The 144,179-nt window shown below is 34.1% G+C and overlaps 9 protein-coding genes, 1 long non-coding RNA gene, 1 other non-coding gene and 1 pseudogene across 15 annotated transcripts; 4 read left to right on the top strand and 8 right to left on the bottom strand.

The window, feature by feature from the left end:
• Window positions 1–1,629: 1,629 nt before the first annotated feature.
• LOC122317780 lies at window positions 1,630–4,410 on the bottom strand. Its single transcript, XR_006244639.1, has 2 exons — window positions 3,719–4,410; window positions 1,630–1,884 (listed from the first exon to the last, which is right to left on the bottom strand). It is a non-coding gene; the product is annotated as an uncharacterized LOC122317780 (long non-coding RNA).
• A 39,551-nt stretch (window positions 4,411–43,961) lies between these two features.
• On the top strand, window positions 43,962–49,792 carry LOC122274783 (monosaccharide-sensing protein 2-like). Its single transcript, XM_043083818.1, has 6 exons — window positions 43,962–44,571; window positions 44,895–45,012; window positions 45,253–45,813; window positions 47,040–47,992; window positions 48,796–48,983; window positions 49,136–49,792. Exons 2-6 carry the CDS (start codon window positions 44,934–44,936, stop codon window positions 49,578–49,580), a joined length of 2,226 nt encoding a protein of 741 aa, XP_042939752.1. The 5' UTR covers window positions 43,962–44,571; window positions 44,895–44,933; the 3' UTR covers window positions 49,581–49,792.
• Window positions 49,793–52,416: 2,624 nt separating this feature from the next.
• TRNAW-CCA lies at window positions 52,417–52,488 on the top strand. The gene has a single exon. It is a non-coding gene; the product is annotated as a tRNA-Trp (tRNA).
• Window positions 52,489–55,252: 2,764 nt separating this feature from the next.
• On the bottom strand, window positions 55,253–56,248 carry LOC122274785 (RING-H2 finger protein ATL80-like). The gene has a single exon (XM_043083823.1). The coding sequence runs from the start codon at window positions 56,053–56,055 to the stop codon at window positions 55,477–55,479; it is 579 nt and encodes a 192-aa protein (XP_042939757.1). The 5' UTR covers window positions 56,056–56,248; the 3' UTR covers window positions 55,253–55,476.
• A 1,645-nt stretch (window positions 56,249–57,893) lies between these two features.
• On the bottom strand, window positions 57,894–65,759 carry LOC122274784 (dolichyl-diphosphooligosaccharide--protein glycosyltransferase subunit 1A-like). 3 transcript variants are annotated; one of them, XM_043083819.1, is made up of 10 exons: window positions 65,566–65,758; window positions 64,519–64,563; window positions 63,589–64,223; window positions 63,353–63,500; window positions 63,096–63,272; window positions 60,983–61,051; window positions 60,755–60,844; window positions 59,106–59,264; window positions 58,745–58,969; window positions 57,894–58,429 (listed from the first exon to the last, which is right to left on the bottom strand). In XM_043083819.1, exons 1-10 carry the CDS (start codon window positions 65,656–65,658, stop codon window positions 58,238–58,240), a joined length of 1,833 nt encoding a protein of 610 aa, XP_042939753.1. In that variant the 5' UTR covers window positions 65,659–65,758; the 3' UTR covers window positions 57,894–58,237. The 3 variants fall into 3 exon arrangements, with proteins under 3 accessions (XP_042939753.1, XP_042939754.1, XP_042939755.1); XM_043083820.1 differs by lacking the exon at window positions 65,566–65,758 and adding an exon at window positions 65,209–65,283; XM_043083821.1 differs by lacking the exon at window positions 57,894–58,429 and adding an exon at window positions 58,436–58,642 and having other exon boundaries at window positions 65,566–65,759.
• A 1,714-nt stretch (window positions 65,760–67,473) lies between these two features.
• On the bottom strand, window positions 67,474–69,999 carry LOC122274375 (peptidyl-prolyl cis-trans isomerase FKBP18, chloroplastic-like; the record flags this gene model as incomplete). The annotated part of the gene is made up of 6 exons (XM_043083415.1): window positions 67,474–67,815; window positions 68,564–68,623; window positions 68,741–68,890; window positions 69,006–69,092; window positions 69,187–69,257; window positions 69,729–69,999. Coding segments are annotated over 6 exons (696 nt in total), but the record flags the coding sequence as incomplete, so codon positions are not given.
• Window positions 70,000–71,067: 1,068 nt separating this feature from the next.
• LOC122319153 (MLO-like protein 9) lies at window positions 71,068–77,646 on the bottom strand. Its single transcript, XM_043137094.1, has 15 exons — window positions 77,121–77,646; window positions 76,207–76,264; window positions 75,826–76,064; window positions 74,333–74,449; window positions 74,016–74,073; window positions 73,774–73,862; window positions 73,304–73,378; window positions 73,128–73,216; window positions 72,951–73,000; window positions 72,805–72,845; window positions 72,559–72,732; window positions 72,318–72,353; window positions 72,170–72,237; window positions 71,938–71,998; window positions 71,068–71,640 (listed from the first exon to the last, which is right to left on the bottom strand). Exons 1-15 carry the CDS (start codon window positions 77,259–77,261, stop codon window positions 71,326–71,328), a joined length of 1,611 nt encoding a protein of 536 aa, XP_042993028.1. The 5' UTR covers window positions 77,262–77,646; the 3' UTR covers window positions 71,068–71,325.
• A 714-nt stretch (window positions 77,647–78,360) lies between these two features.
• LOC122319152 (protein S-acyltransferase 21) lies at window positions 78,361–84,463 on the bottom strand. The gene is made up of 10 exons (XM_043137093.1): window positions 83,981–84,463; window positions 83,296–83,409; window positions 83,089–83,209; window positions 82,416–82,618; window positions 81,453–81,521; window positions 81,074–81,145; window positions 80,813–80,941; window positions 79,936–80,016; window positions 79,654–79,860; window positions 78,361–79,427 (listed from the first exon to the last, which is right to left on the bottom strand). Exons 1-10 carry the CDS (start codon window positions 84,023–84,025, stop codon window positions 78,531–78,533), a joined length of 1,938 nt encoding a protein of 645 aa, XP_042993027.1. The 5' UTR covers window positions 84,026–84,463; the 3' UTR covers window positions 78,361–78,530.
• Window positions 84,464–86,728: 2,265 nt separating this feature from the next.
• LOC122274374 lies at window positions 86,729–110,003 on the bottom strand (annotated as a pseudogene).
• A 1,939-nt stretch (window positions 110,004–111,942) lies between these two features.
• LOC122317761 lies at window positions 111,943–115,660 on the top strand. The gene is made up of 6 exons (XM_043134757.1): window positions 111,943–111,961; window positions 112,047–112,152; window positions 114,157–114,292; window positions 114,544–114,640; window positions 114,804–114,890; window positions 115,232–115,660. The coding sequence occupies exons 2-6, from the start codon at window positions 112,095–112,097 to the stop codon at window positions 115,364–115,366; spliced, it is 513 nt and encodes a 170-aa protein (XP_042990691.1). The 5' UTR covers window positions 111,943–111,961; window positions 112,047–112,094; the 3' UTR covers window positions 115,367–115,660.
• Window positions 115,661–116,885: 1,225 nt separating this feature from the next.
• LOC122317760 (glyceraldehyde-3-phosphate dehydrogenase B, chloroplastic) lies at window positions 116,886–120,166 on the top strand. Its single transcript, XM_043134756.1, has 9 exons — window positions 116,886–117,074; window positions 117,154–117,267; window positions 117,813–117,974; window positions 118,070–118,237; window positions 118,400–118,560; window positions 118,684–118,745; window positions 118,999–119,048; window positions 119,195–119,601; window positions 119,767–120,166. Exons 1-9 carry the CDS (start codon window positions 116,976–116,978, stop codon window positions 119,900–119,902), a joined length of 1,359 nt encoding a protein of 452 aa, XP_042990690.1. The 5' UTR covers window positions 116,886–116,975; the 3' UTR covers window positions 119,903–120,166.
• Window positions 120,167–120,325: 159 nt separating this feature from the next.
• Window positions 120,326–126,079, bottom strand: LOC122317759 (glutamate receptor 3.3). 3 transcript variants are annotated; one of them, XR_006244635.1, is made up of 9 exons: window positions 125,723–126,079; window positions 124,911–125,302; window positions 123,447–124,789; window positions 123,093–123,370; window positions 122,396–122,427; window positions 121,905–122,308; window positions 121,127–121,642; window positions 120,955–121,049; window positions 120,326–120,773 (listed from the first exon to the last, which is right to left on the bottom strand). XR_006244635.1 is itself a non-coding variant. In XM_043134754.1 (8 exons), the coding sequence occupies exons 2-7, from the start codon at window positions 125,173–125,175 to the stop codon at window positions 121,172–121,174; spliced, it is 2,793 nt and encodes a 930-aa protein (XP_042990688.1). In that variant the 5' UTR covers window positions 125,176–125,302; window positions 125,723–126,079; the 3' UTR covers window positions 120,326–120,773; window positions 121,127–121,171. The 3 variants fall into 3 exon arrangements, 2 of the variants coding, with proteins under 2 accessions (XP_042990688.1, XP_042990689.1); XM_043134754.1 differs by lacking the exon at window positions 120,955–121,049; XM_043134755.1 differs by lacking the exon at window positions 120,955–121,049 and having other exon boundaries at window positions 120,326–120,645.
• Window positions 126,080–144,179: the final 18,100 nt, after the last annotated feature.

The raw sequence follows: 144,179 nt of genomic DNA, 5'->3' as shown, positions 1-144,179 counted from the left end.
AGCAATGGGGGTATGTGCAGACTTGGGTTTCAACAAAATAATATTTGAAGGGGATGCACAAGCGGTTATCCATGCTGTTAAAGATCCTGAAGAAAATTAGACATGTTATGGACATATTATTGAATATGTTAAGAAGGTATTAAAAAACAGAGCAGGTTGGGAGGTTAGTTTCATTAAGAGAGAAGGTAATGGGGTAGCACATTATCTAGTTTAGTACTCTCAGAGATGCTATGTACTAATCGATTGTTAAAAATAAAATAAAATAAATACTGGAATAACATATTTCATTACTAGTGCGTTCTTGTATACCTTTCGGGACTAATGTGCGTGTGTAAATACACACATAAGAGCATATAATAGAAAAATACATGTGTATATGTAAGTCTATATTATATATGTATGTGCGCGCTGGCGTATGTGTTTATATATGTGTGGAAGAATTGGCAATTTATAAAATGGATATACATTAAAAATCTTTCTTTTTGTAAGAGAAGAGAGAAATATTGGTGTTAAAAGATAAAATTATAAAAATCTTAGACTTGGGTTGAGATTTCAGGAAAAAACCAAAGAAAAAAAATGAAAGAGTTCGGAAAAATTTTAAATAATGAGATTTAACAAAAAAAAAAAGAAAAGAATTGAGGCGACATTTTCAGTTACAAAAATAATTCAAATTATATAAATGCATTTTCAATTTTATAATTACATAAATCTCATCTAGATTTGAGATTTACAAAACATGCCATCAAAATTCAAGAAAATTATAAGATTGCCATCAAAACAGTTAAGAATGGAATGGGATGCCTAATGCAAATTCTGATGGGAATGGCCAAGACTTGACCGGAATAGGCTGAAAAGAGCCCAGAATTTAGAGCAAAACAGAATGAGGTATATTGTACTAGTTACTGCACCAAAACGAAAATTTTCGGCCAAAATAGCCAGAAAAGAACAGAATTCAAAACTATGATTAAGACCCCTATCTAGAGATTGTCACAAAATGCATGATAGATTGCCGTGCTCCGCTTGATGGGGTCCCCAATCCAAGGCAACAAAGTCTCGTTGAAACAATTGATTGGCTCATTGCCAAACTGTACAAGGGAACTACTAAACTCAGCCCTGTGATTCAAACCCTGATCCATCTAACTGGAACTATAGCAATACATGTGAGTCTACAACAACGCAGCGACAGTCCAATTCCCAAATAAGATAAAAGTTCCCAACCTGTGTTCATTACACAATAGCTTTCAGATATACCAAGGCTCACCACGTCCTAGTTAGTCATTCAAACCCCTAGCTAATTGGGGTTAAAAACCAAAACACAGCCTTATCATTGACACCAACGTGTCATAACAGGTACTACACTCATTATGAGGTGCTGCATACTTGGAACAGTACGGTAATATATATGCGTTTAATCTAAAAAGGTATTAACATGTATCAGTAGGCCATCGTAATTGATACTGTCTCTACCATGCAATGTTCTGGTTGCTCAATCATGTAGAATAATTAACAGCTGGTGGCCAAATGACGGCCGCTTGTAAACATATCAAAGACTCGAAAATGAGTGAACTACTCTTCACAGCAACTTTTGTTCATCGATGAACATAAGCAGTTAAAGCTATTCTAAATAAGTTATCGTGCAACCCACAATTTTAAGGTGGGGGCAATCTTGCATTTATTGGATAAAGTTTAGTACAGGGCAAAGTCAAAGAAAGAAGAAAGTTACTTCTCAAGTTCTTCCAAACGAGCCACACACATTTTATTTCTCTGAATAACCACATAAAAATTCAAAAATTGATCAGGATAATTATTAATTTATTACATACCCCCGTTTCATAAAAATAGTGGATTTTTGCAAACATGCATGCCCAAGTGATCAAGATGGCCCTGAAAAAAGTTAAAACTAACAATTAGTACAAATTCAAGCATACGTACAAAATTACAAATTCAAACAGAAGATAACAGTGGACAGCTGTTGCCCAGAACCAACTTAAGAGTCCCTTCATCACAGAACAAGAAAGAAATTACCAAAAGAGTAGAGTAAGCACCGACTACAAAAGCAATAGATAAATCAAAAAATGCTTTCTGTATTGAAAGTAGAACTTTAGAACCTAATTCTTAAACAGGCTGGAGTAATGATACCCACACAACTATTTTTTAAGGTGGGGGAATTTTTGTAAAATGATGTTACTTTTATAAGTTATTTTACAAAAATACCCCACACTTAAAACATAGTTGTGTAAAGTGTTGTGAAAAAAGTTGTGCAAATCATTTTCCCATTTGGAATGCTTGGATGATGAATGATCAATCGGAATCGGGATTCTCTTGTATACAAGCCATCTTTATGTCACAGCATGGGCTTATTAGAGCCAAGCCCAATATTAAAAAAATGGAAAAATACAGAAACAATCACCCACTAATTGGCTACTTTACTGCAGAATCTACACTAGTTCCCTAAAACATTCCCTGTTCAATCATCAGAGGATACTATCATGCGACATTGCTTTTGCTAATTCAATTTGAAGTGTGATAGAAGTTTGGTCTACTTCAAGCATCATGTCAGGTTAGAAGCAGAGAAAGAGATGGAATGTTTAGAGAGGTCTCAAATGGCATACTGTTTAACATTATATGAGCTACTTGAAGGTATGTAATAATTCTATAGCAGCTTGCACTATGATAATATGGTGTACTGCTAGATATATTGAAGCAAGAAATGAAACATGAAACATATATCGAAGAGGGAGTAAATCAACCAGGCCCAAAGAGGTGTGTAAGCACATGTGATAGACGGGGGGAAGGAGGGAGGGACATATCCCATACGCATTAGAGACTATCTAACACAATACAGTCTAGAGTGAAAACCTCACAGGAGGTTACCCAACTAAAAATATAGATTGCCCAAAGAAGCAGCCATCCTCCCATTTGGGATGTCGTAATTACACAAGCATTGCCTCGACAGAATTAAAAAACCATATTATGAGCATTGAGCATAAACCTCCAGCTGAAACAGATAAAAGGACCCCAAATCACCATGAACAAACACCGAGCTTGTCTACAGATATTGTAGCCATCTTTAAGTCTAAAAACAGGAATCAGAAGCCCAGATGCAGTATCCCACAATCAACATTTTCAAACATCGGATTCTATATAACCTTGGACGGGCAAGCGGCCTTATCAGGTAGAAGTTACAGAATTGTTATTATTTCCTCAGTAAAATCTGTAGCGTGTACAGGTAAAAAGTGAAGCCTTTGGACCTATACATAAACCCCGAAAATATGAACGAGGGAAGAGAAAATTCAATAAAGTACTCATTTCTATGCGGTTCACCAAACTAGGACTATCTCATTGGCAATCTGTGTAGTGAGGGCACGCGTTAAAATAAACAATTTGGATATATACCGAGATGGACCAAAAATAATGTATATATGGCATATTATGGACGAGGGCAACGCAGATTATATCGAACACTCAGCGACTGCATGGGCTCCACTATCAATCTCTGATCTAATTTTCCAAAATTCAATATATATGCACGCGCGCGCGCGCACGTTCAACTCAAAGCCCTAACCCTAACAATCAGACCTCAAATTAGTCTTGGAAATCAGCAGACAAGCATTCGCAAAATAAGAGCAACACTGCAAGTCTGTAACCCTAACCCTAACCTTAACCAAAAATGAAAAGAAATAAAAAAAGATAAAGGAGGAAGAAAGAAGTGACGGACCAACTTATAGTGAAATAGAAAGAGATGTTGTGGAGGCCTTCTATTTGTTGGATTTATTGGACTTGTCGGAGGAACCGTAATGGGGAGGAGAGTAGATGAGAGCAGCGGCCATGGCCCCTGGAAGAACAACGTACTTTGCCAAGGCTGCCAGCTTCATCACCAGCGGCTCTCCCCTCATCAACGTCATTGCCAATTTGCTATTGCCCGCTCCGTCGTCGAAATTCGATCTCGGTTTTCTATCGACTCTGGCACTGGTATTGTACTCGATCTCTGGATACTATGAATATAATTCCACTCGAAAGGTCAAGGCCCACTTTTATGTGGGGTCCGCTTCAAACTTGGGTTTGGCTTGGTTTTAGACGAGGGAAAACTCTTCTTGCAGGCCAATCGCGGACCAATACTGACGTGGAAAAATGAAACGATGCGTTTCAGGTGATTTCGTTTTGTCTGGAGTGGGAAGAGAGTGATTTTGATTTTTCTTTCTTTTTTCTTTTTCAGACTGGGTTGCTCGAAGACTCCCCCATCTAAAACTCCTCCCCCATCGAAATCTCCTCCCACACTCACTCTCACTGAAGAATGAGACGCTCGAAGACTCCTCCCCCTATCAGATATAAAGGATTTGCATGCTCTGTCTATAGGGGAAAATAATCTTCGAGAAGGGACCAAAAAGTTTGAGTGAAGGGATGCAGTAGTCAAACGGGGAAAAGCTACGATCCAAACTCGAAAATTCTATAATTTGCACAACAACTCACAGAGGAAAAAGGAAGGTGTCGGCAGCCCACCCATTCGAAAATGAAGGCACAGAGAAAGATGAACACTGCGACTGAGCTGGGCTGGTTGGAGTACAACAGCGATGGAACGGAGGGTGGCTCGGCTACAGCATATTAGTGTGGCAAAAGACAGAGAGATAGAGAGCATGATTTTAGAGTGAGAGACGGAGAAAGTTAACTAGAGTGCAGACCGAGAGAAGGGAAAAAAACTATCGAAGTGCTAACCTCGGGAGGAAGATGCGCGATGCCGAAAGGTGCTTCGAGGTTGGCTACGCTCGGCTTGAGGGAGAAGTTGCGGAAAAAAAGTGGGTGGTGGATGCTCTATTTCGGGAAGCTAAAACAGAGGCTTAGGGTGCTATACAGTGTGTAGGTAGTGATGGAACAAACCGTATTGCTTGAGGGTAGAAGAGCTGCGAGATGAAAGTTGAGCAGTGGTTAAGGTCGATTCCTTCAAGCTCTACTGTATATAATATAGATACTGCCTTCTGCTGTTAGAGGTTTCGTATGGTTGCCTTTCCGTTTTGTTCTTTCATATGGTTGTCTTTCCGCTACTGCAGGTAAGAATATATTTTTCTGCCTAGTCTACCTAGTTGATTCTTTATTCAGACCCACAGAATGGTTGGCTTGGCTTCAGAAAGTTAGAGCTTGAAGCGTGCTGCAGAATGGTTGGATAGATGAAGGAACAACATCTAATAAAATATTAAAATAACAATTAGTATGCGCGTCGGGTGCGCAACCTGCTTGTACGTAGCAGGGTTGGTGGCGACACTGAAAATGGTGGAGAAGATTCACCTGAAAATGTACGTGCGTGGTTGGGGAAGAACCTCTCGCAGGGACTGGACGGGACGAAACAATGAAGCTTAAGGAAGCTGCGTTTCCCTCTTTTTCTTATTTTCCGTCCTTTTTTTTTCTCCTTTTTTTTAACTTGCCACGTCATCTTTCGTCCGCATATTGGTGCGCCGTGTGCTTGCATATAGAAGTACTCTTAGACGAGGCTCATAGCCAGTCCATAAAACTCCATTTAAAATTAAAAAATGATAATTATAGTCGTAATTGTGTAAGTATTACATAATTATTTTAAAAGATAAATAAATATTACTATTTATATGAAAAATTTTAATTTTTTAATAATAGATATTACTCTTTTTCAAAACAAGTATACGATACTTACGCATTCTTTATTTGTTTAATAAGGAAAAGTCTTCTTGTGGACGGAACGGCGCACTAATGCTAACATGGATTAAATGAAATGGAGTGTTTCACTGTGAAGGTATCTGGAGCATATGATGTGTTTTCACTTTTCGGTTTTGCCTCTTATTTTTTCATTCTGAACTTCTCTCCATTCTTGTCTTCCCCCGTCTGACACATTTCCTTTCGAAATCTCCTCCCCATCAAGTTGCCCCCAAACTCAACTCACTCTCACCGAAGACTAAGCTCGAAGATTCTGCGGTTTTTTCCTCATTCCCATCGTTGTTGTTCATGGACTCCATGGCGTAGATTTGAGGAGTTCTTCGGGAACCCTAGATCTGAGCTCGAAGCTACTTTTGGTTATTTGATATATAGATATATATCGTGTTTTTGGTTTTTCATGTGATTGCTATTGTTCGTGGACTCCGTGTCATAGATCGTTTGGGAAACCCTAAACCGAGCTTAACAGGTTTTGGTTCTTTGATCTATAACATATGATATATGTACTCTCGTTTTGGTTATTCGATCTATATGTGTGGAATCAATCTGCATATGGTGGGGGATTTGATGAATTTTTAAAAGCCCCTAATCTGTACGAATATTTTTTTTAGGGTTTCTATGAGGAATTAATTCGCTATTTTTTGGCTAATGTTTTAATTGTGAGAACGGTAATAGTTTTGGTTTTGATGTTCTGTTTTGAGACCCATAATATTACACGAGCATGCCAAACTTTAAACTAATTGATTTTAAATTTATAGGCGTTCGAAACGTAGAATGAATGACATGGCTGCTTGGTTATTGATAAAACTACGTAGCTACGTATAAATCCCTAAACTTAGTGGAAAACCTAATGCAATAGAACTGAAAGAGAGATTGGTACATCTAAGAGCATCCTCATTGGATTAGCTATAGCTAAATGGTCAGACCACAATATCACAAACTAATGATTCCAACAATATGAATGAAGTGAACTATTTCAATATGCATCATTTATATTTTTACTGTTAAATATGAATTTATCATTTTAAATCTCTTGTTGGTCATTCATGAAAATATTCTAGCATACAAGATTAGAGGCTGAGCTGGTACGGAGAAATGACATTCTCCCCGATGGTGACATAGTTTTTTCTTGGATAAGTAGCAGACATAATATAATAGCGTTTAGTATGTTAAGAGAATGAAAACAAAAGACGTGAACCACCTCAAACAAAAAGAATCTTCGGAAAACACATGTATCAAACATCTTACAACATCATAAAACTTTAGATCTGACAGAGTACGCCCAAAATACACCATTAACCAAACACGGGCCAAAGAACACACTAACACTAAGCCTTGGGAGCACTAGATTCAATGTTCTAAAGTAGATTTTCTCAACCCAGATGCTAAGTTCAATCATTTTCCCCACAAGTAATAGAAAAACCAAAACAATATGATCTGGTGAGAAGTTGTAAAAGGATAACAAAGTATAGGCAATGTAGCATCAAAGTACCCATTTAGGAACTTCAGAGTAGCTACTTGAGTTCCAATTTGCAGCTTTTTTCATACAAATATAAATTGCTTTCCACCTGAAATTGTAATAATTGACAAGAGTTATTGCAACCAAAATGATTCAGATATATTCCATTGTTGCAATCAATAATTGGTTATCACTTATCATTTCCTATTATTTTTCTAGTGTTTATTGGAACCCAGTGTATTATAGAGATTTGTTATCTATTTTGTTTTATTTTTACAATTATATTTGGGATTGATTGAGGTGGAGGTCAGCGCCGTATTTTTGTACAGTTTTGTCCATTGAAAGTTGTTAAATCTTTGAATATTGTGCATCATAAGATATGCCCCACATTAAATTCATTTGGCCTGGGTCTATGATTTATGGCACTGAATAAATATTCATAAATCTGTTAACAGTACTAGATCCTTTTTTGCTCTTATTGACCTCCACACATATGCAGAAAAGCCCATGTATGATCTTCCTCTTGTAATAGAAGTAGTGGGGCAGGACCAACTTGGAAGATTAATGCTAGTTATCACCATTAGATTAACTTGGTTTAACTTCATGCATTCTCTGCTTTCCACCAATACTCCACTAATCTACACAAACACTCCACCTCTCCTCTAAAAAAATACTTCTAAACCCCAACAAACCATAGTGAATGAAAAACACTTTTTTTTTAGCAACAGTATACTCCATCATAGATTGGAAACATGTCTGAAGGAGAAAAGGTCTCATCGTCAGCTTCTTCATCTGAACTTATTAATCATACTTTGAGAAACAACACAATGTGCACTTGTGGGTCACCTGCTTCACTTAGAACATCAAATACGCTAAGAAATCCAAGTCGATCTTTCTTTGGGTGTTCAAAGTACAATACGAAGGTACTTTGAAATATTTCTTTCACATCATATTTTCACAGTACCAATTTGGGTTTGACTAAAAATTGTGATATTGTTACATTGTTACATTCTCAATATGATTGTTTGTTTATATAGGGGTTACCACACTGCGACTATTTCAAATGAGTAGATAGTGGTCAGGCAAGCGAAAATGAACTACTAAAAATATTTGGTGAGATGTGTCGAAAGAAGGAAGAGCTTCGGAAAACACAACCAGAGCTTCGAAAATTTGAGGAAGAGGTTCAAAAAAGAGAGGAAGAGGTCCGAAAAAGAAAGGAAGATGTTCAAAATTGGATGGAAGAGGTTCGAAAAAGAGAGGGCGAAATTGTCAAGAGGGAGTTGGGAGTCCGGTATGAACACCCACATCTGCATATCTATTGGGCAATTCCTATATTACTTTTTTTGTACTTGATACAATCACAGTGATTACCCATTGGCCGACATCTAATTGTATAAATCTAAACACTAGTGAATCTGAACTTTAGTAGTACTATAAATTCCTACAATATTGTAAGTTCTATATGTGTTGAGTATTTTGAAATATGTGGGACAACACTTTTGAAAAAGTGACTTATCGTATGAAAATGGAAGTATGACAGTTAGTCTTGTAACAGCCCGCTAGAAATTCAATTGTGAAATTTTTATTAACTTTGGGAATCTCATGAAAACCCCATAAGTTTTTACTAATCCATTAATCGTATAGGTTTTTGTCTAACTACATAGTTAGTGTTATTATATACTATGGTATCATAAGTGTGTTTTTGATTATTGGAGATAGTTAGAAGTGTCAAAATGTATTATGGTTTGTGCCATTAGATTCGGAGGGTTATTTAAAGTCTTATGGCGCAATAACATTTTTTCATATTTTCGGACAAAACGTCTGATCAAAATTGTAGATATTATTGGATAAAAAGAAATATCTTGAGATAATTTTCATGAATATTATTGGGTAAAAATATTTTGAATTGATTTTTATAGATATTATTAGATAAAAATATCTTAAGTTGATTTTTTTGTAGATACTATTGGATAGAATATTATGAGATAATCTTTTATAGATATTTTGGGTAGGAGAAAACTACACTCAACTCTCAACTCCAGCCTCATCTCTTCCATATCTCATCCATAAGTATCTCCAGCCACCTCTCCCCATGAAATTATCTTCATTTACACTTTTCATTGAAAGAATATCAAACACTCTCTCTCGGACAGCTTTTAGGAAGTCTTTTGCACACACATTTCGAAGCTTTTGTAAGTGTTTTATCATAAAGTCTCCTTCATATAAGTTGTTCCTTTTTTAGTCTAGTTTATATGGATATCTTATTTACCCCATTTGAAAATCATTTGGTTAGTCAAATATTGTGTAAACTATAGAAAGGTCATTCTGGGAGATAAACTAGGGAATATGTTATAGTTTGGAGTTTTTGACCAAGCTAATGGATAGATATTGGTCTGAAATTTTTATGGAGTATTGTTAACATATATATGTGACTATTGGTTGAGGATTTTTGCATGATTAAAGGTTTTGATGAAAGATTTTCTTAGATTTAGAAACTTAGAAACTGGAAGAAGGAAAACAGTTTCTGTTTTGAGAAAGTTTAATTCTTTGGTGGTCTAAACCTATTCTAATGACTTTAATAATTTTATTGGAGGATCCTAAGTATCTTATATACATGTTATATTATTATTTTGAAGATATTTGATGTTAGTTTCAAAGATATGAAATTTTATGCAAAGAGATATTCAAATAAGCCAAAGTGTGGATATTCTTGGCTAAATTTATGTTTTGGTTAATTTCTAACCATGTGATCTTGAATTAGAAGCTTATATATGTTTTAGGACATCTTTTTAAACCATGTGATGGTTTGGTTTGAAGATCATATATTTATAAGTCTAGATCAAGAGATTTATCAAAACTAGTTGAGGAAAAAGTTTCTGTTTTTGGACTAAGTGTAAAACCAAAAACTCCAAATGTTATTTTGTGATTTTGGTGACTTTAGTTCGATGATTTAAAACATGGTTGATGTTAGGATGATATTATGAATGTGTTAGAAGTAAGATTTGATTTTTGAAATTCTTGGAGATGTTTTGATTTAAGGTCAAAACTTGTGATTCAAGTGCTTGGATCTTTTTACAAAAAATTTTGGTGTTAATTATTAGCTTTTTCTAAATGGATGTTTTAAGTATGGTTTTGAACTTAGGATTGGAAGATGTTTGTTACAAAATTTTGGTTTAAGCATGAGTTTTGAAGTTGGAAGGAATTGCAACAAAAATCAAGGGAAATGGCATATGGATGTTTCGGCCATAGAGTGTTCTTCATAGTTGTGTTTTGTTTTAATTTTTTCTGAATTGATATTTAAGTTTAGGACAAAATTTACATGAGGAATGTAAATTTTGGAAACTTTTGGAGTTAGTATGCAAAATCCTTAAGTTATGGGTAAAACGGTCATTTTTCCACATGTAGAGAGTAAAATGAAAATTTTACTCTTTAAGTTAGTATTTTCTATATTTCAAATTATTAGTAATTTAGTTCTAACTTTTAGAATCACTAATTACAGTTCCTCGTGGTTGCACTTGAAGTTTTATAAGAAACGCGGAGATCGAGGTAAGTTGGCTTTTAACTTACTAGCAGTCTATTGTGTATGTGTGCTAAGTAAAGGAACTACAGTGTATGTATGTGTGTTATCATATATGTCATGCCATGCCAAGTTATCACGTAATTGTCTATTATACAGAATTTATTCTGTCATAAATTTTTATCTGTTACATAATATATTCTGTTATGTATTACTGTACATTACAAGTACGTCATGCTAAGTATGCCATCTATTACATGTATGTCAAGTCATGTAATATTCACTGTTGCAAGTATGTCATGTTAAATATGTTGTCTATTATATGTTATGCCATGTTACGAAATATTTCTATCTCAAGTTGGTCATGTATTTCAAGTTATGTTCAAGTCACGTTATGTTACGTCAGGGCTTCAGTCATTTCGTATTCCAGTCACGTTTCATCTTGATTACTTATGTATGGGGTCACAGCAATTGTGGCGCATACACTATGTGAGACACAGCAATTGTGACACGTAGAATACATGGGGTCACAACAACTGTGGAGTATGTATTTTTCATGTTAAGTCAAGTTTGTGTAGAATACATGGGGCCACAACAACTGTGGAGTATGTATTTTTCATATTAATTCAAGTTTCAAAGCAAGTTCATGCTAAGTCAAGTTTCAGATCAAGTTCATGTCAAGTCAAGTTCGGTTCATGTTTCAATTTAAGTTATGTCAATTATGCTATGTTGTACGCCAAGTTATGCTTTAATTACTTATGAATTTGATTATACATTTATGCTTTTACTGTCATCCATGCATCATTAGCTTGTGTGAAAGTTTTTTTGTTAACTTGCTGAAATTTGTAATCAAATCTCACTTTGGTAGTCCCAACTACCATTCCCCCCGAATGGTAGATCTTGTTACAGGACCTGAAGGAGAATTAGGAGCTGATCAACTAGACACAGTTGACTAAGCGACGGTGCGACGTCACTGTTAATATAGTAGTTAACGTAAAAACTACTTGTACAATGGAATTGCATCTTTAGTACTTTTTGGATCATAACCATTTTGGGACTAGTGTTGTGATCTATTCAATGAGTCTTTATGTATGAAGTATGTTTTAAGCAATTGAGATATTTTCAATTTGGTGCATAGTATTGCTAAAGAAAAAAAAATTATCCACTGCGAATATTGCATAATGTTAGATGCATGTTAGGAACATTGCATCTTATATGTCATGAACGGGGGCAGGTAATTTTGTGTTGCATGTCTCGACGCTTCAAATGTCCGTCCGATCCCAAAAGGAATTTGGGGGCGTCACAAGTCTTCTGAAGAGTCTACTAATTTTTTGGCATACCTTGAAACGTACAAAACACGAGTGCAGTTTTCTATATATTTTTAGACAGTTAGAATTACATCTGCCCATCAGTAGCAATGGGTTTTAAATGTGAGGGGATACGCTTGCCTATTGGTTATTGCTTGTTTTTATGTTTCTGGGAAATTAATTGTGGCATGGATGTGAGCCTGTTGATCTTGTGCCCAATACGCTTGCCTCCATGAAAATATTGGTTGACTTGCTGTAACTATTTTAGACCATATGTTTGGCCTAGAAGTGATAGCAGCCTACCATCAATAAATTGGCCCTACTTACATTTTGATAGTTGCTGCCACTGAACTTGAAAATGTAGTATATGCCTAATCACCCAACTCCCAAACAATGGTCATAAAGAAATGCAAGTTTCTATTGAATAAGTGTCTATTTGCAAGGGTGAACATGGGCTGTGTCAAGAACCAAGGTTCTTGCTTCTTAAGTGTAGCTAGTTTTTGTTACACTTTCTGATAATTATGACCCAAAAAATAAAAATAAAAAACAACCATAACTCAAAAAAAATAATAATAATCTCTCAATCATATAGACTTGCAAGCATCCCTTTCTTTCATGTGATCTACTAATTGGCATTTTTCACCTGGGTTGGAATTTTTCTAGTGCAAGAGAAGCAATCGAATATCATATATTAAAAGACATTAATATCTGTGAATACATTTCCTTCCCAGCTTTGCTGAGAAAGTGGGAAGCAATTCATTTAATAATTACAGCAGCTCCTCAAGTCCACCCATCAAAAAATAATTAGAGCAACTCACTTTCACCACCCATCAAAAAATAATTACAACAGCTCACTTTCACCACCTATCAAAAAATAACTAGTACAGCTCATATAACCCATCAAAAAATAACTAGTACATCTAAAGTTGGATTTTGCAAGAGTGGCTCCACTAAGCAAATAGCTTTACATCATGACCCATGGCGGTTTACACTGAGCTGCTCGAATCCCCATCGTTCTTCCCCTTACTCTTCCTATTTTTGTACAAAATTTCCATAAAGCTACCCATTTTCGAACTAAAATCAAAACACACTAAATCAACTATATACACCCAATCAATAGCATAAATTAGGATCAAACTAGATTTTAAAGCAAGAAATGGAAGCACCAGTATTAGTACCCAATCTCAACATACTGAATAGTCATAAAGAAGACTACCTTCAGCTCAACATCTTGGCTAATACTCCACCACACCAGCTGGCCATAGAAATTTAATAAAAAAAATCTCCTAGCAACATCATAATTACAGATTCTAATCTACTAGATTAACATGCATGTACACACAACCCATTAATAAGATTTATTTTTTCCCATATGCAAGTTAATTTAGAAATAATATTGGATTTCATCAGCATGCGAAATACAAACCCCATAAAGTGACTTATTGCCACGGTTGTGTTCCAGGCGTGCTACCCGGCTAGCTTCCATCTATCCCAAGTTACATCTATGAATATAATATAACAGTTAAAAATTAAAACAACAGTCTCACAAAACCAGGAACATTTCCCAAGTATGACATCATTAAAGAATATGGTTTACATTTTCTTGAGTCTCATTCACTGCAAAGCCTAACTCGATAGCACTCAAGTCCACCACGTCGGATGTGTTTTGAGGAGGCTAACAATATATAATCAAAATATTAGATAGCACACATCTTCGTATGTAAAATAATTACAGCAACATTTTAAACACATAAATGGGAATTGTCCTGGCATTAAAAACTCGAATGTAATCTGAACGGGGACACTTTGTTGTGTCCCAACAACTGTTTGCCGAAATAGTGTCCTGCAAGTTCCAACAATTTTGCATTCTATTCCATGCGGCTACAAAGCAAAAAAGAAAATACAAAAAAAAAAATATCATTACTCTTTGCAAGTCAATCCAACATTTTGAAGCTAAAATATTTAGAACCGAGCATTGAGTTTACCCATTTTCATTTTCCTTTTTTACTAGCCTTCTTCGTCGTGGGTTTCACTCTCTCAACGATAGATTTTTTCCTGAGAGGTGGTGGTCTACCTTTTCCCTTAACTACAAGGGGACTCAATATTTCTTAGAACTCCCACCTTCTATTCCATCGGCAGTTGTAACTGCAACCTTCGAGGGCGGCTTGTTGGTGCAGTAGCCTATGTTCATTGCATATAACTTAACTAGCATATCCTCGATATACTCATCACATGAAGCAGCATTTGTGGCTACTTTGTAACATTTCTTGATGATATGGGAATACCTTCTAACTTCAAGCCTCTGATTAACCATGTCATAACTATTTCGTATAAGAGTGTATGTCATTTTAATGTTTTTCCTCCATCGATCTAGTATGTATTTTTTTGACACTGAACGGACTTTGTTAACTCTCATAATAGCTAATACATATCTACACAATATGCCTCTCATCTCGAACAAGGTACATGAACACTTTACCTCGCACTCGACCTCATTGAAGTATACCAAGTGGGTCACCTCCTTGATGAAATCATCAACATCCAGTTCATCTTTTACATGATATGTTGCAATTACACCATCCTTCCGGTGTAGAGTTGCAAGCATCCCTATGACTTCTATCTAAACTTCTCTAAATTTGTTGCAAATGTATATATTTTGAAACATCTTCTCAAGTGGAGAGGGAGAGACAATGGGAATAGTGACGTTGAATGATTGGAAGCCTGACGCATTTTCATTCTCAATCTTCTTCCTCAACGCATTATCGAACTGATCGACAAACTCTTTTAAATTTGTCTTGGCATGAACATACCCATCAAAAAAAGTATTCGTGCTTTTGCTTCATTGGGTTGTACTTATTCCAGTCCAGAAAACATCTTTCATGAATACTGGTGTCCAACACGTACGCTCAGCATATAAGCTCTACAACCAAGCATTCTCTTGCAAGTTGTACTTCGTAATTAACACATCCCAAGACCCCTCAAACTCCTGTATTGTTTGAGAGTCATACACACAGTTGAGCAACTCAGATTTTAACCCAGTTTTGCATACACCACGTGAACCTAGCTTCTCATGTAAATTTTTCAATATGTGCCATAAGCAAAATCTGCGTCGGCAATTTGGAAAGATAAGCGCAATTGCATTTTTCATGGCTCTATCTTGATCCGTGATAATAGCCTTGGGAGCTTCACCATCCATACAATTCAACCAAGACTGAAATAACCATGTAAGCATTTCAGTATCCTCACTAGATATTAAACCTGCCCCCAACAGAATTGACTAGCCATGATGGTTGACACCAACAAATGGTGCAAATGGCACCCCATATCTGTTTGTCAAATATGTCGTATCGAACGTGACGATATCACCAAAATACTTGTAGGCTGCCCTACTTCGTGCATCCGCCCAAAATACATTCCTCAATCATCCGTCATCGTCCATATCCATTAATGAAAAGAATCCATCATTCTTATATTTCATCCTAGCAAAATACTCATGGAGGGCTCCAGCACCTCCTTTCCCAAGTCGAAGGTGACGTACCTTGTCAATATAATTCTGACAATCTTTTTCATTGAATGGAAAGTTCTCAAACCCACCCGCTTCTTGCACAAGAGAGGCGAAACTCTTGTTCATTCTAATCACAACTAATCATTTATATCTAACACTCTCTTAACAAATTCGTTCACTTCTCTATTACAGCTAAAGAATCTCAACTTTTGTGGACTTAAGCCGTGATTATGGAAATTATACACACTCGACACCTTTAACACCCATTTTTCTAACGTAGCATTTATTCTAGTCTTATAGTCAGTCTTTGATGTCGGGCGTGGCCTCGCAACATTTGACATACGATTTCGTGCCTTCCCACCATGGGCACAACCCAATGTCACATATCTAAGGCTCCCATCCTCAAATCTATGACTCATTTGTGTTATTACCCCAAAACCATATTGTTGCCCATATCTTTTCTAATAAGAAAGTAACTCCTCTTCAGAATTAAACGTCATCCCCAATTTCGGCTCTTAAACGATATCAGCCCCCTTGTTATTCACAATATCATGAACAGAGGGAGTAGAGGCAGGCATGGCATCTTGGATTTCATCCACATTACTTGAACTTGCGGAGTGTAAACCAATTGGAGGGTTAAGTGATGAATTAAATTAGGGTAGCAGATGTCCCTATAGTTTACACCCACAAAAGCAATTAAATCGATTACAACCATGATAACAAAGTAGTGCCACTACTTAACGAATAAAGTTATCACCTAACTAGTCCATGTAGACGGGTTGGCATCAGGACGATCCACAAAGGGTGGTGGTAACCACGAATGTGGAAATGGTGGATGGTGTCCATGCATATAATTTGAAAAATCCGAATAAAATGGCGAAATTGGTATCACCTAACATATCAAAAAGTAATGATTATGAAACAAAAATGTACTAACATAGCCTCACGTTAGTTAATTGTGTCATTTGTTTCGGAATTACATGCAAAACCATTCAAAATTAGTACATTGAAAACAAAAAAAAAATAAAGTACATACATTATTAGAACAAAAGCCATGAAGGAGATTTAACAAGAACATCACTTGGGTTGGTAGATTGGTTGATGGATTTGCAGGAGTAGGCATTGACCCAAGTGGATAGAATGATCTTGGTATCATCTATGGAACAAAACCAGTCATTATAATGAAATCAAAGTGAAAAAGTAGTGCTAATCAATGAATACCTGGGTTGATAGATTTGTTACATAATCTGCGATCGCCGGTGTTATGGGAGATGCATGCTCCTTCCCTTTCTCCATCTAGAGAAAATTTTACAACATTAAAAATCATCTTTTAAAAATTACACCAGCCAGCATTTTAGTAACTATGAATAATAATAAAGCTAGTGACATGTGAGCCTGTTTAGGTAATTGCACCGAATCCTACCTCCACAATTGTAATTATGAATTTTTTGTATTAAATCTGAAATATCTTTATTCAAATTGTGCATTACTGGAAGAATCATTAAAGTATGCTAGTGTATTTAATTCATATTTTTTTATTAAATACATATATTAAAAATAAACAATAAAGAAGAGAAGAAATAAGTAAGAAGAGAAATTAGTGCTATGTATACTATGATTTGATTAAAAAACCAAAAAACTAAGAATTAGTGCACCTCTCTACATGACCCATCAAAACAATTACTACAAACAATCAAAACATATTGTCCTGTGGGCTATGAGATTCAACAAAATGACAATATGGGGAGCCATCTCATTTGACAGAACCAAGACAACCAATTGTCCTGTGGGCTGTAAATCTCAACAAAATGACAATACAACAGCCATTTCATTTTGACAGAAACAAGACAACCAGCAGAATAATACAGCCACTTCCACATTCCAGCAAAGGCAAAGCTCCATAAATCCAGTCCTATTCTTCCATGCACCCAACTCCCAATTAATAATTTACAAGGCCAAGCACATGATTAGCTTTCTGAACTGACCATAATTAAAAGAAATTAAACTTAACTTTTTCAATACATCCTAACCAGAATTAATGATCTATATATAGGAAGATGCATGGTGGTAACTCTTGATGATAAGTAAAATCTTTTACAGGTTATTTATGTAGTTATATAGTTAATAGTTGTAGGAAATTGAACGCGAAATCTAATCAATTGCATGCCAAAAAATATGTACAGATCAAGATGTTCAATTTCAACCACTGTTTACACAAAAAGAATCAATAACTGTAGCTATTAATGCATATTAACAATTGCAAGTGCAGATAAGATTCTATAAGTGAGGATGCGCATGCATCTCTAATTAATGCATTAGGTTACCTTTTTCTTTTTTTAAACACTTTTTTTCTTCTTTTTTTAACTGCTGCAAGGTAGCTCACTGACTATACTATGATCCTTTTTATTTTGTATTTGCCTGCAACTTAATTGTGTCATTTCGAGTAAGTACTCCTTTTCTACGGTTCTACCTACTCACATAAAGTAGGAATCAAGAAGTAGCTATCAATCCATGAGTAAATCCATCTTTATTAGGTCCACCATATGATTTCTACTCAAAACTATCCTAACAATGCTCATTCAATTCCATTAAAGCTACCCACAGTTATGATGGGAACACAAGTAAGACTTGTATAGATGATATTCAGCAAAGAGAATTTGATCTTTTGCATAAGTTGAAGTTATAGTTTTATAGGTTACAATTTGTGTCAATATCTATGTTTTTAACATGAAAGGAGTGGAGCCTAAACTAGATGAAAGGCTTAATGGTATGCCATAAGAGATGAAAGTAACTGGTGTCTTTTTATTGATCTTCTCAATCTTTGTTATAATTGGGTAGGGCTACCTAGATCCAGAGTACTTCTTAACTCATAAGCTGACGGAAAAAGTGATGTTTATAGTCTTGGTGTTGAACTAACTAGAACTTCTGATTGAGATGTAGCCAATCTCACATGGCAAAAACATTGTTAGAGAGGTAAAATTATTGTTCTATAATTTATGTTATTCCTACAGCGTGCCAAATAATGAAGCAGCTTTTACTCTGTGTGTGTGTGTCTCTCTCTCTACATGTCATTTTATATAGTTTTAATTACTTGAGAGGGATATCCTCCTTTTCATGTTTCAGTTTCAATAAGTCAGCAGACATCAGAATTTCTTAAACATTAGTTACCATCAGCCTTGAGTGAGGCCTCTATCAAACACAATACTTCTTAATATCTTGCACACTAGATTCAAATATCTTGCACACGGTCACAATCAAATTATAGAACAAAACATTTTAGATGCCTGATATAATAGTTGGTTATGTGTATATTTTTTAAGAAAATAGTTTTCATCCATTTGTACCCTCTAACTAAGCACAAATATTTTTCTTTCCTTTTTTTTTTTTTTCGTGGCAGCCAAAACTCAAATTCCATAGATTTGACAAACAAAATTTCTAATAGTTCTAAGTCTAATCAAATTTACCTTTTGTTCCTACAAGCCTGAGATGCTCAATGATCTAGATGAAGCACCTTTGACAATTCAGTGCTTTTGATTTCCCCAGTTCTTCTAATGCCAAGCAAATGGAGCTCCAAATGTGGCTTGCGATGAGGGAAATCTCCCCTGCTTACATGAAAACAATGAACGAACGTAGCCTCAACCCCTCGTATGTACGCAATGTTTGGTTGTAAACGAAAACAAATAAAACTTCTAGGTCAATAGGGTAAATAAAACACCATCTCATTTATCTTCAGCAACAAAAATGGATCAAAGTTACATTCTTTTTTCAAATAAACAAAAAAACTAAAAATGTGTAAGATATTACCTTTCCAGGAAGATGGTTTGATCAAGTGAAAGCCTTAACCGATTCTCCTGCTGAGACTACGTACTCTAATGGTAGAAAATGGAGCGGTGACTAAAAACTGAGAGATGAAATAGATAAACTGATAAAGGAATTGGTGAGAATAGATGAAAATGGTGGAGGAGATCCATGGAGGTGGTGGTCGTGGAGGACGGAGGAGGTGCTCGCGACCGAGGTGGTCGCTGAGTATTTTGTGCAGGAGGGAGACATGAAAATGGCAGGATCGAGTTTCTGGTTTCCCTCTTCTTCTGTCCTTTTTTTAAAAAATAATTTGACTTGCCACGTCAGCAGGTGGTGTGCTAATTGGTGCGCAATATGCCTATAAGGAGAAGAACTCGTTTAATAAACCATGTGGCATTACCACGTGGTGTCACATCAATAAGGCAAATTTGAGCAATATAACTGAGACAACATATATGGTAACATTTCTCTATCTTTTATCATCTCAGACAAGATTAAAAATATAAATAATAGTACTTGGCCATCCAAAAAACACAAACATTAAAGGGTATTGCTGCTATGCCCCTTCAATTTGCTCACTTAGTATGCCTCGTAGTGCAAATTGCACCTTTTTTTTTTTTTTTTTTTTACTTTTTATTTCAAACATTCTTTTAAACATGTTTATACATTTTTTAAAAAATTTTAAAAAATATCAATAAGCTAATAGTCACTTTCTTAATCAATAACAAAAAAAAATATTAAAAACTAAATGTTTGAGGGACCAGAATGAGAAGGCATAGTAGCATTATCCAACATAAAAATAGTAGATAAGTCCTAGATTTTAGTCTTCTTCTTTTTGTGTCTTCGAACGTTATTTTGCTTTGAATATGATTGTTTAAAACCGAAAAATTGGTAGGGTTTTAGAAACACTCTTGACCTCTTAGAATCTTTTATGGAATCTTAAAAATCCTCTTCAACGTAAATATCATTTTAAAAAATATTAGTTTGCCTCTTGAATTTAACTGTAAGTGCATTTTAATTTTTTTTAATTTTTAAAAATTTACTACTAATAAATTTGTATTTTTTAAAATTAAAAAAAAAAAAAAAAAGGAATTGAGTAATGGTCAAGCCTAGTAGTAAGAGCTTGGCGGCTAACTAACACCACTCTATCGTTTAATTGTCATCAAAATATTATTGGATGCATTTCCTGTAAAACTTAATTTACTGAAATAGAAACCTTCAACCATCATGAAAATCACATAATCATCTTTTATACGGAAATAAATATTTCATAAAATATACAAGAATCAGTCATAATGAAATCTCCTTCTTGAAAAACGTTTATATGAATTATTTATCTCACTTAACCCTTTTTTTTTTTTGCTTCACCAAAATGTACGGGAAAATCTAATAAAATGAAAATGTGGATAGAGAGGGGACAATTCCTACATACAAAAAAATAAAAACAAAATAGTTATCCTACTTCCCATTAAAGTAGATAGATAGGAAAATAACTTCTCATATTATCTCTTACTAGTTAAGTAACCGTCCATCTATTTTTCAAAACCAATAACCACATTATCTCATTAAATCCAAATAATGTTCATATTACCATTTCATGCTGGACATATTTTAACATTTTCCTACATAGCCCATATGAATGACACTTATTTGGATAGATAAGGTAAACATAATGTAACAGCCCGTTAGAAATTCAATTGTAGAATTTCTATTGACTTTAAGAATCTCGTGAAGATCCTATAAGTTTTCACGAATCCATTAATCGTATAGGTTTTAGTCTAATTACATAGTTAGTGTTACTACTCACTATACTATCAGAAGTGTGCTTTTGATTATTGGAGATAGTTAAAAGTGTCAAAATGTATTATGATTTGTGCCATTAGACTCGGTGGGTTATTTAAGGTCTTATGGCGCAATAACTCTTTTTTATATTTTCGAATGAAACTTCTGTTCAAAACTGTGGATATTATTGGATAAAAATATCTTAAACTGATTTTGTGGATATTATTGGATAAAAATATCTTGATTTGATTTTTATGAATATTATTGGATAAAAATATCTTAAATTAGTTTCGTGGATATTATTGGGTAAAAATATCTTAAGCTAATTTTTGTGGATATTATTGGATAAAAATATTTTAAACTGATTTTTGTGGATATTATTGGGTAAAAATATCTTGAGCTGATTTTTGTAGATATTATTGGGTAAGAAAGACCTACACTCAACCCTCACTTCAGCCTCTTCCTCTTCCATATTTTATGCATAAATACATCCAGCCACTCTCTACGAAATCATCTTCCTTTAGACCTTTCATTGAAAGAACAACAAACACTCTCTTGAACAGCTTTTAGGCATTCTTTTACACGCCCATTTCGAAACTTTTGTAGGTGTTTTATCATAAAATCTCCTTCATATAAGTTGTTTCTTTAGTCTAGTTTACGTGGATATCTTATTTGTTCCATTTGAAGATCATTTAGTCAGTTAAATATTGTTTAAACTCTAAAAAGGTCATTCTAAGAGATAAACTGGAGAATATGTTATATTTTGAAGTTTTTGACCAAGCTAATGGATAGATCTTAGTTCGAAATTTTTATGGAGTATTTTTAATATGTGTATATGATTATTGGTTGAGGATTTGTTACATGATTAAAGGTTTTGATGAAATATTTTCTTAGATCTAGAAACTTAGAAACTGGAAGAGGAAAAACAATTTCTGTTTTGAGAAAATTTAAATTTTTGGTGTTTTAAACCTATTCCAATGGTTTTGATAATTTTATTGGAGGATCTTAAGCCTATTATATACATATTAAAATATTATTTTGAAGATATTTGATATTAGTTTCAAAGATATGAAATATTATGCAAAGAGATGTTCGGATAGGCCAAAATGTGGATGTTTTTGGCTCAATTTATGTTTTGGTTAATATTTAACCATGTGATCTTGAATTAGAAGTTTATATATGTTTTATGACATCTTTTTAAATCATGTGATGGTTTGGTTTGAAGATCACATCGTTATAAGTGATAGATCAAAAGGTTAATCAAAACAAGTTAGAAAAAAAAAAATCAATGGAAATAGCATATGGGAATTTCGGCCCTATGGAATTTTAATAGTTGTGATTAGTTTTAAATTTTTCTAAATTGATATTTGAGTTTAGAATAAAATTTACATGAGACATGTAAATTTTGATAACTTTTGGAGTTAGCATGCAAAATCCTTAAGTTATGGATAAAACGGTCATTTTCCTACATGTAGAGGGTAAAATGAAAATTTTACTCTTTAAGTTAATATTTTCCATATTTCAAATTATTAGTGATTTAGTTCTAACTTTTAGAATCACTAATTACAGTTTCTCGTGATCGCGCTTGAGGTTTTATAAGAAACGCGGAGATCGAGGTAAGTTAGCTTTTAACTTACTAGCAATCTACTATGTATGTGTGATAAGTAAAGGAACTATAGTGTATGTATGTGTGTTATCATATATGTCATGTCATGCCAAGTTATCACATATTTGTCTGTTACATAGAATTTATTCTGTCATGAGTTTCATCTGTTACACAAGATATTCTGTCATATATTGCAAGTACATAATGTTAAATATGCAATCTATTACATGTATGTCATGTCATGTTCATTGTTGAAAGTATTTTATGTTAATTATGTTTTCGTTACATATGATATCATGTTATGAAATGTTGTGTGATAAATGTTTAAGTCATGTTACGATATAACCATATCTCAAGTATGTCAAATTATGCTTTGATTACTTATGTATAGGGTCACAGCAATTGTGACGCATACACTATGTGAGACACAACAATTGTGACACGTAGAATACATTAGGCCACAACAACTGTGGAGTATGTATTTAAGCAATTAAAGAATAAGTTCAGATCACGTTTCAATTTAAGTTATGTCAGTTATGCTATGTTGTACATCAAGTTATGTTTTGATTACTTATGTATGGGGTCATAGCAATTGTGACGCATACACTACGTGAGACACAGCAATTGTGACACGTAGAATACATTGGGCCGTAACAACTGTGGAGTATGTATTTAAGCAGTTAAAGAATAAGTTCAGTTCATGTTTCAATTTAAGTTATGTCAGTTATGCAATATTGTACATCAAGTTATGCTTTAATTACTTATGTATGGGATCACAGTAATTGTGACGCATACACTACATGAGACATAGCATTTGTGACACGTAAAATACATGGGGTCATAACAACTGTGGAATATGTATTTATGCAGTTAATGAATAAGTTTCAGATCACGTTTATGTTAAGTCAAGTTTCAGAACAAGTTCATGTTAAATCAAGTTTCAGATCAAGTTCAGTTCACATTTCAATTTTAGTTATATCAGTTATGCTATGTTGTACGTTAAGTTATGCTTTAATCACTTATGAATTTGATTATGCATTCATACTTTTACTATCATCCATGCATCATTAGCCTGTGTGGAAATTTTTTATTAACTTACTGAGATTTGTAATCAAATCTCACTGTGGTAGTCTCAACTACCATTCCCCCCGAATGGTAAATCTTGTTACAGGACCTAAAGGAGAATCAGGAACTGACCAACTAGACACAATTAACTGAGCGACGGTGCGACGTCAATGTTAATATAGTAGTTAACGTAAATTACTACTTGTACGATAGAGTTGCATCTCTAGTACTTTTTGGATCATAACCATTTTGAACTAGTGTTGTGATCTTAGTTGTTTAATGGGTCTTTATGTATGAAGTATGTTTTAAGCATTTGAGATATTTTCAATTTGGTACATAGTATTGCTAAAGAAAAAATTTATCCGCTGCAAATATTGCATAATGTTAGATGCATGTTAGAAACATTGCATCTTATATGTCATGAATGAGGGCAGGTAACCTTATATTGTATGTCTCGACGTTTCAAATGTTCGTTCGATCCCAAACGGAATTTAGGGGCATAAGTTAGCTTTTAAAATGTTATATGCATGTTAGGAACATTGCATCTTATATGTCATGAACGGGGGCAGGTAACCTTATATTGCATGTCTTGACGTTTCAAATGTTGGTCCGATCCCAAACGAAATTTGGGGGCATCACACATAATATGTGCATAACATTAGCTTATTCACACTTTAGTGAGATTACAATAATATCATAATTAAATAACTTACCAACATGAGTCATAGAGGTAAATATCAATAAAGCGACATCTTCCCTTCCATGCACTACAATGGTAGCAAATCACTTAATTATAATCTATAATAGGAAGTAAATGTAATGTCCCCATAATGTCTTTGTCAAAGACGATTACTGTCATCAATAATCCATCTTCATAATTACGTAATTGATGGTAAGTAGGAAAAAATATCATAAACACAATTAGTGATATCTCTATAGATGTTATAGAATAAAAATCATAAAGATCCACAAACATAACTCAGGGATTTCAACAAAGACCCATGCGATCAACATGTTCCTTAAATGTCTTTGGTGCTAACCCTTTAGTCAAAGAATCTGCAATCATGAGCTCAGTCTTAATGTATTCTATAAACACTGCTTGTTTCTAAACTTCTTCCTTAATGGCCAAATATTTGAACTCCATGTGTTTAACGCCATTAGAATATTTTTCGTTCTTGGAGAAAAATATTGCTATGGAATTATTACAATACATTCTCAGCGGCCTGGCAATGCTGTTGACAACTCCAAATCCTGAGATAAAATTACGCAACTATAAAGCATAAACTGTGGTCTCAAAGTATGCCATAAATTCAGCTTCCATATTGGATGCTGCTATGATAGTCTGTTTGGCATTTTTTCATAATCTTGCTCCCCTAACTAATGAAAATAAGTAATCAAAAGTTGACTTCCGATTATCAACACAACCAGTAAAATCTGAGTTGAAGTAGCCAACCACCTCCAACTGATCAGACCTTCGAGACATGAGCATATAGTGTCTTATTCTTTTTAGGTATCTTAAAACCTTTTTTGCAGTTTTCCAATATTCAATTCCGGGATTACTTTGGTATCTCCCGAACATTCTAACTACAAAACTAATGTCTATTCTTGTACAAGTTTGAGCATACATTAAGCTTGCAACACCATATGCATAAGGAATATTTTTCGTTCTTTTTTTTTTCCCCCTAATGCATTCTGTGGACAATCCTTTTCATTGAACTTGTCCCCTTTACAAATAGGAGTAGGAGTGACCGCACATTCAGCCATATGAAATCTTTCAAAAACTTTATCGATATATCCCTTTTAAAACAACCCTAACAATCCACGCAATCTATCACGAAATATTTCAATTCCTATCACGTAAGTTACCTCATCCATATCTTTAATTTCAAAGTTCATAGAAAGAAATATCTTGGTTTCATTCAGTGAACCAAGATCATTACTGGTAAGCAATATATCATCAACATGCAGAATCAAGAAAATAAACTTGCTCCCACTGACCTTTAGATATATACACCGATCAAAGGTATTTTCTTTAAATCCAAAAGACGTAATGATATCATTAAACTTAAGATACAGTTGTCTAGAAGCTTGTTTAAGTCCATAAATTAACTTCTTTAATTTGCATACCATATGCTCATTTCCTTTAATCAAGAAACCTTCAGGTTGATTCATATAAACTCTTCATTTAAATTTCCACTCAGAAAATTAGTTTTCATATCCATTTGTTAGAGCATCTACATTGGTATATGCATATGCATATGCAAAATTATATTTGCATAATATGAGCCTAAATTCATCTACATTAAATTATGCATCTTCAAATATTTGCATAGCTATGAACAGTACCTTTACATATTTAAATATCTACTATTCACTCTCCAAAATATATTTTATTCATTCTTTTTCTCTCCTCCCACTCTCTTTCTACATATTTTACATTTATATATTTTACTACATATTTTACTCATTCACTCCCAAAAAAATATTTTACTCAAATATTCTACATATTTGAAGATCAAACCCTATTAAAAAAAAGCAAAAAAAATAAAATAAAATGATAATATTTTATTATTATTTTGTCTCAAATTTGCATAAACCAATGTGGAAGTTTTGCTTATATGGCAAATTGGATTTCCAAAAGATGTGATTTTGCATGTGCATATGCATAAACCAATGTGAATGCTCTTATAACTCCGAATCAAAATGAGCCACCAGAGCCATTATGATCCTAAGAGAGTCCTTCAATATAGGAGAAAACGTCTCTTTGTAATCAACACCTCCATTTTGAGTGAAACTTTTTGCAACAAATCTAGTTTTATGTCATTCAATATTGTCATTGCAGTCGCGTTTGGTCTTAAAGACCCACTTACACCCGACTATCTTAAAACTTTCAAGCAAATCAATGACGTCCCAAACTTTTTATTCAATTGATTTCAACTCATCATTTATAGCATTGATCCACTTTTCAGAATCACTACTTTCAATGGCTCGGGAAAATGAAACCAGATATTTACTTGTCCCTAAATCATAATCAAATTCTTGCATATACACCAAATAATCATCTGAAATAGATGATCTCCTTTCTCTTTGAGATCTCCTTAACCCTATTCTTTGTGATTATTCTCCAATTGGTTCATTGGTGACATTCTCATTATGGAGTGATTGATCGTTGTTCAATGGTATTATACTGTTCGACAACTGGAGAAATAACAATTTTCGTTGAAGTTATGGGTATCAGGATGAGCACCCAAACTTTTTCAATGACCACATCACGTCATGCATCAACTTTTTCGATGGCCACATTACGTCATGCATCACTCCCACTAATTTTGTCATTCTCAAGAAATCTGACATTTCCAGTTTTAACAATTCTCGTACTATAGTTAGGGTAGTAAAATCTATACCCTTTGGACTTCTATGGATAATCAATAAAGTACCCGCTTACAGTTCTAGAATCCAACTTCTTTTCATGTGGATTATAGATCCTAGCCTCTGCTGGACAACCCCAAATATGAAAGTGTCTCAAACTCAGTTTCCTTCCCGTTCACAATTCAAAATGAGTCTTTTGAACTGCTTTGCTAGGAACCCAGTTAAGCAAGTAAACGGTTGTCTTAAGGGCCTTCATCCACAATGAAATGGGTACTGAGGAGTTACTTAACATACTCCTAACCATTTCCATAAGGGTACGATTACGCCTTTTAGCCACACCATTCTACTAAGGCTTATTAGGCATTGTGTACTGTGCATAAATACCATGCTCTTTTAGGAATTTAGCAAACGGTACTGGACATTGTCTTATTCCATCATACATTCCATAATACTCACTACCTCTATCTGATCGAATGATTTTTCATTTCTATCTAATTGTTGCTTAACTTTGGCAATATATGCCTTTAAAACATTTATTGCTTAAGACTTTTCATGCAACAAATAGATATAACCGTAAAGTGAAAAATCATCGATGAAAGTGATAAAATACTTTTCTCCATCAAAAGACGGTGAGTTGAAAGGTCCATACATATCAGTATGGATAATCTCCAAAAGTTTTCCACTTCTTGTGGCGTCTTTCTTTGTATGTTTGGTTTGTTTTCCTTTAATACAATCCACACATACATCGAAATCAGTAAAATCAAGATTTGAAATAATCTCATCTTTTACCAATCTCTTCATTCTTTTTCTGGATATATGACCTAGTCTTTTATGCCACAAGAAAGAAGAATTCTCATTAACTTTACTACGTTTAGTTCCAACATCATGATACAGGGTGATGAGTGTTTTAGCAAAACTTTTGTTAAGATTAAATCTATATAACCCCTCAAATAAAACACCAGAACCAACAACTGAGTCATTTCTCAACAAACGAAAACCCTTCTGTTCAAAATACAAAGCATAACCATCATAATCAAGTCTTGATATGGAAATTAAATTTCTAGATATAAGAGAAACATAAAGAGTATCAAATAGGTCCAAAAAGTGGCATAACTCTAAAACCAAACGTAAAGTTCCAACACCAACAACTGGTACTTGAGTTCCATTTCCTAAGACTATAAAATACTTATTTTCCTTTATGTTCTGGATCGAAAGATATCCCTGCATTGAATTTGAAACATGAATAGTAGAACCAGGTATTAAAAGAAACTTGTGTCATATTTGATGCGAAATAAGCAAATAGATTACCCTTCTTCTCGAACCAAGCTCTACATTTTGGGTAATTTTTCTGTAAATGCCCATAGTCATGACAGAAATAGCATTTCGGTCCATTATGTTCTTTCTTGCGAGCCCCACTGACATGAGAAGGTCTCATAACCTTCAATAGATCTTTCTTGAAACTCTTATTCGATTTCTTTCCTTTGCTTCCAACTCCATAACTCATAACATTAACTAAATGTTGTCCTTATTGCCTAAGCCTTGCCTCTTCTTGAATTAACATACTCGCCAATTCATTTACATTCCACTTTTCCTTAATAGTGTTATAAAGAATATGAAATGGCCCATACTGAATAAGCAAGGAATTTAGAATGAATTGAATAAGGAAACTTTCATCAACATTCATACCCAGAGATTTGAGTCTAGCAACTAGATTGGTCATTTCAAGGACATGCTCATTCATTCCACAGCTACCATCAAATTTCATGGTGGTAAGTTCAGCCACTAATCTCCCTCCAAGGGACTTGTTCGATGAACGAAACCCATCTTCCACAGCTTTGAAATATTCCTTTGCATTTTTAATTTAAGGAAGCGTTGACTTAATATTATTCGCAATACACATTCGCATAAACATGATGCTTAATTTGTTCAATCTTTCCCATGATTTAGACAAAGCTTGCTGCTCCGAACTGCTTGTTTCAGTAATAGCAGCCGATTTGTCAATTCACAGTGTTAAGTCAAGATCCAAAACACCAAGGTGAGACTAGATCTATTCCTTACAATCAAAGAAATTAGTTCCATAAAAGATTGGAACAGAATAAGCTAACGAATGAAGTGAAACAAGAACTGGCACTACAATAAAATCATCACTACATTAATGCTTTAAGAAAATCACTTCTATTAGTAATATTATGTTCAATCTTTGGATTAAATAATGCAATATACTAATATTCAAATTTAATGGTGATTTTCACTCACATAGACATAATTGATAACCCTTTAAAGTTTGATTGGTTTGTCACCTTTGAGCATACATTCCAATCTTACTATCATTCTATCAGTTATCCTTATTAATTTAATGATTACTTGAAAGTTGGTGCACCTATGGGCCAAACCATAATAATCAAATAATCATTCCATAATAATTTTGTAAAGTCAAAATTCAATTCAATATTTATAACTTTTCCCAGCAAGATCACTTCGGTGACAACATCCTAACCATAATATAAATATTGATTGATAAATAATCAAGCAAAAATCTGTCCACGTTCAAAACAGATAAATAATATCCTAGAATAAAAGTATTTTCATGAAAGAGAGTAGCTCAATTGGTAAGCATGCATTGTTTTGAACACTATATTCTGAGTTCAAAATCTTATATTAGCATTCTCTTTTAATTTTCTCAATTACATGCAAAATATGGCTCATAATAGTTCAGCCCATGCATGCGTAAATATAATTATTAACAGAATACAAGTGAGCCCATAACACAGCCACCATTACAAATTTACTATCTTAAAACATGTAAGTGGGCCCATACGAAATCAAACAATAAAAAAATGGTTTGCATGCATTAAACCATACGACCTGACAAATGCTCACCAAAAAGTAATTATTTAAACAAAATAGTGAGCCCAATAAATCAAAGGAGATGGCCAACGAACGTCAAGACTCAAAACAACTAATGGAACATTTATGCCAATAGTTTGACAATTTGTATTGTGAGCAAATGAAACCATTATGTAGCCAACAAATTCATAATCAACTCATACGAAATCGAACCGACACATGCTAATAAATATCCACACGGAATCATGATATTCCAATAACGTAAAATCCCAATAAATCTGACCACTACATGCATCCATCAAGATTTCATTAAATCCGGTAAACCTCATAGTAATTTTTGGAATCAGTAAACAGTGAGTTACGAACATTATGAACATAAAATATTGCACATAAAATAATATCGAGATCGAAAAATATTAATGAAATCGATCTCTATATTAAAAGGAAAATCATGATAGTCTCAACCATGCTCTGATACCACATGTAAAATTTGATTTGCTGAAATAGGAATCTTCAACTATCATGAAAATCACATAATTATCTTTTATGCGAAAATAAATATTTCATAAAATATATCGGAATCAGCTATAATGAAATCTCCTTCTTGAAGAAAGCTTGTAGAAATTATCTCTCTCACTTAACCATTTTTCTTTGCTTTACCAGAACATATAGGAAAATCTGATAAAATGAAAATGTGGGTATAAAGAGGACAATTCCTATGTAAAAATTAAAAATTAAAAATTAAAAAAATAAAAACAAAAACAAAACAAAACAGCTATCCTACTTCCCATAAAAGTAAATAGATAGGAAAATAACTTATCATATTATTTCTCACTAATTAAGTAACAGTGTATTTCTTTTCTAAAGTCAATAACCATCTTATCTCATTAAATTTAAATAATGTCCATATTACCATTTCATGTGATAAATATTTAACATTTTCTATTGATTGCCAAAGCTTTGAAATAAGGATTACCAGAAAAGGAAAACGTTGGAAGTCAAATTTGAAATAAGACTTCAAATCGATCTCTTGCTTCGATTGCATTTCTTTCATTCCAAACTTTCACATGCATGGTTGTTGTTAATTTCAAAAGTCACATGTTAAGGCGATAATTATCGTACTACACGTGAGCCCAGCTTGCTGCGGTGCTGTTCGGTGGGGATTATTACCAAAAATGTGGTATAATTTCCCTATAAGCAACAAAGAAAATAAATTTTTTTACCAAAAATGTGGCCAAAATTCAAGATCCAAAATGTAAAAGGCATCCAAGCAAAGCATTGGCCAAAATTGCTTATGATACGTTTATTTCTCTTAAAATCTAATATTTAGATTAGATAGAATAAGAGTAATGTTAGATACAATTTTAAAATTGATTAGTTTCGTGCATTTATTTTTTTTTTAAAAAAAAAAGAAGTTGGGGCCCTCATTAAAAAAAAAAGTAGGTCACAAATTTATCTATTTCTTTTCATATAGAGCGTGCGAAACTTGCACACTTTAAAATTACAAATATCATTTAAGTAAAAATAATAAGGGATCCAAGCCGGTCTAGAGATTGATTGATCATTAATTCAAGCAACTTTTGGCTGCAAATTATGCAATGTTTTAGTCATGATAGATCAAGTACCATATATTTGTAGTTGTAAGATTGATGAAGTCGGTCGATCTCTCCATCACAATTTCATTACACAATTGATGGGCAAGATGCAATGACATGCATTGCCACATGTAGCTTGAATATCTTAAAATTAAAAAAAAATAAAATAAAAACACGTGATGTTATTTTTTTGACTTTGTTTTAAACACCTCCATGAAAATTGAAATCACTGATCTTAATAACAACATGGAACACGGTTCTGCACGATTCAAATAGATCACTCGCATGCTTGAGAGATGTCACTCCATGTGCAACTGCAACGTCGGCTACGGCAAAAATGATTTGTGAATTAAAAGTAGAGAGAAGCATCGTCCTCCGCTCTCCTTTTTCTCTTTAACTTTTTTGAGAAGTCATTGAATCTTCTGCAGAATTGGATATACGCATAAACATGACCATGTGCAGAGCTTGCAAACATCATTTCTGGATCTTTGCATTCATGCATGGCCCCATGTGATCTCATCGTAACCCACGTGGCACCACCTACACTAATTTAGCTAATAGTCTCTCCAATCGCAATGCCCTTTGACGGTTAGAGTCTCTCCTAAATCGATACGGCCGCTGATTTATTACCTTCTTTTTGGTATTCCAAATTATACCAAGGCGCAAGTAATTTGTTTTTCCAAATATATATAAACATTAATAAATTAAAAATCATCCAAATATTGTAATTGTCACCACGAGTAACATTATATATAATTTTAAAACATATAGATTTTATACATTCCTATTAAAAAATGAAGCCTACTATTAAGAAATAGATTTTTCATATAAGCCACAAATTTGTTAACTTTTTTTTTTTTTAAATATACAAAATTTACACATTCTATAATTGTATAAATTATTTTCTTATCATGACTCGATGAATAGAACCAAGTCTAAAAATTATGTAACTTACAAATGGACTAATTTCTTGATATTAATGTGTTTTTGAGAAAAAAAATAATGACGTATTTAATGTGTCAATATGCATATTTATAAATAGAAATTTATTATTTTAGAAACGATAAATATTATAGCAATAAAATAATTTTTAAAAAAATAAATTAATAAATTGATGTGGCTTGATGTAATGAAAAATGTTACTTATCATTCTACACACCACGCATCAACATATAATTTTTTGGTATGTGGTGTAGGCCAGAGTGATAAGTAAAATTTTTTTTTATGTAATGTGTTATATTGTAAAGTTATTTTTATCGTAAAATAAATTTAATAAATCACATTAAGCCACATAATTTTGTGAGTTTACTTTTATTCAATTTCTTTATGATTGTAGCACTTTTATTTAAAAACAAGAATAACTTCCTACATGTGTCTCTTACAAACCTCATATATCATAGGCCAATGGCAACTTGCCACGTAATTGGGAACATGAGACTTCATTTTCCTTGAAAAATCCACTGGCAGCAGAAAGAGCATGGTGAAGAATTAGTGTGAAAACAAAACTTTAGGAGTACCCAAAACCAACCCATTTCACAAAATAAAAAATTTTTGGCTGTAAACCGAAAAGAGAACAAAGAATGAAAAACCATTTTGCTAAATGAAGCAAAATTTTTCGAGTAATCAAAACCAATCCACCTCAAGAGAGACGAAAAAAAACCAAAGCTTCAATTGAAAATCATATAAAAACAACAATAGACTCACGAAAATTGTCGACCCAACATGGAATATGAGGAGGTAAAGGGAAGTTAAAGCAAGAAAGGAGAGAGAGAATAAAAAAGACATACACGAGAAAGATAGATTTTGTAGGAGAAGAGGGTTTTCATGTAATTGCACAAGAGAAGATCTCATCAACAAAATAGGTGGAGAACCAATAACGATAACAAAGAGAGTTGTGGGCAATATGGTACCCAAGTGGATAGAAATGCAAGTCCTTTTAGAAAATGCCCCCATCTCCAACAAAATAAATTCAGAGGGTTCAATAATTAACAATATGTTCCGGCAAAAATCTGGTTGAAATCCTAGAGACATCTCTATCTTCTTGGAAGAGAATAACTTCCTGCAGATGTGTCCTACAAACCTCATATATTGGGGGCCAATGCCAATAGTGGGAAATCGGAAACCCTTCCTTTAGCTTGAGAGAGTTTCAGAGTGTGAGAGGGAAATGATTTCTTTTGCATGAAACAATGAGAGCAAAATGAAGAGGGGGGGCGTTCAGATCGCCTGTTGCGCATTCTCATTGAGTTTCATATACTCCCTACATGGCCACCCCTTATTGGTATCCAATAATTAGAGAAAAATGTGTCTCCTGTTAGAAGCGTTTTTAATTTGTTTAAAAAAATTATCATCCAATTAACATTATTTTTTATATGTAAATTATTTCAAAATTGAAAAAGGATTGAATGTGATTCGGTGAATAAATTGTCGAATCATTGAGCTGTAAACTCATTTAAAACAAATTAATATTAGAAAAACACATTTAATATTTATTATTGCATTGAATATGGTACACCCACAAATCATGTTATAACACAAATTATGGGTAATTAGAAGAGTCATCTGTAATAGCATTGCAGGAGCCACCTACTCCTGGCAAAGTGGAAGAACCCTCATTCTTACTTTAAGCACTTATTTAGCTAGTTAAGGAATATTTTAAATATACTTACAAAATAATTATAAAAAACTTACTTCTTCATATGTCAGTAATTGATATAATAAAAATTATAAAATTTAAAATTTAAAATTTTAATTTCAAACAAAAACTAACAAAATGAGTATTGTAAATAAAATTATAGGTATATATAACACTACTCTTTAACCAAATGTAGTGAGATCCATTAAATGGCTAATGCAAATCAATATTAACTTATAGACAAAATGAAGTTATCCTAATTTCTAGGTTTGGTTTAGTTTTACAAACATTTGAAATCATCGCATCTCATTTTAATATCTAAATACCATTTAAATACAAGTATTTTTCAACTTCAAATTTTTAACTTTTTCATCTGATTATTATCTAATCATTACAACTTTTATAAACTTCCAAATAAAATACAAAAAACAATTTAACTTTTTCAAATCCTAAAATAAAAATAATATTATAAAATTATATTATAACCATCTTTTAACTTTAAATTTTTTTATTTAAATTTTTCTCTTTCTTTTATCAAAACTTTATAAAAATCTTAACTCAAATATTTTACTATTATTTACAAATTATTTTACTATTATTTATATATTTTTTATTTTATCTCATTTCATATATATAACCTAACGAGTCCTTAGCTACAATAATTGAAAGGGGTTCAATAAATTTGACTTCATCCATACAAAAGTCATCTTATTCTACCTTGTCGAACAGTACAGCTTACAACTTACAAGAAAAGTTTGTACAATATTAAATTAACTACTTCTTATAGTTTTAGATATTTATAGTTACATTCTCACTTGTAAATAGTAATTATTGAGAATATAAATAAATAATAATTTAATTAAAATGAAAGATATAACTATTATGTTTCAAAAGAAAAATAAAAATTTTATATACAGTTATTTTTTTATATTCTTTATACATTATATTAATGTGATTGATTGTATTATTTTTTAATATAAAATAATTTTTTAACTAATTAAATTAGTAAAGTACATAAAAATACATAAATTTGATTGTATATAAGAGAATTCAATAAAATATAACCGGTAGATATATAAAATATGATCCAAATTTTTCTTAAAAATAATAAAAGTTAAAATTAAATAATATTATATTATTATAATACAGAATTTAAATAGACAATCTAACGCAAGATTCGGTTTAGAATAAAATAGATAAAAGATTAAAAGAAAATATGAATTAAGCTATAATTAATGGGATGGCCGATCTAATGCTCGTGTTATTAGGGTACGTGTCTTCCCCACAGACCCTCGCATTGTTGGCTAGCTGCTCGAATTTTCTGCACCAAATCACAGGCAACAGCCGCAACACAGGTAACTTTATCATCTCTTTCTGAACAAAGAGCATTCCTGCTAACTTCTCTATAAATTTTCTTCTAATTTAACTAAAAAATACTTATTTTTTAAAACAAAAAAAAAAAAAGCTAAAAAGCATATTTCTTAAAAAAAATTCATAGATTTTATTCATCTTAAAAAAATCTTTTATATTTTATTTTTAATTATTTCTTTATTTTATTAAAATAATATTATTTTGTTATATTCCTTTATTTGTACATCTTTTAATTACTTATTTTCTTTGTCTTGCCAAGCGTCCTTTCCTGTCCCTCATTATTTCCTTCTCCTTGGAATTCAAATGATTCAATGTATGCGCACTAAGCGGCAAAATCTGGCTAAGACCGAGTACCACTCTCTCTCTTCCTCATTACCACTTTCTTGAAACTCTAAAAAATACAGTGAATAGGTGTCAAGTGGTGAAATATAGTGAAAACCACGAAACCAAGCACCACGCTTCCCCCTTCCTCATGATTGCTTTCTTGGAACTCTAAATGACATTGCATGGGAGCCAAGCGGCACGACCTAACTCCCCACGACCCTTATGATTGCCTATTTTGGAATCTCAAAGATCCTCTATATGCATGAATGGAAAGTGGCAGTGCCAAGATTTCCTCTCTCTCCCTCATGATTACTTCCTTGAAATCTTAAAGGATTTCTTACACACATAAATGCTTTCTCTCTCTCATTGTTGCTTTTGATCCTTGCAAGTCAATACAGATTCCCTTAGCTAAAAGATGATTCTCCATTATGAGGACCTAAAACCAAAAACCATACAACCCTAAATAGCTTTAGCGATTACTGACTCTAAGTCTTTATGAACACACATTAAAAATAAATATATTCATTACCAAGAGTTCAAGGCCCTAATTTAGTTGTTGGTTAATTAATATTATTGTTTGTATTACACTCTTTCCTACTTTTGCAACAACGGCAAGTTTATTTAGAAAATTCTAAGATTTTTTAGGTTAAGATATTTTCATATTTTTTTTTTAATTCAGTCTCATCAAAGCCTAATAGAATTTAAATAAATTTTAAAAATAATATTATTTTTATTATTAATTAATAAAATATTATTAAAAATAGGGTGGTGCTACCCTCACATCTAGAGCTCCCGATAGAGAAATTTCATGTATTTTTTTATATTTTTAAATATTTTTAAAAAAATTTACAATATTATTAAAAAATACTTAATCATGAAGTAAAAACACAGCAGGAACTCCCAGCAGGAGCCCAGCATATTCTTAAAAATAATAATATTCCGTTTATAATATGGATCCTAGCATTAGTTATAAAAAGAAAAGGATATTTAAAAAAATCAATCTTGATGAATCTTTAACAACCACTGGTTGGTTAGAAGAAGATTGGGAGGGACCCAACAGGAGGTCGTGGCAAGTGTGAGACTTGGGGCATGTGGGTCCCACATCTAAGGCTACTAATAATGGTTTATGTATTTCCATTTTTAAAATTATATCTTTTGAATATTGATTTTAAAGATGGAGAAAAATTCCTACATTAAATTATATATTTTTTGATCAAATAATAAAAAATTATTATTATATTTTTTTTCTTAAAATCTAAATAGTCCAATAAATTCAAGTCAAATTCAATATTCAAGTCCAATAAATTCAATCTACTATATATATTCAGCAATATAGAAAAATCGACACATACTCTATGTGTGGTTTAATTTTATACAAATTCATAATTTAGATAAGAAAAAATAATAAAAATAATGTTTGAAGAAGAAAAATGACATCTTTAAAAATGAATAATGATTGTTCATAGTTATTTAAAATTATAGATATAGATAAGTCAATGTAGATAATTTTAAAAAAAGTTTATTTAAATTTAAAAATAAAGTTAAAGATAGATAATATTTATATCTATAATAATAAAAGAAAAATAAATATAATACTTCACAACCATAAAACATTATTCTAAAAGGACAGCCCGAATTTATGTACAATTTGGTTACCGATCGGTCCCATCATTCCTGTGTCTAATTCTTGGTGCCCATTCATTGCTCCACCATCACCGAGCCATCTAAATTTGGGACCCTTTTCGGGTCTGGCTTCCCTATTTGGGTTCAAATTTTGCAATGGGCTTCTAAGGGTTTTTTCTTTTTTTCTTTTTTTGATTTTATAATCTAAATTTTCGTATCAAACCGTAAATTTGTTTTTTTAATTTTTTTTTATGAATAAATCAATAAGAAATAATATTGTGATAAAAATAGTGAATTTATGAAATGAAATCAATTCTTTTGGTGCTATTTGTATTGTTTAATTATGGCTATAATGTTGGTGTATTCGTGTGCTGACTTTTCTTTTCTTTTTTTAAAGTTTTTATGTGATTTTTCCCCTTCTTTTAATATAATTAATAAGTCAAATACCCTTTTTTTTTCTTTTTATTTATTTATTTGTTAAAAAACTTTTTAAGGATGTCTCTTTCCTGGTATATATCGTCGGTTAGTAGTCAGCATCTTTTGAAGAGAAAGAAGTTACGACATTTTTTTATTAGAGAACAAGTAGTCAGATTGTTAGGTATCTCAAATCAAGTAGATCGGGTGTTTAATAGTTTATAGAATGGATGAATGACTGTTTTGGCATATGTGAATCACTCGTCACTTGGGACAATACAAACTGCTTCGGTTTGAATGTTAAGAATATATCATATCATTTATAAATAATAATAAAATAATATAAAAATATTTAAAAATAATTATATTTTTAAAGGATAATGATACCCTTGCCTATTATTTATTACTCATTTACTACCTATTTATTTATTTATTCTTTGAATCTGGATTAAAAATGTTAGAACATGATTTTTTGTATAATCTAAAATAAATAAATTTAATCAATCAATGTAATCATGTAATTTAAGTAAAAATAAATTAATTAATGTCAATTTTTATAAAATTAAATTTATTTTTAATTAAATTATATGATAATATTAGTTGATTGAATTTATTTTTTTCTAAATACTAAAATAAATTAATTAATGTCAATTTTTATAAAATTAAATTTATTTTTAATTAAATTATATAATTATATTGATTGATTGAATTTATTTATTTTTAAATAATACAAGAATATTATATTTTGATATTTTTAATTCAGATTTAAAGAGTAAAAAAATAAATAAATAATTAAATAATAAAACAATAATAAAGAATGTATAATCATATCGTTATCCAATTCCAAACAAGATTTTTAAAGAAAAATTTTATGTACAGTCATTTTTGCAGACTCTTTTGTGCACTCCAGTGATATGATTGGTTGTGTATTAAAAAAAAATTAATCCAGCCAATTATATCAGTAGAGTACGTAAAAAATATGTAAAAATGACTATACGTAACATTATTCATCTTAAAATATCTAGAGTTGAAAAAGTTGAGATGGGCGTTGAAAAATGAGTGCAATTTTACGGAGTGTATTTAAAAATAAAAATAAATAAGGAGTGCAATGACGTGACGAGGTAAGGCCAATTCGCCTTTCATCTGATGCGACGTTTGTCCTGTAGATGGCGGCCAAACAGTTATAACACGATGGTCAAATCTTATTGATACAGATAGATTAGATAAATAAATAAATAAATAATAATAAAAAAGCAAGATTAGAGTAAAATATATAAATATTATATAATTATTTTAAAAATATAAAATTTATTATTAAAAAATTTATTTTTTATATAAATTTATATTTATTTATTTTTTTAAAAATAATTATAAATACTTACACATTCAAAACTATAACTATCACGTCTTATAAAAAAAATTGGACAATAAACAAATAGTATATCAGTCATTAGGGTATCAGTATTTCTTTTATAAATAATTACTGTTATTATAAAACTTCTATATTATATATTATTTATAAGTTATAATTTAATTTAAAAGATAAATTTTATAAATTAAATTTTATTATTTAAGTGATGTTAATAGTATAAATGTGTTGTTCATCATTTTAATTTTTATTTTCTTTTTATTATTTTATAATATAATATTATATGATTGGAGATTATTTATTATATTTTATTTATAAATATATTATTTAATATCACATTATATAATTATAAAAATTAAGATAATAAATAGATTTTTTTAATAATATATTTTACGTAACAGTTTAAAAATAAAATTATTTTTTATAAATAAAAAAGAGAGAAGGAATGCGGGAGATATAAGAATGAAATTATGAAAGGGAATGGAGTTTTTGACTTTTAGGCTGGAGTTTATATTTTCAGTATTGTCACTTGTCTGAAATTGAATCAGAAATGACATCTCGACTGCGTGTCCTGAATTTTTTTTTTTTTTTTTATTTAGTGATTAAGAAATTTTTTTAAATGATGTTGTGATTTTTTTATTTTTTTAAAAATGTTTATGATGATTAAAAAAATATTTAACAAAATAAAAATAAAAAAAATGAAATGTATGTTCGGGATGCATTTTTTGAAGATGATATCGGTGACTATGGTACCGCTCAAATTGAATACCAATTGTGGTGTAGTTAGATCATTGTTAATGGAATAGTCAAATATAAAAAAAGGTCTTTAAATGTCTTATGGGACGTAAAAAATCATCACAGTGGATTATCTAAAATTAAAAGCAAATTTGATAGATATTGTACATATATCAAATTCTTATTTTATTACTTTTTTTATAATACTCTCTCTTCTCTTTATCTACATATATAAATATCTATATAATTTAATTAAAATATAATTATTAATTAACATATAATAGTTAGAATAGTAAAATATAATAAAATAAAATAAATTAATAATTAAAAAATAATTTTTTTAAATTATTAAATACTCATTATTATATAATTAATAAATAGATAATCTAATATGGAGATTTGATGTGAAAAGTTAAAATCAAATTCATCTTATATTATTTTATTGTTATATAATAAAAAATAATTATTTTAATATGGAGACTTATATAAATGAAATAGTCAAAATTTAAGTTCATCTTATATGCATCAAAAGTATAATTTACATATATATAATCCATTAACAATGTTGTTATGGATCAAGAAATGTTTGGGATCGTACGGATCATTTCTTTCCATACTCTTTTTTTTTTTTTAGTGATTGAATAAGTATTTTTTTATTAATATCATTAATTTAATTTAATTTTTTAAAATATTTAAGAATATTTTAAATATATGAATTTTTTTTTTTGACACTTGAGGTCCAAGTTGTGAGCCACTTATTAGTTTGGATGTTCACATGAGAATTTTTAATTTGAGAATAAAGTTAAAAGTTGAATAAAATATTATTTTTTGAATAATAATATTATTTTAATATTTAAAAAAATTAAATTAAAATTTAAACAAGTTAAATTATTTATTATATTTTATATAAAAATTTAATAAATTATAATAATAAGATAATATGAAAATTTTGTATTTAAAAAAACTTCCAAACCTAATTTGAACGGTCTTTTTGTTTGGAGGGGAGTGATATCAAATCAATTCAATCAAATATTTGAACTCGAATACCATTCGATTAAGGTCGGTTTCGATCTAAGAGTGATCTCAATTTATTTTATTTATTTATAATATGTTTTAAATTTTTATATAAAATATAATATATAATTTAATTTTTTTAAATTTTAAAATAATTATAATAATAAATAATAATATAATAATATTTTATTTAATTTTAAATTTTTATTCTAATTCATTTTATCTCAACTTAATATCGCCTAAAATTTCTGTCGTGAATCCACTTGCAGAGAGACTGAAAATGGATATCAAGAAGAAAATCGAGATAGAAAATGCCAAAATGGTGATGAATGGAAGACGATGAAATTCAATGAAAAGGACTGTTATAGACCAAAAGACATTCCAGAATAATCCCACTTTCTACAACCCTACCCTTCTCTACCGACACTCCCCCTAGACTCTACGTGGCAGAATACAACTAGAAATGAAATGAAAATAACAACATAAACCGACTCTAAGCTGTTTCTCACAGCAGCCCACTTGGAACTCAACTAACATTTCGTATGCCACTTGAGTTTGTTTGTTTGTTTTTTTTTTTTAAATTTTATTTTGATCAATTATACATTTAATTTTTTTAATTAAATTATTTTTAATATATTGATATATATTTTTATTTTTAAAAAATATTTAAATATATTAAAAAAATATAATAAAATAATAAAATTTATACTGGACAACAAGTCCAACTATCATTACTTGCCGCAGCCTTACATCACTCTTTCTTTATTTATTTTAAAAATTAATTTAGGCGGTGTCCCACTTTCTAACCATAGCTTGTCCAGCCAATCTAATCAAGTAAAGTTGCCAAAAATATACAAGCAGTGAGAGAGAAGTGGATAGGATGGATGATTGGTTGAATCAAAGGAAATTAATAATAATAATAATAATAATAATAATTTAGTATATAATAATAAAATATATCAACGTAATGTAATCATTACAACTAAAATAAAATTTATTATTAGAAAGTTAATTATTTTTATATAAATCTCATATTTTATTTTTTATAAAATAATTACACAATAATGATATAATTTATGGTTATAATTATTTTTTTGAATAATAATAATATTATTATTATTCTTATTTATGCATTTATTTATTGACCCATGATCTAAAAAAATATTTAAATAAAAATTTTATAAAAATAAATTTATAAATTAATCATAATTTAATATAAGATGTTAAATTTATTTTATATTAAAAAATTTCAAAAGTTAACTCTTGTTTAGAAATTTGGCAATGCTAGGGATCCCGTATCCCGTTCAAGCATCTTGTTTATTTTTTTAAAATTTTTTTATATAGTAATTAAGAAAATATTTTTTAATAATATTGTGAATTTTATTTTTTTAAAATATTTAAGTGTTAAAAAAAGATATGAAAAAAGTATTCAAAAGTGTAAAACATAAAAAACACTTTTGAAAATTTTTTTCAAATCATTTTTTAACACTTTTGAATATTTTTAAAAAATTAAAAAATTTATAATATTTTTAAATAAGGTTTTTTTAATCCCTACATAAAAAAATTTTAAAAAATGAAGTGGGATAAACGAATAGGATATCATCGATTCTTATCATTTGGGGCACTGTTGGGGCATTGCTGGCTTTTTTTTTTTTTTTAATGATTTAGAAAATTTTATTTAATATTATTTTTTTATATTTATAAAAATATTAAAAAATGATTTTAAAAAAAAAAAAAAAAAGAAATTTACCTATCGGTGGCTCCAGCGGCTCTAGCAACCTCCTAAAAATTATGTTGCTGAGCATTGGACAAAGTGGCTGAAAAGTCGTGGACACAACTAAATATCTTCTGCCCACAGACGCCAGCTATGAATCTATGATGTTCTTCCCCTCCCAGCTCCGAGATAGACCGACTTTTGGTTCCTTCTCGTGGGAAAAAAAAGGTTTTTGCATTTTAACGCAGTTCGAAACTGTACAAATCCTTGAATTTTCTTTTCACGTTGTTGCTTTTTGGCCATAGAATAGACATTGTTGTTTTGTTTGGCAGCCAAAAGATTAGATGAAGGTTTACTGTATATAGGGACGTATTCCGTGGAAGCCATCCTTCTCTATGCGTATATACAATTATTTTTAAAAAAATGATATCTATTAATAAAAAATTACTATATACATTTATTTATGAATACCTCCCGAGGAGAAGGGTCATACAGTGTACTACTAGGGCTGTACATCAATGGGTTCGACGCCGAACCGAGACACCACCGAATCCTTCAATGTCCCTATTAAACCGGCCGAAACCGAGTGTTTGGGGAGGGAGAATCGATCATATCGGTCTCAATTAGTATCGACGCGGTGGTCGGTCTACCGTCGGCATCTTATGTGAAGGAAGAGGAGCTGAGGAAGAAGAATAAATACCAATGCTGTCATCTGCCATGGGTGATGAACGAGTTGCAGACTCGTAGAGAGGAAGAATAGGTGCGGGAAAGAAGAAGAGGGGATGGGGGGTTATGAAATCATTTTGAAACAGCGCCGTTTGGCTTAAAAGCCAAATGGTGCCGTTCTATTATATTTTTTTTAAAACATACATACTCTAAACGACGCCGTTTTATATTCATATATTTGAAAAAAAAAATAAACAGACCGAATCGGTCGGTTCAGTGGTTTCTCAGGGGGCCAAACCTGCGCCGAACCGCCGATGTCGGTTTCTCTTCAATTTGTCTCGCCCGCCGACCGGTTCTTTGCCGGTTCCATACTCCAATTGTTGGTCTGATCGGTTCACGGTTGGTTTGGTCGGTTCCTGTTCAACCCTATGTATTACAAAACTATGTACAGTAACTTTTAATTCAGAAGTAAAAAAAAAAAAAAACTACCATGGCGGTTCTTGATTGCTTGGACCGGTTGGAAGCCTTAAGATTAGTAGGTTTTGCTCGCAGAGTCAGACACAACTGCTGGCGCACACATGTGACAGTGACTCTCTCTCTCTCTCTGGTAGCTGTGTGTGTGTGTATAATTTGTTGACGTATATATGTATTATTATTCAGTCTTGGCTGATATTCTTGAATTTTTTGTTCATAAGTTTTATCGTTATTCCATAAAAAATAATCCTTTCCAGTTCTGAACGTATATTTTAGTAGAGGTTTGAGGGTGTCACCAGAAGTGTTATCGAGAAGCGAGCAGCAAGGCAGCGGGTGGAGTGGATCAAAGAGGAGTGTAGAGGACTTTGAAGGGTTGTTGGCCAGAGCTGCTCAGGCACCCTTCTTCCTGTCTTGATTTGATCTCCTCTGCAAATTGATGTTTAGAAACAGGCTCATATTTGTCCATATACAAAGAGATTCCATTCAAGAAGCCAGTTTGTTCACATCGAAATTTTTTTCTTTTCCCTAGGTACAGGGAAAGATCAAGATTATAGAGGCGCAGAGCCGATCTTTTAACGGTTGCTCCTCCCTCTCTTCCAAATAACCCCTTTTTCTTCTGAGTCCTGGGTACTTTAAAATTCCCTCATTCTGTCAGTCTCTCTTCTCTCTCACATTAGCCGGACCTGTCCCTATGTGATTTGAAGAGGTAAGGATTCCGAAAGATCTGAATTTTCTGGTGTATTGATTTGCTGATGTTGATGGGTGTTCTAATGTGTTCTTAAATAGGTTGTTTGGTGAATGGTTAATATGGATATGGGTATGTGGGTATGCTGGCATTTTTAATTTAATGTGTGGTTGTGAATGTACTCTGCTCGTGGGTTTCGACTTCTGGGACTAGGGAATATGCAAACTCATTGGCTATTTCTTGCACCAAGAGCGGGTTACTGATAATTGTGTTAGATCTGGTTAAGTGGTGGGAATGGTTGGTTGTTTAATTTGTGTAATCTCTGGATTTCCCTTTCCTCGCAGTTTACTTCTAGATTCGGAATTTGATCGATTGGTTCGAAGATGAACGGAGCTGTGCTAGTGGCTATTGCTGCTACAATTGGCAACCTTCTGCAAGGATGGGATAATGCTACAATTGCTGGTAACCCTTCTTTAACTTGTTGGAATCTTTTATTTACGAAAGTTGAATCTGTTTAATGGTCTCCAACCGTGGCATTTTTTTCTCATGCTTTGTTTTTTTTTTTTTTGCCCCCCCACCCCCCCCCCCCCCCCCCCCCCCCAAAAAAAAAAAAATAAATAAATAAAACTTGGCGCTGAATGTTAATCTCAATGCCTAAGTGTTAGAAAGCTAAGTTTTATGTGATGGTATCTTTATCTTCAGGGGCTATTGTTTATATAACGGACGACCTTGACCTGGGAACTACTGTAGAAGGTCTTGTTGTGGCCATGTCGCTTATTGGAGCCACATGTATTACAACATTCTCAGGATCCGTATCAGATTGGGTTGGCCGGCGTCCAATGCTTATAACATCATCAATGTTCTACTTCATAAGTGGTTTGGTAATGTTTTGGTCACCCAATGTCTATGTCCTATGTTTAGCAAGGCTTTTAGATGGATTTGGAATTGGTCTTGCGGTTACTCTTGTCCCGGTGTACATATCTGAGACTGCCCCACCAGAAATAAGGGGATTGTTAAATACACTTCCACAGTTCACTGGTTCGGGGGGCATGTTTTTGGCGTATTGTATGGTTTTTGGGATGTCACTGATGACCTCACCCAGCTGGAGGTTAATGCTTGGAATTCTTTCCATTCCCTCTCTTATATATTTTGCACTAGCAGTGTTTTTCTTGCCTGAATCTCCCCGGTGGCTTGTGAGTAAAGGAAAGATGACTGAGGCAGAAAAGGTTCTCAAGAGATTACGTGGCAGGGAAGACATTTCAGGTTCATTCTTTAATGCAAATTCATTATATGAAATTGGAGGCCTCTTTTCTTATCTCTGTGGATCCATTTGGTTTCCTTGACTCAAATGTTGATTGGTGTGCATTATTATCCCAAATTATATAAATATATATATATATATATATATTACAAGTTCATGGATAATTGATTTTTCGTTTGAAAATGTAAGACATTTCATTTTTGTTTGCTTTGAAGGAGTTTCAAAATATTACTTTCAACATTTATGATGTAAAAATTTGTAAATAAGATTCTCTTTTTTCTAATGGGTCCTTGTTTAGTACAGTTGAATTTTTATGGAGTGATAGTTGCTGTTTGACTACAAGAAACTCTGTTGACTAGTTTTTTTGAGTTTTTGATCGCAGGTAGATGGATAATAATGACTCTATTATATAATTTTGAATCTAAATTTGAAATATGTTTGAATGTGTTGCAAATATTTCAAACTTCTTGTGAGAGAATCTCCTTAAAGTCAAGACACGCAAATATGTCTTATTTTTTAAATCAGTTGGCTTAATGTATTTTGTTTTCCAAAATATGCTTCAGCTTTGTTTGGCAATGCAGTACTAAAAAGTGTTTGGGAACAAAATATAAGGCTTATATATTAATAAATTGTAGTTTCTGGAAATAGATAATGAGTGGGAGCATAGAAACATAATTTGCTAAAGAGTTTTGCTACATACAAGCACAGTCGCGCACTAATCTGTGTACCAATACTGATTTATTTATAGTTAAAATTTAAATTAACACTGTTTTCAATAAAATCTACTTTTTGACCAATCACATCACATTGGTGCACAGATTAGTGCACAATTGTGCTTGCAACTATATTTTTCCTTTGCTAAATAAAAGAAAGTTTAATGCATGCTCTGATCCAAAGAAGCAATCTTAAATGAACTCATGTGCTTGTACCATGTCCAAAGATAATCATTGTTTCAAGCAACATGCCATTGTCGCTTGCGCCATTCTTAATTGAGTAACCTCCTTTCTTTCTCCTTTCATCTTTTTTTTCCCTTGTGACTCAGTAATGTTTATTAATGGTAAAAAAGAAGAAAACAAAAGATTCTTGCTTCTCGTGCATCTTCTGGCAATTAAATATATGAACATAAGAACTTTTACTTCCATGTGGAGGTTTTCTTTGACTAAATCTTGTTTTGATCTTTCTTTGTTCACTCATGTTTTTATCTTGCTAAAGCATTGTTGATCCACAGGAGAGATGGCTTTGCTTGTTGAAGGTCTTGGAATTGGGGGTGAAACATCTATAGAAGAGTACATAATAGGACCTGCAGATGAACTTGATGATGCTCAGGAACCAACTGCTCAGAAAGACACAATTAGATTATATGGAGCTGAAGAAGGTCTCTACTGGGATGCCAAACCTGTTGCTGTCGCTGGACAGAGTTCTCTTGGCCTTGCTTCTCGCCAGGGAAGCATGGTGAACCAAAGCATACCACTCATGGACCCACTTGTGACTCTCTTTGGCAGTGTGCATGAGAAGCTTCCTGAGACAGGAAGTATGCGAAGCATGCTTTTTCCTAATTTTGGCAGCATGTTCAGCACTGCTGAGCCTCATGTTAAAAATGAACAGTGGGATGAAGAGAGCCAGCATAGGGAAGGTGAGGAGTATGCATCAGACGCAGCTGGGGAAGACTCTGATGACAATCTGCATAGTCCATTGATCTCTCGTCAGACAACCAGCATGGAGAAAGACATGGTCCCCCCTCAATCCCATGGCAGTGCTCTGAGCATGAGGCGCCATAGCAGTCTCATGCAAGGGACTGGGGAAGCAGTTAGCAGTACAGGAATTGGTGGTGGCTGGCAGTTGGCATGGAAATGGACTGAGAGAATAGGTGAGGATGGAAAGAAGGAAGGAGGGTTTAAAAGGATTTATATGCACCAGGATGCGGGTCCTGGAACCCGACGTGGGTCCCTTGTTTCACTTACTGGCGAAGATGTTCCAGCAGATGGTGAGTTTATCCAGGCTGCTGCTCTAGTAAGCCAGCCTGCTCTGTATACCAAAGAGCTTATGGAGCAGCATCCAGTTGGACCAGCAATGGTTCATCCATCTGAAACTGCTTCAAAAGGACCAACTTGGGCTGCTCTTCGTCAGCCAGGGGTTAGGCGGGCATTGATGGTTGGAGTTGGAATTCAGATACTTCAGCAGGTAGCAAATGGTTAAATGTCATTGATTTTTGTTCTTATTTGCTCCAGTTTATTTCAAAATGAAAGTGGTGACCTAGTCTGTCAAGTCTTGGATGGTGGCTTTCCAGTTTGTAAACTGGTCTAAGAAGCCCAATTTGGACCAGTCCTCTCTAACCAGTAGTTAAGCATGCATTACTTTGGCTTGGAATTCAGTTGTTTTGCAGGTCTCGGTTGTTCATTGCTGCTGCTTAAGTTTGATTTCTTTAGTACCTACGCTCCTGGTCACTCAAACTAAAATCAGTGACCCAGATGGCACGAGGCCAGCCCATCTATGTGTATTAAAGTTGTTTTCATTTTTTTTTTCCCTCTGAGATCAAATCTTTGTCTTTCATGACCAGCTTTCCTTGTTATCTTTAATTGAAAATGGTGGTTTCCAACTCATGGGATATTGGAAGGAACAGAGGCTTTTAATTAAGTCATTCTTAATCCCTGGGGATAAACCATTGTGTTCCTATACCAGACTCTCTTTTTTGTCAATTTAAAAAACTAAAGAATTATTGTTTGGAAACCATTCTCAAGAAGTGATAGTTCTTTCACGATTATTTGATGTGATAAGTTATGGACTAGATTTCTCGTGGGGTTGTCAGTCCTAACTCATTTTTGTCTTATTGCTCTCATATTTTACAGTTATGGACTAAAGAATTAATTTTGTCATCTTCTACCAGTTTCCCTTGCATGAAAATCTGTTTTTGGTCAATCAAGTTCTTATAATGCTTTGTGTGGTGAAGTTGATAACCAAAATTTTTTTTTTCTCTACACGTTCAGTTTTCTGGAATAAATGGTGTTCTCTACTACACTCCCCAAATTCTGGAAGATGCAGGTGTTGAAGTACTTCTTGCAGACTTAGGGCTCAGTACAGATTCGGCATCGTTCCTTATCAGTGCATTCACAACCTTGTTGATGCTTCCTTGTATAGCTATAGGCATGAGGCTCATGGATACTACTGGTAGAAGGTGATTTTTTCCCCCTGGATTTTACTTTACCACCTGTTCCTCTGTGGGTTGATTAAGTTCGACATCTTTTATCTTACTGTTGTCTGCATCAATGTTATTGTATGTACCTCTCATGAATTATTCTCTGACGATTAGAACTACCCTTATTGCAGGACACTATTACTCACTACAATTCCAGTGTTGATTGTGACTCTCATCATTCTAGTAATTTCCCAGCTTGTGGAAATAAGCACAGTTGTCAATGCAGCATTCTCAACCACTTGTGTTGTGGTCTATTTCTGCTGCTTCGTCATGGCCTATGGCCCAATTCCTAATATTCTGTGCTCGGAGATCTTCCCCACAAGAGTTCGTGGCCTCTGCATTGCAATCTGCGCCCTGGCGTACTGGATTGGAGACATTATAATCACCTACTCATTGCCAACTCTGCTCACTTCAATAGGCCTTGAGGGTATCTTTGGTATTTATGCTGTTGTATGTGTCATCTCATGGATATTCATCTTCTTAAAGGTTCCAGAAACCAAAGGCATGCCACTCGAAGTCATTACTGAGATGTTTGCTGTTGGCGCAAGCCAAGCTGCTGCTGCCAAGAGCGAGTGATCGGATACTTCAGACAGATTTTGCAGTTAGTCGGCAGTCAGGCTTCAGTCACTAAAGATGTCATCCGTTGTCTGTTCTTAAATTTTTTCTTCTTGTGGTTTCATTATGCATGAAAATAGTGTCCGAATTCAAAGAACTTGAAAAAAAGTTTTGGGTTATTGTATGGTAAATTGTTGGAAACTTTTCAATCAAGAGGTTGATATATTTAGCCATCTCCACTGGTCTCAGTTGCTTATCGTTGAAATTAGGATTTTCTACAATTTTCTATTCCAAATACTTTCTATAAGAGAAAAATAAACGCATTTACCCCTGTTTGGATATAGAGATGTTTTTATCTCATCTCATTTCATCTCATCTTAATATCAGGAGGCATCAATTTCCCTTCTTTTAAGGAAAACTGTTGGTCTCTTTCGCTGGTATGCTCATGGCCGCCTCCTCTGATGGATGGCTTGTAGCTCTTGGGTCTGAGTTACTGGGTCTAAACGATAAACCTTCCTGCACACTTCAATGGTTGCTTTGCTCTTCACAACTTTTTCCAATGGATTATTGAAGGAAAAATATAGTTGTAAGTATAATTGTACACTAATCTGTGCATCAATATGATGTGATTGGTCAAAAAATAAATTTTATTGAAAACAGTGTTAATTTAAATTTTAAATATGAATAAATCAGTATTGGTACACAGATTAGTGTGCGACTGTATTTGTATGTAGCAAAATTCTGAATGATCTTCTTTCTTCATACTTGAAAGGCTTTGAACTGAGCGGAATTAACAAAAAAAAAAAGAAAGCACCCCATTATTGGCCCAAAGAGGATGTCATAACTAGAAACTTAGGACATATCTACAACCAGCTTTTAAAATCCAAAAGTAAAAAAAGATTAATCTTAAGGGGAAAAGCAAAGGTGTTAAAGATCAGCATCATACATGTCTTGCCTCTTCTATCAGAAGATCAGCTATAGAGCCAGGACGGTAGTCCCTCAACTTCCTTCTGGTATATACTCTTTATTACACTGATGACCAAAAAACAGTCAAAATACATACACCTATTGTGAAATTAGAGCTACTGTATCTATTCATCAGCAGTGGAAGAAAATAATCAATACCTAATTCTTCAGAGGAACATAACCAAAACCTCTAAATGTCCCTAAACTTTCCGAAGAAGAAGTCCTAATCCCAATTGTATCAAGAATTTCCGAGAATACGCATGCATTATCCATATCTCTGGAACCAACTGTATTTACCAACATTAATAGCACACATGCATTAATCATCTCCCCTGAAAGAACCAACAAGGAATCAAGCAACTAGTCACAACCCACTCAATATTTTCAAACGTAACATTTAATCGTTTTATGAATGAGCTTAAATCTTTCTTCTTCAAAACATTGCTCCTTTGGGCGGTGGTGATGGATTTTAATGGTCTCAGTGTCTATGATTTTCTTACTTTGGTTATAAAAATCCTAGTTACGTGTTACTCATGTATTATGTACACAACCTCTGTATTTGGACTATGCCTGTGTACTTGGACTATACCTATTATCTTTAATAAAAATTACTTATATAAAAAAACATTGCATTCATTAAGGGGGTTGCTAGTATTATAAATTGGATTAGGATCTTTTAAGATTCTCTAGAGTAACTCCATTGTATTTTTCTCAACATCCTTACAGTTCATTAAAAATTTAGATTTTTTCAGCCACTTTTTGAAGAAGCAACATATGAGCTAGGTCTAGTTTGGATAGCAAGATACTCTTATCTCATCCTAATATTCAAACACTATAAATACAAACACTTTTCAATTTTAAATTTTAAATTTTTTCATTTAATCACTATCTACTCATTACAACTTTTTCAGAATTTTAAATAAAACATAAAAAATAATTCAATTTTTTTAAATTCTAAAATAAAAGTAATATTAAAAAAATAAGATTTCAATAAGATTTTAATTTTATAATATTTTTATTTAATTTTTTCTCTCATTTTTTATAACTCTATAAATATGTTAATTTAAATTATTTTACTATTATTTACAAATTATTTTATTATTATTTACATTTTATCTCATCTCTAAGCATTAATTTAATAACAAATGATGGTGAAGTCTGATTTTTGGGGGGGGGGGGGGGGGGGGGGGGGGGGGGGGTGGTGTGAATTCTTTTTGTTTTTAGTTTCCAATGTATAATTAAAGACAGAGAGTGAAAAAAATGTAAGCACGAAAGCAACGGGAAGGAAAGAGTTGATCGTGCCGTGAAAGTTGGTAATAGCCGGCCTTTTACAGCCACGGCAATTCTTCCACTCTTAAGGACCGCCTCATTTCGGTCACTCTAGTCCTTTCCCCCGCAACTCGCCGAACCGGTAACAGTCGTCAGTGCCAAAACTTCCGGTGGGTCTTTGGTCGGCAACGGCCAAGCAAGCCTACCACTAGTTAGCCCAAACTCCGGTTGCTAAATTCGAATGCTTTGAACCCCAAATTTACTGCTTTGTATCCACAATTTGCTGGAAAATAACAAATATTAATTAAATCATAAACATTAAGTAACATTACTATTCAGATACACCATAAGCAAAGGAAAGGAATTAGGATGCTTACCTGGAAAGAAATGGAATGGAATTGAAGTCTCTCAATAAATTTCATAAATACAATGCTCCATATTGAGATTTAGGGTTAGGGTTTCTGAAGATCACCATCGAGAACAAATCTGAATGTCATCCAGAACAGCTTCATTCAACCCCACAGGCCCACACCACGAGTTCTTCGCCGGAAACTGGCAAGGGATTTGGAAATCATCGAAAAAATGCATATATACTAAATATTGGGAGAATACTATCAGCTGTGGATCCGTGGCGCAATGGTAGCGCGTCTGACTCCAGATCAGAAGGTTGCGTGTTCGATTCACGTCGGGTTCAATTTCCACTTTTTATGTATTTTTTTAATTATAATTTAATAAGGCAATAACGCCCTCGTAAGCTCCTAACTATTGCATTTTTTTCCCCTTCTCTTATTGATAATTCGTACCTATAGAATATAAAATTTAAAGAGTTTTATTACATATAAATAAAATTACATACTAATTTACGTATCAATACTGATTTCTTTATACTTAAAATTTTAATTAGTTCTGTTTTCAATAAAATCTATTTTTTGACTAATCACAATAGATTGATGTATATATTAATATATAATTATGCTTGTAATTAGATTTTTTTTAAAATTCAAATAGCTCAAATCAAGTCAAATTTATTTTTCTCATTGGAGTGAGTCCATTTTACACCCCCACCTTTTTTTGCATATTGCAATCCAGTGAATAATAAGAAAAAAAAGATATTTCATATAAGTAAATTTATAAATGGATATAGTTTGAAATTATACGTTAAATTATAAAATTATTTTTATTATGAGGTTATATTAATTTATATATTTATTTTTATAGAAACTTTTTATGGCTATAGCCATTTTCATAAACTGTAATTTGTTGGATTAAATTGTAAGTTGTAGAGTAATTTATTGGGTTTCCTTCTCCCGAACTCCTCCATAGTCCCCATCCGGATTGGGTCTGAGATAATGGAATCAAACCATGTGAATTGGGTGGGATATATATATATATATATATATATATATATATATATATATATATATATATATATATAAAGCCAATTGGCAATGGCATTGTGGGTTTGGTCGGGTTAGGTTAGATTAGGCATGCATGTCTCATAATGAGTGTAAGAGTGGGCACACAAGCTATTCATACGTTCTTACAAATCTTATTATGTATGATGCCTCTTGAGGATTAGATCCACCGTAACAATAAGCAAGTATTCTAATCATAAAAAGATTATATAAAAATTTAAAATTTTACTGATCATTCTTAATAATATTATACTCATGAATGTACTGTATACATACACGTGACGGCCATTTAATTGCCCTATTTATCGTACTTGGGTGGTCCATCCATGTTATTTTTTCACTTTTTTTGACGGTCGAAAGAAAAAAAATTAAAGGCTAATCAATAAATAATAGTTATTATTTAGGTCGAGACAAAGAAAAGAGATTATAATATACATAATATATTGAATGGAGAATCTTATAAAGAGGATGAACGCAAGTATTTATTCAATGATATCTTTAGTGCTTAGTCTTTTAATTAGAATATATAATATTTAATAATATAGAAAAATGTTTTAAAAAATAATTATTATTTAATGAAAAAAGTTTGCTTCTTTATGTACTCGACCAACCCAATTGCTCTAAATGACGGCACTACCCACCCTTTTCATTTGCCATCTTCCAAATTTTCAGATGTAATCGAGATTAAAACCTTTTTTTTCCCCTAATGCATGATGAATTTTTGTATTATTGTTATTTTTAGTTATTGCACTTTGGCGGTTGGCATATTCCGACAAGTTCCGGAACTTTAACCGGAAAGAACTATTGTTTATGGGTTAATCCTTCTGTCATGTAATCCCAAGATCTGAACGAACTTTAATAAATAAAAAACTGATATGAGGAGCCATTCCATGCAGCATGCACTATGGTTTTATACCAAAGTTGTGAAAACATGGCACAGGCAATAGTGGTAATAACTGCCAAAGCTATATAAAAGTAAAGAATAATATATTTATAAGACTCTTTTTAATACTCATTCGGATTGTGTGATGAAATAAGATAAGTTGTGAATAATAATGAGATTATTGAGCCGAGATGAGATGATATAATTTTTAAAAATTATGTATTTGAATTAAGAAATGAGATAAGATGAAATGATTTTATAATAAAAAATAATTTTAAAATAAATATTTGGATGAAATAATATCTTTCCGTAACAGATGACATCTCATCTTTGAAACTAAATGGCTCTTAATGATATCCCTAGCCACACTATTTGTGTGAAAGTTTGTTTTTTAAGTGGAAGACAAAAAATAATAGATATTGAGAAATGATTTAGTTAGAGAACTTATAAATTAATATGATTTGATGTGATATATCATATTATAAAATTATTTTTATTATAAAATAGATGTAATGTAATAAATTAAATAACTTTAATTTGTAACGTTACATTTATAAAATATTTTCGTGACTCTGGCATTTCTCAACTAGAGATTCCTTAGAAGACAAGTGTAAGAATTCTTAACTGAAAGATTTCTTAACTCATTCTTAAATCAATCAGCCAAATTCTTAATTAAATCTCAAATTCTATTGAAAGAATCTCTCTTTTTTATCTGTAATCTCCTCGATTGCATCTTCCACGAATCACGGTCAGAGATTCATGGATTTGGTCAGAGTCTTCGACGTGTAGACCTTTCTTTACGACTCTGTTCATGACTAGACTTGCACGGATTGAGACGTTATTTGACAATAGAGATGACATGATTTTAAATAAAATATTATTATTATTTTAAAATTTTAAAAAATTAAATTAAGATTTAAAAAAATTAAATTTTTATTATATTTTATATAAAGATTTTAAAAAATAATAATAATAAAATAAAAATATTTCTCAATCCAAACGTGATTCCAAAATAATTCATGTGGAAAGAAATTTGTTTCGTAGAGGATTGAAAAATCGAGATGAATGGTTTGATGGGAGATATGGCTCGCATCTCCGTTGCTAGTATCTTACCGGCAATGATTCATCATTTGGAAGTAACAGTAATTTCGGCCATAATCCATTGAATTTAGAAACCTTCATATACCATATTATAATATATCATTACATTAATTACACACACGAATCAAATACAGGGAAATCATGAAATCATTCAAACTTTCTTGATGATTTTTGTTTGCTAGATCTATTCTGATCCTAAAAATAGCAAGTATAATGATATTTGTAAGTATATTTACACTAATCTGAGATCGATAAGAAATTCGAATTGGGGCCCGGGCTAGGCTTAGGGCAAGAACCTATTGGCACCGCCTACTTGCTCATTGTATCTGGCCTCGGCTTGAGGTCCGCCGCACTTCTGACATCTGGCGACCACCAGGATCTGACGGCAGGAGGGGCAGGAGGAGTGGGATCCGAGCCACGTCTCGATGCAGGCCACGTGGAAGGCGTGGCCGCACTGAGGCAGCACGAGGATCTCGTCGCCATGGGTGAATTCGGACAGGCATATGGCGCACTCGGAGGAGGAGAATTTGGCGGCGGACTCAGTAGTGAAGGTGAGCTTCGGGAGGGACTTGAGGATCTTCTTTTTCAGTCCTTTGTTGGCCGAAGAAGCAGTCGCAGGTGGAGGCTGCGGTGCCGTCGAGGATGATGTGGTGGCGGCGGCGTTGATGGCTCCGAAGGTGGAGAGGCGGCGGAGCCAGGCGCAGCGAGCGACGGCGACGAGGCCGAGCACGCAGATGAGGGCGCAGAGGAGGGCCGCGAGGATCACCACGAAGTCCGAATCGACGGTTACCGGTTCGCCCGAATCGGTCGTATTGGTGGTCGGCGAGCTCGCCTCGGCCAGAATTCTGAACGAACGAGTCATGTGGAGAGGCAGAGAGAGAGAGAAACAGTGTGTGTTCGATGGTTCAGTTGAAGTGTGTGTGTTCGTAGTATACGCGTACGCGCGCCGTGTGTGGAGAACGTTTTCGTCCTCGCAAATTATACAACGATTTCAGTGCTTTGAATGCTTTTTATGGCAAAGGAATCTGTTGCTGAGACGGAATAACTGCGGAAAATTCCATCTTTTTATGTCCGTAATTTGGAACCAAGGTTTTAAAACTATATATAAAATCAAATACGAAATAATTTTTATTCTTTAATTAATTATTAAAAATATTTTATAATTTTGGTATATATTTAAAAGAAATTTTCTAACCACAAAGAGATCTTATCAATAAACTCAAATTACATTATTTGATTTATATGTTAGATTGTAAAATTATTTTTATTATAAAGAAAATTTAAAATATTATATGAAATTATGTTAGTTTATTGATGTACTTTCGTGAAATTTTTGTTGTGATTTTATCTTATTTATATTTAAATACTAAACTAGTCAAATGTTATTTTCATCCAAAATCTATAAATTTCAGAGTTTTTACTGGGGCTCCCAGGTCAATGTGGCAATCAACTTTAACATTTTGAAAAAATATTAAGATGAAATGAGATAAAATGAAAAATTTGTAAAAAGTAGTAAAATAATTTGCATTAAGATATTTTATGAAGTTTTGGAAAAGAAAAAAGAAAAACTTAAATAAAAATATTACAAAGTTAAAACATTATTATAAAATTTTCTTAATATTATTTTTGTTGTGATATTTAAAAATTTTTAATTATTTTTTATGTTTTGTTTGAAAGTTTATGAAAATTGTAATAATTAGGTAATGATTAGATAAAAAAGTTAAAAATTTAAAGTTAAAAAATATTTGTATTTGAATGTTAAGATTGGGGTAATGTGTTAGTGAAATCAAAATTACCGACACAAAGTAAGGAGAACAAATAGGCGGCAAGCATGAGTTTTTCTTGAAGATTTGAGTACACGTGGTTGAATTGGAGGAGGTGGAGCATGTTGCCGACCATGGATGTAGGTAGTGGCCTGATGTTGATTCATGTGAGAGATCTAAAAGATAAAGAGAAAGGGAAGGAGTCTAGTTGCAAAGAATAAACATAAAAAGATATTAAAAATAAGAAATAAGTTGTTCTATAAAAAAATGGACAGCTAAGATTATTATTTTAATTTTGTTGGTTTGTTCCAATAGTAATGCTATTACCAAGGATAAAGGACACGTGAGAAAAATGGAGATGGCTATGTTATTTATTTATTTTAATGGAGATGGCTATGTTAATTACTACAAGAGTCATGGAGGTTGAAACACGTGGAAAGCAAGACTTAAAAAAAGTGCATTTGGCGTGTGAGGATAAGATTAAGAAGTTATTAGTAAGTGACTCATGGAACACATGGAGGAGCAAAGTCGTAAGCATCTTGATGTTGTTGAGATGAGACCACGACTTTCCTATCACAAGCATCGCCTGCAATCAAGGATTTATAGTTATGAATATTGTAAGATACAATTCAAGTTGTCTTTTTCTTACTCTAAATTTTCGATTAGAGTTCAAAACGAAATTTTAGATGATTTGAATCTTATATTAACAAGATCTCATAAATAAGGATAGTATGTATATTTCTTACTCGACTTTTTGTAAGGCAAATTTAATGAATTCGTAAGCGTCTAATACTAATAGCTTAATGTGAATTCATATTTGAATTCCAACCCAGACTTAATACATGTCAAACCACATGGGAGTAACCCACCATTGAGCTACCACCCTTGGTGGCTGGTGTTAATGTAGTAATTGCAGTCTTGCATAAGGACAACTATGGATATGAATTCGTCATCAGAGAGTTGAAGTCTCCTTCATAACTATAATACTGCAGCAATAAAACTGGCATGGGTGAGAAAATGCGAACCAACACAAGCACAAGCCTGTAGTTACATGGTTGCGGAGCAGAGACTCGTGGGCCTTGTTAATGTTTGGCATCCAATCAGGCACTTGGCATAAGTGCAAAGCTGAAATCCATGGTTATTACATAAATAGGATAATATAAAAATACATAAAATTGTCTAGTTAAGCTAAAAAAAAAAAAAAAAAACAAGTGAGCACATCAAAATCCCGACCAAAAAGATTTCCCGCGAGGTGGCGGGGCAGATAATAGAACCCATTTGTCATATCTCATCAATAAAATCAAGAAGATCATCGACCTCCTGCCTCAAGGCTGTAATCTTTTGCTGCTGCAAAGCAACCCGATTCTCAATTTCCCGTCCACTCAACTTCTTCTCATAGCTGTCGACCACGGTTGAATGTTTCACCATCAGCTTCTCTTGTAAATCTCTCTCCTTGGCAACCAGTTCCTCGACCTACACAAACGTCCAAAAGTGAGTAACTAATGATAGTAAAACAGACGTGATGTAAAGCAACCAAAAAAGAAAAAGAGTAACGCAGCCTGGTATAACAGGGTTTGTTCCAAAAGTCCAAACGTATAGGACAGTTTTCCAGCTCTCTGTGTGCTAGGGCACTGTAACTTGGAAGTGCCTTTAACTTGTAGCATTCGATGTCTTACAAATTGAACACTGCACCAATATTTTAGGGCAGGAAAATTGTTGCACTAAGTCTCAACTTTGAATTGCATAGAATTGGAAATTTACAAAAAGGGCAGCAAATAAACAGCAAACCTTGGGTAAGATCTGAGCAGCCTGAGGAGAGGATTGCAGAGATAAAAGCAAGGGCTTCAAATCTTTCGAGATATCTTTTAACAAACCATCAACTGCTTTCCGAGATGCTTTACAAGCTTGGACATCTCCTGTCCGGGAAAGATCACGTAATGATGCCTCCAGCTTATCATGTAATGTTAAACATCTGTCGAAGATATTTCGAACTTGCTGAACTCCTGCTTGCACCTGAAGCACAGCACACATTTTATATATAATATTTGATAAGTAGGAATTCTTTCTTAAAAATGTGCAAAAGGTGCCACACACACATACTTTCTGATTGTCAACTAACATTTTACACAGGACTATACCACCTACTAACCTCATCCCACTGCAACTTTGCCAAATAAGATGGAGAAGATTTGGAGATTGACAAATCTGCATGCATGTATATAATGCAGGCAACAAAAAGAAAGAAAAATCCAGAAATCAACATCAATGGCTCCCCGAACATTGAGAGACTGCTGAACTTATAATAGACCTGCAAAATAACCCAAAATAATCGAAGGAAGTGAGCATTCAGAACAATCTGGGAATTATGCAGAAAAAAAATGTCACACATGAATTTTCTTGCTTCTACCTTTCCTTCTTTGGTTCTGTTTTCGTTTTCGCAAATGTCACATATATTTTTATTTTATTTTTATTATTAGTATTATTATTTTTTTTGGAGGGGGGGGGGGGGGGGGGGAGGGTAGGTATTAATGAAAATTACATTTTCAGAGCTAAACAAAAGGAAAGAAGTATATAGATTTTCTATGCATACAGGCCTCCTCTCTCCTTAATCCCTAGCAAAACTAAAACAAGAATAACAAACTATAAAAAAACTATAAGCACATAGATTTTACTTTGCATCATTTGTCCCATTCATTTTCAATGTTAAACATGACAGTATGAGAGCTAAGCGATAAAACACATTTCTGTATAAATTCTTGAGCACCACAAAGAAGATGAACAAATAAAAAAAAATCTCCTTTTATCAAAATAACTCTATAATAAACTAAATATTAATGTTTAAAAATAACCTTTATATGGTCTAAACACCTAAACCTAAGACATAAGTCCTAAAGATATTAGAAAACAAGGAAAAGAAGATAAAACAAAGCAACAGAAATTAGAAAAAAAAATGTTTTAAGAGTCGGGGAGAAGAAAATTTTTCATCCAGAAGGAAGTTTTCCAAGGTATCAAGTGTTCAGGTGAAGTAAAACCATCAAATACTGCACAAAGGAGCACCCCTCTAGCCCATGACCACTCCAAGATCAAGTAAGACAAACGAAGTTCATCAAAAAGTGGGTGGAAACAGTGGTAATACAGCCCCTTTATGGCTACAGAAAAAGTCCTGTTTGAAGCCTAACACGAAGGCAAAACCAATCAGGAACCTTTTTGGTCCGTGAAGAAGTGTCCGTGGTGTTGATTAGGTGGAATACATTCTATCTTTTGTGTGTTTAGTTTTTCTGGAATCAAGTCTTATTTAGTTTATAGGCTTTTATGCATGGCCTTTGGTCAAATCTAATTAGGAGCTTATTAGTCAAAGTAGAAGCTCTAATCCTATCAGGAAAGATTCTAAAATGTATTTATATGTATCACAATTTTACACAAATAATTCAAAGATGACTAATAAGCATCAAGTCTTTTGACTCATAAAAGGAATGAATGCCCAGTGTAAAGCTTTCTTTCTTTTCACACACTATCTTCGGTTTTTATTTTCTTACTTTTATAAATAATAAAAAGCTATGAACTCGGATTTTTGGAGCCTTATATGTCAATAATGAAAATATAAAGTATATTATACACTACTAGATTTCAAATGGCACAGATATAATATTCTAAAAAGGATAAAATGATAACAGTTTCAATGATATCTATAACCTTTTCATATTATTCTAAAACAATTTCATCATCATAGATTTGTGCATACACTTCTGGCATATTGGCATTGTTTCAAATGTTACTTGAAATAGGAGAAAGTAATACCTGGAAATGCTGATTATGCTCCAGCACAACATTGGTCTTCTCCAGCACAATCACTGGTCTACCAACAACATCCAAGTGTGAAAATTTTGTCTGCGATGAATTACGTGCACAAATCGAAGATAAAGAAAAAGAAGAACCCAAATAATTCGAATTAAAAAAAATTTGAACATTTTGAACAATGAATGGAAAAAAAGCTGGCATTTGAACTTAATGACGTAATACTAATACCTCTTGGCCTTGTTTCACAGGAAATGGAGCAGAGACTGAGATATCTGCAGAACCCTCGGGCAAAACAACCTATAGTTCACAAGCACCAAGTCAATGTTAAAGAGATTTTTTTTTTTAACAAACTGACTACAATTCTAGCTCATAAGACTTCTTGGACACACTTGGGGCTTGTTTGGGAACACAAGCCATCTCGTCTCATATCACAATTTCCTTCCCAAACATCACTCAAACACAACACTTTTCAATTTCAAATCTTCAATTTTTGCATCTCATCATTATCTAATCATTACAACTTTCCAAAACTTCCAAACAAAACACAAAAAATCATACAACGTTTTCAAATTTCAAAACAAAAATTATATTAAAAAATTATATCCTAACTTTATAATATTTTTATTCAACTTTTTCTCTCTCTTTTCCCAAAACCCAATAAAATATCTTAGTTCAAACCATTTTACTATTATTCACAAAATTCTCATCTCATCTCATTCTCCAAACATCCCCCTAGACACATTAATAGAAACTCATCCATGAGCAGCTTGAAATAACTGCATGCAACGGTAACATTAAATAGAACACGGAAATGATTTTTTAAAAAAAAAAGGCAATTACACAGAAAGAATGAGGGATGGCATCGGCAGCGCAATTTTTGGCTCAACAAACAAGTTAGGTATGCACGCAGGGAAAGGGGGATAATCCATGCATTCTCTCAGTTTGTCTTTATCCGTTTCTCTCTCTCTCTCTCTCTCTCTCTCTCTCTCTATCTTCATTCCATTTGAACAGTTTTTTTTTTAATTATTATTATGTTTTTATAAGTAAAATATATTTTATTAATTCCAAAATAGGCATAGTCCAAGTACACAAGAAGTATACAAGGGAGTACACCTAGCTAGGAACTAGGGAAAGATACAAGGAAATCATGAAAGCTAAGACCATTAAAATCTATAGCAATGCCCACACAAATAAAGTCCTCAAGAAAAAAACTCTTAAATACTTCCGGAGAGGGCTCCCGATCCTCAATGTTCCAGTAATTCCTTTCCCTCCAAACACACCATAGTAATAAAATGGGAAACATCTTCCACACAGCTGCAATATGAGAGATACCATAACCCATGCTAATCCCATTCTACTGAAAAAATCATACCATAGGGCCGTGGCAAACTCACAATGTTGAAGTCAATGATCCACTATTTCGCTACTCTTTTTATACATACTGCACCAATTAGCAAGGATAAACCCACGTTTCCTTAAGTTGCCTATGGTTAGGATCCTCCCTGAGGATGATGTCCAAACAAAAAAGGCATCCTTGAGGGGTGCCTTACTCCTACAAATTCTCTTCCATGGGAAGTGATTGCTATCCTGAGTAGCAAGGGCCTCATAGTATGAGCATACAGAAAATATCCATTTACTAGAAGGAATTTAAATAATCTCGTTCACCTCTCCATTATCAGTACCAAAGGAGTATATAGCACATTAAAATGTTCAGCAAAAACACCAAACTCCCAATCATGAGCCTCCCTAATGAAGCTGACATTCCACTATTGTGAACATTCTTGGAAAACTAAGGTTTGGTTTGGTTACTAAGATGAGATGAGACGAGACACATCTATCTAATATAATCATTACAACTCAATGTATATGATAAACAATTCAACATTTTCAAATCCTAAAATAAAAATTATATTAAAAAATTATATTCTGACAATATTTTATTCAACTTTCAACTTTTACCTCATCTCATCTCATCTCATTTCATATGTGTAACCAAACGAGGCCAACTTCAACCAACCCTAGGGTCCATGCATGAAAAATCAATGTTCCATTTAGTACATTACAAAACCTCATTTTACTTCATGCTTAGAGGCTAAGCTATTTTACAGTAGAGATATATTCAATTCCCAAGGCATCCTCCCAAGAAACTCCACTAAATCTAGCCTCCACCTTTTTCAATTGCCCATCCTGTACCAGCATTATTTGAGTCCATGCTAGCTTTAGAAGATACTAAATTTTCCAAGCAGGAAGCTGTACTTTCCCCGTTGCTTTTACTAGACCAATAAGAAATAAACGATGGAGGGTCAAAAATCAAATGCCAAATTATTATCATATAACCTACCTTCACAATGAGAGTGTCAATGACCACCTCATTAATGGGAGAACCAAAAGAAATATTAAGGTAACGCTTTCCCTCTGAGTGAAACAAGAAGTCCTGAAGTGGCAAGCCATATCCAATAGTAAAAGCAGTTCTCCAACCACCAAACATTGGATACCTAGGTTCAATTACTAGTTCTGTCTGCAATAAAGAGGTGGTAACTATAGTCAAAATTCACAAAGAAATTCCGAACATCATTCCACATTGATTAAAATATGGACCTTTTTAGGGTCACCCCATAACTTAGATGTTGAAATGTTGCCAATTTCATCCCTGTAATAAATAGAATGAGCCCTTGGAGGCAATTTTGCAACAAGATGCCTAATGGCTGATGCACCTCTTACATGGGGTCTGGCCTGATAATCAAGCCTGCGAGAGAAAATAGCACAAAGTCAAACTTCCACTAACATAGCAATTAGCAGAAAGCATACAAACCTATAAAGAAAATTAAAAAGACCTAGAGAACTCTCCCTTGCTCTGAGCACCTCCATGGACAAGATTGTAATGCTCTGTCACCTGCACATTGCCCCAGTGGGAAATCTCTATCTCCCTTATCAACTGTTGAGCAATTGCAAAGGGTTGATTCGCCTCAAAATGAACAACTATAGACGAGTAAGAGAAGGGCGGAAGATTCTCATAGGGACCATACTTAACCTCAGAACCATGAATCTTAGTATTTTCTATTTTTGAAAAAGATTCAATTCTTGCATCAGGCAGTTTTACAGTGAGCGATTGGACCTTAACTGCATAAGGAGAGAGATAGTGTGCAGTCTCATTAAAAACAACAAGCTGTATATCAGGCTGAGTAATTCTCTCGGGAAATGGTTGCAATGCATGTGCAAAAACAGCCAAGACATCCAAAGTTAAGCTGGCGCCCTTGCCCAACCCCTTGGGTAAAGATACTGAATAGAAAGTCAAGGAAGGATGCATTCCTTTAGGGCGGACAACATCAACAGGGAAGCTGACAGAAGAACTTTTAGCTTTTCCTTTCCCTTCATTATTTGTTGCCGTCAAATATGCTAAGTGTTTTGCTTGGTCATCAGGAAAGGCCAATAAAACCTCGGAAACCAGATCACTTCCTGTATTCTCCACCTGGAAAGCAGGGGCATCAAATTTACAACATCACCAGAATGGGCAAACATAGTTTTTTTTTTTTTATTATTATTATTTTTTTAAAAACAGCTATTTTCTCCTTCATAGTTCCCTGTAATATCTGGATGCCTTCTATTCTTACCAATAGCAATATAAGGAAACATATACGAAAACCTTTAACAAATTACCATACTAGAAGAATAACAGAAAAAATAGAGTAAACTCAATCTTTTGCATACGTAAATTGTATCAAAGAACAATACAACGGAGACATAAAAGGGGACATATATGGCACCTTCAATGTTGAAGTGATTCTCACAGCTTGCGTTGTCAAATCAATCTGCAAGCAAGAAACAAATATGGTCAATAAAAGGTATCAAAGGTTGACAATGGGAAAAAAAACCATAAAGTAAATGAGCTACGATATATGGGTAGCAGTCCTCAGCAAGGAATGAGTATTATGTTATTATGCAGGTCGTCTTTTGCATCTGCCGAGGAAGACAAGCTGTATATGAGGAATTTTTTTTTTTAAAAAAAAACAGACCGCTGGCCAAAATAATACATCAAATTGTGCCTACAGAAACTATGTTCGGGACCTACAGTACCTACTCTTCGAGCAAAAGGACTTGGGACAAAATCATGCAAGTACATCATATTAGATATAATTCTCAGAAAAAAAAAAGAACAAAAAAAAAGAAAAAAAAAAACAAAACAAAAGCATTGGCATCTCATTTGGGTTAAGGTCCCCTACAATTATCCGCCTAATTTTTTTTTTTTTTCATAATTAGGGAGACAGAGACACAACTTATGGACTCTGCAGTATTTAATACTGTTCCATACCGCCCACCGCCAATATTAAATATTACTCACATATTGTTCCTATTTATCTCCTAAATGCAGAAAATATTTGGGACGGATAGTCCATCTCATTAACGAAACTGAAAAGGAACGTTTAAATAACAAGTTTGAGAAGGTGTCACTTGACTGAAGTATTGTGAATCTCGTTCATCGAGGGCCTGTTTAGTTTTCTTTAAAACTAAAATGCCTTCATTAGCAAATTTCTATTCCATCTGAAACAATAATCAATAACGAGAGTCATCATTGCGACAAAAGATTAGAAACGAAACGACTTTTTCAAACAATTCAATGATTGCCATCAAATTATAGTGCCGATCTTGAAATGCCATCACTTTCCGAACAAGGCTAATACATTAGATTGTACATTGCATTGCAATCCTTAATTTCTTATTTCACAATTTAAACTTCCAACAGATCAGTGATCGAGTTCAACCAAGAAATACATCTCTCAAATTGAAGAAAGATCGAGGAGCGTGCGACTTACACGTCGGTCGACATTGGACAGGATCAGATTGGATAAAACTGGAACTGATAGTAGAACGATCATAAACATTAGAAGATCGAACCTAAATCCCATGTTCGTCGTTCGTCTTCCCGTATAGAGCACTTGGTCTCTGGCTTTGGGAGCTACGACTCGCAGTCGTATGGCTAATGCTACTGCTACTAAAAAAGATTTACAATTACCATGGGTTATTTTTTCCTTCTTTTTTTAACCACACGTACAGAGAAAAAAGGATTTTATGAAATTATATAATTAATCATTTGTTTCATTATTATATTTTCATCATTTTCCCTATGATATTATATAATAAAAGAACATTTTTAATTTTCATTTAATCATTTGATAACACATAAGAAGGAATAAAAAAAAAGTAATGATTCAAAAAAATATAATAAAAATTTCACTTTCTACTTAACTTAATTTCAAAATTGCTTTTTAAGTTTATTAGTTCCTGAAACTAGCTAAATTCTTTTTTCTCTCTAAAACTGTTTTTTAAGCCTGGGCATGCTTGGATAATGAGATAATATTATAAATTATGAAAATTATATAAATGGTGGTGAAATAATTTGTGAGTAGTTAAAAGATTTGAGTTAAGATATTTTATTAAATTTTGAGAAAGGATAAAGAAAATGTTGAATAAAATATTACAAAGTTAAAAAATTGTTTGAATATTATTTTTTAATATATTTTTTTAAAATTTGAAAAAGTTATGTATATATATATTTTGTGTGTTTTATTTGAAAGTTTATTGTATAAGATTTTATGCTTGAATAATGATTAGGTAATTGTTATATGAAAAAAAATTAATAAATTGAAATTAAAAAGTATTTTATATTTAAATGATGTTTGAGAAGGAAATTGTGAAAAGTTTTGAGATCATCTTATCTCTGTTATCAAACAAGGCTTAAAATTACCTTTTAGATAAACAGAAACAGGTTTAAATTACTTCAATCAAGAGATTGTCTACCTTGTTCAGTTATTTCAGCCAGGATTAAAGAAAAGATTTTGTTGTTAGAAGAATTCGCCTTTAGATTGAAAAAGGCAACATATTTTATTGTGAAGGAAAATTTAAGGATTCTGTTAAAGAAATTTAAAAATAGAGTGAAGGAAGTGGTTTGACATTTGACATGGAGGCATGGAGTATCATGCACTCTCACGCAGCTCTTTCTGAAACAACAATTTATCCTTGTTTCCCAATACAAGGATGATCTTGTAATATATTAAGAATTATGTATTTATTTCCTTGTCCAAGTATCAACTGACAACGGTCTGCCTTATTAACTAATTGATACTTCTTAGATAAGTGAGGATTATGGGGTGGGGTTCAAGCATACACTGACACATGATTTTATGCTGTTGGAGGTTCTTTAGAAAAAATCCATTCATCATCCTATGACGTGGTATTAGATGATAAGTTTACAAATGAAATATAATAAATAATCTCTAATCATTTAATGTCACATCATAGGATGATGGGAGGATGATGAAAATTAGGATGATGAGTAGCATTACTCGGTTCTTTATATCTTGTGAAAGAAATGAAGGCTGTTGCAGACTTGTGGGCATAGCAGCACTACTAAAAACTCAAGCAAATATGGAGAAAATCAAAGGATTAAACTCTTATGATCCTAAAGGTTAAAAGCTTTACTAATCTGTATCCAACAGTTGTAAGCTTTTGGCTAACAATTGATATCAGAACAAAATAATGTCACGAATTTGAATTGCAGAGCGGGTGATCTATAAGCTAGTTTGAAATATCATGACTTATGATCTTAAGGGTTAAAAATTTAACCAAATCTGTATCCAACAATTCTAGCAACTCTACCTTAGTAGAGTTATATGCGACCCTTAGTATCATGTATAAAAAAAAAAAATATGTCGCCCTTAGTATGATAAGCAAATAATCATCAGATTAATGTTAATAATATTAACCTCAATAATAACTTGTACGGTTACAGATGGGAAACAAAAATAGTTATCCCAACTGAACAAACAAAATGTAGATAAGATGGGCCCTTGGTAAGACAATGCTTCTTCATCCAATATAATCATTACCTGAAACTATTACCATTGCCAACAAAAAGATCGTTTTTCCCAATCAAAATTGGACAGAAAAAGGGTCATGATGAGGAATCTAATTATCACGAGCTTCTCACAACACAAATTAAGCTCACTTCATCCAGGCAGTACTACTTGCAAAAGCTCAACATTTAGTTCAAATGTAGCTCCGGGCTGCAAAAGTCCACAATAAGTTTAGGGAGCAAGTCATAAGACTCATAACCCCAATATTTTCTCAGGTATACACTGTAAAAGAAGAACACATGCTATAAGAGTAATTATGGATATAACATTAGAAATACTCAAAACTTTGCAATATCATGGTCAGGTGGTTCTGAAGTGGACAGAGAGGTTTTGATCCCTCGAGAGCATTGGTTCCATTTTGGTGGGGTGTATGTCTTTAATTTCTTAATTTAAGTGGCAGTGGCGGTCCATGATGCTAATTTAAGTTGGCAGGTGAACTGGCGTTGAGATTTAATTAACCTTATAAAGCAATGCTAAACCTCCAATTTATGCAGCAATGCTAAAGGCAATCACATTTTGTTTTCTCCTCTGAATAGGAAATTTTAGTTTTTACTTCACTGCCAAACTCACCATCTCTTAACACAATGAGGAACAAATTGTGCAATGACAGAAACCATGCCCATGTTCCAGTAAGTAGCCTGTTTTGTCCAAATATTTAGAGAAATGTTCAAGAATTATGCCATTCACAATGGTTGACATGCGTGTCATGACGTCTGCTAATTTCCTCAATGTTACTTTCTACCATTCAATGATGAGATCGAACATGGTAGTAGAAGATGAATAAAAGCTGTCACAGAAGTACAAAAGCAGTGACAGTATATGAGAAAAGTTTGCATATGCCGGATAGAGTACATGGGTAAGAGATATCAAGACTAAAGAAATCAATTGAAGAGCTCACTGGGATCTCGTTCATTCCCTTTTGGCCATACCCAGCCTCTGGAGGAACAATCACAGTTCGCTGCAATAAGAGATAATTTTGAAGAAGGCAAACAGAGGTCATAAGTTTAACAGTTGCAAAGATGATAAGAAACTAAAAGAAAAATTCTGCTTTCCAAAAATAGGAGGATGGTATCACCTTCCCCCCTACTTTCATCACTTCAATTATTGAGTACATAGCCGATGGGGGTTTTGGTGAAGCCTGCGCAGAAAACAGACCATTTGGGTTGTCTACAAATTCACGCTTCCTTTCTTTCCCTGGAGTAGCTCCAACTTTGAACTCGTATGGCTAAATTAAAGACAAGGAAACGTGCATTAGTGATTTCAGCTATTGGTTTTTACTAGAAGAAGCTGAGCTCTCTCTCTCATTGACTACCCACAAACACAAAATCATAGTCAAGAACCTGGGCAATACTACGATTTCCAGCTAAGAGTTTGGATTCTCGACTCGACACAGCTGTAATATTACGGTATAAGCAGTCAAAGTGCACCTGTGAACGTACAAGCCAATACGAAGTAATATCTCAGTCCATATTGATATGCATATGACAAGAAGAATTTCTTCAGCTGAAATCAAAACCAAACCTGAACTGTTGATCCTTTTTCAGCTATTGGGCCCTTCCCCTCAAACAAATCATAGTACTTTAATCCCTCAGCTGCTTCGAAGGTAACAGAAAAGCAAAAAGACAAAAAGTTCAATGCTAAATAAAAATGCTCGCACAACTGCTATTCCCGTAACTCATTGCAGCCATTATCACATCAAGCATGCACGTTAATGTGTTCAAATCAACATATGCTTTCAAATGCCAGTGAAGAATGCTACCAACTGCTCGTTCCCCATTTTTTTTTCCCTGCTATCAGGACATTAATTAAGCAGACAGACGTGCGTCGATCAGTATATGCTTTGTTCCCAGAAATTATTTTTTCACAAGTGATTACTAGTATAGGATTGCAACGTTATTACTAAAACCCTATTTCAATTTCTAATTTTTAAGCAATAAATCCCACCATGCCTCAAAAATCTCTGTAAAACACCAAAATATATTCCCAGTGAAGCAACCCAAGAAGAACCACATGCACATAACAAACGTAAAACATTAAAACAGAGACAAAGATAAGTAAATAACGGCTAGTGAGGTAGTCTTCAAGAGGGATGTTCTTCTTGTTTCGTCGCTCTCTGGCCTCTGACGGTGGAGAGTGTGAAATGAGAAGGCTGAAAGGCAGCGAAGAAATCAAAATCGCGGACCTTCTCGAAATGGGTATTGGAAAAACGAATTGCTTTGAAAGCTGTGCCTGGTTTCGGGTGGGTTTTGCACAGATTTGAAGAAGATGATTAACGGTCCGTTCGTCCAAGCTCCCTAACAGAGGCCATGGCCGTTGAAATACAATGGCCGAAGGTTATAAACCGCCCAATGCTTCTATATCCCTATCTCGTTTGCCTTTAATCTTACGTTTGTATCCATCCTTATACACCAATCCGTTGGATACATGTCATTGATACGGTGACGAGCAATCGACATGTCGTTGGTAGTATTTGTTCCCAGATTTGGTTGTGTTATATAAACTTAATTCCGTTATTGTATCTGTTTAAATGGAATGATTAAGATCCTTTGTAGTTTTCTTTCCTAAAAATTCTATATGTAGTTATTTTTACGTATTTTTTGTATTATAATAATATGATTGGCTACATCATTTTTTTTTTAATATAAAATAATTATTTTAGTCAATCACATCATTAGAGTGCACAAAAAATACGTAAAAATGACTATATGTTACATAACTTGTTTACCTGAACACTTTTTACAATCAGATAGGCAGTCAGTAAGCTTTACAATATTACAATCACTTTTGTATACTATTTACACACTCTATTGATGTGATTGATCAAAACAGTTATTTTATATTAAAAGAAAGTGAAGCTGCCAATCACATTAGTGGAATGTATAATAAGTACTTAAAATTTTTGATTAAGAATTTCTGATCCTTTAAATGAAATATCATAGAAATAATATTTTCCTTCTTATTGTAAACTGAGCTTCAACCAGTACTTATTCAGTTATTCAATACACTTGGCAGATAACATATTCCTTATATATGCTTCATGAGTTTCATGACACAAAATACTATCTTACCATAGGTAGAATGTAAAACCACCAACTTCACCTTATTTAGCTAATTATTGACATTGAAGAGGTACCTGATTGTGCCAGAACTGATGTATTAGCTGTGCTTTGTCTCTGATTAATGGAAGTTTTTCTAAATAAAAAAAGGCCTTCACCTTACATTGTGTTGGCATCTTTTTTACAGTCTTCAGAGCTATCTGCCTTTTTACAACGGCTTATGAAAGAGTCATGTGCCACAGGTTCCTATTGCGTCTAATGAAAGAGTCGTGCAGGTTGATGATGTTGGCACAAACCTCCACGGGCAAATATTCCAACATAGCATAAAAGAGAAGGAAAAATAATATTCTAGGCAACTATGAGCATTTACTTGCGAGTATTATTTCCCATCAAACATGGTAAAATTGACACTTCTAGGTTGTGAAACTAATTGAGAAAGATGGAAACAAAAGGCTACAAGTCTACTTGTACACATAAAGTTGATGAATAACAACGTAATGCAGTAGGAAAAATGGACTTTTGGCTGCATACAGTTGGGCAACGTCAAGCCAATCAACCGAAGATGGTTCCTAGCCTAAGAGTTCCAGAACTCAAACTCCCAGTTTCATCCACTTAGTAGGTCGCCGAAGTCATCATTCTTAGTTGGTTTTTGTTCCCTTGGAAGGTCCATGCTCGCCATAATGTTTTCTGTTTGCTTAGGAGAAGATCGGTCTGCTTCCACACCATAAAACTGATTTTGAGGATGTTGATGTGGATGTTGTGGGGACTGCACAACCGAGTTGGCGGGGCTTCCACCCAAAGTCCGAGGTGGAGATGATTCCCTCTCATCATTCTTTTTCTTTACAGCATTTTTATGCCACTGCTTTAGCGCCTTGGAAGTATGTTCATCAAAGATTGACCTCTTCATGGTTGATCCCATCTAAAAGTCCCCAAAGAAAAAGTAAGACCGTGTTCATCACCAATTCATAATTATAAATGGAGAGAGTTTGAAAAGTGTGTTTAAAGTTTTGATTACTAGTTTTTCTAGGGCATTGATTACTAGTTGATATCATGCATATTAGGTGAAAGAAGTGTAAAGGAAGATTAGCTCAGTTATGGTTTACCAAAACTGGACCACATTCATAACTCCTCAAAGATCTCTTCAGCCTGTAAGTTGCTACTCTTAAAGCTCAGCATGGATTAATATATCGTAGGAGCAATTAGTAGAAGAGCTTACCTGAGTAACAAGGGCATACAGAGGAAGTGTGATGTAGCTGCACATAAATTGGACTTCTACCCTGTCAAATTAAAAGTTCCATAACTAGTTAGAAGTTCTAATGTTAATCATAGGAATGAGGATGTCCGTGGAATAATCTTAGAGAAGGAAGAATGGTATCTAAGATACATTACAATGTAAGACTTTCCAACCTTTATATCAAACATGATAATTGTATTAAAGTAGGACTTACCCGAGAACAACTCTTAAAATTGTAAGAGTGAAACTCTCCTGAAAACAAGATCTCAGTCCAAACTCATACTGTAACAAGAATGAGCATTTAGAATTCCAGCAGTGAATATAGAAAGAATTTGAGGAAGATAAAGTAGAGCATTTATTACCCATATCCAAAGGAAATATGTTATCTCAAAGGCATTCTGGACAAGTAAGAGAAAGCATGTTAGAAAATCGTCATAAATCTTACTATGAAAAACTAGTGCAGTTCCTCAAAGAAAAAACTTTATTTGCGTTCAGAAACAGTTAGCATTTGCTCTGATTCTACTCAGCTAGAACTTTTGCAATTCTACCACATACAGTTGCCTAGAATATATGCAAAAAGAACAGAAGGAAACTAATCAGTACCTGGAACAAGACGAAATGGATGAGATAAAGAACAAGCTGAGGCCAACCAAACCAAAAATTATTGTCCGAGACTTGTACAAGAGGTATTCCTTGGACTACAGCATGTCTCTCTGTGATTTCGAGGGCCATTTGTGTTATTATTGCTTGAAGCTTTGTCCCAACAGCTAATATCACCTTTAAACCACCCACTTATTAGTCCTTGAATTTTAAGCACATATTCAGATAGTTTTGTGACAAGTTTCTTACAATTAGAGGAAGTATTGACACCCAAGCCATAGCATCCCATCCTGAAAAGAGATAAGATCAATTATAACGTCTTTGTTATGAACATTATAAATCGGCTCTATTGACAAAATTTTAAAAAATAAAATAAAATAAGAAGAAAGACTAACCACTAACATTAATAAGCAGAAAGAAGACCACAGATGCCCATAATAGTGGACTGCCAGAAGCAAAGGATAAAAGTAAAAAAAATACTGAAGGACATGGGGTCATGCTCGCGTAATCTCAATTCCAGGAAGGCAAATTTCTAACTAATAACTAAATATTAGGAAGTGTTGGAACTTTACCTGATTCCTACAACTACCTTGAAGTCATCTTCTAATGATCGCTTTATATATTTTTGAAAGTCAAACTTACTTCCAGGTGCTAAATGAACCTGTAAGAAGGAAACGATTGTTTTACCAACAGTTATAATATGAAGATGCTCATGATGGGATTCTTTAATTACAATGAAGAAACTCACACTAACAAATCCATGTCGCATTGTCAAGTAGTCAGCCTTACGAACAGACCTGAAAAATTGTCGAAAGAAGCAGACCTGAAAGATTGGAACATCCAAGCATTGCATCAACAATTACAGGTTTTAAAACTATCTCAAAAAAACTTTATCAGTTTGACAAATTTAGAAGACCTTGACTCAATTCATTCTTTTTTCTTTTTCAGGTTTAACTTTGAGTTTTTACACGAAGTACAACATGAAATACACAAATTTTATGCTTAGAAATTTTGAAGTGCATGTCCCTCTGCCATAAGTGAGGGTTATCAAAATTGGGGGTCCTACTCCTCTCTTTTGTTTTTTTTTTTTTTTACAAAAAGGGGAAGAAATTTGAAGGGCACGTGCAAACATACTTGAGAGAAAATTGCACTAGTATATCAACACCAATTCCATCTTGAACGTAATTGAAAACCAAGAGTCAATGACATATTTCTTACAAAATAGAAGGAGAATGGTGATCTAGTCCAGAAACTGGCGTGATCCTTTACGAATGATGTCTCGTGAGAAAGCCTGAATCTTTTAGGATCTGAACAGCAATCATACAACCAATTCATCACTAAATAAATCAGTGCACCCAACAATTTAATATATATTAGACTCTTAACACTGGCAGTACATAATCTATGAAATTCATATGGAACAAACAGTCAAGCAGTTGTCATAATTCTCACTAGTATACCATTTAGAAATTCCTGGTCATGAATACTATCCCGTTCCCAGTCCTTCCAGCCACGGATCTACAAAAGTCAACAGTAGTTAATCAATTAGGTTTATGTTGACATCACCAATATAAAATGATTAGCACAGAGATCTCGATCTCTTGAAAAGCATGATGCCATCCCAGCTACAAACTGGAGGAGGTAATATTATTAGTTTTTTTTTCCACACAATACTTTCTCCCTGAACTGAACCCCCTTGTGACACTTGTTTCCAGGTACTCGTTATATGATCGAAAAACAATTAATGATTATAGGCAAACCAAAATTTGTAACCCACCTTTAGCCTTCCAAGCATCATTGTTATGCAACTGTAGATCACATGGAAGACTGCTAAAAAGAATATGAAGATGTGTAACTGATGTAAACCATTCACAGATATAAGTGGGACGTGCCCCTACATCATGAAAGATTATGAATTGCATTAGTCATTATAACAAAATGCAGTCATGCTGTGAGTACATCTCCTTCAACAACTTACGTTATGAAACAAAGATTTTACATGTAAAATCTGTCGAAGTCAGCTGTAGTTACGGTTTGATTCTGTTGAAGAATGATATATTGCTATAGAGACAAGCCATTTGAAGAAATGCTTCTATGGGCGTATATCATTTCTAAGTCTGAAATACAGAGTATATTTTCAACAATGACAAGCACATAGTGCTGTACTCTATTTATAGAGCAGAGAATAACCCAATGGATTTTTACAGAGAATTCTAGATGTTTCTACAATTATTTTCTTCCATTTTCAGAGATACTCTCACACGGTTTTGGCCTTGCATTCTGTTGAGAATTCTGTTGAGATTGAGGTGAGCTGGCAGGGCATGAGTGCAGCGGACTGGTATGAAGGAGTGCAGCACGTTCTGGTGGTTCTGGTGTGCTATCAGATTCTATATAAATACTTATCTCTCTACATTCCTGCAGACCCAAATGAAAACCAACGTATATGTTCATGACATACTTATATGCCTAGAGTCATCATTTGCCAACTATTTGGGCCAACCGAAATTCTGCTCCACATACTGGCATGTAGAACGCCAGTCAGAGCACAAGGTCATAGATCTTTTAAGTTCAACTTCTTTCACCTCCAGCTTGCGTGCTTCTCACGTTCCTAGTTGATTATGTTCTTTCAATAAAAATGACTGAAACAACGCAATAACATCAAACTCTCCTCTTATTTTACCCTTTAGGAACAGTCATAGTTTTCCCCAACTGCATTGAGATATGACATTATATTTCCCTATCACTTCACTGTCGTAAATAAACCTCCTATGTTGTTATGTACATTTAAAATTGCCAACTTTCTGCTCTGTAGAACATGTTTAGCCTTATTGTGTTGATAGGTGAAATTCCTCTTTCAAATTGTGATTATATCTAATCAATGCACATATACACTCCGTCCATCCATCATTAGATGTACAGAAAAAGATTGGTCCCATTTCCTTTGACGGTATAATAGAAAAATCCATGATACTCTTCAATTTTGTCTCAATAGTACTAAATGGATAATTGTACAGAATGCCGATTCAAAGACTTGACTACACCGTAACAATGCATTAAACATATGGATTAATGAATTACTAACCCTGCACACGAGGAATGTGAAGAACCTAATATATATATTTTTTTCTAAGCTTGTGAAGACCATAATACAAGATAAAGAACGCAGCTTTTTTCTGGTGAATAACATGTAATTGTATTTACTAGCATGATACTTTGTAATTGAACGTTAAATGAAACCTACCTAATCATAATTCAATATAATATACTTACCAACTTGCAAGCTGGTCCAGCACCCCCAGCAGCTAGAAATCTACGCTCGTACCATAGAAGCTTGCGATGATGTTCTCCCTTGCCCATCTTAGGCTTCTCATGAGGTCCTCGATAGTCACTCCCTCTTCTTATGGGGCAAGGTAACATTGTATCTGCAAACTTCATGGGAATACACATTCTAGTGATGAAGCTTTGCCCGAATGTCAAGAGTAAGGAAATAAATCCTAAAACCATAAGCTCTGCAAAAATTAAACAGGAAAATAAAGCTTGGTCACTAGGAATTAAACCACATAAATTTCCTTGGTCAATTTGCATAAACCAAAGCCAATAGAAATAGATATAAATACAAAGCAACATTAACGAACAGGTTTGATGCTTTACCGCCTTTAATTTTCTCGAGAGCTTCAAACAAAGCTTTCTTTTTCCTCTCTTGAAACCACTGAGATAACGAAAAAAGACAGATTATGTTTTCAGAAAAGTTACTTACAGAGAAAAATACAAATAAAAGCAGAAAACAAAATAATTAAGCATGGTATCTTGGTAGGAATTTTAATACTAAAAAGTTATAGGGAAGCAAATTAGATACTGATCGACAAATATGCAATTATGCGTATCTTCCTTAAGAATTCAGTGTTCAAACCTAACCAATTTAACTCCTCATGGTCTCAATTGGGTCTTCTGCATCAAAACACACCTATACACTAACCAGAACAATTCCAAAAAATCATATTCCAAGGGAGAAAGATAATATAAGGCCATCCAATGACAGAAACTGAAACATCAAATCACAGAATCCGACATTGCAAAAAACTTAATTACACAACCCAACTTAAACATTTCGAATTTCTGAACTGTAATATGAACCTTGATATAAGTTTAATCACACCAACAGTTGCCAAAACTACAATTAGTCTAAAACTACAATTCATAATAGCAGTTTTACTGTTTCAATGCATCCACTACTAGGTCTAACGACAATCTTTTAAACCACCACTAAAAGAATATGTTTCTTTTTGTTGTTGCTGTACAAATTAATTTACAACTATCGTAAGAACTGAGAAAACTTGATGTATATTTGTCTCTTCAGAAAATGAAAACGAGAAATTACATAGAGGCATTCTCTCACAAATCCCGAAAGATCGAATTCCTTTGGCACGTCCTTTTCAACCCCAAAGAGAGAAAATGTCAGGCAAGATTCTTTAAATACAGATCAATATTGCTAAACAAGACCTATATTCGGAGGACTAAACAGATAGAAAATACTTTTATGCATGCATCAACTTCTTATTTGTTACCTCTCCAACCATATGAAGAACTTTCTCCAAAATTATAGAAATCAAAATGATAACAGCACAAACTACAGCGACAGCCCACGTGGGCGTCTGATCGAGCTCCCTTGCAGGATTGATACCTCCACCTCCTCCACCTCCGGCCATTCCCAGATCCCAAACTATCCCTTAGAAATTATGAGCTTCAAGAACAACGATATTGCTGAAATAAGACATATTCTCCTACACAACCAATGGCACATTCATTGTCAATCTGCTCAAGACCAAGTGCAAGAGGATCAGCGTGCGGGCAAAGACATCGAGAGAAATCCAGATTTGCTTAGCATTATCTGAGGGCGGTTTGTCTCTTCATTTCTATGACTTAACGGTATTGAACCGGGAATGTACGGAGAGGAGAGAGTGACGGTTGGGATTAATTGGAGATTGCCCATTCATGTGGGAAAGAATTTCGTGTTTGCCATTGGTTAAACCGGACTGGAGAGAACGAAGAGTAGGGATCTTCACCTAAAATTAAGGCCAATTCACGGTCAAACAATGAAGTCTGTTTGAAATTCAATTATGTCCTCAAGAAATCAAACCTTAAAAAACGAAAAAAAAGAAAAAGAAAAAAAAAAGACAATACTACTTTTTCATATTCTCTATTATTTTTTAATCATCATCATTTTATCATTCTTGACGTGACATCAAATTATTGACAAATCATTTATTTATTTATCGACAAAAATTTAAGAGTAGCTACAACCACTGGCTTGAGACCCAAATTTGGATCTAGACAAAGAGTAAAATTTTTTTTTTCATATATTTTTAAAATACTCTAAAATATTTTATTTTTTAAAAATTCACAATATCAATAAAAAATATATAGGAAGAAATGCTCGGGATATTGGGATCCCAAGCATTTCCCAAAAAGCAACACTGTTTCCCTTTATTTATTTAGTTTTTACCCTTTCCCTTCAAAATAGTATGATTACTTGTGGCATACGGAAAAGAATTCCAAAATAATGAGAACTCCTGAAGTATGGTTGGCTCCATCTTAGAGAAATTAATTAATCCCCCTACCTGTCTCACCAATGTGTAAAGTATGATTATGTAAATTACCTCCCCTCATTATTTTCAATACTCTGATGAAAAGCAAAACACATCTCTGTTGATTAACAAAATTTCAAGTGGGCTTTATTGCTTTGCTAACAAATTTAACCAGATTCAGTGTTTAGTGTGACAAACACGACGAAAATTGAGAGCATAATAGTTAGAAACTAAAACCCTCATCACTCATGATGAATTGGTGAACATATAGCACAAAGATCCAAGAGCTGCACAGAATCTCTAAAGAAAAATAAAGTTGAAAAAGAAAAAGAACCTAAAAAAATCCAGGCTCTAGATCTACATATCTGCTAAAAGAAACCAGTGGCTTGCTCAGGGCAATGTAGAAGAGAACCGGTCTTGTCTGGAATCACTTGGAACAAATACAGGAAGCTGGCCACCCCTCTGTGACCTACCCTGTTGATAATAACTTGATGTAGAGCCTCGATCCATGCCAGCAGCCACTGAGCTGCCATCTCTTGTTTCTCGGGCAGGTTGTTCATTCACAACAGGCCCAATAAAGAAAATGGATTGACCTGTGTACAAAAGCTCGGTTCCAAAACCTCTAGAAGATGAGGAAACAAAACGTCCAGCTTCTTGATCCCAGCAGACTGAAGATCTCGTGTTTTCAGGAATAACCAAGTTGCTATTTCTACTAGGGATTTGTGCTACATTTTCACGAACTGCATTTTTGTTTTTTTCACTTTGCTTTGATGACCAAGGAGATTGATCTGTGAACGATTGATACATAGGATTAAAGCGATCTCCGTGTGCAGTTTGTTGCTCCAATGGTGAAGATGTCAGGTTGGAGAGTTGAGGACTGCTGAGATTATTCACACTATGATGACATGTTTCATTATCTTCCTTGCTGGAGCAACTTGGTGGATAGGAGCTCTTGGGAGGAGATAGCCTCATTGTCCTGGCTCTAGCATTTCTATTGTGAAACCCTTGATCAGTACTGATTGGACTGCTTCTTCCACTCACATTGCTACTGGATAAACGATCAGCATCATGTGGACGATGTCGTGAACTAATTGGACGGAGAACAGAAGATGACGCTCTGGCTTTAGTGGCTGCTTTAATTGCCTCATTAGAATCGAGTTTAGCAAGTTTCCATGCACTGATACGGACTGGACGCTGGGGTACTTTTTTTCCAAGGTCAGACGGTACTGCATCTGGATCCACTGTAGATGGTAGGCGTCCTGGCTCCAAATGTGGTATAATTTCATCCTGCTCATTAGACACTCATAAAATAATCAATTCTTGCACAAAATTCACTTTACCAAAGGAGGACAACACAAGCGATCATGTGACATCTTGGCCCAGCCTAATCGAATTCCTTCTTAGTAAATTATTGGATAATATAATTAAGGATTTAGCAGGAATTGTCTACATTTAATCAAAGATTTAATCTAGATCCTTATCTCCTCTGTATGATAAAAAAAGGCGGTAATACCTGATTGTCCATAAAGATTCTTGGAGGGGTACACCAAGCACCTTTATATTGCAAGCCCAATCCAAGAGAGCTTTTACCACTTACAGCAGTCACAGCTGAACTAGTTGGTGATGATGCCAGACTTTGTTGATCGCCACCATCTAGAGATGGACCAGGCAGTTCACTTTGGGTTCTCATGGCAACAACATACTCATAAGTTGTAATACCCTACAGCAAAAGCAGCAATGGTTTACCACATGCATGTTTAGATAGGTAGAGGGGTAGGTCATTTAAGGAACATACCTTTCGAATCAGAATCATGTGGAAAAAGAGAAGTTCTCCCAAAGGCACAGTGGCTAGGAAAGAAACAACCGTGCATAAGGCCTGTTATCATCAGAGAATTCATGTTGTTTCAGGCTTTACAATTCCTTCATCACCCAGCATCTAAGATATATTTTTTTTATATGTAGCATCTAAAGATTTATTCATTTATTTTGATAAGTAGCATCTAAAGATTTATTATTATCAAAACAAGTGTGGTACATACATTCTCAAGCCATAATCTGGCCAGATTACTTCAGCAGATGCAAAAAATTGTCAATAATAAAATAAAAAAAATCCTTGGTGCAAGATTACTTCAGCTGGCTTAATGAAATAGCAGAACTGCATGCATTATTCACAGATTAAGCCACATAGGACTATGTAAGGAGACGAAAACCTGCCAAATATATCAGTTTCATTTACAGAATCTACCATTTTTATGTTATAAGTAGGTAGAACATAGTAGACTGCGTGAGAAGAACCCAAAATTAGGTCCACTTTTCTGGCTGATAGATTCCCTGAAAAATAACTTCATATTTAATAGACTGATGATCTCTATAGTAAAGATTCTTTTGGACTCTGCCATTTTTCTTACCAAGTAGAATCCCATGTTCCCATGTGTATGATTACAAAATCAGCAAGAGACAAAGAATCAGACAGATAAGCCTGATTAGGCATTTCTTGGCATGGATGATAGGTGCCAGACCATGGTGATTCTTACAGGCCAATAAATACATGAACTGCAACAACATTTTACTATTTTTTATGATCTATAAAAGCCACACCAGATATAAAATCATGATACCATTTTGAAGGTGAAATCAATACAAGCTGAAGGCAAACAAGGCAGCAAGCATACCACCACAGTAGCAAAGGGGGGTCGGGAGAATCCAACTCCAAGTTTATCAGCTATCTGGTTCTCTGTACCCTTTTTATCAATAAAGCATCGGACAATCACAGCAATGCCAACCCCGCATTCAACAATAAGCTTTTATTCACACCAACAAAAGAACCCGAGAGAAAAAAATTTAGATCAGACAACAGGATTTATACCAAAGAAGACAAGCCATAATCCATGGAAAATGAGAATCCCAAACAAGGATATTATACTAAAACTTACCCAAATGAGGCTCACAGCCAAAAGGCAAACGAACGTCACATAATTTTTCCTCCCTACACAGTTATTCAACCACTGCACCATATTTTAGAAACGTCAATACAATAGTTAGAGATATGGACAGGATGTTGCTAAGCAAAACCAAGAATATCACCTTTAAGATAGATTTCTTGGAACATATTTGTAATCATCTAAGCAATACAGTCTTTTTAGATGCCTCCTAGATAATTCTACATAACCGCAGGTCTTAAAGTTAATGAAGCTTTCTTAGATGAAAAGAAATCCTTGAAGCCAGAGATTCAAGGATATTAGAACATTTGTCACAAAACATTTTTTAAGCGTATCCCGCTTACAAAAAAAAAAAAACATTTTTTAAGCTTACCCGGCAATGATGATCAAATCCATCAACACATTTGTCACAACTTCTACAATGTTTGCTGAACTTGCCTACCTACAGAAAAGACATAATGTGATCCTTATAATATCTCCTCTCCTCAGTGGTTTTGTCTGTAAATGAAGATTATTCTAACCAATGATTGTAATGGATAAAACCCTTTAACAAAATTCGATAAACATGACCTTGTTCTTTTACAAGAGCATATTACACCAACAAACATTACTAAACAAATTCACAGATTGAGATTTAATTTTGACAGTCCATATAATCTAATTGCAACTTGTTCGCTCATAATATGTCTATGTGAATATATGTATACCGAATATGCAAAGCAGTATATGATGTGAGGCTCCAAACAATCCTCAAGAGGCCGATATAAACCAAACTCTAGGTGCTAATGTTCCACTTTTCTTTATATGAGTTTGAAAAAAGAGAAAAAGAGTTGTAAGATGCACACTAAAAGCAAACCTCATTCAACAAATTATTAAAGATGCAACCTCTATCGTCATTGAGTGCAACTCTTGCCACTTTTCGTTTAATGCATTCATATGCATACAACACCTGCTGTACATGGTTTAATTTGCTTCTTCAACACATCAACTAAAAGTGCCTCAGTGTATACCTTAAATGGGTAAAAACACCAGTAACATCTAAAGATCACCTGCCTAGAGGGAGAATCAAGATTCAAAGTGCTACGTCAACTTAAAAATATAAGCAACTATCTGAACTAGTTATTGGGAGTTTACCCCAAGTCTTGGAATTTTTGTTCCGTTTAAAACCCTTTTTTTTTTTTTTTCAGTTTTTCTCCTTTGTGCATGCTTTTCTTGGTACATGTTTGGGACAGAAGAGATTTGCTAAATATAAGCAAACTATTGCACGTGTTGAAACAAACTTTTTTCTTGTTATATATTTCCCATGAAGAAGAAGCCTTGCCAGCGAGACTTGTACCTCAGCATTACATAATGTGCAGAATAAAGCGTCCTCATCTCCAGATTGTTGCTGTAGAAAATCATCTCTGCGGCAATCTTCTTTTACAAGAAAACCACAAAAGAATTGTCCAACTTTTGAACAGCAACCTGAACCATGCCTATCAGATTGCTCTCCATCCTTTAATCCTATCTTGCCAGATTCTTCAATAGAAGATGCATTCCCTGAGACAATAATCACACACCATGCTGTTTTAATGAGAAATTGCAACGAGCAAAGGCATAAGGAGATGTTCATGCTCTAAATTTACCCAGTGGTATGGTATACCAAAATGGAAAAACGAGTATCACTCTCATTTTCATTAAGGGAACCAGTCCACTTCTGCCATTAAAGTAGAAAAATCTAGATGGCTAGACATGTCAAAGAGGTTTCCTGGTAAAGATTTGGACATCCTTTGGTCATTACAACTGTTTTTTTTTTAGAAAAAAACCTCATGTACATCAATCAAGATTCCTTTATTCTAATGGTCCAATGTGTACATGCAACTGCGTTAAAATCATTCGTATTGCAAATCCAATCCCATTGAAAGAACTTTCCAAAAGGCGGGAACCTTGACACGGATCTCTAATGTGATACTTCTCCAATTCTAATGTTTAAAAAAAAAAAAAACTATACTGTATCAACGAATACTGACCATGTAGATCCCTGTCATTGGCAGATTTATAGGCATATGTCTTGTCAGCATCAAGCAGAATTCCAGGATCAGCAGGGTCAATAGCCGTGCATCGAACATAAAGAATAAATACAGAGAGTGCCTGAAATGATAATCAAGAAATAAGACGAAGGCAGAAATACCCATCATGTAATTATGGATGGGAAAAAACTTGAGGATTGTGCTTACCAAGACAGAGTAAACACCAATAGCTACATATTCATATATTTCCGTTCCAAGAAATGGGGCAAAAAAGGCATAATATGCGACTGATAGCAAGAAAAAAACTGTTATAGCCACAACCTGTACAGAAGGAGAAAATGAGGCTTAGAAATATTCATCATAAAAAACCACATAGAAGGTGCGGACAGTGTACCAACTCTCAAGGCCACCCAAAACATGGATCCAACGATCCGTGATCACCATTGGAGGTTATCTTTTTTTTTAAAGGGAGGGGGTTATCTAATATGACTACAATTTTGCTTGACTATATTCATCGTCACCGCGACAACTTAGATCAGACTACTTCTATAGATTTAGTTCGACTTACTACTAAAAATATCCGACACTACTTTTAAAGAGACAGCGTACGAGAACAAAAACCTTAATTTCTCAGAACCATCAACTTTACCAGTATCATAGTTCCTAACTTTAACATAATTTACGAGAAAGCATACGATTTAAAAAAAAAAAAAAAAAAACCGCCCCAGCCCCCCCCCCCCCCCCCCCCCCCCCAAAAAAAAAAAAAAAAAGGATTGGCTTTATGTACTAAAACCCTAACAAATGCTCAAGAAAAAACCAAAGACCTCAACAAACCACATTTTCCAGCAAAATAGTTTCGTGGTCTACCAAATGTGCAGACAATTCAATTCACCTGAAACGTGTGGGCTGGAAGCTGCCATCCATGATGCCGAGCCATGGCCAAAAACTCACTCCAAACTCGTCAAGAAAACGCACATTGAAGCAAAACGAACCACCTCAACCTAATCGAGCCCCGGAACTTCAATCCAACTCAAAATGTCAGAGTCACGACTCACCAGTTAAGTACTGGTCCATTCTTGGAGTTCTTTTCTTTCACCAGTGAAAACGATGAAGAACTCGATGCATTTGCTTAGGTTTCGATCTCGACCCAGATGGAATGAAAAAACGGGTTTTTCTAGTCCACCAATCCAGTTGGTTTCGTGTTTTGAAGGCTTGTTAAGTCCAATTCATAGATCAAAAAAATTTTGGAAAGAAGAAGAAGAAAAACTGGACCAACCAAACTGTGCGATACTATCTTTGATGTTATAACCTGCTTTTCACCGCAGCGTCTCTTACCAGACACTCCTCGCCTTCGTAATTCAGTTGGTACTCACCTCGATCATCTCATGATATTATTATTATTTTTTTTATAAGTATTAATATATAATAATATTTATGATATTCATTATAAAAAATAATACTATTAATAAAAATATAATATCATAATTTAGGAGAGAAGTTCTTTTCATATTTTTTTTAAATAAATATAACGATTTTTTAAGAGTAAATTCACAAACTAATATGATTTAATATGATATATTAGATTTATTTTACAATAAAATTAATTTTACAATCTAACATATCACATCAAACCACATCATTTTATAAATTTACTTTTGTAAAAAATTTTTATAATTAAAACATTTCTCTTATTATAATTTTGCTATATTTTATAAAAAATAATTATTAAAAAATATAAGTGTCACGGTCTTTTCATTTGAATTGAAACTTGGGGTCTCGTTTAATTTAAAATGAGAAATACTACTAACAGTTATAAAGTATATAAGTATCGTACAATCATTTTGAAAAGAAATAAATTTTATTATTAAAAAATTAAATTTTTTATATATATTTTTATTTATTTATTTATCTTTAAAAAAATTATACGAAACTTACACGTTTCAACTATTGCATTTCTTGCTGAAAAAATCAACAAAATCCCAGAATTCTTAGGAGAAGATGCAAACAAAAAGGCCGTTCAGTATTGGCATTTGATTTGGACCATTTGGTGCATGAAGACAAATAAAAGATTGCCAATATTCCACTTTCTTCATATTCTGTATCTATTTTTGTGGAATGATTGAGCATGTAGGTTGGGTTTGGCAACTCCATTGATATAGACATTTCAGCGCCTAAGCGGATCGTCTTTCTGTTAAATGGTCATATTCAAGATGTGGTCCAACCATAACTATAAAACTTGCAAATTCTTGTTGTAGAGCTCCATTTTATATAAAGATTTATGACTACTACAAAAAGATTTTACAAAATCAAATTTATAAGTTGATATAATTTTATATGATATATTAAATTTATTTTACAATAAAAATAACTTTATAATTTAAAATATATATCACATCAAAACATATCAATTTACAAATTTATTTTTGTAAGATCTTTTTGTGAATAAATAATTTCTCGTTCATATATGAGCTATTTTGTAATTATCAATCACATTAGCGGCTACGATATTTTTTTAGTGATTTTATAAATTAAATATTTAAATAAAAATTCACTTCAAATGTAACATATAAATTGATCGATGAGCAACATTGTTGCAATGGAGCTATGGGATTATTATATATCCTATATATATTCTTCGAGTTAGGATATAAGTTGAAACAATTTATAGTAGTAAAGTTTAACCTTTCGATTATGAGATGAGCTTTAAACTAACTGGATAATTTGGTGATGTTACGGTGACGGACTTGCCCTTTGAATAATAGTTATGGTTCAAATTAGACATTCCACAACTTGAATAGGCTCCTATGGTCACGTTCGATTATTGCGATAGCCACTATCCCTATCTCCCCTTTTCTTGAGAAAAAAAGAAAAAAGTGCTTTGACTGGCTTAAGTGGATGCATCGACAATTGAACTATATAATATATTAATGTAATCCTTGTTCAAGACTGACTTTATTTTTGTCTTAATTGGTTGTGTTGTTTTGCTACAGGTGCTTTTTACTTTTTTTTATAATCTAGAGGAAATTTGGACCCTTAAATTATATGAAGATTGATGCATTTTGTCTGTCCCACTAATGATTTGGAATCTTCTTTGTTTTATTAATTCGAAATTTCCTTCAAGGGAAAGCAACTTTACCTAGACATTGTAGTGCCCATCAATTTAAAAAACTCATCTATTCCCAATATATGTGGTTTTGCTTCCTTTCCTTTTTGTCTTTTAATAGCTAGTCCTCCAAATTAATGTTATTAAAGACAACATCTTACTTTGACTAGAAGCATGATGTTAAAGTCAAGAATAATACAAATATGGTCAGTTAATTGCATTTCAAACTCTTTAAAACATTCTAGAAAATGGGTGACTTGAAAAAAACAATACAAAAAACCAATTTGAGTAGTAAGCCACACAATTTCTTTTAAAAAAAATAGAGTAAGTAAATACGAGATTCACATGAAAAAATTAATTAATTTTTAAATAATGGACCTTATTTTTTTCAAAACAATTGTGTGACGCTTGTGCATTTTACGACTATATGTAGTATTACTCATCCCAATATCTTCTATATAATTGTTTTTTTGTTCTTACAAGAATTTAAGAAATGAACTAACAATGGTAGCTCTACCCAAAAAGAAAAACAATTTGTTAAAATTTGGGTGGTGCCCTTTTAAGCCTTAGAAAATGAAAAATCAATACTATGTGAGTTTTCATCTCTTGGGCCGGGGGTTGATCATGATGATGAACTATTGACTGATCAGGGGAACCGATCTGATCAATTTCTAAAAGGTCAGTATCAGATTGGTAGGATCTTGGGGAACTGAGAACACTAGCTTCGAGCTCTAATTTACTGGACCTGTACTTGTAGCTGTGGAGCAAGTGTGTGGGTAATGTTCCTTGGCTTGGTGTGTTTTCCCCACTTATCAATCCTGAACAACTTGTATCTATTCCAGCTTTCCTCAACTTGTTTCTATCTTTTGCATCCTTGTGCCATTTCTTAAGAGCCTTTGCTGTTTGTTCCTCAAATATAGCTTTCTTCATATGAGATCCCATCTATAAACATGAATTGAGAGTCAAAATTTCATGTTTGACGATACAATTAAGTCCATTGAATTCAGATTCAAAATGGGCAATCGAGACATTCTCTGATTTTTCAATCGGATTGAATGGTCTAATGCCAAAAGATAGATATAATATTAAATGTTCATGTCGGTACTTCAGGTAATCTAATGTTGTAGAATGTCTTGCATACTGCGTTTATCTCTTTTTAAAATTGAACAATCCGAATGGAAGCCACCTTTTTACATAAAAGAACAAAGAAATTAATCTCAATGGATGTTAGTAGACTTACATGTATTACTAAGGCATAGAGAGGGAAGGTGATATAGCTGCAAAGGATGAGAAGGGCTACGCCGAGTGAAACCCTAATCAATGATACCAGTGAGAAGGGCTACGCCAAGTGAAACCCTAATCAATGATACCGGCAAGTTTCCACGGAAGCAAGATGTCATCTCAAACTCATACTGGCCATCTAATATTTTCACAATTATGCAAAAAATGAGATTTGTTACCTATAATTATTTTTACGTATTTTGTTGATGTGATTAGTCAAAATAGTTATTTTATATTAAAAAAATAACGTAATCAATTATATTAGTAGAATGTACAAGTGAATACATAAAAGTTATTGCATATAGAATTTTTGGCAAGAAATTAGTTCCACTTTTACAATTTCATTTTCTAAAAAATCAATAAATAAAATAAGGTGAGTTGAAATAATATATAGCTTTAGTGCAGAAATGACTTACAAAAATCCAAAAGAAAATATGCCATCTGGAAAGCAGACTGTACAAATGACAAATTACTCTCAAGTCGTGTTACAACCATGTAATAATATTGGAGAAATGATGTTCTTAATCATAAATTTCATTATTTCTAGTAATATCAATTGATATGTTGTATGTAAAGTGAGTTTTTATTTATTTATTTATGAAACCACTTAAAATATATAAAAATTATATGTGCAGTCAATTTAACACATTTTACTAATGTAATTGACTGCATCACTTTTTTAAAATATAAAATAATTGTCTTGGTCAATCATATCAATGGAGTACGTAAGCAGCATGCAAAAGTGATTACATATAACAGAACTAAAATGTGTCGCATCAAATTAAAGATAGAAAGAGTAAATAATTGACAAAACACTATAAGAATTTGTGCTTATCCCAGCGATTTTTGAAATGCTGCAAAAAGAATCGCCGTAATATATAGGTGTTGCCCAGATGACTAACACAAGAGGAGGGGTGAATTGAGTTATATTTAAAATAACAATTATAAATCAAATATACAATATAAAATATAAACAAAATACGAAACAGTCATAAATATAAAGAGTAAGGGTAAGAGAGAAACAAACTCAGTATGTTAACGAGATTCGGCCCCACTGCCTACGTCCTCGCCTCAAGCTACCCCTTGAGAATCCTCAAATTCATTATTCAACCTCCTTCAGGTGAAGATAGAAACCTATTACACCTTTGAACAACACCGCTACAAAGGATCCGTGTAGAACACCCTCTACACTTGTAATCACCTTACACGTGGTGATTCAACTATTCCCCATGTAGAATACTTTCTACATGCACAAGGGTTATACATACCCTTTTTCTGATACAAGAACTGATAGTGGATAGGTTATCATAAAACACTCCTTAATGAGTGAAATAAGAACAATACAGCGCAAACTATATCTCTCAAAATGAACAAGGATTAAGGCTCAATGCTTAGAGAAGAGAGAATGAAAGTTTTGAATGAAAGTTGTATGTTCTAGATGTTGTGAATGTAAAGCTCTCAAATGATCTATTTATAGGCATATGAGACTTCATATTCAAATTTAAAAAGATTCACATGTTAAAGACAACATCATTCACTTTTTCAAAAAAAAATCAAACCTAATATTTTACTTTTGGCATATAGCAAAAGAAGCACACTTTCCTTTTCAAAAAATTCAAAACTAATCTTTTACTTTTTGCATATGACAAAAGGAGCACACTTTCCTTTTCAAAAAATTCAAACTTAATCTTTTACTTTTTGTATATGACAAAAGGAGCACACTTTACTTTTCAAAATTTTCAAACAAAATCATCTACCTTTTGTATAAGTCTAAAAAAGCATTAATCACTTTTGAAAATATTCAAATAAAATATGCACATGTGAAAGATGACAATCAATCATCTTTAATATTTTCAAAATTCAACCCTTTAATCAAGGCATGCACATGTAAAAGATGACAATCAATCATCTTTCAAAATTTTTAAATTTAATTTTCAAAAATATTCATGCACATGTGGAAGATGTATTTTAATGCTTTATGATAAAATATTAATTTTGAGCATTAATCCTAATTTCAAATTTTGAAGAGATTTACAATATTACTCTATAATTTTAATGTGAACTTGTTCCCTTCTTGCTCATGCTTGTTTCCTTGATGTGCTTGACACCATTGTGTAGACAACTTGAGATTGAGACTTCTTTATTCTTTGAATTTATTTGTTATCATTAAAATTCATGTGTAGATATATAATTACACAAATCTTGAAACATTGGGTTCAACAATCTCCCCTTTTTTGATGATGATAAATACTTGATAGAACCTGAAACCTGTATTGATACTTAAGCTCCCCCCTGAGAATGTGCGTTAGTTTTTCAAGCAAAAGTATAAATATAATTCCAAGCATATATAATAAGTTTAGCAATTCAAACAATGTTAATATTTTAATCTAACACTCCTCCTCCTTTTGGCATCATTAAAAAGAATCCGCAACAAGTAAATGGATCTGAAGAAAACGGTGCGTTAGTAGACACTGTAGATAGTTGAAAAATAAATAAATAAATAAATAAATTTGATCCGTCCGTGACTCGACAAGTGTGGTTAAAGATTGAAAAAATCGTCTGATGTTGTTGACAAACGAGATTGAAGGCTCCGAGTTTCTAAAAAATGTCATTTTCACCGATCGGAAAAAAAATCACATTACTCTTTGACTTGGATGATAGCTCGTCTGGTTCTTTATGCTATCTCTATAAAATCAGTCTTAAAGTTCATCCAATCCGTATCAAGTTTTCTTCTCATCTCTATAACTCATCTGCATTCCTTCAACATTCTCGTTTTAAACTTTCTATTCTCTTCTCAGTGGCTCATTCTTCTAACATTTCTCTAGATCCATCTATGAGGCATTCTGCACCTCAACCTCCTGTCCTTTCTGCAGCTGCCATTGGTGCCATGTTGCAGCAAGAAAATAATAATCTGACTAATAAGTCAGATTCTGATGCTATCTATGACTTGGTGAGTCTTGGGACTCACTACTCTTCCTCTATTGTTGCTTTTTCCCAACGGCTACAAGCCAGAAATCATGAAGTTGAAAAACTCAAAGAACAAATTGTTGTACTTCAATGAATTGTTCAAGAGTCTCACACAAGGGAATGAATCATTCAGCAGAAAAATAAACAGTTGAAATCTTTATTAGATTCTTCATTCTGCTTGCCGGCTCCCATGAATATGAATGACATGATATTGTATGAAGAGAATGAGCATCTCAAACATGAGGCTAAGAATCTCAAGTTTATGTAAAAGTATTTAAAAAATCTATCTCTATTTTTATTGACTCTGGTCTATCTTTTAAGAGATATTTATAACATGCATCATACATATTTATCTTCTTATCATACATAATCTATCTTCTGGTAAAGGTTTTGTGAAAATATCTGCTAACTGATCGTGTGTGTTTGTGAACTCTAGTACTATATCGTCTTTCTGCACATGATTTCGAAGAAAATGATATCTTATTTCAATATGCTTAGTTCTAGAATGTTGTATTGGGTTCTTTAAAAAATTTATAACACTTGTATTATCACATTTGATTGGAATGTGATTATACATGAGTTTAAAATCTTCAAGTTGTTGCTTCATGTAGAAAACTTGAGCACAACAACTACCCGCAGCAACATATTCTGCCTCAGCAGTAGATAGTGCAACAGAATTTTATTTTTACTAAACCAGGAAACTAGTGTATGATTTAAGAAATGACATGCTCCACTAGTGCTTTTTCGATCTATTTTACAGCCAACATAATCTGCATCTGTGTAGCTGATTAGATCGAAATATGTGTATTTAGGGTACCATAACCCTAGGTTAATTGTACTACTAAAATATCTAAGAATGCGTTTAACTGCAATTAAATGTGTTTAACTACAATTAAATGTGATTCTTTTGGAAATGATTGAAAGCGTGCACATAAGCACACACTAAACATAATATCTGGTCTACTAGCTGTTAAATATAATAAGCTACCAATCATAGCTCGATATATTTTCTAGTCAACTGGCTTACCGGATTCATCTTTATCAAGTTTAGTTGATGGGCTCATTGGTGTTCCAATTTCCTTAGCATTTTCCATCCCAAACTTCTTTAGTAATTCCTTAATATATTTTGATTGATTGATGAATGTCTCACTTTTTGCTTGCTTAATTTGCAATCCGAGAAAGAATGTAAGTTCTCCCATCATGCTCATCTCAAATTATTCCTGCATAGTTTTAGCAAAAACTTGACACATATTTTCATTAGTAGCACCGAATATTATATCATCAATATAAATCTGAATCAAAAGAATATCATCATTTTCATATTTAATGAAAAAAGTTGTGTCGATTTTTCCTCTTGAAAAACTTTTTCAATTAAGAAACTACTGAGTCTCTCGTACCAAGCTCTAGGAGCTTGTTTAAGTCCATATAGTGCTTTTGTGAGTTTGAAAACATGATTTGAGGAAATATGATTTTCAAAACCTAGAGGTTGCTCAATATATACATCTTCATTTATAAAACTATTTAATAAAACACTTTTAACATCCATTTAAAAAAATTTGAAATCTCTATAACAAGTATATGCAAGTAGCATTCGAATAGTTTCTAATCTTGCGACTGGTGCATATGTCTCATCATAATCGATTCATTCTTCTTGATTAAAACCTTGGGCTACAAGTCGAACCTTATTTCTAGTAATGATTCTGAACTTATCTTTCTTGTTTCTAAAAATCCATTTTGTTTTAATAATAATATAATTTTTGGGTTTAGGAACAAGTGTCCAAACATCATTTCTTTCAAATTGATTCAACTCTTCTTTCATAGCTAGAATCCAAGATTCATTAAGAAGTGCATCATCAATATTTTTGGATTCAATTTGAGATAGAAAAGTAATATGATTGCAAATATTTCTAAGAGATAATTGAGTACTTACACCTCGTGAAAGTTCTCTCAAAATTTGTTCCACTGGATGATCTTTCACAAATTTCTACTGTTTGGTTGCATCTTGTATTAAATTTTGATGATCTTTTCTGATGGCTCCATGTTGAACTTCCTCTATTATTTTCTTTTTGTTGAGATTGAGACTTTCCGTATTATTTATACCTCCTGTTTCTTCATCAATAGATTTCTTGGAGAGTGGAGAATTAGATTCATCAAATACTACATGCATAGATTTTTGTACAGTCAAAGTATTTTTATTGAATACTCTATAAGCTTTACTATTAATAGAATACCCGAAAAAGATACTTTCATCAGATTTTACATCAAACTTGCCTAAATTATCCCTATCATTCAAAATAAAACATTTGCATCCAAATACATGAAAGTAATCAATGTTGGGTTTTTTCTCATTCCAAAGCTCATAGGGGGTTTTATCTAACTTAGACCTTAGCATAACTCTATTTATAACATAACATGCAGTACTTACCAAAACCATTTTCATCACAAAATATTTCAATATTTTTATTAACAAACTTTTTTCCCCTATCACTTCGGATATTTGAAATAGTATAACCCTTTTTATTTTGAATTCTCTTGCATAATTTGGTAAAAGCATTATGTACCTCATCTTTATGAGTAAGAAAGATGACCCAAGTATATCTAGAGAAATCATCAACAATAACAAATGCATAATATTTTCCTCCTAGACTTGCAACTCTATTTGGTCTGAAAAGATTCATTTGTATCAGTTGTAATGGTCTAGTAGTGGAAATATATTTCTTGGTTTTAAAAGAAGTTTTTGTTTGTTTACCAAATTGGCATGCATCACAAATTTTATCTTTAAGAAAATTTATTTTTGGTAAATCTCTCACAAGATCATTTTTTGAAAGTTTGGAAATAAGTTCCATGTTAGCATGACCTAATCTTCTATGCCATAGCCAACTAGTTTCATTTTGAACTGAAAAGCAAATAGCATCTTGTGAGGTAATTTCTTCAAAATTGATTGTATAAACATTATTGCTTCTAAAAGCAATAAAACAAATATTACAATCATGATCATTCAAAATAATGCACTTATCCATTTTGAAAGTAACTGTAAATCCTTTATCACATAATTGACTTATACTCAAAAGATTATGTTTTAGACTTTCAACAAGTAAAACATCTTCAATTATGAGAGAAGATTCATTACCAATTTTACTTATTCCCACGATTTTCCCTTTCGAGTTGTCTCCAAATGTCACGTGTCCTTCTTCTTTAGATCTAAGATCAAAGAACTTAGTCTTGTCTCCCGTCATGTATCTTGAACATCTACTATCTAAAAACCACTTGTTTTTGCTTGTGCATGACTTCATGCATACCTATAAAAACAATTAAAATGATTTTTCTTGGTACCCAAGTTCTTTGGGTCCTTTATTTATTAGTATTAGAAGAAACAAGATTTTTAGGTACCCATATGGCCCTAATAGTCATTGTATGATTTCTTCTAATAGGACAAGTATGATAATTATGATCATTTCTATTACAAAAATTACAAATAGCATGTGACATATATGAAATGCTTGAATGATTATAATAATATCTTTTTTTGACAATTATTTTCATAAAAATAATTTTGAATATTAGTATTTGATGTAGAAGGATTATCAAAGAAATTTTTATAAGGCTTGTATTTTTGTTTTGGCATATATCCCAAACCTGCATTGTCAAAAACATATCTTTGACTACCAAGAAGTTTTTTAAAATTTCTTTTTCCATTCGTAAAGTTTTCAACAATATTTTCTAAATCGGTTTTTTTCTTATTCAATTCAAGATTTTCATCTTTCAAAATGATATTTTCTTTTCTTAAAATATCAATTTCGTTTGTTAAAGAAGAATTTTTCTTTTTCAAAGCAATATACTTGATACCCAATTTTTCAAATTCCTCATATACCTCTTCTAAAATATTTTGCAATTCTTCATATGAAGGATCTTCAATATGATCAAGATTTGTTATCTAAATGTCATCTTTAGCCATAAGATAAAGATTTGCTGATTCTCCATTGCTTGCTTCACTATCTGAACTACTTGAATTATCATCCCATGTAACTTTCATTACTTTCTTACCCTTGTTTCGATCTTTTTTTAGCAGAGGACAATCTGATTTGATATGACCAGACTTATTGCATTTATAATAAATTAAAGTGTCATTTTTACCTGAATCTTTCTTGGAAAACTTTTTGAAGGATTTTTTCGGAGGAGTTTTATTTTTCTTTAGGAATCTTTGAATTCTTCTTGTTATCATCGCAACTTCTTCATCTTTGTCTTCATTTTCCTCATCTTCATCACTTTCACTTTCATGAGGAACAGCTTTAAGTGCCAAGTTCTTCTTTGGCTTTCCTTCTTCTTCTCTTCTTTTCAATGTGTACTCATGGGTGATAAGTGGCCCGATGAGTTCATTCACTTCGAGCTTCTTGAGGTCTCTAGCTTCAAGAATTGCTGTCAATTTTGATTACCAGCGTTTTGGTAGAGAGTTGGAAATTTTTCTTACTATCTCCACTTTTGAATAAACTTTGCCAAGAGCTGTGAAGCTGTTTATGATGTTAGTAAAACGAGTGTGCATACTAGAAATAGATTCATCATCATTCATTTTAAACATTTCATATTCATGAGTAAGAATATAAATTTTTGATTCCTTAACTTGCGAAGTTCCTTCATAAGTAACTTCCAAATTATCCCAAATTTCTTTTGCCGTAGCACAAGTTATTATTCTATTAAACTCATTTCCATCGAGAGCATTAAATAATAAATTCATAGCAGTTAAATTCAAAGTATAAAGTTTACCGTCTTCATGATCAAACTCTTCTTCTTCCTTTTTGACCTTTACTCCATCAACCACTTTTGTTGGAATATAAGGTCCATTTACAATACATTTCCAGATTTCTCGACCTTGAGCCTGAAGGAATATTCTCATTCTAACTTTTCAGAATAAGTAATTATCTCCACAAAAGAGTGGAGGCCGACTGCTAGATTGACCTTCACCAAATGAAGCTGCAATGTTAGCCATAAGATCTTAACTCAAAAGATAGTTAATCTTATAATAGAGATCTTAGCTCTGATACCAATTGTTGCCCAGATGACTAACACAAGAGGGGGGGTGAATTGAGTTATATTTAAAATAATAATTATAAATCAAATATACAATATAAAATATAAACAAAATACGAAACAGTAATAAATATAAAGAGTAAGGGTAAAAGAGAAGTAAACTCAGTATGTTAACGAGGTTCGGCCCCACTGCCTACGTCCTCACCTCAAGCTACCCCTTGAGAATTTCCAAATTCACTATTCAACCTCTTTCAGGTGGAGATAGAAACTTATTACAACTTTGAACAACACTGCTACAAAGGATCCGTGTAGAGCACCCTCTACACTTGTAATCACCTTACACGTGGTGATTCAACTATTCCCCGTGTAGAATACTTTCTACACGCACAAGGGTTATACACACCCTTTTTTTTATACAAGAACTGATAGTGGGTAGGTTATCAGAAAACACTCCTCAATAAGTGAAATAAGAACAATACAGCGCAAACTATATCTCTCAAAATGAACAAGGATTAAGGTTCAATACTTAGAGAAGAGATAATGAAAGCTTTGAATGAATATTGTATGCTCTGGATGTTGTGAATGTGAAGCTTTCAAATGACTATTTATAGGCATATGAGACTTCATATTCAAATTTAAAAAGATTCACATGTCAAAGACAACATCATTCACTTTTTTTAAAAAAATCAAACCCAATCTTTTACTTTTGGCATATAACAAAAGGAGTACACTTTCATTTTCAAAAAATTCAAACCTAATCTTTTACTTTTTGTATATGACAAAAGGAGCACACTTTACTTTTCAAATTTTTCAAACAAAATCATCTACCTTTTGTATAAGTCTAAAAAAGTATCAATTACTTTTGAAAATATTCAAATAAAACATGCACATATGAAAGATGACAATCAATCATCTTTAATATTTTCAAAGTTCAACCCTTTAATCAAGGCATGCACATGTAAAAGATGATAATCAATCATCTTTCAAAATTTTCAAATTTAATTTTCAAAAATATTCACGCATATGTGGAAAATGTATTTTAATGCTTTATGATAAAATATTAATTTTGAATATTAATTCTAATTTCAAATTTTGAAGAGATTTACAACATTACTCTATAATTTTAATGTGAACTTGTTCCCTTCTTGCTCATGCTTGTTTCCTTGATGTGCTTGACTCCATTGTGTAGACAACTTGAGTTTGAGACTTCTTTATTCTTTGAATTTATTTGTTATCATCAAAATTCATGTGTAGATATATAATTACACAAAGTTTGAAATCTTGGGTTCAACAATAGGTTATCACGGCGATTTCTTAATCATTGCCAAAAATTATCCTGATTAATGGCGAGGGGTGTCACTGACTTTACCCCAGCGATTTATTATACTTTTAGCAGCGAAAACTCTCGCTGCCATAGATGAATTAATATCCAGGCGCCAAAATTGCCAGTTTATTTCCCATCTCGCCTGCGACTTATTCACTCTAGCCTGTACCTCCTCTTCTCCGTGTGGTTTTCATCTATCTTTCGGCAACTTGCAACTAAAATCGCTTTCGTTGAATCCATACGCAAACGTGCGATAATCACATTTCCGAATACGTCCCAAAGCTCCATCTCTAGCCTCCACTACGTTTTCCTTGTGCATAGAAGCTTGGTTGTGGTTTCCTTTCAAAACCAAAGCTATGCCTCCATCGAATGACTTACCCATTAGGCATTCACAGTACCGCCTTCAAATCTTCCGCATTCTGAACCCAGTACTTCGGCTACCAAAAATAAAATTCTCCTTCTATTGATTTCATATGTACACACGACGATTGCTGCCAAAATCGCCCTCTGTTGTGATTTATAGGGGGCTAATTTCTTGTTGAAGTGTTAGTCAGAAACAAAGGGGTCAGAAGTCCCAAACATACTGTGTGAAAGGCTTGCTAGTCCATTCTAAGCCCTCGGTTGGCCACAATCCACTGATCGGTACCTCTACTCAGCGTGTGCAAGGTATTTTTCTAAATTTCTGTTTGGAACTCATTTAAATGACAATAAGATAGTCGACATTTTACCTTGAACATGGAAAAATGTATGAGAAAGAGAATCCAATGAGGCTAGTTAAACCAGAAATACTTATTGTTTGGCTCTACCATTGGAGCTCCCTTAACAACTATTGCTCGATCTTGTATTTCTTGAGCCATCTCAATAATAATAAGCTCAAGCTTTGCGCCAACTAGTAGAAGTATCTGCACAAGAAATTAATATCATACAGAGCAGCTCAGCTAGCAGCTAGCACTATTTAAATAATCTCATTGGCCTATATAAGATTAGATCAATTTCTTACAACTAGTATTGGTGCCAATGACAACCAGGTGAGCGAGTACCATTCTGCACCATTTAAGAGAAAAATGTTAAAATCATCCTTACTAACATCAATGAGAAATGTTACTCGTCATCATCATTTTAGTCATCGTTCTTTCAGCTAAGATCGAGTAATGTTAAATACAGTTTTAAAGTGTGCAAGCCTGGTAAAATTTATTTAGAAAAAGTGAAGTTCACTATAAAAAAGGGGGGGGAGGGGTTCAAATGAATTGTGTGAAATTTACATATCCTAATTAAAACTATATATAACATTACTCTTTAACAACTAACGTGAGAGAGGGGGATCAGAGATTTACTGTAAACATTGAGAAGTAAGAAAATGATAGCAGAAAACCACAGTGGAAGGCTACAAAAATAGGAACAAACAGAAACTTTAGGACGAGAAAACAATATGAAGGTAACAAAAACAATATAATAATTAGTACACTGCATGCATTTTGGACTGAAAGATGGAAACTAACCTGATGCCTACCACCATTTTGAAGTCATCTTCCAGGGATCTTTTAATGTACTTATGGAAATTGAACTTGCTGCATGGGGCAAAATGTGCCTGCAATTCAAATATGTCATGTTTTGAGTTTAGTTTGATTATTTGCAGGTACACATAAACAAAGACATGCATAAGAAAGAGCAAGCATGAAAAAACTGGTCATTCACTCACATTTATAAATCCATGACGTATAGTCGTCACATAGTCCACGGCCTTTGACACCGAACCGAAGAATTGCCTCAAAAATGCCACCTATATATGCATGAAAAACATTCCAAAACAACAAATTTAGAGAAATTAAAATCGAGAAAATAGAAGAAGAAGAAGAAGAAGAACAAGGAATATCTTAAGCTTACGATCCATCTTATTCCATGCATGAAAAACAGCCAGGACGAATATGAATATGTGCAATTGGTGCACCCCAGACGGTGAGATCAATGGGACTTTATCCTAATTAGTTACTGTAATAGCCCGCTAGAAATTCAATTGTGAAATTTCTATTAATTTTAGGAACCTCGTGAAAATCCCATAAGTTTTCACGAATCTATTAATCGTATAGGTTTTTGCCTAACTACATAGTTAGTGTTATTATTTACTATGGTATCAGAAGTGTGTTTTTGATTATTGGAGATAGTTAGAAGTGTCAAAATGTATTATGGTTTGTGCCATTAGACTCGGAGGGTTATTTAAAGTCTTATGGCGCAATAACATTTTTTCATATTTTCGGACAAAACGTCTGTTCAAAACTGTAGATATTATTGGATAAAAAGAAATATCTTCAGATAACTTTCGTGAATATTATTGGGTAAAAATATTTTGAGTTAATTTTTATAGAGATTATTAGATAAAAATATCTTAAGTTGAATTTTTATAGATATTATTGGTTAGAATATTATGAGATAATCTTTTATAGATATTTTGGGTAGGAGAAAACTACACTCAACTCTCAATTCTAGCCTTATCATCTTCCTTATCTTGTCCATAAGTAACTCTAGCCATCACCTACAAACTTATCTTCATTTACACGTTCCTTTAAAAGAATATCAAATACTTTCTCTCGGACAGTTTTTAGGAGTTCTTTTGCACGCCCATTTCGAAGCTTTTGTAAGTGTTTTATCATAAAGTCTCATTCATATAAGTTGTTTCTTTTTTAGTCTAGTTTATATGAATACATTATTTGCCCCATTTGAAGATCATTTGGTCAGTCAAATATTATATAAACTATAAAAAGGTTATTCTAGGAGATAAACTGGAGAATATGTTATAGTTTGAAGTTTTTGACCAAGCTAATGGATAGATATTGGTCCAAAATTTTTATGGAGTATTGTTAACATGTATATATGACTATTGGTTGAGGATTTTTGCATGATTAAAGGTTTTGATGAAAGATTTTCTTAGATTTAGAAACTTAGAAACTGGAAGAAGAAAAACAGTTTCTGTTTTGAGAAGGTTTAACTCTTTGGTGGTCTAAACCTATTCTAATGACTTTGATAATTTTATTGGAGGATCTTAAGCATCTTATATACATGTTATATTATTATTTTGAAAATATTTGATGTTAGTTTCAAATATATGAAATTTTATGCAAAGAGATATTAAGATAAGCCAAAGTGTGGATATTCTTGGCTAAATTTATGTTTTGGTTAATTTCTAACCATGTGATCTTGAATTAGAAGCTTATATATATTTTAGGACATCTTTTTAAACTATGTAATGGTTTGGTTTGAAGATCATATATTTATAAGTCATAGATCAAGAGATTTATCAAAATTAGTTGAGGAAAAAGTTTCTGTTTTTGGACTAAGTGTAAAACCAAAAACTCCAAATGTTATTTTGTGATTTTGGTGACTTTAGTTTGATGATTTAAAGCATGGTTGATGTTAGGATGATATTATGAATATGTTAGAAGTAAGATTTGATTTTTGAAATTCTTGGAGATGTTTTGATTTAAGGTCAAAACTTGTGATTCAAGTGTTTGGATTTTTTTACAAAAATGTTTGGTGTTGATTATTAGCTTTTTCTAAATGGATGTTTTAAGTATGGTTTTGAACTTATGATTGAAATATGCTTGTTGCAAAATTTTGGTTTAAGCATGAGTTTTGAAGTTGGAAGGAATTGTAACAAAAATCAAGGGAAATGGCCTATGGATGTTTCGACCATAGTGTGTTTTTCATAGTTGTGTTTTGTTTTAAATTTTTCTGAATTGATATTTAAGTTTAGGACAAAATTTACATGAGGAATGTAAATTTTGAAAACTTTTGGAGTTAGTATGCAAAATTCTTAAGTTATGGGTAAAACAGTCATTTTTCCACATGTAGAGAAAAAAATGAAAATTTTACTCTTAAAGTTAGTATTTTCCATATTTCAAATTATTAGTGATTTAGTTCTAACTTTTAGAATCACTAATTACAGTTCCTCGTGATCGCACTTGAAATTTTATAAAAAATGCAGAAATCGAGATAAGTTAACTTTTAACTTACTAGCAGTCTACTGTGTATGTGTGCTAAGTAAAGGAACTACAGTGTATGTATGTATGTTATCATATATGTCATGCCATGCCAAGTTATCACGTAATTGTCTATTATATAGAATTTATTCTGTCATCAATTTTTATATGTTACATAATATATTCTGTCATGTATTACTGTACATTACAAGTGTGTCATGTTAAATATGTTGTCTATTATATGTTATGCCATGTTACGAAATGTTTCTATCTCAAGTTGGTCATGTATTTCAAGTTATGTTCAAGTCATGTTATGTTACGTCAGGGCTTCAGTCATTTCGTATTCCAGTCACGTTTCATCTTGATTACTTATGTATAGGGTTACAGCAATTGTGGCGCATACACTACGTGAGACACAGCAATTGTGACACGTAAAATACATGAGGCCACAATAACTGTGGAGTATGGATTTAAGCAGTTAAAGAATAAGTTTCCGTAGAATACATGGGGCCACAACAACTGTGGAGTATGTATTTACACGTAGAATACATGGGGCTACAACAACTGTGGAGTATGTATTTTTCATGTTAATTCAAGTTTCATAGCAAGTTCATGCTAAATCAAGTTTCAGATCAAGTTCATGTCAAGTCAAGTTCAGTTTATGTTTCAATTTAAGTTATGTCAATTATGCTATGTTGTACGCCAAGTTATGCTTTAATTACTTATGAATTTGATTATGCATTTATGCTTTTACTGTCATCCATGCATTATTAGCTTGTGTGGAAGTTTTGTTGTTAACTTACTGAGATTTGTAATCAAATCTCACTTTGGTAGTCCCAACTACCATTCCCCCCGAATGATAGATCTTGTTACAGGACCTGAAGGAGAATCAGGAACTGATCAACTAGACATAGTTGACTAAGCGACGGTGCGACATAAATGTTAATATAGTAATTAACGTAAATTACTACTTGTACGATTGAGTTGCATCTCCAGTACTTTTTGGATCATAACCATTTTGGACTAATGTTGTGATCTTAGTTGTTCAATGGATTTTTATGTATGAAGTATGTTTTAAGCATTTGGGATATTTTCAATTTGGTGCATAGTATTGCTAAAGAAAAAATTTATCCACTGCAAATATTGCATATTGTTAGATGCATGTTAGGAATTTTGCATCTTATATGTCATGAACGGGGGCAGGTAACCTTGTGTTGCATGTCTCGACGCTTCAAATGTCCGTCCGATCCCAAACGAAATTTGGGGGCGTCACAGGGTGGTATCAGAGCAAATACGTCTCTGGGCAGTAAATCCACATGTCCTTAGGAAATGCACCAAACATTAGGCTTGAAATTTTAGTCGTCAGTAGGCTTGAATTTCTTAAAGTATGAAAGGTAGTATGTGGTATTAATACATATACTCGTGTGCTTCAAGAAGGGATACATGACTCATGATAGAATACTTCAGAATCCTAAGGGAGATAACAATCAAGAGGATCAGAATTTCCCGATGGATGAAGGATTAGTTAAGGTAAACATAGTTAACGTTGATCTGATTGCAATTGATGGTAGTATTGCATTATTGTTATTTTGGAGTAGGTCAAGTCATTGGGGTTAGTAAATTGTACATTGTTTGATTCAAATGAGTCATTGTTTCTATTAATTGTGGTAGTGCTTGAGAATTTAGCTTGGAAACTGAATTGTTACTCTAGTGGTAAGAGTAACAATTTTCATTAGAAGTATTATTGTTCATATCAATGTAGATATAGAATACCTTTTAGTAATATGAGAAAAGATATATAGGATTGATGAATGGTATTCCACATATTTGGAGAATTGTTTTAATTTTGAGAATACGATAGAAATTGTGTTTGGAAGTGTAATTTGATTAGGAGAAGCTTTAGCCTTAGTAGGATTTATTTATGATAATAGTATTACCACGCCACCAGTAAATGATTTCTGGCAAAACACTATCTTTATGGATACATAGATCGATCTTCTTTTGAAGACTATTATATGGGGAGTAAAATCTTGGTCTTGAGGATTCATGTGAACATTAGGAACAAATCATTTAGAGTTAGAATAATTGATAACTCATGATGGATAGAAGAGTTATGATAATCATAAGAGAGAAAGTCTTAAGTTTAAGTTATTAACTGGTCAGTTATCGAAGTACCACCTAGGAAGATGACTGATTGTTGCGATTATAAAGAAGTAAGTTAGTCCTAGACCAGTAGAACTCCTTGAGGTTTTTATTAACTTGAATATTACTGTGAGTTTGGATATGCATGATTAAATGCATATTTATATGAGTCATTGGATCATGTCATATATATGAAAATCCCTGAAAGAAATAAAATGGAGCACATAAAACATCTACCAGAAGATAGAAACACAAATATGAATATTTGTGAAGTATTATTTTATTATCATAAAGCAAAATTACAGAAATTTGAGGCTCTTTGCCTCAATCTTTAAACGCTCTTGCTCTTCAAAAATCTGCATACCTTTCCTATCTAAAGAAGTAGCCACTCGAAAAGAAGAGTTAAGCAAAGATTTTAAATCTCTGTTCTCTCGCTTTACTGCTTCTATCTTTATGTTGGATTCCATAAGAAGCCTCTGAAGGATAGAAATATTCTCGTGGAGTTTGTTAACCCCACTAGTCCTGGATTGCAGTCGCTGAGAATATGCGACAATGGCTGATGAGTATCGGGTACCGAGACTCACAAGCTCATAGATAAGTTCATTATCTGACTTATTAGTCAGATCATTATTGGATTGTACTATAGCACCTACGGAAGAAGCATAAACAACTGGTGAACGAAGTGCAGAATACCTCATGTTTTGGTAATGAGAAGATTGCTGAGCCATTGCAAAGTGAGTAAGCAGAAAGAGATTGCAGACTAATTTCAGAAAAGTGAAGAAGATGAGATGAGAAAGAAGATGAACTGAATAATTCTTTTATAGAAAAAATTATGGCGAATCATCTCTCGTGAATCATTTCTCTACAAGAGACAAGAGCAATGTAGTATCATAGCTGCGGTGCATGACAACTACAGAAGAATAAAGTAGTGTCATAGCCATGCGGCGCCTGACAACTACAGAAGACCTATAAAAATCATGCGCATCAGAGTTGTCTGATCTAAAACAGAGGGCCACCGATTAAAAAAAAAACAGAGAGAGAGAGGATAACAGCTTAATTTTGATGAATTCTCTACTAAGTTTGGTATTTACAAAAACACTTAAAGTATATCGCCTATGTTTTTCTAAATAAGAGTTTCGGAAGATTATTTACTTGAAATTTTAGGTTTGGAGAGTGTGTCGATACAACTTGGCCAATCTTATGGAAAGAAGTATAATATAATCTTTGATTAAGATAAGAGAGTTAAGGAATGACATAGTCTCAAAGGCAAATATATACGGGATAGACACCAGGTTGGTAAGCAACACATATTCCTTAACTTGTTATTTCTTACTTACTTCGATTTCGAGGACGAAATCTTTTTTTTTAGGAGGGGAGATTGTAACAGCCCGCTAGAAATTCAATTGTGAAATTTCTATTAACTTTAGGAACCTCGTGAAAACCCCATAAGTTTTCACGAATCCATTAATCGTATAGGTTTTTGTCTAACTACATAGTTAGTGTTATTATTTACTATGGTATCAGAAGTGTATTTTTGATTATTGGAGATAGTTAGAAGTGTCAAAATGTATTATGGTTTGTGCCATTAGACTCGGAGGGTTATTGAAAATCTTATGGCGCAATAACATTTTTTCATATTTTCGGACAAAACGTCTGTTCAAAACTGTAGATATTATTGGATAAAAAGAAATATCTTGAGGTAATTTTTGTGAATATTATTGGGTAAAAATATTTTGAGTTAATTTTTATAGATATTATTAGATAAAAATATCTTAAGTTGAATTTTTGTAGATATTAGTGGATAGAATATTATGAGATAATCTTTTATGGATATTTTAGGTAGGAGAAAACTACACTCAACTCTCAATTCCAGCCTTATCATCTTCCTTATCTCGTCCGTAAGTAGCTCCAGCCATCACCTACAAACTTATCTTCATTTACACGTTCCTTTAAAAGAATATCAAATACTTTCTCTAGGACAGCTTTTAGGAGTTCTTTTGCACGCCCATTTCGAAACTTTTGTAAGTGTTTTATCATAAAGTCCCCTTCATATAAGTTGTTCCTTTTTTAGTCTAGTTTATATGAATATATTATTTGCCCCATTTGAAAATCATTTGGTCAGTCAAATATTATATAAACTATAAAAAGGTCATTCTAGGAGATAAATTGGAGAATATGTTATAGTTTGAAGTTTTTAACCAAGCTAATGGATAGATATTGGTCCGAAATTTTTATGGAGTATTGTTAACATGTATATATGACTATTGGTTGAGGATTTTTGCATAATTAAAGGTTTTGATGAAAGATTTTCTTAGATTCAGAAACTTAGAAACTGGAAGAAGAAAAACAGTTTCTGTTTTGAGAAGATTTAACTCTTTGGTGGTCTAAACCTATTCTAATGACTTTGATAATTTTATTGGAGGATTCTAAGCATCTTATATACATGTTATATTATTATTTTGAAGATATTTGATGTTAGTTTCAAATATATGAAATTTTATGCAAAGAGATATTTAGATAAGCCAAAGTGTGGATATTCTTGGCTAAATTTATGTTTTGGTTAATTTCTAACCATGTAATCTTGAATTAGAAGCTTATATATGTTTTAGGACATCTTTTTAAATCATGTAATGGTTTGGTTTGAAGATCATATATTTATAAGTCATAGATCAAGAGATTTATCAAAACTAGTTGAGGAAAAAGTTTCTGTTTTTGGACTAAGTGTAAAACCAAAAACTCCAAATGTTATTTTGTGATTTTGGTGACTTTAGTTTGATGATTTAAAGCATGGTTGATGTTAGGATGATATTATGAATATATTAGAAGTAAGATTTGATTTTTGAAATTCTTGGAAATGTTTTGATTTAAGGTCAAAACTTGTGATTCAAGTGCTTGGATTTTTTTATAAAAAAGTTTGGTGTTGATTATTAGCTTTTTCTAAATGGATGTTTTAAGTATGGTTTTGAACTTAGAATTGGAAGATGTTTGTTGCAAAATTTTGGTTTAACCATGAGTTTTGAAGTTGGAAGGAATTGCAACAAAAATCAAGGGAAATGGCCTATGGATGTTTCGGCCATAGTGTGTTTTCCATAATTGTGTTTTGTTTTAAATTTTTCTGAGTTGATATTTAAGTTTAGGATAAAATTTACATGAGGAATGTAAATTTTGAAAATTTTTGGAGTTAGTATGCAAAATCCTTAAGTTATGGGTAAAATGGTCATTTTTCCACATGTAGAGAGAAAAATGAAAATTTTACTCTTAAAGTTAGTATTTTCCATATTTCAAATTATTAGTGATTTAGTTCTAACTTTTAGAATCACTAATTACAGTTCCTCGTGATCGCACTTGAAGTTTTATAAGAAATGCGGAAATCGAGATAAGTTAACTTTTAACTTACTAGCAGTCTATTGTGTATGTGTGCTAAGTAAAGGAACTACAGTGTTGTATGTATGTTATCATATATGTCATGCCATGCCAAGTTATCACGTAATTGTCTATTATACAGAATTTATTCTGTCATCAATTTTTATCTGTTACATAATATATTCTGTCATGTATTACTGTACATTACAAGTATGTCATGTTAAATATGTTGTCTATTATATGTTATGCCATGTTACAAAATGTTTCTATCTCAAGTTGGTCATGTATTTCAAGTTATGTTCAAGTCACGTTATGTTACGTCAGGGCTTCAGTCATTTCGTATTCCAGTCACGTTTCATCTTGATTACTTATGTATGGGGTTACAGCAATTGTGGCTAGGGGTGTCAAATCGTGTTAACGGGTCGTGTTCGTGTCGTGTCAAATCGTGTTAACGGGTCATATAGGTCAACCCTAACCCGACCCGTTAAGCTTATCGTGTCAAAATCTCAAACCTTAACACGACCCATTAACATAACGGGTCGTGTCGTGTCAACCCGTTTTAACCCATTAATAAATATTACGAAATATATTTTTTTTATAAGTAAACAAATAAATTAAGAAAATATTACGAAATAGGTTAATACGACACAATACAACTCATTTTAAACTATTTATATAAATAGGTTGAATAGACTTGAAATTAACCTTTTTAACTTGATTAAATTTACATAATTTTATATAAATGTTAAAATTACAATATCTATAAAAATTATAAAACTAATTATAAGTCCAAAACTACAATCCAAATAATAAAAATATCGAAATTGAAATTCTAACAATTTTATTTTTAGATATAAGGGTATAATTGTAATTTTAACTTTCTTAACGTGTCATAACGGGTTATAACGGGTCAAAACGGGTTAACCCGTTATCAACCCGTTAAGCAATCGTGTCTTAACGGGTCAACCCGTTTTGACCCGAACCCATTAAGGCTAAACCCTAACCCGCTATTATTGTGTCGTGTTCATGTTGGGTTAACGGGTCGTGTGACATATTACCACTCCTAATTGTGGCGCATACACTACGTGAGACACAGCAATTGTGACACGTAGAATACATGGGGCCACAACAACTGTGGAGTATGTATTTAAGCAGTTAAAGAATAAGTTTTCGTAGAATACATGGGGCCACAACAACTGTGGAGTATGTATTTACACGTAGAATACATGGGGCCACAACAAATATGGAGTATGTATTTTTCATGTTAAGTCAAGTTTATGTAGAATACATGGGCCACAACAACTATGGAGTATGTATTTACACGTAGAATACATGGGGCCACAACAACTGTGGAGTATGTATTTTTCATGTTAATTCAAGTTTCAAAGCAAGTTCATGCTAAGTCAAGTTTCAAATCAAGTTCATGTCAAGTCAAGTTCAGTTTATGTTTCAATTTAAGTTATGTCAATTATGTTATTTTGTACGCCAAGTTATGCTTTAATTACTTATGAATTTGATTATGCATTTATGCTTTTACTGTCATTCATGCATTATTAGCTTGTGTGGAAGTTTTTTTGTTAACTTACTGAGATTTGTAATCAAATCTCACTTTGGTAGTCCTAACTACCATTCCCCCCGAATGGTAGATCTTGTTACAGGACCTGAAGGAGAATCAGGAGCTGATTAACTAGACACAGTTGACTAAGCGACGGTGCGACATAAATGTTAATATAGTAATTAACGTAAATTACTACTTGTACGATTGAGTTACATCTCTAGTACTTTTTAGATCATAACTATTTTGGACTAGTGTTGTGATCTTAGTTGTTCAATGGATTTTTATATATGGAGTATGTTTTAAGCATTTGAGATATTTTTAATTTGGTGCATAGTATTACTAAAGAAAAAATTTATCCGCTGCGAATATTGCATATTGTTAGATGCATGTTAGGAATTTTGCATCTTATATGTCATGAACGGGGGCAGGTAACCTTGTATTGCATGTCTCAACGCTTCAAATGTCCGTCCGATCCCAAACGAAATTTGGAGGCGTCACAGTTACCACAAAATCTTAATGGGTTAATTGCCTTCACATGATCATGATCAGAATACAAATAAATAGAATTTTTGAATTAAATTTGTCATGTCCCTTTAAAATTTGAATTTAAAAAAAAAAAAGAAAAAAAAAAAAGAGAAATGGTTTAGCCATGTATAAACTGACATAGCTTGATGTGGTATATTAGATTATAAAATTACTTTTATTGTAACGTTAATATAACGTGTATCATATGAATCCGTATCAGTTTGTGAGTTTATTTTTATGAAATTTTTTTGTGTGGTTATGAGAGTACTTAATTCTCTTAAAACAATATGTACTTGTTCAAGGGACACTTGACGATATTTTAAAATTAGAATTTTTAAATAGAAAATTGATATTTATATTCGTGAAATACACAAGTGCTATGTAATCTTTTTGAAAAAAATGAATAAATATGGAATTCATATAAAAAATTATTTTTTAATAGTAGATCTCATTCTTTTTCAAAATAATTATTATACAATATTCTATAACTATAAATAACATTACTCTTAATTTAAATAAGATGTAGTATTTCTATAGTCAACAAACACTTGTCAAATTACAAACTTATAAGTTGGATGAATATGAGTTTGAAGGGAAAACTGGCTTGCATGTTAAAAGACTATTGTGTTTGGATTTTGAATTGAGTTGAGATGAAAGTTGAATAAAATATTATTAGAATATCATTTTTAATATTATTATTATTTTGAGATTTGAAAATATTAAATTGTTTATTATATTTTGTGTTAAAATTTAAAAAAATTATAATAATTAGATAAGATAAATTGAGGGGAGTTGACGAAACAATATGGCGATATTGTCATGTTCCAGAATTAAAGTACTATATATACATGTTTCTTACATATTTTGAGCAGTAATCGTCTCCAGCACTGCCAAGACTCGACGCCATACTACATTTTCAGCATATGAAAGTAACTTTCTTCTGTCATAATCGCCACCTCCTTCGTCATCATCTGCATCTGTGTCGTTCTTCTTATATTCATAAGGTTTGCATGGAAGATTGTGTCTTCAAGTTCTGCTGGGATGCATATCTTTGCGATAAATCTCGTACCCACTGTGAGCAGTAGGGAAATGAAACCTAACAGCATCAACTCTGCGCGCAACACAAAAAACAGACAATTACTTCTAATGGGAAATGTGATTGACAAACATATATCATGTTTCACTAATTTGGAACGTATCATTTAAAAGACAAATTAATTTAATGGTCGGTGGATACTGCCGCGTCGGCATACATAATAAGAGGAAAGTAAGACAATGTCTTAGCAAACATATCATGAATTACAAATACGATATTGTAATTAACATATAACCAGCTTTGATTTTCTCCAATGCTTCACTCATGGCTTTCTTCCGGCGTTTCTGAAACCACTGCATGAGGACGTACAGAAACAAGCAAGGTGAATATTGGGGTGATGTAGCAGTAAATCATGCATGCATGCATGCTACGTACCCAGAAATTAAAAAAACCGTTGAAATTGGCTCCAACAAAAATTAACAATATACCTTTCCAACGGAATGAATCCCATGTTCTATCAGGACAGATATAATCACAAAAACAGCACACACAACCGCCAGCGCCCATGTGGGTGTCTCCTCCAGAGTCCTATCTCTTGCAGCAGTACCGGCAACCATTACTGCACTGCTTCAGGCAAGTTAATTGAGCAAACTAAAGTTGGGATAGATATCAGTCACGATGGGAATTAAGCAAAACTTGGCTAATTCCCAGAATTATAAGTTTTGCATGCAGTTCCTAGGCAACAAGAGGATAGATCTAAGCATTTAAGTACCCTTGGAAAGGCTGATGATAGCGCGTTTGAGGTCCTAAAATGATACCCTACACTTGTCCTGTGCTTGATGGTATTTTCCTGCAGGAAAACGATACGAGTGGTAGATAATCCTTAGAATGTTGCTATTGCAGTCAAAATAGAGAACGAAACCAGTCAAAGTCAAAATGGTTAATTAATCGGAGGTGTTCTTATATTAACGATAAATTCGAGAATTAATTTAATATATTAAATTATAAATTTATTTTTATTATAAAGTAAATTTAACATATTATATAAGTCATGTCAATTTATAAATTTATTTTAATAAAATTTCTTTATAACTATAACACTTCACAAAATTGAAAAATAAAGTATATATATCTACGTGACATTATAATTGGATGCCATTTTTGAAGGGGTGGAGGTTACGTCTGCGCTATTCTCTTAGTTCAATCAGATGATCTATAAGTGGGATTATTGCCAGTAGATGGTGTTAAAAATTTTGTCAATAGAAGATCAGTATTATATCCATTATAATTCAAATAATATGTCATCCTTTTGTTATTGGAACGTTGGGATCGTGCATTTTAACTCCCCGGAGACGTGTACGTACGCGTGTGTTTAGTACGTGAGAAATACTTTAGTCAAGAAGGAAGTACGTACACAAAAATAATTTTATAAATTAATTATGTGATTTGACAAATTATAAATAGATATAATAGATAAAATGAAATCACATTAATTTGTTAAATTATTTTTATATAATTCATTTGTAATTATAGCAATCCTCTACGTTAAATTGTAAATATTGTTTGCAAAATTTAAAACAGAAATTCCATCCCATTAATACCCTTTAAAAAATTAGCTTTTATTTTTAAATATTAATTAAAAGGTGAGTGTGTAATGCCAAATAATCTAATGTATAGAATTAAGTTATTAAGGTCTTTTGGAGAATTATATAATATGTATATTGTTTTCTCCACTAGGAAAGTTGGTAGCATTAAAGACACCAAAGAGAATAATTATAATATATAGAATTAAGATTATTATTTTCAAAAAGATTTATCTTTAATTTCTAAATATTTAACAAAGAAAATTTTGAAAATATAGATGAAAGATTGCGGAGTAAAATTTAAATTATTGATTTTGATCATTAAGTACGGGATAAAAAAATCTAATAATATAATATGTGGATTTTGATATTAAAAGGTGTAAGTTAAAAAAGAAATTTTTTTATTTTTAAGTAGGTACAAAATACTTTTTTTTTTAAGAAAAATTGTCATTATTTATTTATAAGAGGAATTTTCATTAATGATCGGATACATTTGAGATGTTTTGATATCAAATATGTCATTATAAATTAAAATAATCCATTTAAAACTTTATCAGTATATTATTTTTGGACGATGTTATTATGCCGCACAGCGTTTATCGGCCGCCCTTTGTATTTTTTTCTTTTTTTTTTCACATTTTTAATATATTTAAATATTTTTAAAAAATAAAAAATATATAAATACACTTAAAATCATTTTTTTAATTATTAAATAAAAAAATTTTGTAACCAGCAATTATTTTGAAGAGGCAAATGGAAGGAACATACAAATATTTTTCATTATATTTTTTTATGATTGATCTGATTTTTACTATTGCTGATTTTTGTATGAATTAAATATTGTCGGTATCTACTTTTCGAATAAGATTTTTTTTTATTATTATTATTTTTTTTTTGCATAAGACTTTTCGAATAAGATTTTTTATTTAAAAATACAATAACTCGTTAAAAAATGGTCATGGTTTGGAACGAAATGTCTCCTTAAATTAAAGGTAAGTTTCCGCCTCGAAGCCTAGTAATCATCGAATTCAGGAAGCTTATCTGCTTTATTGTTCACTTCTAGAAACCATCTCGCAGTTATTCCCACACTCCCTCTCTCTCGGTGCGCGCTTTTGTTTACAAACAATGGCCGCTGTTTCGAATTCGTTGATTTTGACGAGTAATCCGGTTACCCAGTTACCTGGTAACATTTTCTCTCGCATTTCTGCCTTCCTTCCTTTCTCGGATTATTATTAATTTTCCTTCGGATTATTATTATTAGCGCGTTCATTCCATTTTATTCAATTGGCTAATGTTTACTTCTCTCAGCTTATGTTCTAATAATTTTCTGTTTTGATTTGGGAATCTGCATCTTTCTTTAATGCATGCATAGAAAATTAGTGTGGTTCTCGGCGAGAATGAGAGAAAGAAGGCTGTAGAGATGATAGATTGACTTGTATCTAATACGCTTTTTTATGGGATACCGATCTTGCTCATCTTAGAAAGCCCCACAAGAGTGTAAAACATCTGAATGTAACTTTTCAGCTGAATATAAAATTGGGTCTTAAATGTAGCGAGTTCTTGAGATTGGAAAATTATAAGAAAATATATGATAAAAACACGGAAACAAAAAATATTTCGGACTTCAAGGCTCAATCGTAACAACGATATCTTTAGAACATATTTTGTGACTTTTGTCCCCTTTCTTCGTGCTACAGAGTATTGACAAAAATGTTCCAACGATACGATGAAGCCCCAAACCTCGTTATTCTAGATTAGCACTTTCTAGAATAACTTAAAACACCCTTTCATGAGAATTTTGAGATAGAAAGGAATTGTTGGAGGGAAGTTGTTATCATTTTCGAAATGTTCAGGTGATTATATAATAATAGTCCATCAAGAGTACAATAAAGTTGGCCATTCAAATTCAAAACTGATGTGCATATTAAATCCCTTTCTTGAATATGGAGTTTGGAACTCCTGTATGTAATAATGCTCATCAACAGCTAGAAAACGGCTAGTTTTCTATTTAATTTCGGATCTGTAAGTTACGTGACGCCGGCGGTGATGCCGCTGCTAGGCACCTTTTGAAGCCCTCCTCCTTCACTTCAAGATAATTCTACGGTAAGGAGGATTCAATATAAACATATTGTCTCATTGCTACTCATAAGCCTCATACACCACACACCACATATTTTTTATTTTTTTAAATTTTTTTAAATTTTTTTTTAGATTTATTCTTTTTAAATTAATTCAATTTTTCTATTTATTATTCATATACTAAACATTTGATAAAATAAAAAAATAAAAAAATTTAAAAAAATAGATGGTGTGTGGTGTATGGGCTTATGTTTAGAATTTTTCTTTTATAATTACTCAATGTGGGATTCACATTTCTCCTACCTACACTTCAAAATCTCGATGATTTTGGATTACCATAAATATAGTTGACTCTTCATCAATGCACAAGATTTTATTTAAACATGTAAGGAAAATGAAATACTACATTGTTACATTATTATCTAAAGTACCCAAAATAATTTTATTATTTTAACAAAATCTAACACTTGAATCAAGCCAATTTTTTTTTTTTTTTTTTTTGGAGATTGGGCTTTGGATGTTGAGTTTCAGAAATCTAGCTCAGGCTCTTCAGATATTTTAGGGTCTGCTTGGGTTATTTAGGTCGAAAAGTTTATCTGCGGATTTTTACTTATCGTACTGGCATGGCCACCTTCATGCCCAATCTTATGATATTTGATGACCTTTTAATACTGGATTTCAGATATTTAACCACGCTTCATATTTCTTGTAGTTTAGGGAAATAATCTTATTCACTTGTTCTTGTTCGTGTTCTTTTTTTTTTTTTCAAATGATAGAAGTAATTTTTTTTTAATATTTGGAATAGAGTTGGTTGCCCTTTCCATGTCTTGTCGCCTTAGGAAGCAGTGGTTCTTGAATGTAGATGGCTGGCATACTTGACAGTCTGCTGAGGTTCATACTGCATATTTACTCACCATAATTCAAACCTGTCCGGAAGGTTTGATGTTGTTTTCCATTGTTTCTTCTTGGGATTATATTTTAAAAATGTATTTGTTGCTCACAATAAAGCTACATAATATATTTCTACCTGTGGAGCTAGGTTCCCACACTGTTTTCTGTTTAGTTTTAAAGCATGTATGCTTATCTATTCATGTGGACTCTTTTCTAGGATCTTCTCTGAAGCCATTGGGCCAATTTCTTGGAAATGCAGCCCCCACCAACCGGTTGCTTAGTACCAACCGCATGGGGAAATTGCAACTGTGTATGTCTAGAAGGCCACTCATAGTTCAAGCTGGGTATAGTAGGTATTATATTTGCAGTTACTTTGTGATCCTAAAACCGTTGTTCTTGTGTGTGGTTTCAATATGCTAGTTCAGCAAAATGAATCATAGCTCTTGATTTTCTGAGTTTAAAGTAAGTTAATATCATTATTGGTTTTGAATTTATATGTTAACTTTAAATTTAGTTTTTGTTTTTGTTTGGGTTAGGTTGGGGCATATTATATATGACAGGAAATTATTAATGCCAGTATCATGCTTATATTTTGTTATTACAGTGATCGTGGAGGAGCAAGTAGTGCAGGCATCTTTGTAGGCGGCTTTGTATTGGGAGGACTAATAGTGGGCACACTCAGTTGTGTATATGCACCTCAGGTCTGGTGCTTCTTTACCCGGAATTTTACCTGTAAATGGTAGAAGCCACTATACTGTGGGTGGCTAGCAGCTCACAGCTAGCACTTCTCTTTGACTGTCGCATGTGTCGATCTGGATTATTTTTTTTCTCACTACATATTTTATTTTGATTCATCTTCTACAGATCAGCAAAACTCTGGCTGGAGCTGACCGAAAGGATTTAATGAGGAAACTGCCCAAATTCATATACGATGAAGAAAAGGCTTTGGAGGTGGAAAGTTGCTCTTGACTCTGTCTATAATCAATTCACAGGATTAGTATTTAAAATTTTAAATGGATATGATTTACTTGTTCCTAATGGATAATCATGAAATATTATAACATTATTGGTGCTTTATGAAATTTATTTGGTCGCTCATGTAGTATTAGTGTTCTGCTGAAATGTGATTTCCCCACTTTCCATTTTCACATTTTCACTTGTTTTATCTCTAGAATACTGTAAACTGCTTTTGCTTCTGTTCTGAAATATTTTAAGTTATTGTATCACATTTCACCTTACATTTATTATCTGAAAATATTCATGTTTTCTGAATGGCCCACTTCCTTTTATAGAAAACACGGAAAGTACTGGCTGAAAAAATTGCACAGCTGAACTCTGCTATAGACGATATGTCTACTCAGCTCCGATCAGAAGAAACCCCCAATGGTGTGGATGTGATTTCTGATGAAGTTGAGGCTGCCTTGTAATTGCTCTTGATTACATTATGGTATAAATGGCCTTTTCTACCAGTATACTTTGAGACTATAAATTATTGTTGAATTTCTTGTAATGCATTCCTTGCACTCTCAACAATCAGTTTAGTTTCCTTCGAACATGATGGCTTTTGGCAGGATGGGTGAGAAATACAATTATCTGGTCAATTTGAAATTGCTCGGAATTTGGTCAATTTGAAAGCACTATTGTATAGTGTGCGTTCCAAGCGTGTGTACTATTTGAAATGTCCATGATGTAGGCTGTTACAAGCTGACACTTTTTTTAAACTCTCCCCAAGTTAACCCTTCTCTGTTTACTTTTGTTTTGTTGACGTGATCACAGGAGACTCGGAGTGGATAAATACCCACTGCATTTGTATCCTATAACGGTTAACATCCTAGCCCTTGATTCATAAACCAATATTCATATTGTTGATAGATTTTAACTCCAATGACAAGGATCCTAACTAGAACATCATTGGCTATCGTCAGTTACCCAAGTTAGGGAGAATCTTGGACACCCTGGATTTCAATGTCATATTCTATAATTAGGTGGTTCCCAAGGTGATTTCTGTCCTATTTCCCTGTTTTATTTTCCTTGTTATATAACAGGCTAAAGGTCCTTACAATTATGAGTCCTGTTTACCAATAGAAGCACTGAAGCAGGGATTATTGACAAATTGCAATACTTATTCTTCTGTACATCATCAAGAAATTGCAACCTAGGCTAATTCACATACATATTAGCCTGGGAAATGTTGATCTTGAAAATGGTTTTGGAAATATCTTCCGGTGATGGTGTTATTACTTTCAGCTTGAGATCTCCAATGTGGCTAGCATCCTGATATTTTGAGATGCTGCTTTGTGTGAAACAAATCGGCCCATGTCGAGACTTTCCAGAGCTCACAAACTTTCACGTTGAATTTTTGGTAATATTAGCTACCAAGTCTGGTCCAGCAGCATGGGCTTTTGATCCTCAATTGCCTTCTTTTTTTTTTTTTTCTTCTTTCTCCCATCAACCTGTCAAATCAACGAAATGATACCTGGGACCTAAGCACATCCCTTTTTTTGGTAAGAGAAGACCATAATAATTTGAATTTTGAGTTAAAGGAGCCCTAATAAAATTTCAATTCCTGATTCAATCTCAACAAAATTACATAAGAGGAAGACGTTTGGGATTCCATCCATCTTAGGTGCATCGGACTATCTATCTTTTACTTCAGTGCCACATATATTCTCCTTTGAGTAAACTTTCTCCACCATCATCCATGATTTTCCAATAGCCTGAAACTTGGTAATATATCTATTGGTTTGGACACATTGTCCCATTGAGAAAATGCAAGGGCATTGCTGGAAGAAACTAATTGGTGATCAATCTGTGGCTAAGATTCTGAAGTTGCAGACACAAACAGCATCTTATCTCGTATATCTTCACGTACCCTTCTCACCACACGTTGCTTACGACTAACTTGCGACCATAATTTTTTGTTAGTGATTAAAATGAACTCACGACTCTGTGCATGAAAGTTGATATATTAACTGAAAAACGGATGGTACTCTATAAAATACGAGGAACTTCTATCACTTAGCTTTAGTTGCAGACATGGCCAGCCACGCTGCTCTAGCTTCTTCAAGAATACCAACCAACACAAGGCTCCCTTCAAGGAATTCCCCCTCTTTCCCCACCCAATGCTTCTCCAAGGTCTCTCTGATCACTCTCTTGGTCGTTAGACTGTAGTTTTATATTTTTATGGGATATTCAATTCATTTTGGTCTTGCAGAGGGTGGAAATGGCTGAGTACTCTGGCCTAAGATCCAGTAAATGCATGACCTACGCCAAGAATGGTAGGGAATCATCCTTCTTCGATGTTGTGGCTGCCCAACTTACTCCCAAGGTTATCTTATTACTCCTTCGGATATGTGCATGTTTAGTAGTAGGATTGACTTGATTGTTGTTTTTGCTTCTGTAATCCATTGATAAATCTGATGCTTTCTGACACCATAACTTCAAGCATATCTAACATGCAAGCCTCTAAAATTTCGATTTAAAAAAATATGGCTTTGCCTTAACAAATGTGGAGCCAAAAGTATAGGCCAGACTTATCAAAGCAATCTTGCTCCAAATTCAAGTAGCTTGGTTTGTTTTACAACCTTACTTAGCCCCCTCTTGTACTCTGCATAATTAACATGTTTCACAAGCTTAGACCCATTCACATACTATAACTAGCTCATGTAAGACTTTTCAGTAAAGGTCTTCACTCTGCGCAGAGTTTTAAATTTTGGAAAAAAAAGCAATCATCTATTAGAATAGCCATGCCAAACTGCCACATTCACTAAAAATTTCATGTAAAGCTTGTAAGTGGAATACATATGCTTTACAATTCACTGAAGAATTCCCCCAATTAAATTGCCACTAACAAGTATGCTATTCTTAAATCAGACCACAGGATCAGCTCCAGTAAGAGGAGAAACAGTGGCCAAACTGAAGGTGGCAATCAATGGATTTGGACGCATTGGCAGGAACTTCCTCCGATGTTGGCATGGCCGCAAAAACTCACCCCTCGATGTTATTGTTGTCAACGACAGTGGTGGTGTCAAGAATGTAAGAAATTTATTTATAAATTCTGATCAATGCTGTGCTTTTGGGGAATAAACTTGGTTAGTATTGATAATTTTCATTTATGATTGCAAAAACAGGCTTCACACCTGCTCAAATATGATTCTATGCTGGGAACCTTTAAAGCAGATGTGAAAATACTTGACAATGAAACCATCACCGTTGATGGTAAGCCTGTCAAGGTTGTCTCTAACAGGGACCCTCTCAAGCTCCCTTGGGCTGAGCTTGGCATTGACATTGTTATCGAGGTAAGCTTGCATTCAATACTCCACTACCAGCTTTAAGTTGTGTAGATAAGTGGCGATTTTTCAAGATTTACATAACAAACTTCTGTAACCCAAGTGGAGAAATTTCCAAGTTGGCTCAACTTTTGACAGACCTTAGACGATTGCCAACAATTTGTTCTATAGGGAACAGGAGTGTTTGTAGATGGCCCGGGTGCTGGGAAACACATCCAAGCTGGTGCCAAGAAAGTCATCATTACTGCTCCAGCCAAAGGTGTTGACATTCCAACCTATGTTGTTGGGGTAAATGAAAAGGATTACGACCACGAGGTTGCTAATATTGTGAGGTCAGTAGTCCCAAGTAGTCTATCAAACTATCGAAACAGTTATCAGTTTGCTTGAGCGAATTGATTTCTTAAGTTACCTCTTAGATGGTATGTTCTAAATGGTTTTTGAATCTCCATTCACAGCAATGCTTCTTGCACTACAAACTGTCTGGCTCCTTTTGTGAAGGTCATGGATGAAGAATTTGGTGAGGGTTCATAAAATTCCACTGCAGGAGTATTAAAATACATATATACAATCTTTTTTACAACTATTTTCACATTTATCTTTAAAATGGAAGACATTTATGTTAACTTTAAAATCCAAATAAAATTTGTTTAGTATTTTTTGATGAGGTGGCATCATTACATTTGTTGGTTACAAAATGGGTCATAAAATAGGTATATAAATATTACTATTCTTTTGTATAAGTACATCTTTAAGACAGCACTATGTTGCAGGCATTGTCAAGGGAACCATGACCACCACTCATTCCTACACCGGAGACCAGGTAGACAATCAACCACAAAATTTCTTTCATCTCTGTAGGGTCTCATATATAGCTGCTATTTTAATTTAACACAATATTCTAATAATTTAAAAGATCAAATGATGTTCATGAATAACAAAGTGATGACCTACATTGTGTATCTTCAGAGGCTCTTAGATGCTTCACACAGGGACTTGAGGAGAGCCAGGGCTGCAGCCCTGAATATAGTCCCAACGAGCACAGGTGCTGCAAAGGCCGTGTCTTTAGTGCTACCCCAGCTCAAGGGCAAGCTCAATGGCATTGCACTCCGTGTGCCTACACCTAACGTGTCAGTTGTTGACCTTGTTGTGAATGTTGCAAAGAAGGGCCTAACAGCAGAGGATGTTAATGCAGCTTTCAGAAAAGCAGCAGAGGGACCATTGAAGGGCATATTAGCTGTGTGTGATGTCCCTCTAGTTTCAGTAGACTTTCGGTGCAGTGATGTTTCTTCCACCATTGACTCTTCATTATCCATGGTCATGGGTGATGATATGGTCAAGGTGGTTGCCTGGTACGACAATGAATGGGGATACAGGTAACATGTTTCAAACTTATATCGTAGTTTGCTATTAGTTTCAAGTTCATTGATATATATGTAAGAGTAATGATATGTTGAAGCCATAAATGCGAAGAAATAGAGTATTTGTTTTGTTTAATAACTGCGAATATTTCCTAACAAATTGTGTGATTTTGTTTGCAGCCAAAGGGTTGTTGATTTGGCTCATCTAGTAGCAAGCAAGTGGCCAGGGTCACCTGTAACAGGGAGTGGTGACCCATTAGAGGACTTCTGCAAGACAAACCCGGCTGATGAGGAATGCAAAGTTTATGAAGCTTAGATGGATGGCTGGCTGGCTGGCTAAACCTCATCTATTTTGGCTAATTGCCTAGCAAGGGCCGAGATTTCAGTACTGTTTCATTTTATTTACCATTATGTTGTAATCAAGGTTGAGGGAGATCAGAGGAACAAAATCATCAGACATGTAAATTTTAAAATAATGATGGTCATTAAGGAGCTACGTACGTGAAATATTACTGTTTCACTAGTTGTGCCTACAATCCAATTAAACTGTTAGAATCAAATCGAACCGGTTTTTGATTTATTCTGTTAAATTGTAATGTTTTTCGTTTAGCTCATGTATTGGTTTGGCTCTCGACTGGGCCTCGAAATCCAACCAAGGGTTCGGTCTTACAAATGGGGATCAGCTTGCGAAAGGTTATTTAAGTTCAAATCATCAATCAATTAAGATAAGTGTAACATATACAAAAATAAATTCACAAATTTATGTGACTTCATGTGATTAGTATTTCCCATCAATCGTGTTCATGCAATAGATGTAAGAAATCAATAGTTATGAAGTATGTGAATGTTATGAGGTATTGCAAGTAGAAATCGATTTCACAAAAGAATACGTGAAACGGGTCTTGGCTTAATATCGCAATACTGTCTCACAAAACATGTTTACAACATCGGCAAGCAGTATTTTTCCTCGATAGATGTCGTAGGAGGTTCCCAGGACTGGTTTGAGGTACCAAAATGTGCTGAATTAATTTGTGCTCAAGCTCTCAGACAGGAAAGGACCTGTACAAAACATGGTACGATCAGGTGTCAAGCACATGGAGAGTGGCAAATGCTGTGAGCTTGGGAGAGGTTGTGCACTAAGTAAAATTGATTCCTAAAGCCATGGTTAGGACAATGCGTAACAAATCCTGAAAGGACAACATAAATAGAAGGATTAGAGAGCTGAAAAAAAAAAAAAAAAAGTGCAATGTCCTTGTGCTTTGAATATCTACTGCAACATATGCCATGGGTGTGTGTCTGAGATGTTTGTGTCTACATGTTTATGTATTTATCTGTATGTGTGCCTGTGGACACTCGCACAAGACGCACAAAGTAAGAAGCACGTTGAAATCCCTTGACTTGAAATATGCATTGAAATCCTTGAAACAAGATCTTGGAACGGAAAATGCTTCCAGTATATATTCCTATAAAATAAAGGTGCTTTCTTATGGTGTTAAACAAATATAAATGATATGACCACACAAAAATATAAATTACTCACATGTAATGTTACGATGATTAGGGATGCCCCAAATGAAAAACGAAGTTAATTGCTTGAGCTGATGTGGGTCCCAGTAGTCATTCCAGTCTGTCTCCTACTTACCAACTCACTGTCATTGGAAATTTCAGATAATGATCTTTCCACTTTCCTTCTTTTACTTCCACTATTTGAGTGGTCGACTTTCTCATCCATCAATGACAACAATCTCCTGACACGCCCAGAAATTGAGTTATTTGGACCAGTGGAAATAGATTCAGAGGGGCCAGTTCGGCATAACTGCTGCATAATCTGCAAGAAATATATGACGAGAGCAAAGAAGCAAGCCATCCCACAAATAAGAAAGAGACCCCAGAAGCTTTTAAGTTGAAGCTGATTTGATTCAATTTCAGCAGACTCTAAACTGCAAGTGCTTTGCATCAACCACTTATCATGGATCCGCTGAAGATCACCATTCTCTGACAGTTGTAGAATAGCAGTTGACATGTCAATTGCTAAAGGAGAGTCCCGAGGAAATGCCTATCATGTGAAAGGCAAGAAAAGGAAATGAAAAAACATCAGACTTTATGTGTCTGTTATTTACTACAGGCTGGAATCTAGATACAGCTTTACTAAAAGTACATCTGTCTTTGACCAAGTAGATAGCAGTGTATCAGTTACCATATAAAGGAGTATTTTTCAGCCCTTTAGAATAATTTCAATAGATCACTTCCTGTTTTAATTTGAAATATGTGTTATCTAAAATTCTCATTAAGAATGCCTCTGCAAAACAGATACTCACAAAACCCCAGCCACTTTTGGTGAACTCTTGACCTACAACCCTGAATTTGCACTGGCTGGAGAGGAATAGTTCTATGTAAGGAAGTTCATCAACAATCGCTGCAACACCGCCTTTTTCAGGACCACGCTGAAGGGCTAAAGCATACGCATCAGGTGATCCAAGAGCAACAAGCCTAGATTTGGATATGCCAAGTTCCTCCAAATAATGTTCAGCAAAGGAGCCCACTTGGTACCCAATTAGCTCCTCACTCATCTTCAAGCTTTCAATCCCTTCAATAGGCGAAGACAGATGCTGCACTGTGAGGATTGATGTCAGACTCGCAGTGTAGCTTGAGTTGATTATCAAAACCACAAAGAGCCATATGATTAGCACCATTCGACCAAGGGTGCTCACAGTGTTTTCTCCTGCAGAAGGAATAGAGATGACAATTTAAATATTAAAAATGCTGCACTATGCTTATGAAAGGAGTCAAGGACCTGACTTCTACTTACTATGGGCAAAAAACATAGTTGAGAGGCTAAACCTGCAAGTTTAGCAAACAGGAGATGGATCAGAAACAAATTATTTAGAATGCTAGGAAGATGTTCTACGGGTTTCCTTTTTCAATCAATCTATGGGTTTAGAAGTTGACCATCTAAACAATCCATAAATCATGTCTAATCATGAGACATGATTTAAAGGCCCCTTAATAGTTAATACACCTCAGTAGTATTAAGAGAAAAAAGAGTAGAAATTAGCCATATGGCAGGAGGCAGGGTAAAGAAAAGAAAACCATGAAACCCTACTTCCCAACCCCTCAGACACCTACACGAAATTTCAACATAGTTGAGCCCATTTAACTTATCAGACATGGAAAGTTCTTGATTTAGTGAACAATTTGGCTTCCTTGTGTCCCTACATTTTCTGTATACGGTGGGCCAATTTTTTTCACAATAGAAACATGTCCAAAGAAGCCATTTTTCTCCTTGTCTGAATGGCAAAAGAAGCTCTTAACATACAGTAAGGTGAATGCCAAATGCGTCTATCAGAACACGTCAACCCAGACCAATCCACTTGATTGATGCCAACCATCCCCCATTATTCTACTATCAAGAGCTGTATTATCCTAGTTAATTATAGGCTTTTTTGTGCATATATAATACATACCTATATATAGACATGAAGTAATTGCAGCAACCAATAACTCACCATAGAATGGTCATAAGTTGTTTTTTAGGAGGGCCCCTGAACTCATCATTTGTTCTATGCTCCAGAATCCACACAACAGTGCCAATCAAAACGAAGAAACAAGCACTGACAATCCACATATTTCGACTAAATGGCCGCAGGAAAGCCCAAGCACCAGAGTTTTTTTTTTTTAATGGGACCACAACAACAAGTCCAGATGAAGCATATGGCTGTGTAAAATCCACAATTTTTGTTCGATTTGTGACAATTGCAATGTCACCAACAGCAGCATCAAAATCCTATTACAAGGAAATGAGAGATTTAGCCAGTAAACAATGAATTTATATAATTCTAATTTTGTAAAGTAATACTCACACCAGCTGTGATCATATTTACAAGCTCTGTGTAGCTTGGGTTTTCGATACCATTTCCAAAAGGGACAAATCGGTATGGAACAGCATAAGGTAACAAGTTAACAGCAGCTGTAAATACATCTATGCAGAAACCCTTAAACATATCACTTCCCCGCACTCGTGATACAAATGCTCGGTAACTAGCTCGATTAGGTACACCAATTTTCAGTTGCTTCCCATTGTTTGGGAAAACCCATCCACGGGGCTTCAATAATGTTTCTCCTGGCCAGATAACACTGTATAGTTGCTGGTTTGCACTTGAATGATTAGGTGGCATTGCATAGAGCGTCTCAGGAGCCACGACTGATAAGCCAGAATAGTTTGACCAGTAACCAATCCGTCGAAACCCAGTTCCTACGACATTAATGATATCATATGCAGGAAGAATAAGAGACCTATCTGAGTTAAACTTAATAGGACCTGTCAAACCAGCAAGGTTACTCTGCAGGATGCACTGCAACAGCAGAATTCCATCATCAAAAATATTCATTGCTTCAAGGTGGAGATTGTCGCCTAATGCAGACTGCAACCTAGAATCATTAGAAAAAGAAATCACCCCTCCCTGGTTAAAAAATGCATCAATAGCATGGGCAAGCAGCCAAACAGAATCATAAGCAGAAAGCCCATATGAATGCAATCCCAAAGAACCACCAGTTAACCTTTTCCACCTAGAGAAAAAAGCTTTTTTTCTATCTGAATCTGGTGTATGTTGGCGCAAAACAAGAACTCCTTGTATTGAATCCATTGTCTCTGGAGGAAGAGGAGCAGAAGAATCTAAAACAGAGGAGAGCCAATCAGTAGCTATCCATACAAAGCCATTTCCCATCATTCCAAGATATTGTGCTACAGAGAAAACCATTAATCCTGAATCAGGATTTACATGCAGAACAATAATTCGAGACTCCATTAATGCAACCTTGATAAGAAGATCCATAATGTCACCCCGATTAACTTCAGACCCAGGGCTAATTCCCTGCTTGTAGGAAATTTTACAGCGCCTCTCTGCTAGTTTATCATCTAATGCTGCCACACCATTCCGTCCGTAGTCATCGTCAATGAAAATGGCAATTACGTCCTTCCAACCATAATAATCAACAACCTCAGCCACTGCTGTCATTTGGTACAAATCGCTCTGTCTTGTTCTAACAAAAAAGGGAAACTGAAGGGAAGAGAGGGTGGGATCTGAGGCCCCAAACGATAATAGAGGAACTTGGAGTTCATTTGCTACATGGGATATAATATGCGCAACTACAGAAGATTGCGGGCCTATGATGGCAACTATATCAGTCTCCATAAATTGCAAAGCTGTAATTTGACATAGCAGTCAGGCCATGTGATTAGGATTGTTAGATTCTTTTTGGAACAGAATACTCGCCTATAATAAAAATAAGCTAAATTGGGCAAGAAACTTAGTAAAATAAAGTACCTCCAACCATGCCAAAAAATCCACTGCAATTGGAATCTTGCATAGTTACAGCAAGTTTTGTTCCATGGAGAATGCTGGAATTGGAGTTGACATCTTTCACAGCTTCCTCAATGGCAATCTTGGCGACTCTTCCTATGGTAGATTCAAACGTAAAAAGAGCTCCAATATTCACAACAGCAGGTCTTGAAGAAACATTCTTACTAAACCCATATGTGGACAGCCCAAAATAGAGAAACAGCGACAAAATAAACCAAATAAGATTCATTTTCACCAAGCACAACAATTTCTTCGCCTGCCCCAATATTAATCTTACGCAGGATTTCCACCAAAGCCTTTGTACACAATTGATAACATAGAATTACCCATCAGAGCTCGTATTAAATGATTTCCATCTGAAAAAGAAAATTGAAGTGTCAGAATGCGTATAAAAGACACAGGCCGCCTCAGTCTCGATAGTAGTAGTAAAACAAACGGAACTTAGTTAACTAATTCAAAACTGATGCTCAAATGGTTTACGAGGGACAGTTGGGGAGAAAGAAGTCCAATTGTTTTTTAATCAATTTTTTTTTTCCTCATTTGGGACCCAAAAACACCTCAATTGAACCAAAAACAACATCAACATGGAGTAGCTGGCATAGGTTTTTCATTTAGCTTCCATCTGAAAGCCAGAACCAATGACCTATATTCCATTTCATTTCATATCTTTCCTTCAGGCTTATCGTCGACCACTATAACAATGGAAAAACAACCAAAAACAAAAAAGGAAAGCTATCGTATTAGCATAAAAAAAAAAAAAAAAATCAGAATCTTACAGATTAATGAGAAAGCAATCCACTCAGCCAAGTAGTATAATCCCCATCTAGAGAGAGAGAGAGAGAGGGGGTCGGCGCCGCGGGGGGGGGGGGGGGGGGGGGGGGGGGGCGCTGGCGAGAGGGAAAAAAACGAAATAATAGAGGTGAAAATGAAGACCCAGATGACTTATCAGTAAAGGTCAAATGGACAACCAATCATCAACCCGGAACCTTGAAAGGAAATGTTATATATGGGGGTTACCAGCAAAAAGGAATGAGCTGTGCAAACGCTTGAAAGAGAATGCTCACTCACATGGCAGGAACAGGAACGACTACCATAAATTGCAATTCACGACGTCACGTGGGAAAAAAAAAAAAAACACAAAAACATAAGTGAGGAATCTACTCTGGCCAAAAGAGACAGCACGCCACTGCTAGCGTGACCCGATGTCGACGATGAGAATTTTAGGCCGACCGAGAGGGTACCCCGCCATTCCACTGTTTCAGCCTTTTCAGCAATTAAATGCTAGCGTGTCCGACACGCGAGAATCTAAACATGCTCGATAATACGAGAATGAGAAGGTTTGTGAACCAGTTTTTTGGATAAACGAGAAAGAAAACTGTTATATACGTAAAAAGATTATATAAAAATATATTTATAATAACGAAAATTTGTTATCTATTTTATAATTTAAATATTATATTAAATCTTTATCAGATTATAAATTTATTTTTATATAATTTATTTTATCTTTATAATTAAAATATTTCCTAATGACAGATATTCTTTTCAGAAATAATATTCGAAATTTGTACGTATTGAAATTCTAACATTACTCGAATTATTTAAAGAACAAGGGACAAAAATTGATGAGCTAACGTTCAAAATCATAGCATAAATATATTTGTGTTGAGAAATCACGATCAATCTCTTTGGAATTTAATAAATGCTCAGATGTACCATAGAATCAGGAGCTCTAGTGGCGGACCCATGTTATACCTACCCGGCTACCCCCAACTTTTTCAAAACATAAAATACCTTAGATATCTAATAAAATCTAATTCTACAAATATAAAAAATATCCTTTTCCAAAAAAATTTATAATCTCCCTCTAATTTTTTTTAAAAAAAATTAATATACCTAGAAATTTCTCTTTTCAAAACATAAAATACCTTAGATCTTATACCTAATTCTACAAACATGTACAATTGTGTGTCAACTTTGCGAAAAACCTAACTCAGATACCATGTAAGAGAATTGCAGTGACAGAAGTAAAGGATAATAAAAAAACATAGGATGGTAGAATTGTTTCACTTCTTCAATTGATATTTTTCAATCTCATAAAACATGATACATGGATAACTCCTTATAGAGTTTTAGTACAACAGAGTAGCTATCTTCTAGATATTAAAAAATTTAAATAACAAGAAAAAGATAATTTCAAGATTGAACTAACAACATAATATCTTTTTCAAAATTTAAAGAATAGAAGAAGATTGGATCCGGGTCATTGCATGGTTCCTATCGTTATAAGGTCGATCCTATTCATGATCGCCTATGGGTCGTCAGTTACAAGGAACTCTCGATCGCTCAATAGATCTACCGCACTTATTACTCATGCTCAATCACAAAACTACTAATATCTAATGTGATATCTTATATAATAAGGATAATGATAAGTAGTGTATGAGATCCTACATTGTTTTGAAACGAGAAGTTCTTACTCTTTATAAGATTCTAATGGGACTCCAATTATATCATTGACTAGTCCTTTTGAAATATATAGGTCATGTAGTTTAGACCTTCCATTGGGGCGTTACAAATGGTATCAAAGCCTATCCTAACCATAAATATGGGACTTAAGCCGTGCCACTTACGATGAACTAACTTGACGAGGTTGTCAAGAATTTAAGGGAGTAGATTGTGATACTCCATATAATAAGGATAAAAATAGGTAGTGTATAGTAGGGGTGAGCATCGGCCGGTCCGGACCGGCAAAACCGACCGGACCGGCACTGTTTGGACCGGACCGGACCGGACCGAATTGGGTCCGGTCCGGTCCGGTCCCATTTTTAATGGACCGAAAAGATTCGGTCCGGTCCCGGTCCGGGAGTTTTTCACCCCGGACCGGACCGGACCGGACCGAATAGAAATAAAAATAAATAAATATTATTTATATATATTATTTATATAATAGTATTAGCATATTACTAATATATATAATAGTATACTATATGTATATATATTAAATATATTACAATATAATTACATAAATATTAAAAAAATGTCATTAAATATTAGCATATTATATAAATATATAGTTATCACTATTACTATTATTACATATAGTTATTAGTTATAGTATAGTTATTATTACATATATTTATTAGTTATAGTATTATTACTAATAGACTAATAGTATTAGCATATTACTAATATATATATATAATACTATATGTATATATTAAATATATTACAATATAATTATATAAATATTAAAAAAATGTCATTAAATATAAAAAAAAAAAAAAAAAAAAAAAAAAGTCAACCTTGGACCGAATGGACCGACCGGACCGGACCGATCCTGATGGAGTTCGGTCCGGTCCAGGGTTGGAAAACCCTGGACCGAATAGGTCCGGTCCGGTCCACAAAACCTCCCCGGACCGGACCGAACTCACCCCTAGTGTATAGGATGCCACATTATTTGGAAATGAGAAGTTCTTACTATTTATAAGGTTCCAATTGTATCATTAATTGATTATTTTGAAATATAAGTTATATAGTTTGGATCTTCCATTGAGACGTTACATATTTATATTACGTTAGAATTTAGCAATTTGGGGAAGGAAAGAATAAAGTGGATATAAGACTACAGCCCATAAGCAAGTATAGTCTTTTTCTTTTCTTTTTGTTTAATGGAATTTATTCTTAACTCTTTTTTTCCCTTTAATTTAATAGACTAGAAAATGAAAACAAATCATTGAGCTCATATGTGCGTCGGTATGCAAGCAAGCTCTCCGGCATGTCATCTTCCCAGTCGATTCCAGCTTCTACTCTCGACCATTCAACACCTCCCACCCCGGCCACTCTCCCCACCGGAGGAGAAATGAGACATTGATTATTCATTATTCAAGCTGTCTACGTTGTTTAGTATTCATTCAGCTAAACATGATTGTATTAGGTTTTATGTTTGCTAACACTTTATTTAATTTTTAATAAATTCAAACTTGTTGATAAATTGATTTATTATTTTCTTAAATGAAACAAATTCAATTAATGAAATATTATAAATTTTCATAATTTCAAGTTAATAATAAATTAATTATATTAAGATTATGTCATTCAAGTAATTAGTAAGACAAATCATTTATAAAAAGCCAAATTACAAAATTATGATTTTTGGAGTAAACCATAATTGATTTTTATTTATAATCTTGTCTACAAAATTCAACAAATTGAATTTGAGTTTAAGGATTAAAGCATTATCTATTATTTTTTTAAAATAAAAATTCTATGTGCAGTTATTTTTGTATATTATTTTACGCACTTTACTGATATAATTAGTTGCATATTAAAAAAATTAATTCAACTAATCACATCAATAGAGTGTGCAGGAAGTATGCAAAACTGATTGTATGTAGTATTACTCATAATATAATTTCAATAACCGTTTTACACATTGAGGTGAGAATATAGTTATTACGAGTAATGTTAAATATTGTTATACAATATACAAGCGCTGTATACTCTATTAGGCCAGGGTGTAACGGGTCCAGTTTTTAACAAAATTTAGGACCAAATCGGTATGCACGTTTTGCATTTTTTAAAATTGATTACGTACCGGTTATCCTCCTAAACTGGTATCCCAGTTTTATCAATTTTCGGTTCAGTTCAGTCTGATTTTTCAATTTTAATGTACTATATAATATAGTATATTATAGTATATAATACTATAGTAATAATATGTTGTAATATATTATAATTGTATTAGAGATTATAGTGATATAATATAATATATAATATAATGATATATTATAGTATATTATAATATATAGTATTAGTATAACTATTTATATGCATTATATAATATTAGTATAACTATTAATACAATAGACAAAATAATATAAGATTTTAAAATTTAATATTATATTAATTAGTAATTTTTCATATAATACAAAACTATTTTATATATAGTTATATATTATATATAAATATTATATACAATAGAAAAATAAAAATATATATATAAACCAGTTCAGTTCGGTTCGATCCAGTTTTTAAAAAGAAAAATTAGAACTGGACCGATTTTGACCGGTTTAAAAATAAAATAAAACCGGTACCAGACCGAACAAAACTCGAGACTGAACCAATCCCACCGATTTGATCCAATCCAGTCCGATTTACCAGTTTTTGTTTTTTACACCCCTATACTCTATTTGAAAGAGAGTTAAATTTACTATTAAAAAAATAATTTTTTTTTAAATTTTATATTTATTTACTTTTTTTTTTCAATAGTAACATCTATCCTGCGACTATATTTATCATTTTTTAATTCTTATATATAAAGAGAGAAATATATTTTTATAAATAAAACACAGCCTAGCATTAAAAATGACGTGAAGATTTTGGCAACAACCTAGGATTTTCCACAATTGTTATAAGTTTTTTTAAAAAATAATATTATCTTTATATATATAAAAAATGGCTATCAAACGGAATGTTTTTTTTGTTTTTTCATAAAAGTTAATGTTGTTTGTCTAAATCCGTCAATGTACTGTGAATGTAACGAGTGTATGGAAGTTATTATGGATCGACATCATATTTGAATTAAATTTCATTAAATACTGCATTTTAATTGATAATTTCAAAACAATAATTTATTGGTTGTTTTATGCCCATTTAAAAATAATTTATTGATTGTTAATTTTAAACGACTGCATCTATATTGATAATTTAAATTATCCTCTAAATTTAAAAACAATAATTTATTGCCCTATTTATGACTCATGAAATGAAAGAATTTTCATTCATTCAAATTAAGAGAATTGAGAAGAATCCATTGAAATTTTTAATTCTAAACGACGCAATGTTGATGCCCTATTTATGACTCATGAAACGGCAGAATTTTCATTCATTAAAATTATCCGTTCACGGATTTATCTCTAATTCAGGTCGTATATATTTAAATTTAACAATCACCTAAACCAAGTATTTAAATCCATTAAACCTTTTATTTGTTATCAATTTATGCCAATACATCTACATGCACATGCATTCTGTCATTTATTTTATTTAATTTATTAGACACTAATCTCGTCTAATTAACGTTACAATTCTCCAATTGACAATTACATATTAAAAAATAAATTCAAATGAATATAAAATTTAAAGAATAACCCACACAAATGCATCAAGTAAATCTTCATAGCTGAAGAAATCTCATCTATTTCTCCTTGAACTTGTATTCATCTTTGTGCTGTTGGAAGCTACTAGGGATTTACTCTAGTTGAAAGTATTGATCTATATTAATTAGCATTTTTTAGTTCTTCAAATATATAGTTTTTATTTATCTTCTCTTCTAAATCCCAAAATCAAATTTTCCCTCTATTTTGGTCTATTTTGGTTTCAGATTGTATTGATCTTTATGTTGTTGGGAGATATTCAAATTTTGTTGGGTTTAAGATAATCATCTGTATCTTTATTAATCTGTTTTATGTTAACTATTTGAGAAAAAAATTCTATTTTGCCTTCAAGATCTGCATATTTCACACCAGTTTTCTACTAATAAGTGTGATGACCCGCTTTTAAGTGTATTTTCGCTTAAATGGTTGTTTTTATTTTAATTAATATATTAGTTTATTATTTTAATTTATTTGCGTTTTAAAATTGGTTTTTTTATTTAATTTAATTTATTTGATTTTGTGTTTTATTTCTTTAAGTTGTTTTGTGGTTTTTAATATTTTTGGCGGTTTAGTTTCGTTTCCCGGAATGAGGATTGGACCTCATTTCTTTTTACATCTTTTTTCTTTTTCTCTTTTTCCTTTTTTCTTTTTCCCTTCTCTTCTTTTTCCTTTCTTTTTCTTTTTTTCTTCTTTTTCTTTTTTCTTTTCTTTCTTCCCCGCGTCTGAACCCCCCCCGAGCTCTCTCTCTCTCCTCCCTCTCTCTCACGCCGGACGTCCCTTTAACAGCCCAGACCGCCGCCGTCCGGCCACCGTTTGACCCCCCACCGGTCTCATTCTCTTCCCCTCCCTCCGGTGCACCACCCCACCCAAGCTCACCCCCAACCGGCCGGCCATTTGGCCAGAAAAAGCCCAACAAAGCCGCACGGTTTTGGCTCCGATCCGCCGCCGTCGCTCCACCTCCGGCCACCATTTCTTCACCACTTCATCACCGGTCCCTTGCCCTCCTAACCCACCCATTTCCGGCCTCCAACGACCACCGGAGCAGCTCCTACGAGCTTGCTTTCCGATTTGGGTATTTCGGCCATTTTCCGGCGATTCCGCCGCCACCCACGGCCGTTCATCACTTCCAATAACTTCACAACCATCCCTTGACCACCCCCTATCAATCTCGTGTCCTAATTTGTCCCCGTTCAAAAGTGGGTTTTTCAGACCCACGACCACAGTGAATTTTCACTGTGACGTTGCTGTTTTTCCGCCGTTTGCATCGCCTCGTGTTTTCTAAAATTGTCATATAGCGCTGTAAGTATTTTCCAAACCCTATCTTCAGATTTTAATATATATTGCTCATTCAATTATTTACTGTTGTTGGTTGTTGATTCCGGACTGAGTCCGAGGAGTTTCGGGGGTCGGATGGATGGAGGACGGAGTTGCCTGTTATTTGATTTATGATTGTTGGTTTACTTTATTATGCATTGTTATGGCATTGCATGGTGCATGCGCGTGTGTTTGTGGAATTGTGTGAAAAGCCTGTGTATTGGCGTGAGTGGTTTTACGGGTGCGTGTGTATCACGAGCCCAAGCCGGGATGGGTTATTATCTCGGTGGAGCTCCTCTGGTCACTCGGGAGCGGAATAAACTGAGTGATGTCTCCTGAGTTGTCGAGAGCGATGACGGGAGCGGGGCTAGGGGATGCTTGGCTACGAACGCGCCGGGCGCAGAACCGGGCATCGCCCTACTCACCGACTCCATGGCCCTTCGCTGGCGAGGGCTAGAGGATGCTTGGCTACGCACGCGCGGGGCGCGGAACTGGGCATCGCTTGTTAGGTGTCACACGCGCGGTGGTACTCTGCGGTGTGGCACTGGAGCCAGGGTGTGCGGATGACCCCTAGGGGAGGTCATGGTGCACGCGGTTAAAATTGGATAATGGTTTGTGAGGCCAAATGGGACTTTTGGCGTGGGCCAGATGGACTTCTGGCGAGATATTGAGCCGGATGGACTTCTGGCGAGATATTGGGCCGGATGGACTTCTGGCGAGATATTGGGCCAAATGGAATTTTGGCGGCCAAATGTGACTTTTGGCATGTTTTTCGGAAAGGATGTGTTTTTGGGCCAAATGGGTTTTTGGCGTGTGTGGAAAACTTGTGTTTTATGAGCTTTGTGCATTGGGCATGTATCATGCATCTTGTTTGAGTTTTATGTGTTTTTATCTGGTAGTGTTTGGGTTTTACTTACCTGCGGTACCATTTTTGGTTCTGTAGCCTTTGGTGCAGAGTTAGAGGATGAAGAGGAGGAGGCTGAGCCCGAGGATGCAGCTCCGCCGGGCTGCTGATGTGGTGTTTTATTTTTGTCAAAACTGCATTTGTGTTTTGTAATATTTTATCTATGTATGTTTTAAACAGCTTGTATTACGTTAAGAAAAATTCTGGTACTTAGTTACGACTTTCGTTATCCGCTGTGTGTTTCTTTGTACACATATGTTGCCTTGCACACACTCGGCACCCGTCGATGGGATGGTGACCCGGGTTGTCACCATCCAGACGTCTCAATTTTTCCGTGTTCGGGCGTGGGGATTTGGGGGCGTCATAGGTGGTATCAGAGCGGTTTGGCTCTGGGTAAAACCACATGTCCCGTAGGTAGTACCAGAATGTTTTTAAAGTTGTGTTTTGAAAATTATGTTAAGTATAGTTGTTTTATTTGTTTTATTTGTTTGGGCTTGTTTGCTTGTTTTTATTTTATTTAGTTATGTTTTGGCATGCTGGTTTCTTTTGTTTCTTGCTGTGTAGTGCTGTTTTTGTTTTTGTTGGTTTTATGATGGTTTTATTTGTTTTCTTAAAGGAGGGTCAAGAGTGGTGTTGTGACAGGAATATGGGGAGACCAGGGAGACCAAGGAAAAATACTCAGGAACCACAGGACAATACCTCCAGGGATGACTCCATAGCCGAAGCAATTCGGCAGATGACGGAGTTTATGCAACAGAGTGCGAGGTCTCAACAGGCAGGGCCTTGGCCACCACAAGGACCTTGGCCACCACAAGGGGGTCCTTGGCCACCATCAGGAGGGCCTTGTCCACCATCAGGAGGGCCTTATCCACCGTCAGGAGAGCCTTGTCCGCAACAAGGAGGGTATTGGCCACAACTAGGAGGTCCCTGGCCATATCAGGGAGGGCCTTGGATGTATCCAGGAGGGTCCAGTAGCATGGTGCAAGCCGGATGCACCTATGAGCGCTTCTTGGCGCATAGGATTCCACACTTCACTGGAAATGAGGATCCATTTCAGGCTGGAAAATGGATCAAAGATCTGGAGAAGACTTTTGAGGTGTGTGGGTGCACTGAGGCACAGCAAGTACTTTACGCCAGCTATCTCTTGCAGGGTACCGCTTCTGATTGGTGGGATACCAAGAGAGTGCTGTTGGAATCTGAACTGGGATCTTTCGCTGCGGTGACCTGGCAGCGTTTCAAGAAGGAGTTCAATGACCGCTTCTTTCCTGCATCGGTAAGGAAGCAAAAGGCAAGAGAGTTCTCCAATCTGGTCCAAGGGGGCGCGACAGTGGAGCTGTACGCCCGGAGGTTCATAGAACTTGAGCGGTTTGCTCCTCACCTTGTCACCACTGAGGAGATGCGAGCAGATCGTTTCCAGGAGGGGCTGCATCATGACATACGCCGTATGGTGGTCAGCCATCGGATATCCACTTTTCAGGAGTTAGTGGATGTGGCCACCCTTATAGAGCGGGAAAATAATCTGAGTATGGGCTCCCCTCCAGGGCAAAAGAGGCGGAGTTTATCTGGTGAAGGAAGCAGCTCGGGTTCGCCTCAGAAGTTTGTTCAGCGGACTGGGGCTTGACCTCAAGCATCCTCAAGTGTTCGCATGGAAGGACGTATGCCTGTTTGTGGAGCTCGTAATAGAGCTCATGAGGGCGAGTGTCGGACGAGTAGCGGACCCCAGTGTTATCGGTGCGGCCAAGTGGGACATATTGCTCGGGATTGCCCCGTCAGAGTTCAAGGAAGCCGTGGAGGTAGACACGGTGGAAGAACCAACCTGAGACAAGCAGTGCAAGCCCGGGTTTATGCTGTCACACCCGGAGAGGTGGATGATGAGGCACCAGCGACCCATGATGCTGGAGTAATCACAGGTATGGATTAATTTAATTTTTTTTAAGTTGGATTTAATTTTTGGTGCATTTGGTTTCTTCGTTGTTTTTGGATTTCATGGGTTGTGTGTTTGGTTCAGGAAGAGTCCGTTTGTATGAGTTTTATGCTTGTACTTTGTTTGATTCTGGTGCTTCACGATTGTTTGTGTCTTCCACGTTTGCTCAGGTGTGTAACTTGGTCACGGAACCGTTGCCGAAGGCTATGGTAGTGGCTCTACCCAATGGTGAGATGGTGTGGTGTTCCAAGGTTGCTTTGGGATGCCCGTTAAATTTTAAGGGAAGATTCTTGGATGCTGATTTGGTGGTGTTCAAGCTGTTGGGTTTTGATATCATCCTCGGGATGGATTGGCTATACCGATATTCGGCGAGTATTAATTGCAGAAGTCGGATAATTAGCTTTCAGCTTCCAGATGGTGATTGTCTGGAATTTGTGGGGAGTAGGTTAAAAGAGAAACCGATAATTATATCGGCGATTCAGGCAAGACGAGAGATTGCATGGGGAGCGGATGCATTCTTGGTGCAGATGGTGTCCACGCCGTCTGAGAAGAAGTCTTTGGCAGACATTCCAGTTGTGGAAGAATTCCCCGATGTGTTTGTGGATGACTTGCCCGGACTACCTCCTGTTCGGGAGATAGAGTTTGTTATAGACTTGGAACCTGGAGCGGCTCCTGTGCATAAAGCTCCTTATCGCATGGCACCGGCTGAATTGAAAGAGTTGAAGACTCAGTTGCAAGAGTTAGTAGAGAAGGGATTTATTCAGCCTAGTACGTCGCCGTGGGGTGCACCAGTTTTATTTGTTAAGAAGAAAGATGGAACCCTCCGTATGTGCATTGACTATCGGGAATTGAATAAGGTGACCATCAAAAATAAATACCCTCTCCCGCGGATTGATGATTTGTTTGACCAGCTTCAAGGAGCAGCCGTGTTCTCTAAGATTGATCTGAGGTCGGGATACTACCAGCTGAGAATCAGAGACCAGGATGTGCCTAAAACTGCTTTCAGGTCGAGGTATGGGCATTATGAATTTAAGGTGATGCCGTTTGGGTTAGCTAATGCCCCTGCAGCGTTCATGGATTTAATGAATAGGGTGTTTCAACCTTACCTGGATTCCTTTGTGGTAGTATTTATTGATGATATACTGATTTATTCCCGAGATGTTGAAAAACATGTGTATCATCTTAGTCTGGTACTTGAGAGATTGAGAGAACACCAGCTATACGCCAAGCTCAGCAAGTGTGAGTTCTGGTTGGAAGAAGTTAAATTTCTTGGGCATGTAATTTCCCGGGGCGGAGTGGCAGTTGATCCTAGTAAGGTAGAAGCCATATTGTCATGGCAGCGCCCGACTACAGTGCGCGAGATTCGGAGTTTCTTGGGGCTCGCCGGTTATTACCGAAGATTTGTAGAGGGTTTTGCTCGCCTATCCGGACCTCTCACAGCTTTGACTCGGAAGAATACAGAATTTGTTTGGTCAAAGAAATGTGAGAGAAGCTTCCAGGAATTGAAGAACAGGTTGACAACGGCACCAGTGTTAGCACTCCCAGAACCGCATAAGCCATTCGTAGTCTTCAGTGATGCGTCTAAGTTTGGTTTGGGTTGTGTCCTTATGCAGGAAGGACGGGTTGTAGCCTATGCATCTCGTCAGCTAAAGGACCATGAAAAGAATTATCCGACGCATGATCTAGAATTGGCTGCGATTGTTTTTGCCCTTAAGATCTGGCGGCATTTCTTGTATGGGGAAGCTTGCGAGGTATTTACTGATCATAAGAGCTTGAAGCATTTGTTTTCCCAGAAAAATCTGAATATGAGGCAAAGGCGTTGGCTGGAGCTAATCAGTGACTATCAGTGTGAGATCAAGTACCACCCGGGGAAGGCTAATATAGTTGCTGATGCTTTGAGCCGGAAGTCTCATTTGGAAGATGAAGCCGAGTCGTCAGAATTGGAATCGTTGCTTTGTGGGATGAGAAGGCTCCTTATAAAGAGTTCGCAGCAAGTGGAGATTTTATCTTCAGTTCTTGATATTCGGGTAACTGATTTTGAAAAATTGAAGACTCTCCAAAGAAAGGATCCGAAGCTGCTGATCATCAGAAAAAGAGTCAGAAAATCTCGAGAACCGTTGCATTATAGCATGGACAATGATGGGATACTTCGGTTCCGAGATCGCAGAGTGGTCCCCAAGGACTCTGAATTCAAAGAGCGGATCATGGCGGAAGCTCATGCGGCCCCTTATTCAGTTCATCCCGGCAGTACAAAGATGTATCGGGACCTGAAGAAAAATTTCTGGTGGGATGGAATGAAGAAGGACATCGCCTTATATGTTGAGAAATGCCACACATGCCGACAGGTAAAGGCCGAGCATCAGAGACCTGCAGGCATGCTCCAACCCCTCCCTATTCCTGAGTGGAAATGGGATGACATCACGATGGACTTCGTAGTGGGTTTGCCGAGAACGCCTAGTGGGAAGAATTCTGTTTGGGTGATTGTGGACCGGTTAATGAAGAGTGCTCATTTTCTGCCTGTTAATAACACCGACTCTTTGGGTAAGTTGACCCGTTTGTATGTCAAAGAGATAGTGCGACTATACGGCGTACCAAAGAGTATAGTGTCGGATCGAGACCCGAGGTTTACGTCCCAGTTCTGGAAGAGTTTGCAGGCAGTTTTGGGTACTAAGTTGAAGTTCAGCACTGCTTATCACCCGCAGACAGACGGCCAGTAGTCAGAGCGCACCATACAGACCCTGGAAGACATGCTGCGAGCATGTGTCATGGAGTTCCAAGGGAGTTGGGAAAACCATTTGCCGCTCATTGAGTTTGCCTACAATAACAGCTACCATGCGACCATTCAGATGGCTCCCTATGAAGCTCTTTATGGGAGAAAGTGTAGGTCGCCCTTGTGTTGGGATGAAGTTGGGGAGAATAGGGTAATTGGATCTGAAATAATTCAAGAAATGCAAAGCCAAGTCCGGATCATTAGAGATAAAATGGCGGTAGCTCAGAGTCGCCAGAAAAGCTACGCTAATACCAGGAGGAGAGAATTGTCATTTGAAGTTGGTGATTGGGTTTATCTTAAAGTCTCTCCCATGATAGGTGTTAAGCGTTTTGGTAAGAAGAGGAAACTAGATCCGAGGTACGTCGGCCCTTTTCAGATTCTGGAGAGAGTAGGGTCCGTCGCCTACAGAGTTGCTTTGCCAGATTATTTTGGGGAGGTTCATGATGTCTTCCACGTATCATCCCTGAAGAAGAGCTTTGGACAGCAAGAGCCACGTTTCGTCGACCCAGCAGGTATTCAGTTGCAACCGAATCTCACTTACGAAGTTGTTCCGTCGCAGATTTTGGATTGGAAGGAGCAACAGTTGAGGTCCAAGACGATACCTTTGGTTAAAGTGGCTTGGGGAGATCCGTTAGCACAAGACTTCTCTTGGGAGCGAGCAGCGGACATGAGGGAGCAGTACCCGTATTTGTTCGAATAAGGAAGGTATGTGTCTTAATCTTGATCACGGATGGTTTATGTGCTTTCTTGTGGCTTGCTTTAAGTTGGTGGTTGACTTGCAATTTCGAGGACGAAATTGTTTTTAAGGAGGGGAGGATGTGATAACCCGCTTTTAAGTGTATTTTCGCTTAAATGGTTGTTTTTATTTTAATTAATATATTAGTTTATTATTTTAATTTATTTGCGTTTTAAAATTGGTTTTTTTATTTAATTTAATTTATTTGATGTTGTGTTTTATTTCTTTAAGTTGTTTTGTAGTTTTTAATCTTTTTGGCGGTTTAGTTTCGTTTCCCGGAATGAGGATTGGACCTCATTTCTTTTTACATCTTTTTCCTTTTTCTCTTTTTCCTTTTTTCTTTTTCCCTTCTCTTCTTTTTCCTTTCTTTTTCTTTTTTTCTTCTTTTTCTTTTTTCTTTTCTTTCTTCCCCGCGTCCGAACCCCCCCCCGAGCTCTCTCTCTCTCTCTCCTCCCTCTCCCTCACGCTGGACGTCCCTTCAACAGCCCAGACCGCCGCCGTCCGGCCACCGTTTGACCCCCCCACCGGTCCCATTCTCTTCCCCTCCCTCCGGTGCACCACCCCACCCAAGCTCACCTCCAACCGGCCGGCCATTTGGCCGGAAAAAGCCCAACAAAGCCGCACGGTTTTGGCTCTGATCCGCCGCCGTCGCTCCACCTCCGGCCACCATTTCTTCACCACTTCATCACCGGTCCCTTGCCGTCCTAACCCACCCATTTCCGGCCTCCAACGACCACCGGAGCAACTCCTACGAGCTTGCTTTCCGATTTGGGTATTTCGGCAATTTTCCGGCGATTCCGCCGCCACCCACAGTCGTTCATCACTTCCAATAGTTTCACAACCATCCCTTGACCACCCCCTATCAATCTCGTGTCCTAGTTTGTCCCCGTTCAAAAGTGGGTTTTTCAGACCCACGGCCACAGTGAATTTTCACTGTGACGTTGCTGTTTTTCCGCCGTTTGCATCGCCTCGTGTTTTCTAAAATTGCCATATAGCGCTGTAAGTATTTTCCAAACCCTATCTTCAGATTTTAATATATATTGCTCATTCAATTATTTACTGTTGTTGGTTGTTGATTCCGGACTGAGTCCGAGGAGTTTCGGGGGTCGGATGGATGGAGGACGGAGTTGCCTGTTATTTGATTTATGATTGTTGGTTTACTTTATTATGCATTGTTATGGCATTGCATGGTGCATGCGCGTGTGTTTGTGGAATTGTGTGAAAAGCCTGTGTATTGGCGTGAGTGGTTTTACGGGTGCGTGTGTATCACGAGCCCAAGCCGGGATGAGTTATTATCTCGGTGGAGCTCCTCTGGTCACTCGGGAGCGGAATAAACTGAGTGATGTCCCCTGAGTTGTCGAGAGCGATGACGGGAGCGGGGCTAGGGGATGCTTGGCTACGAACGCGCCGAGCGCGGAACCGGGCATCGCCCTACTCACCGACTCCGTGGCCCTTCGCTGGCGAGGGCTAGAGGATGCTTGGCTACGCACGCGCGGGGCGCGGAACTGGGCATCGCTTGTTAGGTGTCACACGCGCGATGGTACTCTGCGGTGTGGCACTGGAGCCAGGGTGTGCGGATGACCCTTAGGGGAGGTCATGGTGCACGCGGTTAAAATTGGATAATGGTTTGTGAGGCCAAATGGGACTTTTGGCGTGGGCCAGATGGACTTCTGGCGAGATATTGGGCCGGATGGACTTCTGGCGAGATATTGGGCCAAATGGACTTTTGGCGTGTTTTTCGGAAAGGATGTGTTTTTGGGCCAAATGGGTTTTTGGCGTGTGTGGAATACTTGTGTTTTATGGGCTTTGTGCATTGGGCATGTATCATGCATCTTGTTTGAGTTTTATGTGTTTTTATCTGGTAGTGTTTGGGTTTTACTTACCTGCGGTACCATTTTTGGTTCCGTAGCCTTTGGTGCAGAGTTAGAGGACGAAGAGGAGGAGGCTGAGCCCGAGGATGCGGCTCCGCCGGGCTGCTAATGTGGTGTTTTATTTTTGTCAAAACTGCATTTGTGTTTTGTAATATTTTATCTATGTATGTTTTAAACAGCTTGTATTACGTTAAGAAAAATTCTGGTACTTAGTTACGACTTTCGTTATCCGCTGCGTGTTTCTCTGTACACATATGTTGCCTTGCACACACTCGGCACCCGTCGATGGGATGGTGACCCGGGTTGTCACCATCCGGACGTCTCAATTTCCCTGTGTTCGGGCGTGGGGATTTGGGGGCGTCACAATAAGTTACTAAAAATTAATAAAGAAATCTTAAGTAAATATCTGGTGCATTTAACTAACATTTCCTAATTTTGAAAAATCGGAAATCAAATTCTCCATGTATAAAGCCACTTAAGATAGAGTCAATAATTTTTCCATTAACAGTGTCGTAAATTAAACAAATCTTGATCTCTATCCATTACGTAAGTATTGCATTTGTCCCAAAAAAGAGGGGAAAAAAAAAAAGAACCGACTACGGGATGCATATAAATATATGACAAAATAATAAGATTTAAGTTACTTTCTAACTATTTTTTCTAGTTGCAAGCAAAAGTATGATTGGTAACATCAAAATTCAAGTACAACGAAAAAAAACTAATATGTAGCCCACACAAAATAATGAGTGCCGAATCATATCTGTATATGCATACATACTTATATGTCTGTGTGTATAATTTTATACCCATTTAATCCGAGATCATACTTTCAATTCTGTTTGGGTAAAGTCTTAGCATAGGTCTACATTATCGAGCACCAAAAAAGAGGTATTTTACATGCATATTTTTTAATTATCTTACAGAATGATTGAAAAGTCTATACGCTTTGAATCTTTTGGTGAGATTGTGTCAGCAGAGATACCTAATAAAAATATAAACTTGCACTTACATAACGCTATTGTCAAGCATATGATGTATAGACCATGTGGAGTCTTGAACCCATCAAATTTTTGTATGAAAAAAAATTATTGTTGCAAAAGTAATTATCCAAATAATTATGCATCTGCTACAATCGTTGGAAATGATTGCTTCCCAATATATAGGCGTTCAAACAATGGAATAACTGTCAAAATCAAAGGCCAAAATTTAGATAATCGTTGGGTTGTTCCATATAATCCATATCTGCTTTCAACATTTGACTGTCACATTAATGTCGAGATTTGTTCTACAATAAAAGCAATCAAATATCTTTATAAGTATATTTATAAAGGGCATGATCGTATTACTTTCAACTTGATTTCTAAACAAAATAATTAACAAGTTGATGAAATCCAACAATTTCAATTAGCCTGATGGATTGCTTCCCCGAAGTTATGTGGAGAATATATGACTTTATTATTAATTAAATATACCCAACAGTATATAGTTTACATTTACATCTGAATGATCAAAATCCAGTGACTTTCTGAATAAATGACGATCTAATCAATGTTGTCAATTTAGATTGTTCTAGAAAATCGATGTTAACTTAATTCTTTGCATTAAATAGAGTAGATGAGAATGCAAAGAGATTACTGTATAAAAAATTTTCAGAATATTATGTTTAGAGCCAACAATATAAAAAGTGGATTCCTCGAAAAAAGAAAACCATTATAAGTCGTATTGTTACAGAAAATACATTTGAAGGTGAAAGGTATTATATGTGGATATTTACTAAAACATGTAAGAGGACATTTATTGTTTGAAGATATTATGACAGCTGATGGTGTTGTAGCCCCAACATTTCGCAAGGCAGCAATAATGCATGGTTTGCTACAGAGAGACAATAGCTTAGAAGATCGTTTAGTTTGAGATAATTATTTGTAACAATATTAGTTTATTGTAATCCAACCAATCCAATGAAGCTTTAAGAACGTTTTAAGTAAGATATATCAATTGATTTCAAATCAACAGAAGATTCTATACCAAATGTAAAAACTCAAGTATTGCACTCAATCTCTTTTACAATTGAATCAATTGGGAAATACATTAATTCCTACCATCTTCTTGATGATGACATCTATTTTGATAAAGAAGAATTTCAATCTAGAGAAATCGATGATTAATTGGTTGTTGAAATTTCAGAAGAAAATATTACTGCATCAAAATCTCTTAATAGTGAACAACAATATGTCTATAAGGCATTATTGAAAAAAGTATTTGCAAATCAAAATGCTGCATTCTTTGTAGATGGCTCAGGTGAGACATGGAAAACATTCATGTACAAGGCACTTTTCGGAACAGTACGATCAAGAAAATTAATAGCACTTGCAACTGCTTCATCAGGTGTTGCTGCATCTATGCATCTAGGAGGTCAAACAACATACTCACGTTTTAAGCTTCCACTCGATACTGATGAAAGAAACACATGTTGCGTCAGCAAACAAAGTGCCCTAACAATTCTACTACATGCAACAAAATTAATGATATGGGATGAGGCTCCAATGACAAGAAAACAACACATAGAAATATTAGATAAAATGCTACAAGACATCAATGATTCAGATGTAACATTCGGTGGAAAGGTTATTGTTTTCGATGGAGTTTTTTGACAAGTTTTACCCGTGGTTCATAAAGGAATAAGAAAAAATAGGTTAATTCCAGTTTAGTTTATTCCTATTTGTGGCCTACATTGACCAAGTTTAGATTAACTGAAAATATGCGAGTAAGAATGGATCCAGTTTTTTCAGATTATATGTTAGAAGTAGGCAATGGAATGCCACCAAACACAATTAATGAAACTATAAAAATTTCGAATGGGATGCTTGTTCCCTATGATGATAACAATACTTCTTTAGATCATTTAATAGAAGATGTTTTTCACAATATTTATGAATATTCAATAAATACTTCAACTATGATTAATCGGAATATATTAACACCAAATAACGGTTATGTTGATGAAATAAATGCATTGTTAATTCATAGGTTCCCAAGTGAAGTTCAACAATATTATAGTTTTGATGAGACAATAGATGTTTCTGAACAATCAATTATGGAAGATTTCTTAAATGCTCTAACCTCAAACGGACTTTTGCCTCACGAATTATTACTCAAGAAAACTGTCTCATCATGCTGCTTAGAAATATTAATCCTTCAGAAGGACTATGCAATGGAACTCGTTTTATTTGTCGGACTTTTGATCGAAATGTCATAGATGCATAAATTGTAGTTGGATACCATATCAAAAAAAGAGTGGTCATTCCGATGATACCATTCTTACCAAATGTTGATGAAAATAGTAGTTTTGCATTCAAATAAACTCAGTTCCCTATAAGATTAAGTTTCGCAATGACTAAAAATAAGTCACAAGAGCATATATTAGATTATGTTGGGATTTATTTACCTTAACCAATTTTTTCACATGGTCAGTTATATGTGGCTTCGTCAAGGGCGAAGATAGCATCTGCAGTGAGAATTCTAATACGACCAGTGTCCACTGAACAACGTGAAAAGA

The sequence above is a fragment of the Carya illinoinensis genome, chromosome 8 (genome assembly GCF_018687715.1).
Source record: "Carya illinoinensis cultivar Pawnee chromosome 8, C.illinoinensisPawnee_v1, whole genome shotgun sequence".
Lineage (NCBI taxonomy): Eukaryota > Viridiplantae > Streptophyta > Magnoliopsida > Fagales > Juglandaceae > Carya > Carya illinoinensis.
This window is presented reverse-complemented; position numbering and strand designations above follow the sequence as displayed.

What these genes read in the sequence shown, in the direction of transcription:
- LOC122274783 (XM_043083818.1), top strand. Translation starts at nt 44,934, where the DNA reads ATGAACGGAGCTGTGCTAGTGGCTATTGCTGCTACAATTGGCAACCTT. An exon ending in GAATTCAGATACTTCAGCAG is followed by an intron (nt 47,993 to 48,795) that starts GTAGCAAATGGT and finishes CTACACGTTCAG; the next exon opens with TTTTCTGGAATAAATGGTGT. An exon ending in ATGGATACTACTGGTAGAAG is followed by an intron (nt 48,984 to 49,135) that starts GTGATTTTTTCC and finishes CCCTTATTGCAG; the next exon opens with GACACTATTACTCACTACAA.
- LOC122274785 (XM_043083823.1), bottom strand. Translation starts at nt 56,055, where the DNA reads ATGACTCGTTCGTTCAGAATTCTGGCCGAGGCGAGCTCGCCGACCACC.
- LOC122274784 (XM_043083819.1), bottom strand. Translation starts at nt 65,658, where the DNA reads ATGGGATTTAGGTTCGATCTTCTAATGTTTATGATCGTTCTACTATCA. An exon ending in AGCAAGGGAGAGTTCTCTAG is followed by an intron (nt 63,501 to 63,588) that starts GTCTTTTTAATT and finishes TTTCTCTCGCAG; the next exon opens with GCTTGATTATCAGGCCAGAC. An exon ending in CTGCTCAGATCTTACCCAAG is followed by an intron (nt 58,430 to 58,744) that starts GTTTGCTGTTTA and finishes ACGTTTGTGTAG; the next exon opens with GTCGAGGAACTGGTTGCCAA.
- LOC122319153 (XM_043137094.1), bottom strand. Translation starts at nt 77,261, where the DNA reads ATGGCCGGAGGTGGAGGAGGTGGAGGTATCAATCCTGCAAGGGAGCTC. An exon ending in CACCATTCTCCTTCTATTTT is followed by an intron (nt 73,379 to 73,773) that starts GTAAGAAATATG and finishes CCAATCTTTCAG; the next exon opens with GTCTGCTTCTTTCGACAATT. An exon ending in TGTATGCCCTTGTTACTCAG is followed by an intron (nt 71,641 to 71,937) that starts GTAAGCTCTTCT and finishes GGGGACTTTTAG; the next exon opens with ATGGGATCAACCATGAAGAG.
- LOC122319152 (XM_043137093.1), bottom strand. Translation starts at nt 84,025, where the DNA reads ATGGCTCGGCATCATGGATGGCAGCTTCCAGCCCACACGTTTCAG. An exon ending in CAATGACAGGGATCTACATG is followed by an intron (nt 82,619 to 83,088) that starts GTCAGTATTCGT and finishes TTATTGTCTCAG; the next exon opens with GGAATGCATCTTCTATTGAA. An exon ending in TGGCTGTGAGCCTCATTTGG is followed by an intron (nt 80,942 to 81,073) that starts GTAAGTTTTAGT and finishes TGTGAATAAAAG; the next exon opens with CTTATTGTTGAATGCGGGGT.
- LOC122317761 (XM_043134757.1), top strand. Translation starts at nt 112,095, where the DNA reads ATGGCCGCTGTTTCGAATTCGTTGATTTTGACGAGTAATCCGGTTACC. An exon ending in GTTCAAGCTGGGTATAGTAG is followed by an intron (nt 114,293 to 114,543) that starts GTATTATATTTG and finishes TTGTTATTACAG; the next exon opens with TGATCGTGGAGGAGCAAGTA. An exon ending in GTTGTGTATATGCACCTCAG is followed by an intron (nt 114,641 to 114,803) that starts GTCTGGTGCTTC and finishes CATCTTCTACAG; the next exon opens with ATCAGCAAAACTCTGGCTGG.
- LOC122317760 (XM_043134756.1), top strand. Translation starts at nt 116,976, where the DNA reads ATGGCCAGCCACGCTGCTCTAGCTTCTTCAAGAATACCAACCAACACA. An exon ending in ACAGTGGTGGTGTCAAGAAT is followed by an intron (nt 117,975 to 118,069) that starts GTAAGAAATTTA and finishes TTGCAAAAACAG; the next exon opens with GCTTCACACCTGCTCAAATA. An exon ending in GAGGTTGCTAATATTGTGAG is followed by an intron (nt 118,561 to 118,683) that starts GTCAGTAGTCCC and finishes CTCCATTCACAG; the next exon opens with CAATGCTTCTTGCACTACAA.
- LOC122317759 (XM_043134754.1), bottom strand. Translation starts at nt 125,175, where the DNA reads ATGAATCTTATTTGGTTTATTTTGTCGCTGTTTCTCTATTTTGGGCTG. An exon ending in ATTTTTTGGCATGGTTGGAG is followed by an intron (nt 124,790 to 124,910) that starts GTACTTTATTTT and finishes GTCAAATTACAG; the next exon opens with CTTTGCAATTTATGGAGACT. An exon ending in TAAATATGATCACAGCTGGT is followed by an intron (nt 123,371 to 123,446) that starts GTGAGTATTACT and finishes TCCTTGTAATAG; the next exon opens with GATTTTGATGCTGCTGTTGG.